Here is a 144,179-nt window from a genome sequence, read left to right as displayed (position 1 = left end):
TGAGCTCGCTGCAGAGGCTGTCAGCGAAGCTGCTACTCTGCTCTCCTATGTTTTTAGGGGTGTTCCGTTCATAGATATCCATCAACATGGACATTTACACAGTTTTACCCAGACCACGTGACTTCCTGGAGTCCTGTGATAGCAGCCATTTTGCTGACACCCACACAGTGCTCTTAAGGGCTCTTGACCTCCACATCAATGCAATGGATATCCAGGTGCAAAGCACCATCTCTCCATAACACATGATTCATAAAACTGTAGTAACATACAGAACTCCCATTTTAGATTCTGTCGTAACTTGAACTGCTAATTCTAATGTCAAAAAATGACAGAGCAACGTACTACCAGTCACATTAGAAAGTGATGCAGTTACTCATCCTCAAGGCATCCTTTTCTGTTAGCTTTGTCTGAGGGTATTTTGGGGAGTTTTTTTCTTGCCCACTATGAGAATCAAGTCTGGGGGTATCCTGTTTTGTTCTGTCAACTTGTGGGCCTTGTGAGACTAGACAGTGATTTGGGGCTCTATATAAATGTAAATTTGAAATTAAAACATAATAAGAGGAGTAGTGTTGGGCTTGTTAGCATAACTCACAAATTACCACAACGTACCCTAAAGCCACGGTTCTCGAAGTGGGGTCCGTGGCGCATAGCCAGGGGGTCCGCGAAAAAAATTCATGGAAATATTTTATATAATTTTTTTTATTATTATTAATTTTTTTAAACTTGTGTGTGTGTGTGTGTGTGTGTGTGTGTGTGTATGTATGTTGGGGTGGGGTGGGGGAGTGGGGGGTAGGGGGTGGGGTTTAAACTGTGAAATTAACACTGTGTTAGTTTTTAAATGTCTCCCATAATTGATTTAGGGATTTTACTTATGTGATTACACATCAGGCAATCTGGTATGACACCTCACAGGCACTCGCACGGCTTCACAAATAATAGCAACAACAAACACTCAAGTCTGTCAGTGTCTAGTCAATTCTTATGGTACACAAAGGGTTAACAGTCGGTCTCTGCTAGAAGTCCCGCCTCTAACCTAATATCGCTCATCGATTGGCTCTGCCATTTCTTGCTAACGTGTGATTGGCCGTCCCTGCTGTCACTCCATGTGGTTGTAAAAAAGCGCTGGAGGACGTGCACGTGCACAGCGGAGTTTGTTTGGCTGGTTGGCCAGCAGCTACGCACACGGACTGATTTCTTCACTGTTTATTTTGTCAGGTGGCAGTTAGAACAATAGTTCAGCATGCTTCTTTGACATGAGAGCTTTTATCAGGCACATTGGCCTGTTGTCTCTAGGGAAGCAGGAATTATCCATTTTTACTAACCGTGATTTAAAATGTCAAGCTTATAGAACTGTAGAGCCTCAACAACAGAGATTTTTTTCAAATGAGAGCCAGGCAATGGACACTAATCTGTTTATATTATTTAGTGTCAAACATTTATCATATTTTATTTTATTTATGTTTCTGTACGATGTTGTTGATGTACAGTATGATGCACAGATGCACTAAAGACGAGAACATGCCTGCTTGTCTTTCTTTAGTTGCCTTTAACTTACAACATTACAGAATTATTAAATACTTGTAGTCAGTAGAGATATTCAGATATAGACATTGTTTGCTTGTTTATTTGGTCAGCTCTACATGATGTGAAATTGCAGTCATAAATGCCAAAAACATCAACTTTCAGGGGCGCCGCCTTGGAGTGATTTTATGTCCCCACCAATGTCAAAATCAAACCTACGCCTTTGGATGAGGCTATGTGCTAATGCTGCTAATCAACTAGCTAAGAGTACAAATGTGGTTTTAAGTATTATGCTTATCTGTGTTGCGAGTGTCAGGGGGTCCCCGAAAAACTTTGACCCCTCCAGGGGGTCCCTGGGCCAAAACAGTTTGAGAACCCCTGCCCTAAAGAGCTGAATAAAATATTTTAAAAGTGTTCAGTTAACAGAAACTACAATAAAATTACCCCAAAGTGCTTTAACAGTAACCCAAAAGTACCCCAAAGGCCTCAAACAGTTGCCCAAAACTACTAAAAAGTACTTAAACAGTTAGAACAAAGGCACCACAAAGCCCCCAAAAGTGCTCCAACAGTTACAGCCCATGTATATTTTCATTAGAGTTTGATGTGATCCTCACTGACAAAAGTCTATTCATTCTTGCAGCTTAGTGTTTCTTATCTTATCAATAAACGTACATATAAAGGTACAAGATGGGCTTTTACATCTTTGGCGTGTATGTAATGTGAAAAGCAACATTCACCTCTGTTACCAGCTACTTGCTTACATTATAGCCACAGTCACACATTTCATATTATCTCTGTCTCTTATGCTACATACTTGTTAGCGTATAAATACGTGTGCAATACCTGTGGAAAATGTGATGAACAATGAAAAGAGGGATGTAACCTAAAGTTAAATTCATATATTTCATTTCATTATTTCGGGTATTTTTAGGTACTTTAGAGTGCAAATGGGTAACTGATCATTTTTGGGTACTTGGCCACATCATCCTAATTTACTGCCTACTTTATTCTTTTGCAGTTTATTGCGGATCTGCCTGCCTGTTACCTTGACCCTTTGTCTGAGTCCTTCTTGAGTATTTGACAGGTGCAGTAAGAAAGCACCCAAATGATGATGGTGAATGCACATAACCACTGTACATGAGGCCAGAAGTATGAAAATGTGAAAATGCTACAGCAACTCTATGAAAATGTTTACCAAAGTAAAATATTTTAATTCAGGGGGTTGTGTAATGTCAGTTCTGCATTGCACTCTCAGAGTAACAGACACTCACCGCTGGTTAGGAAGCCAGTTGCCTTTTCCTTGATGGCTTTGGTCATTTGATTTGTGTTCGTCAGGTATTCGAGGATGTAAATATTGGGGGCCAGGAGTGCCATGTTCTGCTCCCCACATCCGTATGGCATCCTCAGCAGCCCATCCAGGTTATTGAGGGCCCGGCCCAAGATGTCACCTGCAGAAAAACACTGACTCTTTAGATATGGAGGATTAAAACCCACAGGAAAACGTTAACATGATGTTATTGGAATCAAAAGATTGGCTTGATGAATATGATTTGTTTTGTTGATCCATCTAAATTTGGTAATACTTCATTTAAAATATATAAATTTGATAAACAAAACAATTCTCACCAAGGATATATTTTTATTTTTCATGTAAAATATCCTAGACTACAACTGACAAAATATAACAAAATGTCTTTGATGGCTTACTCTTTCTTGTTTTTGTTAAACCTGGACAGGGGTCTCCCATCACTTGCCCTGACATTAACAGTGCCGTGGGTGTTTCTTGTGCTGATGTAGGCTTGTGTTACACTGAGGGGGTGAGTTTTGTATTCCTTTGGTTGGAGACTGCAGATTGGCCCACTTGTACAGCTACACTATATGTCTGGAAGATTTGTCTCCCTCTTGTGGCAGGGAAATGAATGACTCAAAAAAAACTACTACTCACATGCAAAAAGAAAAAGGAGGGAAAACTACAGCAAGTCATGGCATCGTAGGATGAGGTTATTAGCCACATGATAATTTTAATCCCGCATGGCCAATAGAAACTGTCAAGTGTGGTTGATGTAAAACCAGCGGTGGAGGAAGTATTCAGATCTTTTACTTTAGTAAATGTAGCAATACCACAGTGTGAAAATACTTTGTTACAAATGAAAGTTCTGCATTCAAAATCTCACTTAAAATACAAAAGTGTTAAAATCAAAATATGCTGAAAGTAGCAAAAGTAAAAGTAATGATAATGCAGAATAGCCCATTTCAAGACCATATATATCAGATTACGAGACTTTAATTATTGATACATTAATTTTCATCACTTTTATGATGCAGGTGATAACGATGGACCTAACTGTAATTACTTTATATACTGCTGGGTAGTTTAACCTGTAAAAATAACTAATAATGTATTAGTTGGTTTATAATTTGTATTAATCTAACATCTGCAAAGTAACTAGTTGCTAAAGCTGTCAAATAAATATAGTGGTATTTAAAGTACAATATTTCCCTCTGAAATGTAGCGGAGTGGCATATAGAGTAGTATAAACTGGAAATACTCAAGTGAAGTACAAGTACCTCAAAATTATACTTAAGAGCAGAACTTAAGTAAGCTTACTAACATTCAAGCGTAAAACACATTACTAAAGGTCAAATGTGCACCACCATGAGAATATCCCCACAAACACCAGCTTTGCTAATGTGGACAAATATTTAAAAGGTGGGAGTTTTATTCCTGGGTCACAGGTTTAATCATCATTGCATGAACTCATTTAGCATTATATTAAATGTACTCAACATTTACCTTTAAGATTCAGCATGTCACATTCTGTTACCATATGTACAAGTCTAATAATAAAACAAGCAGCGTTGGACGGGCCCTCGCCCCCCCTCCGTGCACGTCGGGGACGGCGCGCGTGTCGAAGCGCAGACAATTCGTCCGTTTGTGCCAGTTTTAAGGGTATTTTTCGGTGCTTTTATTGTGAAAGAGTTTTGGGCTTTTATTTTGAAAGGCCGCGGAAGTCCTAGTGTGTGACCGACAGGACTACTGGCAGCTGCTGCATGATCACACCAAAATGCAGGCACACACACTCACTCACTCACTCACTCACTCACACAAACACACACACACACACACACACACACACACACACACATACACACGTGCACACACACACACACACACACACACACACACACACACACACACACACACACACACACACACACACACACACACACACACACACACACACGACGCCAACAAAAAACCCACTGGTAGTACATTCGCTGCTGGTGCCCCTCTGGCCAATAGCAGCGCCCCTCCAGCAGATGGCGCCCTTAGCATGTCCTAGTGTGTGACTGACTTGAGTACTGGCAGCTGTGGCATGATCACACCAAAATGCAGGCAGACAGAGAAATCCTCATTCAATCTAATGGAGAAATCCAGAAAACCCACCCCTTTTTGAGGGGTCACAGCTCGGTCACCGTTTAAGTGACCGACTTGATTCAAAGTTTAAACGAGGCACGAGACTCGGATCTATAAATCTCCCATTTACATGATTTTGCTATCTTTTACAGTTTTTGAGTTATGGCAGTTTTAGTTTGAGAGTGTTTTCTGCTCCCTCTGAGCTCTTACAATGGGTGTGTATTGCGCATTCCTGAGGCAGCTAGAGTGAGTCACATGTCCAGGCAGAGTGCAGAGCAGAGCACACCAGAGTCAAAAATGTTTGAAAACTCTTCACAGCTCCCACAAACTTGGTCCAATCCACATCAAAACTACATATTTTTGTAGGAATTTTCGTCCTCTTTCCATCTGCATAGTTTTCAAAGCCGTCAGACTTTTACTTTAGACTCCAGGGGCTTAATTAGTGCCAAGTGTCAGCTTCGTCACACCAAACTCCATGGGAAAAAATGAGGTTTTGGCTCTGGCCCCTCCGACTTTGAGGGCTTATAAAATCCAAACGAATCGAGTAATGACGGAGTGTTTAGCAACTTTTGTTCAGCACTGTGTCCTCTGTCATCTGTTAAATTTTCAAGCCGCTGACATTTACGCCCTGGGAGGAGAAAGATTTAGTTCAAAGCGGAATTTTGTGCGTGAATGTGAACATTCCAACGCAAATTGCAGACTTCCTGTTGGTTTTAGGTGGGGGGTGTCAGCACGTGAATTGTAGGGCTTGATGAGACCTACATTTCGGCGTTGGTTTGGTGTTTCTATCACATTCCTGTGGGCCGCAGGGGCTGCCTTTGTGTGCCTAGGTGGCGCTACCGAGGCCATTTTTGCACCTTGGGGGTCTGTTTGTCCATTTTATCAAATTTTTCGCCAGACCTGGCCTGCGTGCCGAATTTGGTGAGTTTTGGAGCATGTTTAGGGGGTCAAATTAAGGGTTATTTAGACGTAATAATAATAATTAAAGCTGCAAGCAGCGTTGGACGGGCCCTCGCCCCCCCCCCCGTGCATGTCGGGGACGGCGCGCGTGTCGAAACGTAGACAATTCGTCAGTTTGTGCCATTTTTAAGGGTATGTTTCGGTGCTTTTATTTTGAAAGAGTTTTGGGCTTTTATTTTGAAAGGCCGCGGAAGTCCTAGTGTGTGACCGACAGGACTACTGGCAGCTGCTGCATGATCACACCAAAATGCAGGCACACACACTCACTCACTCACTCACTCACTCACTCACTCACACAAACACACACACACACGCACGTGCACACACACACACGTGCGCACACACACACGCACGTGCACACACACACACACACACACACACACACACACACACACACACACACACACACACACACACGACGCCAACTAAAACCCACTGGTAGTACATTCGCTGCTGGTGCCCCTCTGGCCACTAGCAGCGCCCCTCCAGCAGATGGCGCCCTTAGCATGTCCTAGTGTGTGCTTGACATCAGTACTGGCAGCTGTGGCATGATCACACCAAAATGCAGGCAGACAGAGAAATCCTCATTCAATCCAATGGAGAAATCCAGAAAACCCACCCCTGTTTGAGGTGTCACAGCTCGGTCACCGTTTAAGTGACAGACTTGATTAAAAGTTTAAACGAGGCACGAGACTTGGATCTATAAATCTCCCAATTTCATGATTTTGCTATCTTTTACTGTTTTTGAGTTATGGCAGTTTTAGTTTGAGAGTGTTTTCTGCTCCCTCTGAGCTCTTACAATGGGTGTGTATTGCGCATTCCTGAGGCAGCTAGAGTGAGTCACATGTCCAGGCAGAGTGCAGAGCAGAGCACACCAGAGTCAAAAATGTTTGAAAACTCTTCACAGCTCCCACAAACTTGGTCCAATCCACATCAAAACTACATATTTTTGTAGGAATTTTTGTCCTCTTTCCATCTGCATAGTTTTTAAAGCTGTCAGACTTTTACTTTAGACTCCAGGGGCTTAATTAGTGCCAAGTGTCAGCCTTGTCACACCAAACTCCATGGGAAAAAATGAGGTTTTGGCTCTGGCCACTCCGACTTTGAGGGCTTATAAAATCCAAACGAATCGAGTAATGACGGAGTGTTTAGCAACTTTTGTTCAGCACTGTGTCCTCTGTCATCTGTTAAATTTTCAAGCCGCTGACATTTACGGCCTGGGAGGAGATAGATTTTGTTCAAAGCGGAATTTTGGGCGAGAACTTGATGTTCAAACGCAAATTGCGGACTTCCTGTTGGTTTTAGAGGGGGGGTGTCAGCGCGTGAATTGTAGGGCTTGATGAGACCTACATTTCGGCAGTGGTTTGGTCTTTCTATCACATTCCTGTGGGCCACAGCGGCTGCCTTTGTGTGCCAAGGTGGCGCTACCGAGCCCATTTTTGCACTTAGGGGGTCTGATTGTCCATTTTATCAAATTTTTCGCCAGACCTGGCCTGCGTGCCGAATTTGGTGAGTTTTGGAGCATGTTTAGGGGGTCAAATTAAGGGTTATTTAGACGTAATAATAATAAAAAGAAAAAAGTACAACATTTTCAAAATGAAAACACTTCAAAGGTGATCTTTAGATCTCGAGGGTCATCTTTTATTCTTTATTTTTGATTTACTTATTCTTTATTTTTGATTTACTTAATCTTGTACTCGACTGTGGATACTGCTGAAAACTGTGAATTTCCTTCAGGATGAATAAAGTATCTATCTATCTATCTTAAAAGCTTTAAGTTATTTTCATTATCATTTCTTCAAACCCAACTGAGTGAGCTGCAGGGTTAGATCACATTTACACATTTCCAGTACAAGTCCTTAAGAATAAATCAGATGTCCCTTTGAAAGATTCAGAAGGAAATTACAGAAAGCTATCAACATCAGGAAGGGTAACATGTTACTGAGGGAATACTAGTTATAGATTAGAAGTTTCTGTTTGTCACCTCTTACTTCTTAATAAAGTCAATGTTGTATAATTTCCTCATGTTTACAAATTATGTCTTCATCCATGTCATTAATATACTGTGTTTATCAATTAAAATTTATACATACAGCCCTTCACGTAGTTATAAAATACTGTGTAACAGTAAAGCAGGACTACTATTACTACTTACTACCGAATTACTACCAACGGTTGTTTTTCCACACCATATAGAAACCACCTTCATTTATAAAATATCACAGACAACATTTTGTACTTAACAATATATAATTTATTTTTCAATCCAATTTTGTTGAAAATTTGTCAGTTATTGAAAATGAATGTAATCATCAAAACACCACATGTAATGTCTCTGTCCCACGATCCCACTTGGTACAAGGCCACATCACCATCACTTGGGGTTAGGGAGGTTGGGGACGCTGCACCACAGTAGCATCTTCAATCAGGAAGCTCCCCTCAGAGGAAACAAAGACAACATTTTGAGGCAAACATGTTTTTTATTGTTTTTTTAATTTTAATTTTTTTTTTTTTTTTAAATTAACTGTCCTGTTTTGGCAGCTAAGGCGTACAGAATGGGGAGTCTGTGCCTTGTTGTGTCACAACAGATTTGCTCTGAGTTCATGCACGCCAGACAGAACACTTCAGTATTGGAAGTGAATGTCTTGCATACAGACAGTACACATGAAGGTGACATGAACTCAAACATGCAGAACTATATACATTTAAACTTTAAACAGATACACATTTAATCATTGGATAGATATACATTTAATCTTTGAACATAGACCAACAGCTAACACGTGGCAAACAGAGACTAACACGTCCATACTTCCTAGCACCTGTGACACACACCACACCACAACTAAACCTTCTCTAATTCCACCTGAAGCACACAATTTGCTTACTCTAAAATCTCAAGATCATCAATTCCATATAATAAATACATTATCTAAAATCGCAATAATAAATACAATATAAATACTACAAATAAATACAATAAATAATCTAAAAACCCAATAATAAATACAATATAAATACTATAAATAAGTACAATAAATAACAAACTATACAATTACAGTGGGACAGGCTCTACACTAAAAAGACAACATTCATAGTGGTAGCCAATGTACACACCATGAACAAGACACCACACTACAAGTCAGTTTCCTCTTTCCACACATAAACCTGACCTATGCCAACACACAAACACAACAACACTAACATTTGCACCGGGACACTGCAATGTAGCTCCGTTTGACTCATCAAACAATGAATTTGCACCGGTCGTGTGAATTCATTGTTTGCCTCCTTTGCCAAACACAACAACCTAATCCTCATCTAAAACCAAGTCTGACTCGAAGAGGCCCTCTACCTCCTCCAAGTCAACAACTCACCCCTGATCATCTTTAACAGTAAAACTACACAAAACACCTTCATGATCACTAAAATACGTGGGCATGACTGCACATTCGACATTATACCGTGTTGTTTTAACATAAACATGATCAATTAGTGTCCCCTTCTCTGTAGTCTCTTGTGTGACATGCTGACTAAAACCTTTTTCACCCATAAATTTGGAAATTGATGATGTTTTTAAAATGTTCTCATTGAAATCCCCCATTATTACAATTGTGTTACTGATTGGATGTAACCAATCAAGTAACCTCCCCAGATTTTGTTTGAATAAAGAATTTGGATAACATGGTGGACGATATATTACTGCCAACAGTATGTTGAATTTGTTACACAGGCACACCAAACACTCCAGATTCAAATCGGGTACCTGCAGAATGTTACAGTCCAAATTGCCTACACCATACAAACCAACTCCACCATGTTCTAGGTTCTTTAGCTCTAACAATTTGGGGTTACTGCTGCTGTAACACAAGCCTCGAGGACGGTTGTTGAAAGTGTAACCTTCAATTTGGACACCGTCTAATGAAGACTGTGCAGTGAGCCACGTTTCTGTCACAGCAATACAGGTAAGCTGCAAATGCTGCGTGCAAGACACCAAATCTACCAAGTGGCGACTTAAATTTTGAACGTTCATTAAATACACAGAGAAACTGTGTGTATTTAATGAAGGCTTTGGCTGTTCAATCAAAAATGGAGGCATGCTATCCAAGGCCTCCTTTATGGCGTCCTTGCAGTAAATTACCTTCTCTGTAAAATCCCTGATGATCAGTCCAGACAAGGCCCTAACACGACTCAGCGCTACATATGCCTGCCCCGGTGCAAACACCCTCTTCAAGGACACTACCGCCTCGTCCACAGTGAGTCCTTGCACTTTGTGAACAGTGCAAGCCCACGCTAACCTCAGAGGAAACTGACGACGCACACCGCCGCGTTTAGTGGCTCTTTCCGTCTCTGGATCAATGGCAGTAGACTGCAGGCATTCTACTGCTGCATGTGCACGTTTTTTTCTCCTATCTGAACCAATATTCTCATCATCAAATCTAACATACACGGTGAGAGGAAACGTGGAATCCTCTCCAAAAACTAACTGAGTAACTGTGCCACATGCTCCATTGACCAGGCCGTCCGCAACATCCACGTTCTTACACAACATCACTCGCGCATTCCTCGCTAAACACAGAGTCTCCGGTAAAGACGTGTCCGCCGCAACGCCGTGATGCCCGGGCATCCGTTCCAAATTCCCTGTTGTCCTGTTATTTACGAAGTCTTGCGCTTCAACGGTGACATAATCAGGACAACAGTCAAACAGATAATTTAGGTTGTGCTCACTTACTTGCCTATTTGTCGCAAAGATATGCAAGGCTGAGCTCACCTCGCCGGTCTCGCGCATCTTCAGCATTTCAACATCGCTATCTAACATTGGGGTGGCCCTGGAACGCACTCTTAGCCTATTAAGCAACTCAGCAAAAACACTATCCTTCTGCCTAACTATCTTTTTCAGCTCCACGATGCTGAAATTGCACCACAGGTCCACACCAACAGGACTACTATACAGAGGCTTCCCTTTAACAGGAGGCAACTGATAGAAGTCCCCGACAGCTATCACACTAACATTACCGAACGGGGAAAAGTCGCCTGTCTGCTTCACCTGCCTCAACCTACCATGCACATAAGCCAACACGTTGTGATCAACCATACTGATTTCATCTATGATTAAAATTTGGACCTGACTCAATTTAGCTCGCAAAGAGTTTAGTTTATCTTCACCCAGAGGAGTGTAAGGTAAACTAGCCTGTTTGCCAATACTCAATGTGTGATGAATTGTTGCTGCATTCAAATTGTATGCAGCTATGCCAGTAGGAGCAGTTAACAAAACACAGATATCGTCTGGTTGATCACAAAGTGTTGACAGCAGCCTCCCTGCCTCATACTCAATAGCCCTAATCAAATGACTTTTCCCCGTTCCTGCGCCACCTGTGACAAATACACGCAGAGGCTCTGGGTTTTTACCCATCACCTTCTGCAAACACCACTGTCTCACTTTATAAAAAACAGCCAGCTGTGTCTCATTCAGAGACCTAATAAGCGCCAAACCGTCACTTCTAGACAACGTGGACCTGTTTCTCTCTACCTGCGCTACCTGTCTGCCACCAACAATCAAATCTGGAACATTCTCCATTGCTTCAACTAACTGTTCCTCAGCTATCTCAGCTTCCCGCTGCTGCCTCTGCTCCTCTAAACCTTCTAGGCGTTCCGCTTCCTGTTCAGGACAAAGCTCACCCCAAACATCTTCATCTACCCCGTTGTTCTGCGCAGCTATCTCCTGAGCTAACTCAAGGTGAGGACAATTGACCTCAAACCTGGCCCTATTCTCGCCGACGACATCGCGAACCGAATGCACAGACCCGTCGCTAAACGTCACCTGGCCATCGTTATAGAACTGCTCAAACAGCTCAAAGCCTGCAGGTTTGAGGTCTGAGTCAGTTCTATAAGGAAGAAACAACTGCAGCAGGCTCTGAAAATGTGCCTCTTCCTGTCTATCCAAACTGAAACGCATGTACCGCACCACTGCAAACTGAGTGCGTGTTCTCCTCAGAATGAATCCCAAATCATTGTTCAATTGAATTCTGTCCTTAGACTTTTCATTTTTGCTGAGAACACGATACTCAGATGCAAAGGTGGCCATACACATGTTTGCAAACACATCGCTGTTAGGCCTATTCTTATACCTATCCACTATGCCTGTCATCCACATCTCATCCTCCCCAAGATCACGGGAGGCCGCCTTCTGCCTCAAAACACTAAGGGGCAAACTCATCCTAACTATCTTGCTCCCTGTCGGCACAAACACAACCTTCCTGGAACACTCCCTAAGGTGCATGTTCGTTAGCCTGTACACCGCCTCCTGCGCACAAACATCTCTGTTGTGTAAATATACACTGCCCAGCTTCCGCAGGGCTTCTTTAGCAGAGAGATTCCCTTGTGTTTTGGCTTCTTTTTGGGCATTAGTCAATAATAGGCCAATTTCTCTCTCTGCTTTCGTAATATACGATAGTATGTATATTACTACTGCGTAGGCGTCGGTGACAAAGCTAATGTCCATGTTAGCGTTCCAGCACTTCAACAACTGCTTACTATACTGATTGACCCAAACCTCGTTCACCCCTCTCCTATACACAACCTTATGCCTCTTCTCTAAACGCCTATAAGCCAACTCGAAGATTTCCTGATTTATTCCTAAAGCACAAAACAAGTCCTCTACACTGACAGGAGGCACATCACTGTCCACAGCCAGCTTAACAGCTGTTAGAATAGCCTGCGCAACGTTTTCTGGCATCTTATCTCTATCCTCAAAACACTTACAGACTGGCCTGTTTTCTGAACCAGGTTCGGTCTCCGCTGTCTTTTTCTTATCGCACTTGCATTCTAATATTCTACAAATGAATGTCCGCGCAGAAACAGGTTTTGGGAAATTGAAACGACATGTCGTTTTGTGTTTTCTACACGACTTTGAATGTCGTTTGGAATGTGTTTGAACAGATGACACCGTGTCCAATAGTGTGTCATCATCTGAGGGTAGCTCACATGTAACGTAACGGTCAATAAATTTTACCACCTCCTCATCTGTGTTTCTATCAATTTGGGGAGCACCCTCGATCCAAAACAAACAGTGTACATGTGGTGAGCCTCTTTGTTGATATTCTACCCTATAAAAGTAATCGATTATTTTGCCGATTGGTTGACAGGGAGACATGAGAACCTCTTTCAGAAAACAATGCCACCTGTAGTCAAACATCCTCGCCGCGGTGACCGGATTACGACGCAGCAACTCGCACCTGTCAGCCCACTCCAAATCCTCTACCGTCTGCGATCTGCCTTCCTGTTTCAGGATGCTGGTCAGGAGATTCTGCCAGCGCATATCCGCAGACGAAAACGAACAAAACCACGTCGGAATACCCAATTGACGCACGCAAGCCATCACGTCCTTCTGGACAGACTGCCAAAAGGCCGGAGTTCCTCTAATGGGTTTAAGAAACCTAAACCCGTCATCACACGCCAACAACTGCTTCAAGGCGTCCGCATCCGTTAACATGTCCTCAGTAATGCGTTGAGGCCTCTGACCTCCTTTGCCCTTACGCAAAGCGATGGAAACACTGGACACAACCCTGTCCAACTCTGACATGTACTGCGCAAAAAATATGTACTCGACGTTCCGCGCAAAACGACCGTCGGCATGCATAATCCGGTTATTAAGATAACGCGACAACGTCAAGTGATGAGACCGTCCGTCATGGAAGGTCTTATCACCCGCAGGGAACAACACAGGGAAACACTTTGCCTCATTCGTGTGGTCAGAAAGCATTCTTACCGGACTATTCCCTTCTGCAGGCGCAATGTTCAAAATATCCTTAAAATACTGATCTAAAGCTTCCTGACCAATATCAACAGGCATAAGACAAGTGTCCTGAAACATGCAGTGCTGTTGTCTGTCATGTAACAGTTCATCCTGTCCTATGTCTGCTGATTCCTGTACATCACCAATTTCACCCTGACCTCTGTCCTGACCTGACCTAACCTCAACTGCCTCATCCTCACTGCCTGACTCGGCCTCTTCCTTCTCCCTATCTTCCTGCCTAACAAACTCATTAATCCACTCCTCATTAAAGTCTATATCCCTATAATGCACATTTGTCCTCTTCAAATATTCTAGCGCCTGTCTTACACGCAATGTATCAACAAACTGGTACTCGTAATAGCCTTTATACGTGAGTTTCCGCTTCAGCTTAACCTGAAGCAGAGACCCTTCCATACTTGATCGCGGCAACACATTCGTCGTCTGAACAATGTCGGCTGGAACACATGTCACTGGTCCATGTACTCCATTCTGCCCCCCTTTAGGCAGTGCCAACATTTTCATAAACGGAATATGCAAAGCTATCAAATGCTGCTCTAAACTATTCAGACATCCCAGTTCAGATGGAATGGGATCCAGCTCCAAGTTGTTAACCCAGCATTCAGCCGGCATCTCACCTGTGCTAAGCTTACCATGACACGTGAAACAAATCCACAGCTGACCACGCGATGACACCAATGAACACGGCACAACACACTCCTCATTACAGATATGCAAATAATGCTCGCCTATACACCTATCTGCAATAGCAGCTGTCGCTGAACTTCGCCTGTAAGCTTCCCTTGCACAACTCACTACTTGATATCTAAAAAACAACCTATGACAAACACAGCATACAAAATCTGGTCCATCTCTGACCTTTGCCAAAAACTGATCCATAACAAAGCTAAAATCTTCTGACTTCTCCACCTTCTGCTTCCTGTTTAACCTGACACCAGAAATAACTTTCTGCTTATACTGTAAACTATCATGATACTTACTCTTAATCCTACTCTTACTCCTTTCTATAACTTTCTCCCTGTGCTCAATACTGTCCCTATATTTGCCCAAACTCCTGGCCTTTACTCTCTCCCTATGCTCAATACTGTCCCTATATTTGCCCACACTCTTGGCCTGAACTCTCTCCCTATGCTCAATGCTTTCTCTATATTTACTAATACTCATCTGTTTAACCCTCTCTCTGTGGGGCAAATTCTTACAATACTTTTCTACACTCAACAACTTAGCCTTCTCCCTGAACACCACATTTTCCTTATATATCTTCCTAATCCTTAACTTTTGTTTCTCCCTAAGTGACATATTCAACTTGTCCTGCGTCGTCTGTTTCCGCCTCAGATACTTGGACAGAGACTTTCTACCTGACACTACCTCACTAGCAGCCTCCACAACCTTGTCACTATCCTCTATCCCTTGAACAGAACATACTACATCACTACTACACTCAAGTGCTGTGTTGTCAGTATCTGTAACATCCATCATTCTAGACCTAATGCTGTAACCCGACACTTCACTAACTTTACAATACCTGTAACAACTCTGCAGTCCAGGCTTACACACACAAACCACATTCTCAAAATGCCGTCCCATTATATTCTCTATGTAAATACACTCTGTCGACAAAGGCTGACCACTACAGCTATACCTTAACCAACGTCCATCATGGAACGTAAACACACTAACACCTAACCAATCCGCTGTCGCCTGAATCTCCACCTCTGTGGCCCAACTGCCGACACGTGTCATCCTGGACTGCTCAATGTACTCTAACACAGAGGAGTACTCACTCCTCAAAAGACTCTGATATCTGTCTGCATTCCTCTGTAACTCTTTACACACAGCTAACCTAATCCTGCGATGGTGCTTCTGTGAGCCACTCACAGCCTGAGAGATGGCTCTGAAGAAGCAGTTACCATCAGCCACAATCCTATCTTTGCTACATGGAACACCTAACAACCCCACCTCTGTGGATACCGGACTACCAACCTTCATACAGTCAACGTTAAACTTACTACACAAAGCACAGCAAACATCTACACCGAGGGGATGGAAGAACAGCTCTTCGCTTCTCACCTCGTTAACAAACTCTACGTCAAAATTGACCTCACTAGCATCGAAGCTCTTGAATTTCTTCGACATACAAGTGTCGGAAGAAATGACACGCTTTCTGCCATCGGTCACTGTTGGTTCTGCCACTGAACCGCTGCTCACCTTGTTGGAGAAAGACAACACAGAAATGCCAGACAGTGCCGGACTTGCGGCAATGCTGACACCACACTCAGACACACAACTGCCTGCAGACACCTCACTTTTTCTCCCAGCCTCAGTGACCACACTAGACTCTGGTGCTGGAGCAGCGCTCATCCCAGTGATGAGACTCTCCACAGACACACCAGACCGTGTTGGACTTGCACCCGTGCTGACCGTGACACCACACAGCTCAAAGAGCTTCTCCCTTGAACGGAGAATGTCAGCCAAATGACAGATGTAGTGGTGCAGGTCGTCGAGACAGGCAAAATGCAGAACCACGCTTGTACCATTGTGGTGTAACAAGCCAGTGTTACTGCGTGAGTGACTGTCGACCACAGCGAACCGTCCATCCTCACGCACGATGGCAGTGGTGTTTCCACACAGTGTCAAAAGACATGTGCTGTATTGACTGAAGATTCTCTCCAGTCCATTACGCAAGCTGATGAACACACCGAAATCGATGTATTCACCTTCGGTTACGCCTACTTCGCCTAACACCGTGTCACCAAAACTGAACCTAAACATGTCTCCGTCTAATTCCAACTGTTGTGGCAAATCTGGCACAGACAGCAGATTAGACACATGGCTGAAGATGTTGAGGTCACGCAAACTGGTGTACAACTCATCACCTTCAACCAACGCGCGATCCAGATCCAGCCTGTCCCACAAGAACGCGCTCCTCACTGTGTGTTTGGCTAAGCTGACCAAAGCTATAGCCATACACTGGACTCCTCCATACACAAATCGCGCATCGCCCTGATGAAACGATCCGCGCACAACTTTTGCTAGCCTAATCCTGCTGCTATCTCTGCTAGCCTCTGTTACCACAGCATTAGCGTTAGACTCAAACTGAACATCACGAACACAAACAGAAGGAACAAAAACAGCCTTAGCTTTGCTGATCTTCTGTCGCTCCTCCAGGACGGCAGGGCCTGCTGCGGCGACCTCCTCCCGACCGACGACCACCCCCGGCACCGCGCTGGCAGACTCCTGGGCTGTCGCCTCCACCTGACACAAAAATGAACAACAACGTTTTATTACATAAGAAAACAGGAGAACCATTTCCCTGCTACCTCTCAAAATGATAACTCACATATTATATTTAAACAATGACAAACCTGCTGCACTGCTGGTCTGGGCCCGGAGGCGGACACGGTGACACGGGCAGGTGAAGGTGTTGCCAGCACCTAAAATTGGAAGGGGGTGACAAGACTCATTTCAATAATGCAATCATTCATTTGGTTTCTACACGTGGTATCAAAATATATGAAAAAAAAATCCACATAGTTCACATACTAAACATAATACCAACCTGCCGCTTTCCTCCTCTGCGCCTTGTGGCAACACCTCTTGGTGAACGCCTCACACGGGAAGTCTAAAAGAAGGAAAGTAAACCTTGTTAAATGCCGTCTTCAATTAAATTTTATCCAGGACGGACAGACATGCAATGTATGTTGTAAGGACAGAAAACAAAAACAACAAAAGATCTACATGTTTAACATGAAAGAAAAAAATGTAAAAACAGTTGGCAGATGAGGAATCAGGATGCCGAGGGGAGCCAGATGTAGTGGAGCAGCCTGGGACCTGAGCCACATAACCACCAGCACCAGGATGACCTGGCTCAATATAAGACAGAGCACGCACTCGGAAAAACTCACATCAACAATTCACACACACTCACACAGGGAATCATTAGTTATCTGAAGAACAAGACTGATCATTAAGTAGCTCAGAGAAAACAATAATGTCATCGGCAGGTGAGGGTGCTTCATTGATATAATTTTCAGGCAGTTTACCTGGCTAGCTGGCAGAAGGGCAGTGTCGTCGTCGTCGTCTGAAGAAGGAGAAACCGTCTCCATGGCCTCCAACATGTCGCCGCTGAACCAAACGGGGTTGGACGGGATGACAGACTCTTGCACCGGAGATGCTCGAGCCTTAAAAAAACAACACAAAAAAAATGAGTCACTTTTTTTTTAAATAAAAAAAATTAATAGATAAAACCAGAAAAGATGCACAAATGCCAGAAAATGACTCAGAGAAACACATTACCTTGCCCTCCTGTCCGACCACGGTCCACTCCAGTGGGTCGCGGTGACGGGGCGCGGGGTGGTGTCCTGTCACGACCAGCACGGGGGAGACCCTGGCACGAGGCGAAGTCCGGGGGGGCACCAAAGGCGGAGGAGGAGGAGGAGGAGCCAGCTGGCGGACAGCGGCGTCCCACAGGACCTGGACCAGGATCGGCGTTCCATCGCTGTCGCTGAGGTGCACCTGGAAAACAGTCAAACGCAGAACACATTGCAGTCAACTTGTGTATCGAAAATGGCAACCTTCAACTCCTCCATATGTCATGTCATGACAACAAAGTATGCTGTACTTACACTGTCACGGCTCCACAGCTCCAAACGATCCAGAGGGAGGTGCTCTGCCACAGACACGTACGGGAGACCTGCCACAAAAGTGAGAAACATCATACATTCCTGTAATAATTAAACTCATGTAAAACATATGAGGTTAATTTCACGATACATCGGTTATCAATCAATCAATCAATCAATCAATCATACTTTATTTGTCCCCAGGGGGGAAATTTGATATAATCGTGCAGATGACCAAAACTAAGACCTACCCATGCGTGCTGCGACACGGCGGAACTCCTGGCGGAACAGCTCCTGCAAGCCAGGCTCGATGTTCAGGCGTGGGGGGAAATCCAGCACAAACACCTACACACACGCACACACAAAAAACATTTAGAATCACATTTATGTTTCTAAAATAAGCACACGAGAAAACACACGCTTACACAGCCTCTAGCTGTGACAGCACAGGACAAAACAATTACTGCCAGCAGCAACTGCAAATTAAACACACCTTCGCCCAGCGGCTGCAGACTGTAGCCAGGAGAGCACCGAAGTCCAGCGACGCCTCTCCGATGGTCCTGCTGGCCGTGAGGTTGTTGCTGGGGGCCATCACGCAGACCACGTCCGGGGTCCACGGGAGAGCGGCGTGCGACACCTCCGTCCTCAGCTCTGCTGCATGCGCACCTGGAACAGAGAGAAAAGCAAAGGAGACAGGTCCCTCTGGCATGGCGACGATCCCATCCACCATGGGCCGCAGGTGGGAGGCTCCCACGACGAACACCATCTGCAACGACAGAGACACGGCTTTAGAACACAGACACCAACTGTGACTTCTTACAACCAGCACTGTGTTTCTGAAAAGGGAAGACTAATACCTTCTGGTCCGGCTGCTGAGCTGGAGTGACCAACTTGAAGCTCCGCTGGGTCAGCTCCGAAGTCGGCCATCTCCGCACACGATGGCGGTAACCGGTACCGCGCCCTGTGTGGTTGACAACAAAGTTAAGGATGATGACATAAAATTCATACATCTTTTCATTACATTTAAACTGCGTCAGTTAAACATTAAAAAAAAACAAACAGTTTGATACTTACGAGCAACGAACTCGGGGACAGGCGGCTGGGGGGTCCACGGCTGCGGCTGCGCCATCCTCCGCTTCTGGGCCTGGGCACGCCGGTGGGACTTGGCACGGGGCATCTAAGAATGAAAAACAAAACAAGTTTTTTCAAAGTTCCCAAAGAAACGTTAAAAATTCAAGTGAATCTGGGCCAATCATACACAAACAATGCTTTCCCAGAGAAGGTCAGCCTTCAAATACACAAATGTTTCAACTTACCTTGGCAGTGGGAAACCAACAAATTGTCTGTGTGTGTGTGTGTGTGTGTGTGTGTGTGTGTGTGTGTGCTTGTGTGTACAAGGAGTAAAAATATGTGTGTGGATTAACAATTACTAATGTGTTTTTTAAGTGGAATAAATGTATCTGTGTAAATTTGGTCTGGATCAGAGGATCACAGATGTAGGTGCAGGAAGCTCGCTGGTAAACCGCAGGTCACTCGCTCTTGACAGAAGCCAAAGCAGGAGAACACCAGATCTCACAGCCAACAGATATGAATCTGTAAATTAAATGATACATATTGCTTGATTTATAAACATTGTCTAATAGAAAAAAAAAACATGTTTAAGTGAAGAACCTTACTCAAAACATTCTGAACACACTTAACTATAGCTCATTTTTAGGCTTTAATTTTAAATCAAGTCTTTCTCTCTACAACATGGTTCAGACACAAACTAGCATCCATATTATTGTGTTCAAGTAATAGAAAGAAAATGGCCAACACCACAACTGTGCTGCTCAAAACAGAGACACATCTTAACAAAGAAAAACCTTTTCCTCTCAAAATCATGATTAACCAGCAAAATGGCATCCTTATTACATTATTTGCTTCCTCATTACACAGAAAGTGGCTGACACAACATGTAACAGCTTAGCCATACTGGTGGACACAGAGACACCCAACTAAATACATCACAAACTATGGTTTCTGCACACAGGAAACGACACACACGCCCGCACGGGGAAAAAAAATGCAACTATTACAATTAATTATCAATGTTAAATCAAATATTTTCCCTTTTTCACACAAGGAAAATCTTTTCTCTTACAATCATATAAAACCAACCACTAGCACACATACACACAGAAGCCACACACACTCAAAGTAGATACATCATAAGCTCAGTTCCATGCAAATAAAACCTGATATCAAACTACAAAAAAATACACACAGCTGCAACTACTTGTCATCAAGTCCAATAATATTCCTTTTTCACACATCAAAAATAGGTTTTCCTCTCAAACCAAACACTAGTACAGCTTTGCCTGTGACACAACAACACCTGCTCTTTGAATACACACACAAGCCACACACTCAGCGACATACATCATGAGCTTAGTTCCATGTAAATAAAACCTGATAGCAAATTACAAAAAACACACACATGCCAGTTTTCATCATCAAGTCCAATAATTTTCGTTTTTCTCACAGCAAGAGAAAGTTTTCACCTCAAAATCTGGTTGAACCACACATTAGCAAAGCTGTGACTATAGCTAGCTAGCCCGCTAGCTAGCGCTAGCTTAGCGCGCTAATCTAATTAACCAAATGCCATCAATAAACTTTAAAATTCATCTCACGTCGAAGGTTATGCTTCATAATAAATGTTACAAGTCAACCACTTGTATCTTAAGAGTTGAGATTATCAAACACAGGTTAGCTTTGCATGTAAAGCTAGGCTGCCCCTCCACCAAAAACCAGCAAACAGCATAAAGACGATACAACAGGCCTCGGGCCTACCGGAGGAACGGCTAGCTAGCGCTAGCTTAGCGCGCTAATCTAATCGACCAAATGTCATAAATAAACTTTAAAATTCATCTCACGTCGACGGTAATGCTTCATAATAAACGTTTCAAGTCAACCACTTGTATCTTAAGAGTTGAGATTATCAAACACAGGTTAGCTTTGCATGTAAAGCTAGGCTGCTCCTCCATCAAAAACCAGCAAACAAGCACTATAACAACAGGCCTCAGGCCTACCGGAGGAACGGCTAGCTTAGCGCACTAGCTAGCGCTAGCTTAGCGCGCTAATCTAATGACCAAATGCCTTCAATAAACTTTAAAATTCATCTCACGCCGACGGTAATCCTTCATAATAAATGTTACAAGTCAACCACTTGTATCTTAGGAGTTGAGATTATCAAACACAGGTTAGGTTTACATGTGAAGCTAGGCTGCCCCTCCATCAAAACTCACCATAAGCCAGCAAACAGCACAATGCAAAGTACATAACCACTCTCTGAAATATAACATTTTAATTTCGTGTTTTACCTGCGTTATCATCAACCATATCCTCATATTACCACAGACTAAACACAATAGGCTAACGTTAAGCTAACAGAGATGAAAACAGGTCTTACCTCGGAGGACTGTGAGAAGAAGTGGGTGGGGCGCACACAGACGCAGGGGCCTTTTAAACGCTGTGGAAAAAAACATGCGTGTGCGTGTGTGCGCGCGAATGCGCGCGTGCGCGTGCGCGTGTGTGTGACATGAGTACTGGCAGCTGAGTCTGACCAAAATGCAGGCAGAGAGAAATCCTCATTCAATCTAATGGAGAAATCCAGAAAACCCACCCCTTTTTGAGGTGTCACAGCTCGGTCACCGTTTAAGTGACAGACTTGATTAAAAGTTTAAACGAGGCACGAGACTTGGATCTATAAATCTCCCATTTACATGATTTTGCTATCTTTTACTGTTTTTGAGTTATGGCAGTTTTAGTTTGAGAGTGTTTTCTGCTCCCTCTGAGCTCTTACAATGGGTGTGTATTGCGCATTCCTGAGGCAGCTAGAGTGAGTCACATGTCCAGGCAGAGTGCAGAGCAGAGCACACCAGAGTCAAAAATGTTTGAAAACTCTTCATAGCTCCCACAAACTTGGTCCAATCCACATCAAAACTACATATTTTTGTAGGAATTTTTGTCCTCTTTCCATCTGCATAGTTTTCAAAGCCGTCAGACTTTTACTTTAGACTGCAGGGGCCTAATTAGTGCCAAGTGTCAGCCTTGTCACACCAAACTCCATGGGAAAAAATGAGGTTTTGGCTCTGGCCACTCCGACTTTGAGGGCTTATAAAATCCAAATGAATCGAGTAATGACGGAGTTTTTAGCAACTTTTGTTCAGCACTGTGTCCTCTGTCATCTATTAAGTTTTCAAGCCGCTGACATTTACGCCCTGGGAGGAGATAGATTTTGTTCAACGCGGAACTTTGGGCAAGAACGTGAACATTCCAACGCAAATTGCGGACTTCCTGTTGGTTTTAGAGGGGGGGTGTCAGCGCGTGAATTGTAGGGCTTGATGAGACCTACATTTCGGCAGTGGTTTGGTCTTTCTATCACATTCCTGTGGGCCACAGCGGCTGCCTTTGTGTGCCTAGGTGGCGCTACCGAGCCCATTTTTGCACTTAGGGGGTCCGTTTGTCCATTTTATCCAATTTTTCACCAGTCCTGGCCTGCGTGCTGAATTTGGTGAGTTTTTGAGCATGTTTAGGGGGGCAAATTAAGGCCTAATGACACGAGATAATAATAATAAGAAAAAAACGAAGCAATAACAATAGGGCTTCGCGCTGTTCCAGCGCTCGGGCCCTAAAAAGAAAAAACATTACAATAACAATAGGGCTTCGCACTGTTCCAGTGCTCGGGCCCTAATAATTAACCAAACCCTAGTTAAGTTAAATCGCTTTACCCAAGACTGACAGTGAACCATGTGCAGATTCAGGAATGATGTTCTCAGGCAGGACTAAATCCTTTTCTGCTGTCAAAGTCTCTCCTAGTTGAAGAGGGCAAAAGGAAAAAACAATATGAGCATGAGAACAGGAATATAAAATCTCAGAGAGTTAAGACAAGAACAGGTTAGTACTGCATCAACCATGTTATTTCAATGAAGCTGATCTCTGATTCATTGCCATCCAAATTTTGCTGGCCACAAAACAGTTTTATAGCGAACTCCTTTGAGAACCAAAGGGTTCTTTCTTCTGTTTGGTAAATGAAATGAAGTTACATGTGAGGAGCAGTGAATGGCTACATTACAATCCACCAGTGTTGCATTTGATGCATGGTCTAAACCATACTGACCGTTTGGACAAAGCAACCAGTTGTAGGCCTTTGTGACCTCAGTTCCCTCAGGCTGAAAAGAAAGGAGACGGAAAATAATTTCAGTGGCCATATCTGTCAAGTCAAGGCTGTAAGTCAAATTTAGTTTCACCTCTCTCAAATGCAACAAAGACTAATATTGCAGGAACACTGAACTGAAGAGTTTTATTTGTCATCTTGATTTCAAGGCACCTACCTTTACTATGAGAGAGCGTGTGACCACATCGATGCGACCTCTCTCTGGTACGGTCACAATCTCATTGTTACATGAAACATCAGATGTCACAGCTTCTGCACTCACAGACACATTCACAGCCCCTAAAAGAAAGATTGACATAGACAGAAAATATAAAGTCTCTCTGCATCTGATATTTAATTGAAAGATTCTGGAGAATCTAACAAAGTCAACATATTTTGTGAGTGAGATGGTGTAAAAATTCATTGGACAAAAAAAGATCATAAATGAAATAATCCAAGGAATAAAAAAGCATACTGTATGGCACTGTGAGGCCATGACCAATGTACACTGTAATTCTGCTCATGATGTTTTAGTGATGAAGTAGCTAAATCTTATTTTACTGCTGAGCTGACTGTAAAATGCTCTCACTGATTCTCTATGCATATCCTGGAACAAAATAAGAGGCACCACAGACGCATGCAAAGTCAATCATCACAAGTTTTAACTGTGCTCTAAGGACTGCAAACTGAGACAAAAGGTACTTTTTAACCAGAGTCAGAAATACCCCTGACGCATTAAAGTCAGTGTCAATCAGCTTCAAGCAGGACTCAATGCAGGAAGTTCAATTTCTGTACCAAATGACTGATAAAGGAAAAGAGGAAAGTTGTAAATCAAAACCACCAATAATATCATGTCATGGACATAATAACTAGGACCACAGCACTGACTACTGCTGTGTCATCACATTTTCTGGCATGTTGCCTATTCCCCGACAGTGTTAATTTGACAGCCATTTTAGTCACATTTTAGTCATTGCTGTCCTTAATAGTTTTAGTGTAGTCTTAGTTGGTGAAAATGAAAAAGATTTTAGTCAGGTTTTAGTTGACAAAAATTAAAAAGATTTTAGTTGAGTTTTAGTCATTAGTTTTAGTCATATATATATATATATATATATATATATATATATATATATATACACACTATATTACCAAAAGTATTCGCTCACCTGCCTTTACTCATACTATGAACTGAAGTGCCATCCCATTCCTAACCCATAGAGTTCAATATGATGTCGGTCCACCTTTTGCAGCTATTACAGCTTCAACTCTTCTGGGAAGACTGTCCACAAGGTTGAGGAGAGTGTTTATAGGAATTTTTGACCATTCTTCCAAAAGCGCATTGGTGAGGTCACACACTGATGTTGGTCGAGAAGGCCTGGCTCTCAGTCTCCGCTCTAATTCATCCCAAAGGTGTTCTATCGGGTTCAGGTCAGGACTCTGTGCAGGCCAGTCAAGTTCATCCACACCAGACTCTGTCATCCATGTCTTTATGGACCTTGCTTTGTGCACTGGTGCACAGTCATGTTGGAAGAGGAAGGGGCCCGCTCCAAACTGTTCCCACAAGGTTGGGAGCATGGAATTGTCCAAAATGTTTTGGTATCCTGAAGCATTCAAAGTTCCTTTCACTGGAACTAAGGGGCCAAGCCCAGCTCCTGAAAAACAACCCCACACCATAATTCCTCCTCCACCAAATTTCACAGTCGGCACAATGCAGTCTGAAATGTACCGTTCTCCTGGCAACCTCCAAACCCAGACTCGTCCATCAGATTGCCAGATGGAAAAGCGTGATTCATCACTCCAGAGAATGCGTCTCCACTGCTCTAGAGGCCAGTGGCGGCGTGCTTTACACCATTGCATCCGACGCTTTGCATTGCACTTGGTGATGTGTGGCTTGGCTGCAGCTGCTCGGCCATGGAAACCCATTCCATGAAGCTCTCTGCGTACTGTACTTGGGCTAATCTGAAGGTCACATGAAGTTTGTAGCTCTGTAGCAATTGACTGTGCAGAAAGTTGGCGACCTCTTTGCACTATGCGCTTCAGCATCCGCTGACCCCTCTCCGTCACTTTACGTGGCCTACCACTTCGTGGCTGAGTTGCTGTTGTTCCCAAACGCTTCCATTTTGTTATAATAGAGCTGACAGTTGACTGTGGAATATTTAGCAGCGAGGAAATTTCATGACTGGATTTGTTGCACAGGTGGCATCCTATGACAGTTCCACGCTGGAATTCACTGAGCTCCTGAGAGCGGCCCATTCTTTCACAAATGTCTTGTTTCACAGTCTGCATGCCTGAGTGCTTGATTTTATACACCTGTGGCCAGGCCAAGTGATTAGGACACCTGATTCTGATCATTTGAATGGGTGAGCGAATACTTTTGGTAATATAGTGTATATACATACATATGCAGCCTGTCGGCGATGTTCGCTGCGCGTCTCCGGCGTACACCACAGTGTAAATGAGGCTGTAGGCGCAGATGTGCACATTCTCAACCAAACAAGCCACAGGATGCATTGCTCATATTTTGAGCTTTTGGCAGACAGATCGCACGCACAATTGGAGGAAATAATGCATTTTGAAAGTCCACTACACCACCTACTAACATTTTCGTCCCGTCTTGTCTCGTCATGACGAAAATACACACACGTCTCGTTATGTTTCCGTCATCAAAGAGCTATTTTTAGGTCGTCATGGTCCCATCTTCGTCATGAAAAAAAGAGTCATTGATGTAAATATTCGTCATCATAATCGCTGCTGAAAGTAACACTATTCCCCGACTTGTCTTTCAGGTCAAGCAAATCAAGATAACACAGGTAAAATAAAGAAAAACGGATCCTGCTTCCCCCACAAGTTTGAGTGTTCAGTGAAATGAAGGTGTGAAGGTCTGGCCTCACCCAAGACACTGGGTGCCATCGTCCAGCTGACGGTCTTGCGTTCACTGGCACACAGACAGGATGAATACTTGTCACCAGAGAGGGGGGTGAGGGTGTATTCTACAGAGGGGGCTGGGGTCACAGTCACCTGGCCAAGAGACACAATAGTCAGATCTTAAACTGGAACTGCATGATAGAAACAAATTATGGAAAAATAAAGAAAATAAGATCAAATTAAATAAAAGGTCTAGAGTGCAGCTTAAAGTGGAGACACAAAATGACTGAATAAATAAATAAATAAAATGGCATCTGGTGAAGAGCGCACACAATTTGACTTATATCAGTTTAGAAGGCTGACTGATATCAATTGATATTTTTTTCTGATAGAGACTTATGTGCCAGTATTGAAGATGTTTAAATCTGAAAATGTTTGTGTCAGAAAACACATTAAATTCAGAAGAAACTCAAAATCAATCACCATTTAGATCACAGGACACTAAAACACTCTCTTACCCCTGAGATAGCAATAATAATAATAAGAAATAATATTCATTCATACTTCGTGTGGAGTCCAAAAATAATAAAATGTCCCATTAAAATCACATCAGGATTCTCTGGGCTTCCCACTGACACCTAGGGCAGTACTGATTGATTCCATGTAATTAATAAATATGCAATCAAACAAACTCCATCATACCTGGTAAAAACAAAAAATTGAAATAAAACCAATTTGAATATGTAACCTAGATCATGCTCTGTCAGTGTAAAGGGCTTCATTACCATGATGCAGCTGGTCAGGTAGTTGAAGACAGTTGCCTTCAGCTCAAAGTGCTCCCCCCGGATGATGGAGTAGGGCAGGCTGAGCTCGAGGAAGAAGGGCTGGAAGACAGTGAACTCTTTACGAGGAGCGAGACCAAAACCCTGAGGGGACAAGCAGAAAGCCTCCGTCTCCCAGGTGGTGATGGTGTCCGGGACAGTGAGGGGCACTTCCTTGGATCCAGTCTCTCTGGATTAACAGGTGCACAGAGACACATATATACTGGGGATTATTTGCATGGTTGTTGTTTCGGTTGCATCAGTCACTTTACCACACCACCAAAGAAGAAGCCACTTTGCAGCCTGATGGATCAGCTGCCAATGAGATTTCTCCAATCATAAAAAAACAAGAAATGCACCTGGTGTTATTATGTCCAATGACAAATTAACTTCATAAGTTCTGAAAAACTGGCCCCAGTTAGAGAGCACGCCATATCAAAGCTGAGTCCTTAGTGCAGCAGCCTGGGTTTGAATCCGAGCCCGGGCCATTTGCTGCATGTCATGCCCTCTCTCTCTCCTGCCTTTCCTGTCTCTCTCTCCAGTTAGAAATTCATCCTGTTTTTTTCATTGACTAATAAAGCTTCTTTTTAAACATTTTTTAATCCTGTTACTTCAATCAGTTGTTTGAATTCTGCATTCCATGTGTTCTTGAATGTTTTCATTTACAGCTCCACAAAGTGTGTGTACTGAACCATTTGAGCTTGTTGCCCCAGAGAAACTTTCTAAAAGAGTTCTTACGAGGTCTAAACAGGATTCTGCTATGGTACAAGCCTGAAAAAAACTCTTTCTGGCATTATATATAACCTCTTTGGTCAAGAGTGATGATAGGAGCTCACCCGACGTCCACAAGGTCCCATATCCAAGTCTCAGGGAAGAAGGTGCGGACTGTTTCTATCACTGGAAGAGCTGGAGAAGGTGAATATCCACCACCAAGCCCAATACGTCCAGGTACTCCAGGCATTGGCATTGGCATTAGATAGTTCATTTGGGGGCCGATAGATCCATAATGACCAGCTGAAGGAAGTAGATATTATTCAGATATTATGCAACCAGTAGCAAGGAGCAACAATATCACAATGAACTTAAATGGAATTATGCTGGTTAACCTTCAACAAAAAAAGAAACCTTACCACTGCCGTCATAGAAAAAAATTTTCCACCTATACTTGAGGCAAGAAGGTGTCCTGATAACCAAATTTGTTGCCATTTTCATCCCCAAATTCTAAATAAACAAAAAACATTTATTTATTTTTTCATTTTTTATTTAACCTGGAAAGGCTCATTGAGTTTAAAAATCAGGCAGCAGCACAGATTGCAGACATACAAGAACATATAACAGATTACAGTAAAAATAGGAAATAAATTACAGAATCGTTTATTTTCATTTATGGATGGCAGTATAAAGTTGTTTTCATTCCATAGTGTACAGCTTTATATGTGTGTGTGTGCATATGTGTGTGTGTGTGGATACACAAGTAGATAGATATAGACAAAGATCAATAGATGTATAGATTGTCATGTAGGTATAGATATGTGTGTGTATGTATACATTCAAAAATAAAATATATATATTTAGAGAGAGAGAGAAAGTGTGGAGAGAGATAGAGTGTTGATATGATGTGCCCACTGTGTCATAAAAAGTACCTTGAAAACTGTGTAAGCATCTTTGTCGTCTCTGTCAGGTCTTGGAATAACGTATCTCTTTGGTCTCACAAGCAAACATGATGTAGCATCTTCAACCTCGTATGGAATATGGGACAATTTCTTCACAGGCAGCAAATCAAACATCTGAAAAGAAAGATAAGGGTCACTGCTTTGAACTGCCAAGTGTTTACTGTTTTTGCACTGATTGATGTTGTTCCATGGAGAGTATTAAAAAAATACAGCTCACAACAGCTGTATGGTTTAAACACACATGTGGGATGGAACATGGATTGTCCGCTGGCTGTCTCACCTCCCAGAACCTTGCAGATCTCTCTTTGTAAGACCACTTGTTAGAAACTTGGGTGAGATATTTGACAGTTCCCTTAAGTTTGAAGAGCAGATGAACTCAGCTTCTTCCAACTTAACACTGTTTTCAAGATCTAACACTTTTATTCATGTGTCTGCCTTGATATCTTCCACCTAACTCCCTACCAAACAAATATAACTCAGGCTTGGCATAAATAAAGACTCTATTTCCCACAAGCAGCTTCCTCAAATTGCTGCATCCAGATTGCAGACCAAATGTATTAAGATTAGGAAAGCCTACTTGAAGCTGACTGTCACTGCAGCTTGCATGATATCATGAGTAATGCTCTCAATATACAAGGAGAGCATTACTCATGAACTTCTTCCAAGCTGACAACCTTCAAGTTACGAGTCTGACTCTGTAACCTCGATGCAGAGGATCGGCAAAACTGTGAAAAAAAAAAAGAGTAGATGATCTGCATGACTATCATAGTTTATTTCTGCGGTTACCTTATCTGCATCCAGCTTCTTCCCCGACTCCTTGATGAGGACGCTCTGGTCGACAGCACTGATGCCACACAGAGAGTGTGGACTGGCCGACAGTTGTAGGAAGTTTTCCTCTCCCGGGACAGCTGAGGATGGTTTAAACTCCAACGACACCTGACACACACACACACACACACACACACACACACACACGCACCACCCTGACCTTAGTGCCTTTATCCCTTAGATACTCTGCTTAGTCACCTCATGTCAGCTACATCCCATTTCACTACAATAAGCTGACATTTAAGTTAAAGCATAGATAACTTTTGTGGTTAGATATTCCACCTACAAAAATATCTGAGGTCACCTCCAGGAGGCGACGTAGAGCACTAAAACTGGGCTAAACAGAGTCAAATGTAAAGCAGTCAATGAGACTTTAACAGAAAATCGGCTCTCTAAATGATTTTTTTTTTTTTTACTAGGCATTGCTGAAGAAAAACAGATGCTAGTTAAGAAGATCATTTCTATGTGCTTAGATGAATGAAATCTGAAACCATTTAGGGGGGAAAATGCTTTTTGCCTCTGGTTATGCAACCACTCAATACCACATAACCTTAATGCTAATCTAACAACCATGGATTCCATGTGAGCTTAGAATTATGAATATTGGGCCATGTAACAATGACAGTGACAGGCCAGTTTCTGGTAAATACATGGAATCAAATGTTGCGATGATTTTATAGCATTCAGCTCCAAATTACTGTCATATCTGTTTAGCAAGTGCTCAGCACTGCCCCCTTTGTCCAAACGACTGTACTGCACTCTTTTTTTCTGTCTCACAGCAGTCAGTGGGTGTGGTTCAGCTCTCATTCTCTTTAAGGTTTAGTTCAAGAGATGATAAAAGACTTTTGAACGACACTACCAACAAATTTGGACTGAAACTGCCACTAGCTGACACATTGAATTTATATATGCACTATAATATTACAAGTAAATATACTCAATATCTATAAATCTGACGATGTTCATCCCCCCCAAAATGGACATAATTACAAGCATTCAGTGCCTCCAGAATTATTATTAGCAAGGTAGAAAAGCCACTGAAAAATAATTTAGATCATCATGGGACATTTAACATAATAAAAAAAAAATATTAATACACATGTAGACAATGGCTCTCTACAACTTAAAAACCCAGAATACCAAAAACTGTAACAAGTAATAATGAAATATCAATACACTCTTGAGTGGAATTTGATCAAAATGTCTCATTAGAGTCAGCTGAGGTTAGGGGCTTCACACAGACAAACAGTGTAGTACTGATCAATTCTGCAACAGGCATAGTTAAACAAACTGCATCATGTCCATCATATCAGAGATGAATGGCACTGACTGACCACCAGTATGCACTTTTTTTTTTTTAAAAGAAAATCCCAATGTCAGCCTGATATATTGCCTGATATATTAGCAAAACGAGTTATCAGTCTAAGTCAAAATGTGACATCCAGACCTCTGTCGACACCTCTTCTGCTGACACTGACCTTGTGATTGAAGCATTTCTCGGTCGAGAAGTCAGCACTGTGGGCAATCACAGTCTCACTGGGAAGAACAGCATATGCAACAACCTGGACCAGTGGTGCCATGTCTGGAGACACTTCAACCTCAAAGGAGACCTCACCAGAAGTCACTGCAAAGCAAACCAACTGGTGTCATCAAACCTGATCGAATATTCACTAGTTATGATCAAGTCTTCCATTGGTTCAGTTCCTCTCTAACAAATGCGACATTTAAAGCTGCAAGCTGCAACTTTACAACTGCAATATAAAATTCATTTGGCCAAATGTTTAATCACATTGCATGACAAAAGAACTCTACCCTCGATCTTCTTGTTCTCCATGGCAACTAAACAGACTAATCTATGATTCCATTTCCAAAGTCTTTGAAAACGCTGATCTTGTGCTTGCCACTGATTCTAGTGGCATTCCTTTGAGTTCTGACACAGTTGCTCATAACCTTGTAATTAGGGATTCAGTCCTGGACTGGGTGCACGTCTACCTCACTGACATACATTTTAATGTTGAAATGAGAATCCTCTTCCCCTCTGCCCCCCTTGTCCTCTGGAGTTCCCCAGGGGTCAGTTCTGCCCCCCTTACTGTTATCTGCATGCTCTCCTTGGCTCATATTATTGGTAAGCACAATATCCCATTTCACTACCATGTGGATAATGCCTAGCTACATGTCTGGAGTATTAGCTATGTCTTGTCTTGTTGATATTAAATGTTGGTTATCCCAGAATTTTCTTTACATTCAGAAAGCAAAATCTGAGATCTTTGTAACTGGCCTGAGGAATTCCATCAACTCTTCCCTATCAGGTCTTGGCAGCCTATCATGATATCAAAAATGCCATGTATGACTTTTTATTGTGGCCTCATGTTTGAAGGCCAAGTGATAGAATTAGCAGAATCCTGTTTCCTCCAACTGAGGAATATAGCCAAAATAAAGTTCTTGTTTTTTAATCATTTGCAGACCCTGAAAAGGTCTATCTGTCCACCAAGTTGTGTTGTTTTTTTAGTCCAGGTACAAATTTTATGTGAACGTTGGAAAAGAAGAAGCTAGTTCACCTGCATATGCTATCATGTTATCTGGAAGGATGAGTTGTAGCCCACTTGTAAACTTCAACTTATTTTATGTTTTAGTTTATTCTCACCAACTGTGCTCATGGTTTAACAAGGGGCCCAGGTTTCCACAGTCTGTGCAAGGCGCTTGTTTCTTTGCATCGAAGCTCCACAGGGTCTTCTGAATTGCTTTTAGTCTGTCCCTTACCTGAGACCACTTTGCCTTGGGTGACCCTACCAGGAACTAAATGTTCTAGACAGCAAAGTTCCCAGAATCACACAAAGCCCTCCACTACAATAAGGTGGCAATTCCAGGAGGGGCTCATCAGTCCAAAAATAACTGATGCATTTGTATGAGGCAGATTAGGGCTTTATGGAAAGAGGTTCATTAGTAACTCATCATCAAAGCTGACATTATGACAAACTGTCTTTACCTACCTGGATCATCTTGCAGTTCGACTTTCACGTGTCCTTGCTTGACAATGACACCTCTAGATAAGATCTGGAGAGACAAGTTGTTAGAGAATGAAACAAAATGTGAGTCAAAGCTTTACCAATCTGTCATGAAAAATTTTGGGAATCAACACATTATCACTGCTTCCTGTGACTGTCAACAGGGGTTCTGAAAACTCCTCCTACACTTATCAATATGTAGTTTCTGACCTGAAATACCCTCATAAATAAATTATTCCTTCAATGATGTTTAAAATCTACAAGCATGAATCTAGAAGCCATTATAAGACAACTTTTCTTCTAATAAAACTTTGGTGCTACAACTTTGGCTGTTGTTAGTGTTATACAATCAGCCAACACAGGAGTCAAACACACCAAACACACACATTAGACACACTCACCAAATAAATCACATCCACAGAGCTCTGCGTCTCTCCAGCTATAGTGTACTTGACAGAGATTGGCTCTTTTCTGTCACAAGGAAGTGGTGCCTTGTCGTTTCTCTTCACCTCCAGGGAGCTGACTGATGCAGTATCAGGTGTGGAGGCATGGACCAATGACAGGGTGTGTGTCCCTGACACATAGTATGGAGTCCGATATCGTTGGTCTTCCATAGTTGGTTTGGCATCAACCTGGAAGAATAAAAGAATAAAAGATAAAGGGGATTTTTTTTATTAGCACTACTCAGGTTCTATTACCCTGTAAGCACATTGAGAAGACAAAAATACAAATGTCAAGGTCACAAGTAGCTAATTTGGGCATGAGAATTCTATCCTGCATTTTGGTTAATTCATGTGCATGATGCAATTTGTTCCCTCATTTTAATCAAATTATTACCACCTTTGGATTAATTTGCACATCCATCTGGCTGAGAGTAGGGTCTCCTCTGTCTGTGGTCCTTCTCAAGATTTCTTACATTCTTCTATCTGGGTATTTTGGGAGTTTTTCTGGCCCACAATGAGGACTAAGTCGTGGGTTATTGTCCTGTTTGTTGTAATGTGTGGGTATTTATAATGAGATTTATCTTGAGACTATAAACAGTGATACTGAGCTCTAAATAAACCTAAGGAGTATGCCTTTTTTTCCCCATAAATGGAGTCTCATACCCCACAAAAGTTTATAGGATCTGTTGTCTCATGTTCAGCTGAAAACATAATATCTGATCAAGCTGCTGTATATCTAGATGTTATGTTTAAAAATTTCTCCACAAATCCAAACAATGGAGATTGGATACTTCCATTCTGAAAGATCACAGATTTAAAACACATTTCACCTCAGAATTCAATCTGTTCTCCATCAGCTAGTCTCTCTCTCTCTGTCTCTCTCTCTCTCTCCATAAACACACACACACACACGCACACACACACACACACACACACACACATATATAGATAGAGAGACAGAGAGATAGAATTGATGCACAGCAGAGGAGGGACCAGCTGGTGGAAGAGTTTCACCATGGAATGCATTTTCTTTATTACACCAGTTACATTTGTTACTTAACTGAAGTAATGTGTTGTATGTATTATTCAAGTGTATGTTGAGGCTAAGCCCCTCGTATTAAAAGTCATGGAGGTCCACTGGAGAACTACCTGTGCACTATAGTTAAATTTATGACAAGCAGAGAAGAAAAAGAGAGATACCCGAAATTGTTGTGGTGTAGATGTAGGTAAATTTTTGAATGAAAGTTAAGAATTTTATACAAGATTGTTTTTAAAATGTATGCTTTATTCGATAGCAACAGTATATACAGAGAGGAAAGGCAGGAGAGAGGGAATTACATGCAGCAAAGGGCTCAGTTCAAAATCTAACACAGGCTGTTGCGGTAAGGCCGTGCCTGAGTTAGTGACCAGGGAATCCCTAATGCTAAGATTTTAAGTTAAAGGCAGAATGAGTAGGATTTTCCTAAAACAAAAAAGAAAAAAAAAAAAAAAAAGAAAAACAACTCATACAAAATAATCCCTTTCTAACACCACTGACGAGCCACTAGAAGTGTGTGTTAGTGCGTGTATCTGCAGAGACCCTGCCCTCTGCCTGGATTGTCTTGTTGTGCTGTGCTCAGGACTATTCTGGATGTTGGCCGTTGGGCAGCGGGTGTTTCGCTCCCAGCCAATAAAAACGCGTTGTGCCAGACCGATAGCACCACATCAAATAATAACATACTAACCCTAAACAAAATACAGCGAGGCGAAACGCCAAGCATACAAAGCTAGTTCCACAACATGAGTGAATCTGGGGTTGGCTTTCACCCGCTGATGGGCACTGAGGGAGAGGAGGAGGATGAAGAGCGACATGGTGTTGGCCTGTTTGGCCTGTAAAAGTGATGTATTGCTCACCTTTACAACCACTGAGTTAGCTACTAAGCTGACATCATCTGAACAATCAGATGTATCAAAACATCCAGTGGAAAAACAGCACATGTACGTTCAGGCTAATCAGCTGCTCTCAGTCATGACTGCCCACAGCTGAAGACCTTCAGCATGGCCATCCTCTATTATGGTAGAAAATATGGTCCATTGCAGAATATTTAGAAACCATTTGGGATCATTTATATGAGTGAGTGACTCCACCTGCTCAGCTTCTGGGTTTATGCCACTGCCTTTCTGAGAATGATGATGTGACTGCTAATGCTGAGAAAACAGATGCAGTTTTGATGTCTTACTTACGTGTAGTATGATGTCCCCTCTGAAGTCGGATGTGTTCAGTGAGAAAGAGGCAACACCATTTCTGTCGGTCATGAGGTTTTGTAAGCGACGTGCTGACCACCTGTTACCCTCAAACAGGTAGACTGAATAGTCAGGAATGGGGGTTTCATTGAAGTAAACCGCTTTAACCTAATGGAAACACAAATATACACTAGCAATGTAAATGGTTTATCAGTGGCATTTAGATCTAGTTTAAAGAATTGTACTGAAGACATAAAGACCATATTTTGCACTAGGGCTGGGCGATTATGGCAGAAATCAAAATCACAATTAACTGAACATTTTACCTTGATTACGATTAATGAACGATTATTACTGATTATTATAGCTTGAATCTTTTGCAAACAAAACGGCAATGTCAAACTACAAAAAGCTGCATCGCCTCTAAACAAATATTATTTCAAGTAATATTATTGCTATATTATTATTAGGAATAGTATATATATGCACTAATAATAATATAGTGTGCCTGCCTAGTAAGCAGGCTATATTAATTTCTCAGAATTTTGCTCCCTAATGATTATTATTATCATTATTATTATTATTAGTAGTAGTAGTAGTAGTAGTACAATAATTAATCATCGGTATCTAGGCTATATATTATTATCATATCTATATTATTCTTATTCTTATTCACTACCCAGAATCACAGAGCGACAACGGACGTATGACGTCATGACGTCAGTTAGCTTCTGTTGTTCTTAGCAGCCAAGCTGTGTGCTGGTTGTGGGCTAAACTATGCGTGTTGTGGTGTGGTAACCGGAATAACCGACATGGGCAGGATTATGTCGGTTAAGGGCCCTAAATGTCGGTTTCGATTATTTTTCGATTAATTGCCCAGCCCTATTTTGCACTCACTTTTCCTTCCACAACTGATCCTTGTTTATATAGCTTGGGGGTGTCAATAAAGGATAGTTTTCCAACGATATAAGAAAGTGATATTGTTTGCCCTTGGGTCCGCATAGTACCTGCAAGAAAAGCGATCATGTTATAACAGTGAGAACATCATATCATTTAAATAAGACATTCTCTATTTGAAAATGCTTTACATACAATATGTGAACACTTGCCTGTCCCCTCCTCTTTCACTTTGGCATTAAGGTACAGTTTATCTGTCTGCACAAATCTTGTGAAAGATGATGTTGTGAAGGTGAAAGTAGCACAGCCAGTCTTTTCTGTCTAGAATGTACAGAGAGAGAGAGAGAGAGAGAGAGAGAGAGAGAGAGAGAGAGAGAGAGAAGTCAAAAGTGAAAAGTCTCAGTGAAAAGTGAAAAGTCTCAGTCTCAAATAGTTTCAAACCTTTGGAGCACAATCAGTGGTAATGGCTGTAACTCTAAAGTCCCCCTTCAGTCATTTATTAAATCCCCAAAAAGTCATCTCTGTTAATCAGTATTACATAGTTTATTTCCATGAAAAAAAAAAAAAACATCTCTTAGTGACTTAAATGCAACTCTACACCTTGTCCTCATTCGCCTCACCTGGTGATACTTTGGTGTCTGGTGACACTGGTTAAAATGAGGGTTAGCCCACTCAGTTATTATTTTGTCACTGTCTGTCAATTCCAGAATCACCGAAAGAGGTTTAACGTTACAAAGATTTAATGTTAAAGCCACTTACATACCTCATGTTGGATTGTACTACCCTCCTTGCACCCCCCTGTGGACATTGCATGTACAACAGGAGTCGCCTCAGAATATTGTGGCCATGCTACACTTGAATGACGCATGTGATGCAGTGTTTGTTCATTTATTTATTTATTTATTCATTTATATTGAAAAATGTGGGGGTGCCACAGTAGCTCACCGGATGAGAGTGCGTACCATAAGTTAAGTCTGAGTCCTGATCACAGTGTCCTGGGTACGAATCTGACCTCAGGCCCCTCAAGCCCCTCGCTGCATTTCATCCCCTCTCTCTCCCCTGCCTTTGCCTCTCTCTCTACCCTGACTGTCAAATAAAGAGAAAAAATTCTTCTGAGAAAAAATAAATAAATATAAGAATTTAATATAACCTCACCCTAATATAAAAATATGTTTGAATCTCTTTTATTTTTTTGGAATACAATATTAGAGTTTGATTTTTTTGTTCTGGCTGACAGCCCTAGACAGACGTCAGTATAGTCAAGGTCAGACATTTTAGGGGACACAGACACAGGAAAAACTCTTTTTTGAGTGGAGTGGGGCTTTAATGCTCTTAGGGTCTATTCTAGTCCATACATTTGACATACATATACATAGGTATTTGTTTACATGGCTGGCCTGGATGCATTTTTGCAGGGAGAAAACACAGATGGCTACCAGAACTCTACCTGTTTAGTCTCACGATAGCAAGGGGCAGTTATGTCAGGAACCATTAACCTATGATGAGGCTGACGAGGCCAGCACACCTCAAAGTGAACACTGGCTGACACAGGCTGTCCATATGTATACCTGAAAAAAAGTTTAAAACAAAAACTCAATATATATTTGTAGATGACTTACCAACTGCAGATTAATTTATTACATTCAGAAGCTTATTTTGACAAGTCTGTCTAAATATCTAAATTGAAATATCTAAATATCTAAAAATACTTACTTTCCACATATTTCAGCTTCGACTTCCTCCTGCACAATGCTTATTTCTGCAGGTGCCTTAACCTTTACATCAAATTTAGGCAAAACTGGAAACAAAAACATGATTTTTAGTATTCCTCATTTACTAATACATAACAACACGTTATGGATAATTTAAATAAAAGAGTGCAACTTACCGTATTTCTCAACCTTGAATGTGTGATATATTTTCCTTTCAGCAATTGACACAATAACTTTGTAGCCTCCCTCACGGGCATCAGAGCTCAAGGAATAAGAGAGCTGCACTATTTTACCATCGGATGAAGTGTTCAGCCACTGTCCAATCCGGTTTCTTGAAGGGTCCTGTAAAGAAGGGGCAGAGAGAGCATGCAATGATACTGGAAGAGGCTAAACTTTGGTAAACCTCCTGTTAAACATCTATTGGAACCTAAACAGCTAAACTCTTGTCGAAAAACACAGACATGTAAAAGAGCCCAGAATTAATTCATTGTCAATGTAGAGAGTTTGTAAAGGCTGTTAAAAAGCATTCATTTCACTCCAAGAAGATTAAAATGCACTTGATGACTCTGAAGGTGAAAGAGATTCTGTTTGCTAAAAGAGTGCAAAGAAAGCTTGGATCCTACGCTTTATTTAAATTGTATGAAAATGACTGGGAGACGAAGTTTACCTTACTTATATTACAGAATTATTAAGAAGACAAACTACTACCCCATTAAATAAATTTGTTTTATTTATTTTATTTTATTTTATTTATTTTATTCAATTTATAAAGGACAGTGTGCACTTTCATTAGCTATTCAAAGGAATAAAAAGATGAGTGCACCAGATTTAGCAAGAAAGCTAATTTCCATCTGTAGTCCTTACAAATAACATTAAAACAATCAACACAGTAAAACAAACATTAAAATAATCAACACAGTAAAACAAACATTAAAACGATTAACACAGTAAAACAAACATTAAAACAAACAGACCTGCACCTATCACATACCAATACACACAACATAAACACTACAGGCAGGCCATACAAACATAAATAAACAACCTAACCATTCCTAATGTAAAGTGCAGTGTAAAAAATGCCAGTTAGGTAGTAGAAATTATTATTGTATACTTAAGTGCCAATGTAGAATACTGTAAACCTATTAGCATTATAATGTAAAGTGCCATTGCAGAATATTAAAGACATGAGGTTATTGGTATCATCAAATGTGATTGCAGATATTTTAAATACCAACCATGGTAATTCAGAACTACAGATTTACAATGAGGAAATACCAACAATGGTAATAGACAAATACAAGATGGTTCTTGTAAGGTAACACATATAATAGTTAGAAAAACAAAACAAAACAAAAAAAAAAACAAAACAAAAACAAACAAACAATTGTGATGTGAATATTTTCGTATTTACCCCAGAGTCTTACCTCAATTTCAATGACGTTGTACTGCAAGGAGGAAAAAACAAAACAAACAAAAAAACATGAGACCTTCATAATGAGAACTTGTTTTTTCTGAAGTTGTGTTCACCTATTACAATTTCTTATAATATTTCTTATAATTTCTTATAATTTAAATCTTCTCTTTACAATTTGAGCAACTGCAATTGACCCAATTCTCCTAATGGATCAATCAAATATTTCTGATTTTGATTCGGATTGTCTCAAAATTAGGGTCTGTGAATTCAAATGCATCAATGCAAAATACCGTACAGGCGGCAAACTCAGTAAAAAATACAATGCAAGATGAAGAGTTAGATGGGTTCTTTTGGCATCTGTGACCACTGCAATCCCCAGTATTCTTGTTTTTCTCCATTTTTCACCTTTAGTGGTAAGCTTTCATTACTTTGGTGTTGTGTAGGCAGCACCAACAGAGACACCCAACATCGATTGCAGAGTCTTAATTGTTTCTAGCGTCTTATATTTGTCACTAAAACCATAAAATGCAGTACATCTTGTGCCAAGAATTTCTCTTAGGAAGGACTGAAGTCATTAAAAAGCATATTCATTTTGTCAACCAAGGACTTCACTTACCTGATTTCCTCAAAAAGTGTCAATAATTTGTTTAAATTTCATGACAGACTTTAACTGCTTGTGTTATTGTCAAATACTGCATACATCATTTTGATTTTAAACATGTTCTAGACTATACAGTCTGCATATCAAAATGTATAACCTTTTAGAGGATGAACCGGGTTTTGAAAAAGGGGGACACCTAAAATTTTTTAGTCTGAAACATTGCAGTCACAGAAATTTTCCCAACTATAAATTACTTTTTCAGAAAAAACAAAACAAAGCAGTGAAATGACTAGATTTATTTCTATGTCAGCCAAAAAAAAAAAAAAAATGTATGAGGACCTTAACTCAGGTTTACTTAGAGTAGCCCTGATTGTAAAACTAACAAAGAGCGTCAACAGAGTTGTTTGTCCTTACTGATGAAACTGACTGAGGCTAAAGGGCACACCACTGTAGATTTAGCCTGATTATGTAACTTTGGTTCAATTTTAGAATACTGACCAGTGTGACACTCATCTAGGCACAATTTAAAAAGTTGATCTGTCATCATGCATGCTCATAGTGTGGTCTTTAAACAGGGTATAAAAAATAGGAGGGATGGTTCCAACACTCACCAACTCATTGGCGGGTCTGAACTTGGTGTCCATTGAAACTACTCTGAAATGGACTGCAAAGAGATTACATGAGTTTTTTTTTTTTTTTTTTTTTTTTGATCTGACACAATAATGTCTTTTATTAAAGCACAATAAGCCAACCAAACTACACACTTCTGTCTGCTCAGATCTGACACCATTACAATCCAACTTAAGAGTGAGATAAAACTATGGTACGAGAGAAAAGTGACCAATGGATCTTTCATGATTTCTCAGTTTGTCTCTGTCTTGTATTACATCAATTTTAGATCAATACTTTGTCAAACAAACACAATTTGATCAAGATCTATGACTATCTCCTCTGTACTATAGCAACACTATACCAGCCATGTTATTTCTTTTCTCTACCCTATGTACACTAGTTCAGGGTCAGGGCTGGAGCCTATCCCAGCATGCATGAGGTAGAAGACAGGGACACTATATATTTTTTTCTGAGCCTGTGGCATTCTGCATATTACGAGCAGTATACGAGCTGAGACTGAAGTAAAACACGCATTTACCTGTTTGTCCTGGGAGGTACATTGGTTTATCTGTCTGGATAAAGGTCATGGGACTATAGGCTCTGATCATCACCTTCCTGATTTCTTTTGAATGAAAGGTCTTGCCATGAACCTCTACCTCCAAATTCCGCACCTCTTGATTCTGCACCATAGGAACCTGTGAAGAAAAAAGATTTTACAGACACCAGTCAACATAAACATTCACAATTACTGTAAGACCTGCAGAATTTTTAATTTACTTAAGGAGGATAACCCATGATGGTGTGGCTAAATGTGCAGTTGAGGTTCACCAAGCAATGGTATATTTCACATCCTGGGCAACTATTGAGGTTTCAAGTGTTCAAAGAATAATTTGGGAGGAAAAAATGTACAAAGACAACTAAACAAGATCTATGTGCAGAGGTGACCTTAAATTTAACACAGGTGTGAAGATCTGTGTCAGCTTTCTCCGTGAGCAGGGTTCTGTTTTCTGCTTGCGAGGTCAGAGTGATGGTCATGAGCAAAGTTTCACTGGGCTGCAGGAGACTTGCGCAGAATTGGGTGTCAGCTCCAGCTTCAAGAACTGCAGGAATGGCTACCATGTAATGCCTATAGCCACAGAAACATACATTCATATAGCACCAGACAACATCAGTATACAAAACTTATGCGAGGATTGTTACTGTACACTATCCTTAATGCAGGTCACAACTACAATAGCATTGGAAGAACACTGGTCTACTTACGGTCCTGGACTCGCTTGACCCACATGCACCCAACTTAGGAGGGCACATAGCATCCACGGCCATGTCTGAATCCCAGGAAGACCCATGACTGTCTGGTGTGTGCCTCAGAGTCAGTCTCCGTTAAATAGGCTGTGCTGCATTAAGCCTCACCCACAATAAACACAAACTCTGAACACACTAAATTCAAGTCAATCATTTACACAGCAGACTTGATACATCTATCCAATTGATATAATTTCCTGTAATCAAAGCCACCTTGGGCTACATTTAAGCATTTTAAATTTAGCTGATCATGTTTGAGATCATCCAGGAAAAGTTGACTGAGCCTATAAGCTCATTTTGATACTTCTATTCACATCTGTACACCTGTATACATTCCCACTGCCATGCAGCCCACTAAAACACCAGTCTTATATTGTTGACAAGCTTCGCAGTGGCAATCGGGAGTTGAACAGGGAATAAGTAGATAAGTAATAGATTTTTTGCCATGCCATAGCACAATATGTTTATAATAAATTTACATAGTCCACTTGATGGACCATGTAAATTTTAACCTCCGTAATGCATTACATATGACAGCACCATTAATTATTTTTTAAAAAAACAGGTGTAATCTCTCAAATGCTTGGTTAAATAATGTTATCCATTTGCAGAAGCAGGCATGAAGAAGATTCAAATGTAACTGGTGTGCCACTAAACTCGAGGTCTTCCATCTCACCTGGCATGACAGTCAAATCAGCTTGCTCCTGCATGTTTTGTCAGTTCTTCAAAAATGAATCAGGATGTGTTCCCTTTAACCCAATTTGATATTATCCTTTTAGATGTGCTTTTCATATTGGTGCACACTGTTAAACCAGCGTCTTGCCTACTTGACCTCTTACCAGTTAAACGCTCTCAGTCCAGAAATTCTTCATCTCACAAATCTGTCACTTAAATCTGGCACTTTACCTTGTGCTTTTAAAATGGCCATAAACAGGCCTATACTTAAAAAAAAAACCCTAACCTTGACCCTGAAGCCCTAGCTAAATACATGCCGATATCAAATCTCCAGTTCCTTTCAAAAGTTCAAAGTATTTCAGTAAGGCTTCAATTGCTTTCATTCTACTGAAACTGTGCTGACTACAGTGGCAAGTGAACTTTTACTAGCCATGGATGCTGGTGCTACGATACTTGAGTACTGAGTAGTGCATTTGACACAGTCGATCATACCATGCTGTTAAAGTGCCTGCAAAACTTGATTGGTATTCGTGGCTTGGTGCTCTCTTGGTTTAAATCTTATCTCTCAGAGAGAAAGCAGTGTGTCCACTACAACAATATAACCTCTAAGTACCGAGAGTTTAACCATGGTGTTCCTCAGGGGTCAGTCCTCGGCCCTCCCCTATTCTCCATCTACATGCTCCCTCTGGGTGATATTATCCACATCTATAACACTAGCTTCCATTCTTATGTTGATGATACCCTGATCTCCATGTCCGTGCTCCACAATGACTGCTCTGCATCGCTAACCTTGAGGCATGTCTGTGTGTGTAATTAAAGCTTGGATGTCTTCATATTTCCTATTGTATGCGTGATGCTGGCAAGACTGAACTGCTGGCCATTGGTCTATCTATGCAAAAACATCCTTTTAGTGATCTCACCCTAAACTTTGATGACTACCTTATCTTTCAAAACTCTACAGCGACAGCTCTAGAGATGCTTCTGAGATGTTTCTGAAACACACTGCAGTGTGTCTGGATGTCAACACTATGACTATGACTATGACTCAGAGGATAGAACCCAAACACACGACTCACGAGAGTAAACTTAATTCTTTTAATAAGAAAGTTACAACTCAAATCTCAATAAGTAAGTAAGTAAGTAAGTAAAATTTTATTTATATAGCACCCTTCGCAGTACGAATACACAGAGTGCTGTACAGTAAAAAACAGATAAAACAAAAAAAAACAGTCAGTTGACCGTCGCATCATTATTACATAGACATCACCAACAACAAAAACATCATCAACAATAATGCCATAGCTATGCATAAGAGGCAGTGCAACATAAAGTGCAAGTGCATTATCTCACCAGCAAACGAAGCAGACCATACACTGTACAAATGAAATAAAAGAACCCGGAGAAGGCGTAACCTCAGGCCTATGTTAAGAAGGCTAGCCGGAAAATATGTGTTTTAAGCTGCTTTCTAAAGCTATCCACCGTCTGGGCAGCTCTCAGAGCCTGAGGAAGCGAGTTCCAGAGGCATGGTGCCATTGCTGCAAAGGCCCGATCACCTTTAGTTTTTAATTTGGTGCGGGGCACTACCAGGAGCCCCTGGTCAGCTGACCGCAGAGAGCGACTGGGGGTGTGATGGTGGATGAGGTCACAGATGTAGCTGGGAGCAGAGCCGTGGATAGCTTTAAAAGTAAACAGTAGTACCTTGTATTGGATTCTGAAGTGAACCGGTAACCAGTGTAGGGCGGCAAGTATTGGTGTAATATGACATGATTTCTTTGACCTGGTGAGTAGTCTGGCAGCTGCATTTTGGACCAGTTGGAGACGGTTTACAGATGCTTGGTTTAAACAAGTGAAAAGTGCGTTACAATAATCGAGCCTGGAGGAGATAAAAGCATGTATGGCCATCTCCAGCTCTGAGTGCGAGATGACAAGACGCAGTTTGGCAATGTTTCTTAAATGAAAGAAACAATTTCGACTCAGAGACTTCACATGATTATCCAGGAGCATTAATTGATCAAAGTGTACACCAAGGTTCCTGATACTAGGACGGGCGTTGTTTTTGAGGGGGCCCAGGTGTTCTAATACCCTGGCTGTGACACTATCAGGGGCAATGACTAGCACCTCGGTCTTGGCCGCATTTAACTGAAGGAGGTTGTTCGCCATCCAGCCCTCGATGGCGGCCAAACACTCCAGCAGAATGCTGAGACTTTGCATATTCAATACAAAAGTAACAACAGAAAATCCACTCTAAACGAGGAATTACAGGAAACAAGGCAAGACAAAAGTATCAAAGGAACATGAGAACAAAACTATGACAAAACAAAGTAGCAAAGGAAATACAAAACCTGACTTGACGTGACGTTGATTCCAATAATTTAACAATATGTTAAATTATTATTATTATTTTAAAAATGTAAATTACTTATCAAACAGACCAAACAATTCAGCTACCAATGAATGAGCAGTAGTATGCATGTGATAACACAGAATTAATAATAAGCCGAAGTGATACTGCTTCTCTGAATAGACAAGCTAAGCCAGTGTGCTGCTGTTAGCCAGTGAAAATAGACCGGAGTGGCAACTCTTCGCTTTGTTACACAATCCATGTCAGTGCGCTGCTGTAGCCTGGAAATCTTTGCTTTTGCCAGACATACGTTCATATTCCAAAACAGCATTTCATTCAAATTATGTGAAATTCTGCGATATTCCGCATTAAAAATAGAGCCCGTTTTATTGTGCTAATTCCGTGATTCCGTCCGAGATTTCGTGATTGCGGAAATCATAGGGCCCTACCACTGTTATAAAAAATAGTGGCGCAACTTGGTGGCCGTTATCCTAGTAATTTCTCAGCGTGAGAAATACAAGGTGTGGCGTGTGAGCATGTGAACGGGTTGAAATGCGTGTCTCACGCCCAAAGCATGAGACTTGAGAGCCCTGGTGACGTTACCTGTTGTTTTTTTCAGAGCGGTGTAAGGTTGGATTTACGTTTTAACCAGCGGTCCATGTTTGCATTCTCTTCCAGTTAACAACATTGAATCCCATAAATTGAATGTGGCAACTACTCGTTTGCTAGTGAGGGCGACGCTGCGACAGCAGAGGGAGCACTTAGCTTTGTGAATGAGAGGAGAGAGAGCCTGCCAAGTCTTTGTTTTGTGTTATGGCGAGCGGAAGTCTGATCAATGTAATGCATTCAGCTGCCATGCAATGTTCACTTAACATTAGTACACATCGCTGTAATTGTGTGCGGGAATTGCTCACATTATCAGATTGGAATTTGTGTGAATGAGTGATAGTGTGCGTGAATCCCGCAATCCCGTAGCCAATTTCAGGCTCTGCACTCAGGCCTGGTGGAATCAAGTGGCTAACCTCCTGAAAGTGGGCTGAACTTTATCCATGTGCACACCTATGTGTAATCATATGTGCATTTAAGTTTCAGAAAGAGACACTTGTAACTTGACACTTCTACCTCAGTGGGTCTCAATGAGAGGATGATGGCACCACTGTTGTCAGCTAGGGGGTAAATGACATCACATTTTTTGAACTGGTTGAACTATCCCTTCAAATTCAGGTTCTCTGGACAAATATTTTTACTTTGTGTCATTTCATTTCATGCAGTAACTTAACCTACTAGTATGTACTAGCATGTGTGACTGTGCCAAAATGAAAAAAGATTAGTGTACCTTTAACAAGCACATGAAAACGGCATGTTTATGCTATTGTCACATAATCCTTTCATGGTGGTGAAACGTGGTAAAATTATTCACAAAACAACATGTTATCTGCATTTCAGAATAATATAGCAGGTCAAGACCCGCCAAAACATCATAATAGTAAGACCCTTTGTGTTAACATAATTGAACAGACAGTGCTACGATCTGGTGGGTTCTGCAACACAGTAGCCTGCCCTTTACTCTGCGTGGGATGTTTGACCTGACTGTACAAACAGTACTTCGCATAACTTCCAGGCAGTAAGAAAACCAACATCAACTCACACACATTACATTAAGTACAAGGACAAATAAGAATGGGAAGATGACAGGATGGATCAGGATGGGTTAGAGTATTTTGCTTAATGCTTTACAATGTCTTCATTCATTCACCTTCAATCCTTTATTATTTCCATCCTTTTTGCTGAACTTGGGAATCAGGGGTGGGTTCCCTGATCCCCATGGACGCTACATTGGTTTCATACCTGGCATCTGAGTTTCCCTCCAGGCCCTCCGGAATTTATGCACACGACCACAAAGTACTCACACACACATGCTTGTTCATCATCAGGGCATCGAACTTATGGCCCTTTTCCACTAGTTCCTACTCAGCTCGACTCAGCTTGACTCGACTCTACTCGGTTTGAGAGCATTTCCATTACGTGGTAGTACCTGCTAGCAGGTCCCATTTTAGGACCTACTCAACCGGGGCTCCAAGCGAGCTGAGTCGAGCCAAAAATGTGACGTAAACGCCATGCAAGCCACTGATTGGACAGCGAGTGACGACACACTAGCGCAACTCCTTCACGAAAGCACACCCGGCGTTTTTAAAAGGACTGGCAACAGCGACCGTGCTTATTGATCAACACTGAAGTTGTAAGCAACACACAATGGCAAGCAAACCTGTTGCCTGGACAAATGAGGAGGTTGAGACGTTTTTGTGTTTACAGAGGGAGCTGGACGGTGCGACCCGAAATGAAAAAAGTTTATCAGGAGGTCTCTGTGCAAATGGCTGCCCACGGATACCCGCGGACAATGAAACAGTGTCGAGAGAAGTTAAAGAAGTTGAAGAGCGATTACAGAGCCATAAAGGACCACAACGGCAGGAGTGGGTCCAACCGGAGAAAGTGGAAGTGGTTCGGCCAGATGGACGCCATCTATGGGCACCGACCAGCGAGCAATGGGAGGGAGAGTGGCCTCGACTCGGCCACGGCTTTGCTGGAGACCATGATCGAGGAAAGTGAGTGTTTTGCCCAACACGCCCATAAACAAATATGGCTTTCGAGGTAACTGTGTATGCAGACAACGAGCTAGCTAGTTAGCTTGTTATCGAGACAATGAGCTAGCTAGTTAGCTTGTTATCAACGCTAACTCCATGGTCTGCTTGAGGGACTGCATGCCAACAACAAATTCATGCTTCACTTGTACTTAAGATGTGTTTATTTCTGTTCTAGAATCCATTTCCACATGCGAGGCACATGCCACCTCCATCATGGACCCCCCAAGCTCTCCTGCCCCCTCTCCAGCGCTAACAGCAGTGTCGACACCGGCACCTGCACCAGCTCGGGCACCAATGCCAACTCCGTCAACCTCCAGCACACAGTAGTCACAGCAGCGTGCTATTACTGGTAAGAAACAGGAAGAACAAGTTTTTTTTTATAGTTATTTCAAGTGAGTGGCCATGACTGCACATGGATGGACTGGTGGCTGACCACATCCCATTTCTGTCTCTCCTGTACTTTTCCTGCATGTTTCGCCTCGCTGCCTGCAGCCTTCTCCGGCTCTCTTGTTTTCTTCTGAAGCCGACAAAAAACCATAGAGAGAGCAGCAGGTATACCATCGCCTCCATGCCCTCCATTGTTGCGCTGTGTATGTGTCGCACACAAATGACGCCAAGGGACTTTCGGGCCGCCTTGCCTATGACGACTCCACAGGACTCCGCCCACAATGAGCTGGTACTCAATTGTAGTGGAAAACCAACCAAACTGTGTCGAGGTGAGTAGACTTGAGCTGAGTAGGTACTAGTGGAAACTAGTAGACTACTTTTTCATATTGTTTTAAGTTATTAAGTTATTATATCTGTTCTTAATCTTTTCTGTAATTATATATTTACTACACATTTGTTTTGTAGCTATTTATTCATATCCATAAAGGAGTGTTTGTTATTGTTCCTCTGAGGTGATTCCAAAGTGCAGTAACTAACAGAGAAGACAATCATCAGAAGAATGTACTGTATTTACTGCAATTATACACATATATTTAGTATACATATATGTACACAATAAGTATGACAGCATTTCCCTGCAGTGTCCTTTTCATCCTTTTCATCACAATCATTTTTTTCTTTGCCACTTGATAATATAGTAATGGATATGTTAATTACAAGGGACAACTGGACTGGACAATTTTGAAACAAAAAATGTGAAAAAAAAAAACAACAACAAAAAACGTCAGTACTGAAACTCATTAAATGAATGACATATAGACATTATAGGCCACATTTTTTTAACAATAAAAGTGGATATGCTAGCACACAATCATAGACATAGAGCTATTAGTGTAATAATAAATAAATAAATATTTAAGTAAGTAAGTAAGTAAGTTTGCAGAACGCTTGCTTGTTTGAACACTAAGAGCTGTGAGTTAAACAGTGTGCTCCATGTCCTGTCTGAAGAGCCCCTTGATACAGCCATGGATTGTTGGAAGAGGCATCGTCAATAGTCAACTCCTATCTGGATCGTTCTGAATCCTGTTGAAGACACTGAAATTACACATTAATTTCATGCACAGTTTTATATTTTTATACATTTTTGTTAAATTAATGCTATTTTACCAAGAGTATGAGTTACAGGTTAAGTTAAGATGCATCAGCAAACAAACAAATGTATCACTTACCTAGACCTCTCCCTACTTGTGTCTGTACCAGTTCTGATTTGGATAGTGCAGGTACAGACAGCACTAATCCAAGCCGTCTGTGGTCTTCCAGTCGAGGGCTCCTCCTTCCAGGCATCCTCACTCCACTTGTGATTCTCTTGTTCACAATCCTTGCTTGCAGCTCAGACATGTAGCCATAGGTTTTTTCAGATTTCAGGGTGTAGACGCTCTATCTTCTCTTTCTCATACAGCATTCTGAAACTATAAATATATTAATTAAAAACGTTTATTATCTGCTACTCATAGTAACAACCCGACAAAAAGTAATTGTATGTAGTGTATAGATAATTACTTGAATACAAAACACTGATTGAAAAAAAAGTTCCATTACTGTAAATGGGAATATTTCAAATGTGCTTGCTTCAATAATTCAAGTGTTAAACTTACATCTCTTTGCCATCAGCTGTTTTCAGTTGGTCTGCGGTGAGTATTGTAGTCCAAAGCTGTGACTTGAAAAGGTTTTCCCTTCATGGGAGTCAATGTTGCATCCATGTTGCATCAAGAATATGACTGCTACATGATACATTTGCATTACCCTATAATAGGGATGGGCGATATACCGAAAATTTACCGATACCGAAATTTATGACCGACGTCACTTTGCTCATGACGGTATGTTCGGTATTTTGAAAAAACAAAATAAAAGTCGTTTTTGTCTTTTTTGGCTGTGTAGGTAGGCCTGTTCATGTCCCTTTAAGACGCTGTACTACGTGTACAGCATGTGTAGTCACGTGACTCCACTCCCTCCAGTCTGCAACAAGAAGGGAAAGAGACGCTGAGGAAACGGAGGATGGTTCAAATGTAGAAGCAGCTGCGGCTGCAGCTGAGGTAGTTGAAGTAGATTCAGCCGAGGAGGACTTGCTTGTCATATTTTATACTTTTAAACTTGGTTTGATTGTCAGTTGTTCAATAAATTTAACTAAAAGTATTTAATATGTAATTTCTTGAGTTATTCTCAGACAGCACAGAATTAGAGTTAGAATTAGAATCGGGTCATTCACGTGAATTGCGTAGTTTGGAAGAGACGCCTGGCTTCTGAGTCCAATGGAAAGTTTTAACGTTAGCTTGAAGGAACCGCCTTATGTTAAATTAGACCTTGCATAACGTTATGCTCCGAGCAAAATGGCTAACGTTAGTTAGCAAGACAAGCGGGCCATATGATGCTGGAATTTCCATTAGCAAGATAGCGAACTAATTAGCCAGCTAACGTTAGCTAGTTCTAATGTTAATTCCAGCATGGTCTGCTTCTCTTGCTAACTAACGTTAGCCATTTAGCTCTAAGCATATGCTTGCTACGTAAGGGCCTAGTCTTCCAGCTAACTAGCAACTCCCGTTATAGGAGGGGGGGTACCCCCCTCCCCCTTCCCCCCGGACCCCCGTGACACTGTCGCCTTTTTTACTCAGAGGAGTTTGCATGTCTGATTTCTGTAAATACAGCAGTTATAGCAAGTAGGAGGCATACTGTCAATAAAACTGGCTGTGGAGCAAGAAATAAGCTGCTATTGGCTCTGTGCACAAGACGAGTGACGCACATCCGGTTTCGCCAGATAGCGGCACTTCAGTTTCCGGTCTGTGTAATGGCTAAGCCTAACGCTTACATATTCTCCCGGCGCCTCACGGATTTGCCCAGACTAACGATAAACTATGTCCACCGAAACGTTGCTGCCACTTCCCCTGCCCCCCCCCCCCCCCAAAAAGCACAACATCGAAGGTATGTAATTTAGAGAACGTTAACGGTCGTTAGCTAGCTTTAGCTAACTAACGTAGATGGTTAGCACCAGGCGAATCACACCGTAACGTTTGTTGTGTAAAATGAATCTCGTTTTTGTATCCAGTGGCAAGTTAACTGACTATACCTGATGCCTGTATCACGAAGCAAGTTCAGTTTTCCCTGGATTTCTCAGACCTATCCGGCTACACTAACAGAGATCATGGTGATCAGGAATAACCGGTATCACGACGCCGGTTATCAACTCGCTCACTCAATCCAGGTTTGTCTCATCAAGAGCCGTGAACGTGCATGTATAAGGGAGGGCTCCGAGGCAGCTGACTGGAATAGTATGAGGAGGAAAAACAAAATTTACACACTAAATCGAACACCATGGCTGCCGCGAAGAGAAGGCAGCCACGGCATAAATGCGCAAACTACACATCAGTGGCTCAAGTAGCCCACATCTGACGCTGACACCTATGAACGCACTGCACTGCACAGACGTGTTGCGTGTCTGCTTTACAGGCTATAATAAAGTAAAGCGGACGCCAAAATCCAATCATGTCAGTACATCAAGTTGATAGCAGGGTCAGCCCTATCCCTAACCCTAGCAGGCTAGCTCTCAGAACAGGTTTAGGATAGGTATCCTATCCCGATGAGAGGTGAACCAGCTTTGTGATACAGAAAATCTGGAGTTGAGCCTGAAGTTATCTCGCTAACGCCTTAATCCCGCTTCATGATACAGGCCTCAGGTATAGTCAGTTAACTTGCCACTGGATACAAAAACGAGATTCATTTACGGTGTGATTCGCCTGGTGCTAACCATCTACGTTAGTTAGCTAAAGCTAGCTAACGACCGTTAGCTAACACTCTCTAAATTACATACCTTCGATGTTGTGCTTTTTGGGGGGGGCAGGGGAAGTGGCAGCAACGTTTCGGTGGACATAGTTTATCGTTAGTCTGGGCAAATCCGTGAGGCACCGGGAGAATATGTAAGCGTTAGGCTTAGCCATTACACAGACCGGAAACTGAAGTGCCGCTATCTGGCGAAACCGGATGTGCGTCACTCGTCTTGTGCACAGAGTCAATTGTCCAGGGAGGCATACTGTTACCCCCCCCCCCCCCCCCCCCCCCCCCACCAACTCCAAGCTTAAGATAAGATATTCCTTTATTAGTCCCACGGTGGGGAAATTTCACAAGCTTGTTCAGTTCTTTATTGTCCCTCAAGGGGAAATTTGATTTGCCTTGTTCTAGCTAAAGCAAGCACACACCACATAGCATTTACACTGGTAGTCTACATTACCTGTCCAGCAGAAAGCAGGGGACTTCGGTTTCACTGTGAAAATGTTTGTCCCTCATCAGCAAATTTCATCTGGGCCACACCAATGTTTACCCATATTTTGTCATTGTCTGTCTCAAACTCATTTTTCATCTTCATCTTTTCGCATCTTTGACGATGAAGCTTTGCCCCCACCCCCCACCCCCCCTTTCTCTTTGTTGTGCTAAATAATAAGGATGATCCTCGAGTTGTCAAACTTCTCACAACTCTATAACTCTCTCAAACAACTCTCATAGTTCTCACAACACAAAATGGCAAGGCAGCAGCCGCAAACAATTGATAATCCTCTTTGTTATTCACATAGCCTGTATATAGCCTGCAAGTGTATGATTACTTGTCTTGTGGTCTACTGTTGCATTTCTGCAACCGCAAAAGTACCTCTCCAGAGCTACTGTCTGCGCAACATTGCGACATCAATGGAAGTGGACCCACTCCCTTAGTAGATATAAAAGACACATTCTCAGCAAAACAAAACACAAACATTCTTATTTCCACATGATTATACAGAATAAAAAATACTTATGAATCTCTCTCTCTCCCCTGCCTTTCCTGTATCTCTCTACTGTGACTGTAAAATAAAGCAGAAATGCCAAAAATAATGTTCAAAAAATAAATTTGTTACTGTGCTTTCTTGAATTAGGCTTGCCCACCTGCTCCCCTACCATGTGCCACAGGTCCACGACCTTCGGAGCAGTGAGTTTATGGATACCAGATTATGCCAATGCCACACCTGAGGGACCCAGAGAAAATTGAGATGGGGAGCCTTTGGGCTGAAATGGCACCCCGAAAACACAGGGTAAGAATATTTTCAATGGGGCCCCTTTAACATTCACCTTTGCTTGATTAAATGCATATGATAATACTTAAAAATGGTATAGTTATTAGGCGGTTCATTCTTCAAAGGTAGGATTAGCCAGTTCAAGAGGCTCGCTAGCATCGCCAAGCTGGTCCTGGTTCTCCTCCACTCCAATGCAGACGTTGTAGTTCATTTATAATTTTGTATCCATTATTTGAGAGGTCTTTATAATTTGTCATATACATTTACAGATTTATTATTTATTCATGTCTTTTTGTTCAAAAAAGCAGATTTGTAAATCTGAACAAAGGAAATGAATACTTTTACGGTGACAACCGCTGCCGGTAGCAGCGCCCCCTCGGTTGCCTAGGGCGCCACCAGCAGATGGCGCCCTAGGCAACCGCCTATACCGCCTATGCCCAGAGCTGGCCCTGATTCTGTGTCTCTTGTCATGCTCTGTCTGTGTATGTGGGCTTAGTGTACTTGTCTTTTCAGAAAGTCGATTTCTGCTGTAGGGGACAAGACTACAAGAGTGAATGTCCCTCACTGACTAACTCACTCACTGACTCAGAGCCCACTCACATTCGCAAGTTTGATCCGCGCCCAAGCACGTTTGCCCCTAAAATCCGGATTGTTTGACCAGTGTGATCGCTCCGTATCGTGCTTGAATACAGTACACTTCCCCCGCTCTGGCACGGTTGGAGGAGGTGTGCTTCAGCGCGGTACGGGCGCATACACGAGCACATGCACGGTCACGCACGCAGTGCGCGGACATAAATCATGCAACTTTCCTCCTGCCTCTACAAAATTGTTTAATGCGCGCAGCTTGATTACCGGCGAATGGCCACGTTGCGCAATCAATAATCAACCATGTTGTCTGTGTCATTGTCCGTTGTGCTGCTGCAACCGCGTATAAACAAAAGTCAGTTTATAATGACAGTACAGCAGTCTGTGTGCGGAGATCTGGCAGACCTGGTGCCGGCCGGCACCGCATCGGCAACGACCGGCACTGGCCGCGGCACCGCGCGGTGCGCGGCCACCCGGTCAGGTCTGGTCTGCCGGATCTGACAGGTGCCGCTCCGGCTGTCAGTTGGACCTTTCTGAAGAAGGAGGAAGTTACCTTCGAAACTGTCAAGGTAAATAAATATCCCATGTCTGATTAAAAGGGACAAAAACGTCTTTTAGTTGCAAGGAAGACATGGTGAATGTATTTGAACTACATTGATTTATAATGTCATCGGGCCATGCGTGTGTCTATTTCAACGTGATGACGTGCACACCGGGGGCAATCGTGCTTGGGCGCATTTGGGCTTTTGGTAATGTGAGTGCAGGCCAGCCGGGGACTGGAGAGGGGGGGGATTTTGGCTTTAGCATGATACAGGCCCAAACTTGCCAATGTGAGTGGGCCCTCAGTCAGTCCACACTGTTGAAAAGAGATTGTGGTCTTTGGCCACAAGGTCAGTGACTCCTCTGGTGGCCACAAACTTTTGTTTCTATGCTCATTTTTTTTAATGGTTGGGGTCAGGATTAGAAGTTACACAACTGGGGAAATGGCTGTAAATAATCATGTTTCTTTACATGAAGTACAAAAATTGATGGAAATAAATGTCTTCAGTGTGTGGTGGCCTCCCAAAAATTTGTCACAAGTGCTTGTGGCCAACTTTCCCCAGATTTCACTCCATGATTTTGAAAAGTTGACCGCCCCGGTAAGATACCTAGCAATCAGCCGATGGTAATATTACTGACAAGGCAGACCAGGTGACTGTTTCTTGTCAGAACAGTTTCAGTTCTTCATCTCACATCATTATTGCTGTACATTTTAAAATCCCTCTGGCCAGTAATATTAGTTAGAGTATTAGTCAGTAATGCAAAACTACATGCTGTACTATGGCACTGGGTTTTTTATTCCAGTTCAAGAATAATAGAATAATTTCTTTAGAGAGAGTAACATGGTAATTCATTTTTACTTATCTATTTTTGTGCCATTATTATTGTAGAAAATAAAAAAAAAACATACTTAGTAACTGCTAACCGATTCACCTGCTTTTCCCACCTAAGGTTAGCTAGACTGTTTGTTATCTCAACTAGCTAACCTAGCTATCACTAGCTAATAGTATGAATGTACTGCTAACCTTGCAAAACACAAATTTAACTTACTGAAAAAACTGAAAAAAATCCAAATACCTAGGGTGAATTAGTATCACTCAGTTTACTGCGGAACAATTCATCTTTTGTGGTTTGAAACAGTCAGTCACGGTTATGGAGAGTAACTCTCTTGACATTAGGGTGACCACCTGTCCCGCGTAGCACGTGCACGTACAGCGTTTGAAGCCCATTTCACGCGTCCAGCAAATTGAGACCGTGTCCTGCATAATCAATGCTTGCTCTCAAAAAAAAAAAAAAAAAAGCTTGTTCGCCCGGGGGATAGGGCGATGCGCATTAGTTTTTCTCCTCCTGCGCTGCTGTCTGCTCATGCTGGTGTGTGTGTGTGTGTGTGTGTGTGTGAGACTGAGGAGCACACACCCACCGTCGCTGTCTGAAGCGTAGCGCAGCGAGAACAAAGTTAAAACAGCAGCGCAGTGTTGCCAACTCCTCAGTAAGTAGCTATTGGCTGTCCTAAAAGTCGCTAGAAGTCGCCAAATGATGTCATCACCTAATTTGCATAATTGGCAATTTGCACGTGATTGTAATGGACGCTGTAGGAGAGGAATAACATCGTAGGAGAGACAAAAAGTGAGTAAAAAACATCCTAAATATGTTTTAGAACTACAAATTTACGGGAAAGGCGGAACCAACGGCAGCTTTGCGCATGCGCGATTCATTTGCTGCCTGGCCGCGGAGTGGTGGGTCTCCTCTCTGCTCCTCTCCTGACTGCAGCTGCCTGTGAGTGCCGTGCGCGGCTCGAGGCTGTGACCACCTGTGAGGACTTTGGGGCGGGGGAGGGGCTCGCGGCAGCACCCGCTGCTCGCTGAGAACAGGAACTGCAGAGGAACGATGCGTGCTTTCATGTTAGTCTCCAAAATACCAGAAGTCTCCAGTAACACCAGGAAAAGTCGCTAGATTTGTCGCTAGTCGCTTTTGACAAAAAAAAGTCGCCATGGGGAGTTGGAAAGTCGCCAGATTTAGCGAGAAAGTCGCCAAGTTGGCAACACTGCAGCAGTGCACTGACATAGATTGTGTAACAAAGCGAAGAGTTGCCACTCCGCTCTATTTTCACTGGCTAACAGCAGCACACTGGCTTAGCTTGTCTATTCAGAGAAGAGGTTTCACTTCGGCTTATTTTTCAATCTATGTTATCACATACATACTACTGCTCATTCATTGGTAGCTGAATTGTTAGGTCTGTTTGATAAGCGATTTACATTTTAAAAAAAAATAATAATAATCTAACATATTGTTAAATTTAAAAAAAAGCCAACATGATGCAGGTCAAAGACTAAAAAAAGACTATTGACTAAAACTAGACTAAAATACTTTGTAATTTAGTCGACTAAAACTAGACTAAAATACTAGACTAGAATGCCAAGACTGTTCGTCGACTAAAATGTGACTAAACAAAAAAGAATCCAAGTTGACTAAATATGACTAAAACTAATAAGGGCATTTGACACAAGACTAAGGGCCCTATCTTGTGCCACCCACTACCCGCTGCCACTACCCGCTACCCGCAAATTGCGGATTTAGGAACTTCCGCTATCCCTAAACGGTATCTTGCGCCCACGCTACCCGCTATCCGTTATGCCGACTCCGTTATTTGCGCCTGGAGGTGTGTCCATGGGCGTGTTTCATGTGCTATCCCTAAAGTTGATATCTTGCGCACACACTTTAGGGATAGCGGATAGCGGGTGGTCAGGACCACCCGCTATCCCAAAAGCCCAAAGTTTGGGCTGTTACGAGAGCGCGCCCAGGCGGCTTCAATGCACGCCCCGACGGAGCCTCGCCACGCACACGGTCGGACTGATACCGGGACGCTGCCGGAATGGACTGAGTATATTACTCATATAGACTGTTTAGAGGAGAGACTGTTTTAACTTGGACACTTACGCCAGCACGTTTTATTGTTTTATCATAAGCCAGCAGCTGTGCTATATTTTTATTTTTAATATTTTATTTGCCCAATCTACCTTGTCAATAAATTAGATTACAGAGTTCCACCTCTGCCTCTTGTGTGTGTGTGGTGTGACCCGGGGACTTTACTCCATCAGTACAACCTTGTGACACGTCCACTTGGACACATTTGGCTCCACCTCCCGAATTAACTCGCCAATAATATAATACATATATATATATATATATATATAGCCAACTTGCTTTAGCCTCAGTAGAACCCCTGAGAAAATCTACCTCCCTCTCTCCATCGCGGGTTTAGGATTTAGGATTTAGGATAGCGCATCCTGCCCTTAAAGGCAATGGCACCTGGCACACTGATTGGTTTAACTGGCGTAACGCCTAAAACACGCCTATGCATAATATAGCGGGTAGCGGGTAGTCTGACTCCCTAAACCCGTTATTTCCGGATTTATGGTTGCGCAAGAGGTGTTCTCCCGTAAAAGTTGCTATCTTGTGCACCTCCCGCTATCCGCAAAACACATGCGCTACCCGCTATATATATATACCTGCTATATAGGGATAGCGGGTAGCGTGGGCGCAAGATACCGTTTAGGGATAGCGGAAGTTCCTAAATCCGCAATTTGCGGGTAGCGGGTAGTGGCAGCGGGTAGGCTAGCGGGTGGCACAAGATAGGGCCCTAAAACTAAATTGAAAAATAGCTGAAGAAATTAACATTGTTATAAGCTATTTAATTTTATTTGTATTTTCCATTGCAATTCATTCACTTTAAATACAAAGTAAATCTTAAATGGAAGTTCATCTGTCAATTAATTGAAATGTTTAAAATATTATGAATATCTTTTATTTGGAAAAAAAAAAAAAAAACACATTGAAAGCTAAGGGCTCATTAACAAGGGTGGCCTATTCATGAGCATACAGCAGCAATTACATATGTTAGGGGAACAGGGCAACATTAATATACCATGTAAAGTGGTATCTGCTAGAAATTGGTAAACCGGTATCAGTGAGTCTGCCCGCCGGGTGGGGGCGCGGCCATGCCGGGCGGTGTCCCACATTGTCCCTCAGAATCATACCCCTTGTATGATAGGGCTTATTAGCAGGTGGTCACCCTACTCGACATTGCTATGCAGCTGTAATTCCCGAACACAAGTACGCACGTCCGCACAGCCGGTAACTCGGTAACACGGACAGGGCGGGCTTTATGACCTGTACTGCGATCGTCGTCCATCTTTAATACTTCTCTACCTCTGTTCCTCACTCTGACCGGAGAATCGCAACGAAGTACGCAACTCAACCTACTTTTCAAACTCACATTACAACACTCTCAAGCGCGATTGCCCCCGGTATGTACGTCATCACGTTGAAATACGACACACGCATGGCCCGACGTCATCATGAATCAATATAGCCTAAGCCTAGTTCAAATACATTAATCATGTCTCCCTTTTAACTAAAAGACGTTTTTGTAGGCTACCTTGTAATCAGACATAGGGATGTTTATCTACCTTAAGTTTCGGAGGTAACTTCCTCCTTCAGAAAGGTCCAGGTCAGGATCGGCACCTGTCAGATCCGGTAGACCTGAGCTGACCGTGTGGCCGTGCACTGTGCGGTGCCGGCCGGCACCAGGTCTGCCAGATCTGACAGGTGCGCCGCGCATACAGACTGCCGTGCTTTCATTATAAACCGACTTTTGTTTATATGCGGTTGCAGCAGCACAATGGACAGCAACACAGACAACATGGTTCATTATTGATTGTGCAACGCGGCAATTTGCCGGTAATCGCACTGCGCGCATTAAACGATTTTTGCGGAGGCAGGGGGAAAGTTGCATGATTTACACCATATCCACGTTCGCGCTGCGTGCGTGACCGTGCATGTGCTCGTGCATGAACGCTTGGGCGCGGTACAAACTTTGTAATGGTGAGTAGCCTCTAACTCATTCATTTCATTGGATAATATGCCGGTGGGGTGAGGGGAAGTCCCTCATTGATCGAAAAGATTCTTCTGATTGGCTGGGCCTCTTGTAAAAGTGGCCCAGCCGATAGATCACAGATAAACAGAATCGTTTTTAGTCAAAAGTAAAAAAGGCTCTTAATGAGCACCTCAGCGTGAGAAATCGGAGGTGTGGCGTGAGAGCGTGTGAAGCCAATCAAATGCGTGAGTCTCACGGCCAATGCGTGAGAGTTGGCAGCTCTGTTTTAGTTCGTCGCAGTGGGGTATATACAATGGCCAACACTTTAAAACAGTGCATGTTTTCATTCATATGTTCTTGTGAATGTTGTGTGTTGTCGTTGTTGTTCTTAATGTCATTATGTGCTAGCTTTTAGGCAAAAGCTACTTTGGAATAACGGTCGTCAGAGGCTGGCGGCATCAAGTTCAAAACGGGTTTTGTTAGCACGTCCAGACCCAAACAGTCTTTGGCTTCTCACGGCCGTAATTTCTAACGAAAACACATGACACACGAATCTCTTTTGCGTTTTCTTCTAAATCTGGCAATACCAAATGTGAAACATTTGGTATTGCCTACAGAAGTGCCCAAATCCAGCTGCGCCATGCCAATGCCTACAAACTGCCTGCTAAACAAGTACTTTATGTGTGTGTGTGTGTGTGTGTGTGTGTGTGTGTGTGTGTGTGTGTGTGTGTGTGTGTGTGTCTTCACACATTTTTACACATGCTGTACATCTGCTTTTTCAGCATCTTCCACTTAATTTAGTGATCAATCCCACCTCAACTTCTCCCATGACCAGCTTCTCTAGCATGGCTATGCCATTTCCACATCAGTTTTTGTCTAGCAGACAGTTTGAAATGCTCTTCATTTCTGTGTTGCATCCATTTATTTGAACCAAACATGCACACATTATACATCTAATTGTTCAGCATCTTATCCTGCATCTACTCATGTAAAGTGTGAGGCAAATAGCTATTTGAAGCGTTATAAGCCTGGCTCTGCTATGTCAAAGTAAATTGCTTTGAGTCAACTGTAGATTATTGAAAATGTTTCACTTCTCATTCAAGAAGCTATTTTAATGCTGACAGACTGGTAGGGAGTCCCAGATCTTTAACTTGTGTGGGAAGTCATCCAGGTCGTTGGTACTGATGACTGTATTCATGATGATGGATTCACCTTACTCCAGGAGTGAACGATGGTCATAAGGTTTGTTAGGGATTGCATGTCATGTTTTGCTAGCAGTAACCACCCTCCTCACCACTTACTACTGAGTAAGGTGAAATAGACTGGAATTGAGCATATGTCAGCAGTGTAGGCAAGCACATTTAAAGTTTCTTCAGAAACTTTAGCCAGTTCTATTTATTATTGTTGTTGTCACTGCATCATTTACAGTCTGTATACACCTGAAAAAGCTATATAGCTGATGGTGGTGGTGGTTCACTGAACATCGTATGTGGTGTGCACATTTAAACACAGGATCCTTCATGCCGTTTCAGTGGTTTATTTAACTTAAATATAGTGGATGATTTTTTTCTATACAGAAATCCAAAGGAAAGAAAAACAAGTGTTACAGTTCTGAATATCAAACTAATAAAATAAAATAAAAATAGTGTATTTGACTTACATCATTAATGCATCCACAAACTGGAATATTATTCTTCCAACAGAACTAACTCAGGTATTCATACTTGGTACTAAACAAGAAAACAATGTTACTCTTTAATACATGACACATCAAATGAATAAACAGAAAAAGGGAAAAAGTCCATAAACAACTCACATGGGTTCTTCTTTGTTTCACTGGTGTGAAGGGAAAAGGGCTTGTTGATCTGAGGGGAGGACCTTTATAATTTGTGGGCGGTGACTACCAGTGATTGACAGGCTTGTGATTTAACAACACCATTATCTCTTATTTTTTTACTCTGCTCATGATCTTAACCTTTGGGTTTTTCTTAGGTATACAAAAAGGCCATGCCATATTTGCTTGCTTGCTTGTCTTTGGGAACATATTGTTGAAATACAGAATGGACAATAGGCAAGCTGTGTGTGTTAATCAGAACAATTAGATGAGATGCTTCTCTGGTTGACTATGAAACAAAGAGACACTTGATTAGACTGATTGATTGATATAGAGTAAAAACACATTGATTTTGCATCCTGCCTCAGAAGAGTCAAGCACTCTACACCACCTCTAGAAACTGGGGTCATTTTTTGGCATTGCTGCTTTATTTGACAGTCACAGTAGAGAGACAGGAAAGACAGTGGAGAGAGAGGGGATGAAATGCAGCAAGTGGCCTGAGGAGGGATTCAAACCCCAGGACACTGTGATCAGGACTCAGCACACACTCTTACCAGGTGAGCTACTGAGACATCCCTCCAGTCTCTTCTTCTAAATTGTATCTTTGTCTGTTTTTTACTTGAAAAAATAAATTTAAAGGACCTCTTGTTTCAGAACATCTCAACTTAATTTTATACTGATTTGTTTTTGTACTTGTTTTGCTCTTTATTCTTTATGTGTATACAGATTTGTTTTTATACTTATGTTATTTTTATTCTTCCTTACTCTGTTTTAATTCTTGTCATTTGTTTTACACTTTGAAACTCAGGAGATTTAATAAAACTGAATTTATTTAATGAACTTGTTTTCATGTGATTTCTCTTGATATTACAGATTATACGTTCTGCATATCATAAACCTTTGGTAGTGTAATATGTAATATTACACGGATATTGGATACTACTTAGCTTTACATTTTCTCTGTATACATTTTATCTTTTATCATTGTGAAAGGTTTGACCCACAGGAGGTATGATTTTATCAAAGAAATAAAACACCAGGCAGAAAAAATATATAGTATTACACATATTGGACTGAATTGATGAGAAGTCCAAGTTTCTTCCTGGTATGAAATATCAAAAGAATAGAAAACGCACAAATTCAGAGCCAACAACAACAACCAACAGTATAAGAGCCCCAGCACTCCCTCCATTCATTGCCAGATTGTTCTGCCTGCTACTGTAACAGAAACTATCTTGGCTGCTCCAGTGGTTTACTAGTATTTTTTACTAGTATTTTTCCTGTTATTTTTTCTATGCTGCCTTTTTGCCTCCAGTGCTAACTCAGAGTCTGCCTGTGCCCAGGATACCTTCAGTCGTCTGCATCGCCTTGTGAGGAGAAATGTTAAAACGAGCTTATATGTCCAGTCACTTTTTCCTGGATGACCTCAAACATGATCAGACTAAATTTAAAATACTTCTATTACAGGAAACCATGCAAATTGGATAGATTAATCAAGTCTGCTGTGTGTAAATGATTGACTAGAATTTAGTGTGTACAGAGTGTGTGTTTATTGTGGGTGGGGCTTAATGCGGCACAGCCTTTTTAATGGAGACAGATTCTGAGGCACACACCAGACAGTCATGGGTCTTCCTGGGATTCAGACATGGCCGTGGATGCTATGTGCCCTCCTAAGTTGGGTGCATGTGGGTCAAGCGAGTCCAGGACCGTAAGTAGACCAGTGTTCTTCCAATGCTATTGTAGTTGTGACCTGCATTAAGGATAGTGTACAGTAACAATCCTCGCATAAGTTTTGCATACTGATGTTGTCCGGTGCTATATGAATGTATGTTTCTGTGGCTATAGGCATTACATGGTAGCCATTCCTGCAGTTCTTGAAGCTGGAGCTGACACCCAATTCTGCGCAAGTCTCCTGCAGCCCAACGAAACTTTGCTCATGACCGTCACTCTGACCTCGCAAGCAGAAAACAGAACCCTGCTCACGGAGAAAGCTGACACAGATCTTCACACCTGTGTTAAATTTAAGGTCACCTCTGCACATAGATCTTGTTTAGTTGTATTTGTACTTTTTTTCCTCCCAAATTATTCTTTGAACACTTGAAACCTCAGTAGTTGCCCAGGATGTGAAATACACCATTGCTTGGTGAACCTCAACTGCACATTTAGCCACACCATCATGGGTTGTCCTCCTTAAGTAAATTAAAAATTCTGCAGGTCTTACAGTAATTGTGAATGTTTATGTTGACTGGTGTCTGTAAAATCTTTTTCCTTCACAGGTTCCTATGGTGCAGAATCAAGAGGTGCGGAATTTGGAGGTAGAGGTTCATGGCAAGACCTTTCATTCAAAAGAAATCAGGAAGGTGATGATCAGAGCCTATAGTCCCATGACTTTTATCCAGACGGATAAACCAATATACCTCCCAGGACAAACAGGTAAGTGCATGTTTTTTCTTCAGTCTCAGCTCGCATACTGCTTGTTATATGTAAAATGCCACAGGCTCAGAAAAACATGCATAGAAAGTACATAGTGTCCCTGTCTTCTACCTCATGCATGCTGGGATAGGCTCCAGCCCTGACCCTGAACTAGTGTACATAGGGTAGAGAAAAGAAATAACATGACTGGTATAGTGTTGCTATAGTACAGAGGAGATAGTCACACATCTTGATCAGATTGTGTTTGTTTGACAAAGTATTTATGTAAAATTGGTGTAATACAAGACAGAGACAAACCGAGAAATCATGAAAGATCCTTTGGTCACTTTTCTCTCACCATAGTTTTATCTCACTCTTAAGTTGGATTGTAATGGTGTCAGATCTGACCAGACAGAAGTGTGTAGTTTGGTTGGTTTATTGTGCTTTAATAAAATCCATTATTGTGTCAGATCTCTAAAAAAACCTCATTTAATCTCTTTGCAGTCCATTTCAGAGTAGTTTCAATGGACACCAAGTTCAGACCCTCCAATGAGTTGGTGAGTGTTGGAACCGTTCCTCCTATTTTTTAGACCCCGTTTAAAGACCATACTATGAGCATGCATGATGACAGATCAACTTTTTAAATTGTGCCTAGATGAGCGTCACACTGGCCAGTATTCTAAAACTGAACCAAAGTTACATAATCAGGCTAAATCTACAGTGGTGTGCCCTTTAGCCTCGGTCATGAGTTGCATCAGTAAGGACAAACAACTCTGTTTACGCTCTTTGTTAGTTTTACAATCAGGGCTACTTTAAGTAAACCTGCTGAGTTGAAAGTCCTCAAACTTTTTTGACATAGTAAAGCTGACATAGTAAAATATCTAGATATTTCACTGCTGATTATTCTGAAAATGTAATTTTCAGTTGAAAAAATTCCTGTGACTGCAATGTTTCAGACTAAAAGATATTATGTGCCCCCCTTTTTCAAAAGCCGGTTCATCCTCTAATAGGTTATTTGTATCGATATGGAGACCGTGTAGTCCAGAACATGTTGATGGAGATCACTAAAAGAACTTATTTAACTCTTCATTTTGCACTGTATTTTTTTTACTGGTGTCTGTGCGATATTTTGCGTTGGGATTGCTGTTGCATTTGAATTCACAGACCCAAATTTTGAGATGGAATCTGAATCCCACTCCAAATCAGAAATATTTTATTGATCCCTAAGGAGAATTAGGTCAGTTGCAGTTGCTCAAATTGTCAAGAGAAGAATTTAATTTGAAGAAATGAGAAGAAATAAACATTGCACAAAAAGTAAGGAAATAAACAGGCTTTACAACAGTATAAGATTTATTGCCAAGAAGCATTGTTACAACAAAGAAATAATCTACCAAACACAAATTCCTTACTTTTTGTGCGATATTTATAAGAAATTGTCATTGGTGAACACAACTTTAGAAAAAACAATTTCCCATTCGAAGGTCTCATGTATTTTTGTTTGTTTTGTTTTCTCCCCTTGCAGTACAACATCATTGAAATTATGGTAAGGCTCTCTATTTTAAATGTGAAAATATACATACCATAAATGTATTGGATTGTGATGAGTTGTTTCTAGGTTTGCACAGAGTAGGTTGTAATGTGGGAGTAGTTTGTCTTCTTAATTTCTCTGTAGTGTAAGTAACTGATATAGTTAGTCTCCCAATCATTTTAATACAATTTAAATAAAGTGTAGGATCCAATCCGATTCTTTGCACTGTTTGAGCAAACAGAATCTCTTTCACCTTCAGTCATCACGTGCATTTTAATTCTCTTGGAGTGAAATGAATGCTTTTTAACAGCCTTTACAAACTCTCTACTTGACAATGAATTATTGCTGGCTCTTTGACATGTCTGTGTTTTTCATTGACAAGAGTTAAGCCGTTTAGGTTCAAATAGATGTTTAACAGGAGGTTTACCAAAGTTTACACTCTTCCAGTATCAGTGCATGTTCTCTCTGCCTCTTCTTTACAGGACCCTTCAAGAAACCGGATTGGACAGTGGCTGAACACCTCATCCGATGGTAAAATAGTGCAGCTCTCTTATTCCTTGAGCTCTGAGTCCCCTAAGGGAGGCTACCAAGTTATTGTTTCGATTGCTGAAAGGAAAATATATCACAGATTCAAGGTTGAGAAATATGGTAAGTTGCGCTCTTTTTTTAATCTTCCATAACATGTTGTTATGTATTAGTAAATGAGGAATGCTAAAAATCATGTGTTTTTTCCAGTTTTGCCTAAATTTGATGTAAAGATCAAGGCACCTGAAGAAATAAGCATTGTGCAGGAGGAAGTCGAAGCTGAAATATGTGGAAAGTAAGTGTTTTTCTCTGAATCTAAAACAAAATTTATCTGCAGAGTCGACATGTTGTTTTCAAATACATATTGAGATTTTTTTTTACCTTTTTATCAGGTATACATATGGACAGCCAGTGCCAGCCAACGTTCACTTTGAGGTGTGCCGGCCCCTTCAGCGTCATCATATGAGCTTCATTGTTACCTCTGCAGATCCAGAGGGAGGACCTGACATAACTGCCCCTTGCTATCATGAGACAAAACAGGTAGAGTTCTGGTAGCCATCTGTGTTTTCTCCCTTTGTTGAAAATGCATCTCCAGGCCAGACATGTAAACAGATATCTCTTATGTATATCAAACGTATGGACTAGATTAGACCCTAAGAGCATTAAAGTCCCCCTCCACTCAAAAGTGTTTTGTCTTATGTTTATGTCCCATAAAATGTATGGCCTTGACTATACTGACTTGAATCTGTGCAAAGTTTGTCACGAGAGGGGTGTTTTCACAATCCTCTGCTAAAGGTGGAGGTGTGTGTGTGCACCCCTAAAATCTGAGATTACGTATCCCAGGCCAGATAGATTTGGTACGTCACAAATCCCACAGCCAATCCCTTGAACTGATTGCATATCATTAGCAGCAGCTCCACTGGTTGCTTGAGTGTTTTCTTTTCAAAAAATCAACAAGACCAACTGAAACGGCTGCTGCACATGAACACTGAAAAAAAAAATCACAGTTAGGTTATGAAATATTGCACAATGTTCATGAGTGTCGCAGGACAAGACATCAGCGTTCTGTGAACAAAGCTTTGGTTACAGTAATGAGAGAAAGGTGTAGGGGTACATTTAAGCCACTAAGAGATTTTTTTGAGGTTCGTGGAAAAACTTTAATATTGATTAACAGAGATGATTCTTAGGGATTTAATGAATAACTGAAGGCGGACTTGAGAGTTATAGCCATTACCACTGATTGTGGTCCAAAGTTCTAAAACCTTTTGAGACTGAGACTTTTGACTTCTGAGGCTTCCCAATCACCCCCCTCCCCCACCCCCACTTTGTACATTCTAGACAGAGAAGACTGGCTGTGCTACTTTTACCTTCAAAATGTCAACTTTCACAAGACTTGACCAAAAGGTGCTGACAGATAAACTGTACCTCAATGCCAAAGTGGAAGAGGAGGGGACAGGCAAGTCACATATTGTATGTCAAACATTTTCAAATAGACAATGTCTTATTTAACTGATATGATATTCTCACTGTTATAACATGATCACTTTTCTTGCAGGTACTATGCATGCCCAAAAGCAAACAATATCACTTTCTTATATCGTTGGAAAGCTATCCTTTATTGACACCCCCAAGCTATATGAACAAGGATCAGTTGTGGAGGGAAAAGTGAGTGCAAAATATGGTCTTTATGTCTTCAGTGCAATTCTTTCAATTAATTAATCAAATCCTTTATTTAACCAGATAAGCATCATTGATCTTTAAACTTGGTCCAAATTCCACTGATAAACCATTTACATTGCAAGTGCATGTTTGTGTTTCCATTAGGTTAAAGCGGTTTACTTCAATGAAGCCCCCATTCCTGACTATTCAGTCTACCTGTTTGAGGGTAACAGGTGGTCAGCACGTCGCTTACAAAACCTCACGACTGACAGAAATGGTGTTGCCTCTTTCTCACTGAGCACATCCAACTTCAGAGGGGACATCATACTACATGTAAGTAAGACATCAAAACTGCATCTGTTTTCTCAGCATTAGCAGTCACATCATTATTCTTAGGAAGGCTGTGGCATAAACCCAGAAGCTGGTTTCTAAATATTCTGCAATGGACCATATTTTCTACCATAATAGAGGATGGCCATGCTGGAGGTCTTCAGCTGTGGGCAGTCATGACTGAGAGCAGTTGATTGTGTTGTTTAATGTTAGCCTTCTCAACAAAACTGAACGTACATGTGTTGTTTTTCCTCTGGATATTATGACAGTTTTCACTGATAAATCTGATCGTTCAGATGATGTCAGCTTAGTAGCTAGCTCAGTGGTCGTCAAGGTGAGCAATATGTTAATTTTAGTTTAATTTAACTATAATTTGATAGAATTTTCAGCCTATTTTCAGCCATATTCAGCCTCACGCCTAACCTCATTGTGCGACTTTACACATTAATGATTGTGCATATCACCCACTGATAAAAATCTCTTCACTGGAAAACTGATGCTTGTGGCAACATTCTCATGCAGTGTACAGTTAACCTTTGGTGACGCTTTTTACTTCAACAACACAATTTCTACTGGCATTCTGTCATTAAAATTTTAGCATGCCTAATACAAATAATAATAAAAATGTACAAATGTGCATGATACAAATTGTATCATACACACGAATTAACCAAAACACAGGATAGAATTCTCATGCCCAAATAATCTACTTGTGACCTTGACATTTATATTTTTGTCTTCTCGATTTGTAAGCTTACAGGGCAATAGAACCTGAGCAACGTTGATTAAAAAAAAAAAAAAAAAAAAAAAAAAAAAATCCCATTATCTTTTATTCTTTTCTTCTTCCAGGTTGGTGCCAAACCGGCTATGGACTACGATGAATACAGGACTCCACACTATGAGTCAGGGACACACACCCTGTCATTGGTCCAGGCCTCCACACCTGATACTGCATCAGTCAGCTCCCTGGAGGTGAAGAGAAACGACGAGACACCACTTCCTTGTGACAAAAAAGAGCCAATCTCTATCAAGTACACTATAGCTGGAGAGACGCAGAGCTCTGTGGATGTGATTTATCTGGTGAGTGTGTCGATTGTGTGTATTTGGTGTGTTTGACTCCTGTGTTGGCTGATTGTATAACACTAACAACAGCCAAAGTTGTAGCAGCAAGCTTTTATTAGAAGAAAAGTTGTCTTAAAATGGCTTGCAGATTCATGTTTGTAGATTTTAAACATCATTGAAGGAATAATTTATTTATGAGGGTATTTCAGGTCAGAAACTACATATTGACACTTCACAGAGTGATTTTTAATTGTTTAGTTATTTTTAGTAGTTTTTAGACCCCCTGTTCACTAACAGTCATGGGAAGCAGTGATAATGTGTTGATTCCCAAAATGTTTTGTGACAGATTGTTGTTTCAGTCTCTCAACAATTTGTCTCTCCAGATATTATCTAGAGGTTTCATTGTCAAGCAAGGGCTCGTAAAAGTTGAAGTGCAAGATGATCCAGGTAGGTAAAGACTCATGAGCAAGTGGAAGTTTACAAGTAGGCTACAACTCATCCTTGATAGCATATGCAAGTGGACTAGCTTCTCTATTCCAACTTTTATACAAAATTTGTACCTGGATTAAGACACACTATCACTTGGAGCATAATGGACAGATAGACTTTTTTCAGGGTCTACAAATGACACAATAATAATAACAACAACAACAACAATAATAATAATAATAATGATAATAATAAAAAGATTAAAAATTAAATAATCGAAAAATCATACCCCAGATTATGGATGGTGTTTTTAACAACATGCTAGGCTGCCAAGACCTGACAGGATAGAAGTAGTGGGCCAGTTACAAAGATCTCAGATTTCACTTCAATAAAGTGGAGAAAATTCTGGGATAACCAACATTTAATATCACCGAGACAAGACATAGCTAATACTCATTGTCCAGACATGGAGCTAGGCATTATCCACATGGCAGTGAAATGGAATATTGTGCTTACCAATCATATGAGCCAAGGAGAGCATGCAGATAACAGTAAGGGGGCCAAGAACTGACCCTTGGGGAACTCCAGAGGACAAGGGGGGCAGAGGGGAAGAGGGGAAGAGGATTCTCATTTCAACATTAAAATGTATGTCAATGAGGTAGGCGTGCAGCCAGTCCAGGACTGAATCCCTAATTACAAGGTTATGAGCAACTGTGTCAGAACTCAAAGGAATGCCACTAGAATCAGTGGCAAGCACAGGATCAGCATTTTCAAAGACTTTGGAAATGGAATCATAGATTAGTCTGTTCAGTAGCTATGGAGAACAAGAAGATCGAGGGTAGAGATCATGCAATGTGATTAAACATTTGGCCAAATGAATTTTATATTGCAGCTGTAAAGTTGCAGCTTGCAGCTTTAAATGTCGCATTTGTTAGAGAGGAACTGAACCAATGGATGACAGGATCAGAACTACTGAATATTCGATCAGGTTTGATGACACCAGTTGGTTTGCTTTGCAGTGACTTCTGGTGAGGTCTCCTTTGAGGTTAAAGTGTCTCCAGACATGGCACCACTGGTCCAGGTTGTTGCATATGCTGTTCTTCCCAGTGAGACTGTGATTGCCCACAGCGCTGACTTCTCGACCGAGAAATGCTTCAGTAACAAGGTCAGTGTCAGCAGAAGAGGTGTCAGCAGAGGTCTGGATGTCACATTTTGACTTAGACTGATAACTCGCTTTGCTAATATATCAGGCAATATATCAGGCTGAAATTTGGATTTTCTTTTAAAAAAATGCATACTGGTCAGTCAATACCATTCATCTCTGATATGATGAACATGATACAGTTTGTTTGACTATGCCTGTTGCAGAATTGATCAGTACTACGCTGTTTGTCTGTGTGAAGCCCCTAACCTCGGCTAATTCTAATGAGACATTTTGATCAAATTCCACTCAAGAGTGTATTGATATTTCATTATTACTTGTTACAGTTTTTGGTATTCTGGGATTTTAAGTTTTAGAGAGCAATTGTCTACATATATGTTATTATTTTTTGTTATTACTATTTTGATGTTTGATGTGTCATGATGATCTAAATGCTGTTTCAACGGTTTTCCACCTTGTTAAGGATAATTCTGGAGGCACTGAATGCTTGTAATTATGTCCATTTTGGGGGGGATGAACATTGTCAGATTTATAGATATTGAGTATATTTACTTGTAATATTATAGTGCATATATAAATTCAGCGTGTCAGCTAGTGGCAGTTTCAGTCCAAATTTGTTGGTAGTGTCCTTCAAAAGTCTTTTATCACCTCTTGAACTAAACCTTAAAGAGAATGAGAGCTGAACCATGCCCACAGAAAAAAGAGTGCAGTACAGTCTTTTGGCCAAAGGGGGCAGTGCTGAGCACTTGCTAAACGGATATGGCGCTGAGGCTGAATGCATTAAAATCATCACAACATTTGATTCCATATATTTACCAGAAATGGGATGAAATGGGATGTAGCTGACATGAGGTGACTAAGCAGAGTATTTAAGGGATAAAAGCCCTAAGGTCAGGGTGGTGCCTGTGTGTGTGTGTGTGCGTGTGTGTGTGTGTGTGTGTGTGTGTGTGTGTGTGTGTGTGTGTGTGTGCGTGTGTGTGTGTGTGTGCGTGTGTGTGTGTGTGTGTGTGTGTGTGTGTGTGTGTGTGTGTGTGTGTGTGTGCGTGTGCGTGTGTGCGTGCATACGTGTGTGTGTGTGTCAGGTGTCGTTGGAATTTAATCCGTCCTCAGCTGTCCCGGGAGAGGAAAATCTCCTACAACTGTCGGCCAGTTCACACTCTCTGTGTGGCATCAGTGCTGTCGACCAGAGCGTCCTCATCAAGGAGTCAGGGAAGAAGCTGGATGCAGACAAGGTAACCGCTAGAATAAACTGCAGTAGTTGCACTGATCATTTACTCTTTTTTTTCACAGTTTTGCCGATCCTCTGCATCGTCATTCAGCCAGAGGTTACAGAGTCAGACTCGTAACTTGAAGGTTGTCAGCTTGGAAGAAGTTCATGAGTAATGCTCTCCTTGTATATTGAGAGCATTACTCATGATATGCAGGCTGCAGTGACAGTCAGCTTCAAGTAGGCTTTCCTAATCTTAATACATTTGGTCTACAGTCTGGATGCAGCAATAAGAGGAAGCTGCTGGTGGGAAATAGAGTTTTTATTTATGCCAAGCCTGAGTTATATTTGTTTGGTAGGGAGTTAGGTGGAAGATAGAGTTCTCATATTCTGCCCGAACTGTCGGGCTTCGGGTTCTGTGGGGGATTTTTTTTTTTTTTTTTTTTTTTTTTTGTAATAAAAAAATAGAATTATGTGTTATTGATTATGACATTTCATTTTTATGTGACTGGTGGAGAGAGTGAGAGACTGGATTGGATTTGGAGGCTAAACTTTCAGTGACAGACAGACAACCAGCTGTGCGAGCGCAGCGCAAACAAGTGAGAGAGAGTTGCAGCAGTATCCCGCTGTGCTGGCAGACTCGGCAGCAGGGACGGTTTCTGCTATGGGCAGTGCAACTGCCCAGGGCGCAATCTACTTGGGGGCGCACGAGAAAAAAAAAAATCTCCAGTTTTCTAGACTACCGTATTGACCCGCACATGCCGCGGCACCATCAGTCGGCATCAGGCGGGCCTGCCGCGGCACCGTCCGATACCGCGCCCACCTGTCAGGTCTGCCGGATCTGACAGGTGAGTTGCCTGCTGCTGATGGTGCCGCCTGATGCCAACTGATGGTGCCCCGGTACCGCGGCCGACCGGCGCTGCTAAATACTGGCGAATTTGGCGATTTTTTTTTTTTTCGGGCTTTATCGGGCTGTCGGGCCTAAAGTTCGGCTAATTAGTCGGGTCGGGTCGGGCCTCGGGCTGGCCCAGTTGGTCCCGGGTCGGGTCGGGTCTTAATTTTCAGGCCCGATGAGAACTCTAGTGGAAGATATCAAGGCATGCACAGTAATGCTCTCTATGTCAGACACATAAGAGAAAGTGTTAGATCTTGAAAACAGTGTTAAGTTGGAAGAAGCTGAGTTCTTCAAACTTAAGTGAACTGTCAAATATCTCACCCAAGTTTCTAACAAGTGGTCTTACAAAGAGAGATCTGCAAGGTTCTGGGAGGTGAGACAGCCAGCGGAAAATCCATGTTCCATCCCACATGTGTGTTTAAACCATACAGCTGTTGTTAGCTGTGCTTTATATTTTTTAGCATCAAACATCAATCAATGCAAAAACAGTAAACACTTGACAGTTCATAGCAGTGACCTATATCTTTCTTTTCAGATGTTTGATTTGCTGCCTGTGAAGAAATTGTCCCATATTCCATACGAGGTTCAAGATGCTACATCATGTTTGCCTGTGAGAACAAAGAGATATGTTATTCCAAGACCTGACAGAGACGACAAAGATGCTTTCACAGTTTTCCAGGTACATTTTATGCCACATTGAGCACATAATATCAACATTCTCTATAGTTTTCATTTTAAACATTGTACAGACACATAAAGGAAGAACACAAAACACGCAAAATATATACACTCCTGATCAAAATTTTAAGACCACTTGAAAAATTGCAAAAATTTACATTTTGCACAGTTGGATCTTAAGAAGGTTCTAAGTAGAGCTTCAAATGCAAAAAGAAGAAATGGGAGTGAGACAAAAAAAAAAAAAGTAAGAGTAAGCAATTTATTGCAAACAACCATTAAACTGAAATAGGCTGTTCATCAGCTGATCAAAAGTTTAAGACCACAGTCTTTAAAAGCCCAGATCTTCGCAAAAAAGTGTATTCAGTGTCATTTTCTGTCAAGTATCCACACTGTCATGACCTCCTGATGGCAAAGGCAAAAAAGCTTTCTTGTTAATCACCTCAAAAATTCGCTTCGGCATGCTTGATGCTAGTGTTTCCAGGAGGCTAGTGGGAATGTTGCTCCAAGTGGTGAAGATGGCTTCATGGAGGGCATCCACTGTCTGGAACTGGTGTCCACTTCTGTAAACTTCCCTTGCCATCCAACCCCAAATGTTCTCAATTGGATTTAGATCAGGGGAACATGCAGGATGGTTCAAAAGAGTGATGTTATTTCTCTGGAAGAAGTCCTTTGTCAGGCGGGCATTGTGAACTGCAGCGTTGTCCTGTTGAAAAACCCAGTCATTACCACACAGACGATGGCCTTCAGTCATGAGGGATGCCCCCTGCAACATCTCCACATAGCCAGCTGCTGTTTGATGCCTCTGCACAACCTGAAGCTCCATTGTTCCATTGAAAGAAAAAGCCCCCCAGATCATGATGGCGCCCCCTCCACTGTGCCATGTAGAAAACATCTCAGGTGGGATCTCCTTGTCATGCCAGTAACGTTGGAACCCATCAGGACCATTAAAGTTAAATTTTTTCTCATCAGAGAATAACACTTTCTTCCACCTTTCAATGTCCCATGTTTGGTGCTCTCGTGCAAACTCCAAACGGGCAATTTTGTGCTGTTGAAGGAGATGAGGCCTTTGAAGACGTTTTTTGTTCTTAAAACCCTTCTCTCGCAGATGCCGTCTGATGGTTATGGGACTGCAGTTGGCACCAGTGACAAGCTTAATTTGGGCCGAGGATCAGCCAATTGGATCCTCTGGCTCAGGGCCGGTGAATTTTTTTTGGGTCTACCACTTAATTTTTTTGTTCCTTAAGCCTCAGGATCTTTTAAGAAATTTAAAATGATTGTCTAACTGTGTCCTACCACCACTGTATACTTAATGAAAGGCTCAGGTCTCGTTCCCAAGCTATCTTTAAAGCAGGGCTACTCAACCCGCGGCCCGGAGGCCACATGCGGCCTGTGCGACATTTTTATGCAGCCCGCCACTGTTATATAATAAAAATATTATTATTCTATCTAATTATTGACTTTCAGTCTGTGGACAATTAATTTCTATCACTAACCACAAGAGGGCGATAATGCATAGGCTAGTGCGCTGATGTCATGAACCTGTTTTGATCTACTGACTAGAAGTGGGCGTGCCTCACTTTACATAGCTGATATACTTGTTCGCCGTGCATTGCATATCCGTCATACGAAAAAGTATAACCTGGGCTTTAGTATTTGATGTTACAGTGCGATGAAAGGAGGACTCAATCATTAATGATGTTATTCAGGTAGTATGGGCTTGTCACTGTACCATTCACAAAGTGTAGGGCAGTTCTGTACTGACTAGACACACCTGCCCACACTGTAACACCACCACCACCAAAGGCTCGTCTGGTGACAACAGTGGCTGATGCATAGCGCTCTCCTTGACGTCTCCAACATCGTTGGCGGCCATCATTTCTGCTCAACATGAATCGGCTTTCATCAGAGAACAGCACTGAGGCCCACTGGTCCCTCGTCCAGCGTAAATGTTCCCTGGCCCATGCAAGACGATGACACCTGTGCCTGGTGGTGTGGTCAGGTACCCTTGCAGGTCGTCTAGCACGCAGACCATGCTGATGTAAACGGTTTCGAATGGTCTGACCTGACACTTGGGTGCCTCTCACCTCCCTTAAACGTGCCTGGAGTTGAGTGGCATTCATCATCCGGTTCCGTAGGGCACTGTTCACAATGAAGCGGTCATCAGTGTGGGATGTGGCCAAAGGATGTCCACTTCTATGCCTTTCTGTGACTCTTCCAGTCTCTCTGTATCTCTGTTGCAACCTGCTGATGACACTCTGTGACACTCTAAGCTCAGTGGCCACTTCCGTCTGAGGACATCCTGTTTGAAGCCTCGCAATGGCGAGGTGCTGCTGATCAATTGTTAGGTGTCATCTTGGTCTCATGATGTCAAAATGTGAACAGCATAATGAGGAGGACTGTTTAAATACCAATTCTAATTGAACCAGGAAATTTATTGGTCGATTCATGGATCAAACACCTGATGTGAATTTTGCCGTTAAACTCCTTGTTAGAGAACAGCAACTTGTGCAAAAAGTACTGACATTAAGTTCACCTGTAAAGGTTATAATGCATTTTAGGTTCATCCTGAAATTTCACCCGAAAGCCGAATATCCCTAACTTTTTGTGAGTAGTGTATATTTATAGATATAGATATATAGATATATAGAGATATAGATATAGATATATACACACTACTCACAAAAAGTTAGGGATATTCGGCTTTCACTTAATGTGACCTTCTGTAAACTTTTGAATGCACATGTCCAACTGTTCATTGTTTCAGTACTTTTTGCACAAGTTGCTGTTCTAACAAGGAGTTTAACGGCAAAATTCACATCATGTGTGTGATCCATGAATCAACCAATAAATTTCCTGGTTCAATTAGAATTGGCATTTAAACAGTCCTCCTCATCATGCTGTTCACATCTTGACATCATGAGACCCAGACGACATGTCAGTACAGAACTGCCCTACACTTTGTGAATGGTACAGTGACAAGCCCATACTACCTGAATAACATCATTAATCCATTCATTGTGCCCCTGCATGAGCAACACAGGCCTAATTTCATCTTCATGGACGACAATGCTCCAGCTCATCGAGGTCATATCATTAGGGAATGGCTGCTGGAGACTGGGGTACCTCAAATGGAGTGGCCTGCACTTTCTCAGACCTGCATCCCATAGAAAACCTATGGGATCAGCTGAGTCGCCGTGTAGAGGCTCGGAGCTCTGTACCCCAGAACCTCAATGTCCTGAGGGCCGCCCTTCAAGAAGAGTGGGATGCCATGCCTCAGCAGACAATAATTCGACTTGTGAACAGCATGAGATGTTGTTGTCAAGCTGTAATTGATGCTCAAGGGCACATGACAAGTTATTGACACTGACATTTTTTGTTGTGGTATATCCACCACTGTTGTTGGCTTTTCTTTCAAGAAATTGTTTGAGATGAGGAAATCCCCAGAGTATGCTTCTACTTAAATGCCCTACTTTCATGATATAATATCACTGTAGCGTGAACTTTTTACATTTTCCATAAATTTCACCCAAAAGCCAAATTTCCCTAACTTTTTGTGAGTCGTGTATATATATACATACATACATAAGACCAGTCTTTTAATTGTTTAATCTAATTTCTAACTATTTAATTCTGTTTCTCTCTTCTGAGTTAACTTTCTTTCTTTCTTTCTTTGTTATTTTTCATCAAACAGTTTACTTCACATTACATTAAAAGAAAACAACATACATATATTAAAAATGTTCAGAATATTCAAAATGCTCAGTTTTCAGAATGTTCACTTAATATTTGGTTCAATTTCACCAATGAAATTTCTACAACACAAATATCTTAAATATTACATTATTCAGTTCAGTTCCACTGTTGTATCCAATCCAGTTTTTAGCCGTTCAGCGCATTTTATCCAAACCGTGCGGGTTAGGGTCCAGTTGTGTTGGACGGGTTACAGGGCCTGGGGTAGGCTCGCCACGACACCTCGATAGGGGTGTCGTGTATGCTGATTGCGGTTATACAGAAAATAAATAATTGTCTTTCCAACTGAAAGGAATGGGTAACTCTCTCAGTACAGGCTACATGGCTGTTGCAGGGGAATAACTTCTTCACTCGCCCCGTGTGTTGCCATCGTTACCCGATAGCGTCTAACAAGACATAACTATCATTCAACAGAAAAAAAAACAACCATCACTCAATATAAAATAATACAAAATATAAGACTACAGGGATTATTCAGGTGAAGGCTACACTTTCTGACAGCAAAACAGGTTTCCAGGTTAAGTAAAAAAAAAATAAATAAATGTTTTTGGTTTATCTAGAATTTGGGGATGAAGATGGCAACAAATTTGGTCATCAGAACACCTTCTTGTGTCAAGTATAAGGGAAGAGAATATTACTATGGCGGTAATGGTAAGGTTTCTTTCTTTTGTTGAAGGTTATCCAGCATAATTCCATTTAAGTTCATTGTGATATTGTTGCTCCTGGTTACTGGTTGAATAATATCTGAATATTATCTTCAGTTATTGCCTATAGATATGACAGTTACCCAGTAGTTGCGACCAGAATGGGTTCACCAGGACCAGTTGGTGCTGCGGGGACTGCTGGATCTCCTCCAGTGATAGAAACAGTCCGCACTTTCTTCCCTGAGACTTGGATATGGGACCTTGTGGACGTCGGGTGAGCTCTCATCATCACTCTTGACCAAAGAGGTTCTATATAATGCCAGAAAGAGTTTTTTTCAGGCTTGTACCATAGCAGAATCCTGTATCATCGAAAGAACTCTTTTAGAAAGTTAGAAAGAGATTTATCACTGACAGCCTATCTATCAGGCTGCAGAGTGGCTTCTTCTTTGGTGGTGTGGTAAAGTGACTGATGCAACTGAATCAGCAACAGTGCAAATAATCCCCAGTATGTATGTGTCTCTGTGCACCTGTTAATCCAGAGAGACTGGATCCAAGGATGTGCCCCTCACTGTCCCGGACACCATCACTACCTGGGAGACGGAGGCTTTCTGCTTGTCCCCTCAGGGTTTTGGTCTCGCTCCTCGTAAAGAGTTCACTGTCTTCCAGCCCTTCTTCCTCGAGCTCAGCCTGCCCTACTCCATCATCCGGGGGGAGCACTTTGAGCTCAAGGCAACCGTTTTCAACTACCTGACCAGCTGCATCATGGTAATGAAGCCCTTTACACTGACAGTGCATGATCTAGGTTACATATTCAAATTGGTTTTATTTCAATTTTTTGTTTTTACCAGGTATGATGGAGTTTGTCTGATTGCATATTTATGTATTACATGGAATCAATCAGTACTGCTCTAGGTGTCAGTGGGAAGCCCAGAGAATCCTGATGTGATTTTAATGGGACATTTTATTATTTTTGGACTCCACATGAAGTATGAATGAATATTATTTCTTCTTATTATTATTGCCATCTCAGGGGTAAGGGAGTGTTTTAGTGTCCTGTGATGTAAATGGTGATTGATTTTGAGTTTCTTCTGAATACTTAAAAATTTAATGTGTTTTCTGACACAAACATTTTCAGATTTAAACATCTTCAATACTGGCACATAAGTCACTATCAGAAAAAAATATCCATTGATATCAGTCAGCCTTCTAAACCGATATAAGTCAAATTGTGTGCGCTCTTCACCGGATGCCATTTTATTTATTTATTCAGTCATTTTGGGTCCCCACTGTAAGCTGCATTCTAGACCTTTTATTTAATTTGATCTTATTTTTTTATTTTTCCATAACTTCTTTCTATCATGCAGTTCCAGTTTAAGATCTGACTAGTGTGTCTCTTGGCCAGGTGACTGTGACCCCAGCCCCCTCTGTAGAATACACCCTCACCCCCCTCTCTGGTGACAAGTATTCATCCTGTCTGTGTGCCAGTGAACGCAAGACCGTCAGCTGGACGATGGCACCCAGTGTCTTGGGTGAGGCCAGACCTTCACACCTTCATTTCGCTGAACGCTCAAACTTGAGGGGGAAGCAGGATCCATTTTGCCTTATGTTATCTGTGTTATCTTGATTTGTTTGACCTGAAAGACAAGTCGGGGAATAGGCAACATGCCAGAAAATGTGATGACACAGCAGTAGTCAGTTCTGTGATCCTAGTTATTATGTCCATGACATGATATTATTGGTGGTTTTGATTTTCTTTCCTCTTTTCTTTTATCGGTCATTTCCTGCTTGAAGCTGATTGACATTGACTTTAATGTGTCAGGGGTATTTCTGACTCTGGTTAAAAAGTACCTTTTGTCTCAGTTTGCAGTCCTTAGAGCACAGTTGCCTCAAACTTGCAATGATTGACTTTGCATGCGTCTGTGCTGCCTCTTATTTTGTTCCAGGATATGCATATAGAATCAGTGAGAGCACTTTACAGTCAGCTCAGCAGTAAAACTTCATCACTAAAACATCATGAGCAGAATTACAGTGTACATTGGTCATGGCCTCACAGTGCCATACAGTATGCTTTTTTATTCCTTGGATTCTTTCATTCATGATCCAATGAATTTTTACACCATCTCACTCACAAAATATGTTGACTTTGTTAGGTTCTCCAGAATCTTTCAATTAAATATCAGATGCAAAGAGACTTCATATTTTCTGTCTATGTCTATCTTTCTTTTAGGGGCTGTGAATGTGTCTGTGAGTGCAGAAGCTGTGACATCTGATGTTTCATGTAACAATGAGATTGTGAGTGTACCAGAGAGAGGTCGCATCGATGTGGTCACACGCTCTCTCATAGTAAAGGTAGGTGCCTTGAAATCAAGGTGACAATTCAATTCAGTGTTCCTGCAATATTAGTCTTTGTTGCATTTGAGAGAGGTGAAACTAAATTTGACTTACAGCCTTGACATGACAGATATGGCCACTGAAATTATTTTCCGTCTCCTTTCTTTTCAGCCTGAGGGAACTGAGGTCACAAAGGCCTACAACTGGTTGCTTTGTCCAAACGGTCAGTATGGTTTAGACCAGGCATCAAATGCAACACTGGTGGATTGTAATGTAGCCATTCACTGCTCCTCACATGTAACTTCATTTCATTTACCAAACAGAAGAAAGAACCCTTTGGTTCTCAAAGGAGTTTGCTCTAAAACTGTTTTGTGGCCAGCAAAATTTGGATGGCAATGGATCAGAAATCAGCTTCATTGAAATAACATGGTTGATGCAGTACTAACCTGTTCTTGTCTTAACTCTCTCTGAGATTTTATATTCCTGTTCTCATGCTCATATTGTTTTTTCCTTTTGCCCTCTTCAACTAGGAGAGACTTTGACAGCAGAAAAGGATTTAGACCTGCCTGAGAACATCATTCCTGAATCTGCACATGGTTCACTGTCAGTCTTGGGTAAAGTCATTTAACTTAATTTAATGTTGCTTTGATAAGCACGGGCTTCGGCCGTTATCACATCATTGAATTCATATTATTATTATACTGAATATCAGTTGTAATCACCTCCACAGAGTATGGGTCAGCAGGTCCCTACTGCATCCTTGAGAGCAGTGGATCTCAATAATGTGCCCCCATTTTTTTCAGCCAAGTGTCCCTTGACCCGTGCAATAAAACTGATTTTAAAAAAGCCTGTGAAAAGAGGTCTAATCCAGCTTCATCAGTGTCTGAAACAACAACCTGATACTGATGACACTGTGTTGGCTCTGTTTTCTGTTCTCTTTCTCCTTGTTTTCGACTGTATCGCTGCTACGTTTCAACCACAAATCCATTTTCTGGGATTTTGTCTGGCTTCCTGGTCATAGTTTACAAACGTCCTCAGTTGAATTAAACCATAAATACACACATTTGACACCTTTGGGAAATCCAGAGAAAATACTGAATATAAATGTGGTTTAACAAAATTACATATACATTTTTTTTATGAACTTGTTGTAACATAGGCTAATTATTATAAGAATTTATGCATGGGTGATATTTTTTAAATAAACTTTTTTTTTTTTTTTTTAAACTCACTTAGCCCCTGCAGTACTCCAACATACCATTTGAGAACCACTGTTGTAGCGGGTCAGAAGGCTGTTATCATCTGTTCACATCGTTGGTCGTTCTTAACCACTCAAACAGTAGCTTCAGGCACTTTTGTTAGCTCAGCTTTTGTTGGCTACATAGGTAAGACCAGGAAAAGCTTATGGTTAAGGTTAGGAAGGGGTTTGGTTTATTATTTTATTATTAGACTTGTAGATATGGTAACAGAATGTGACATGCTGAATCTTAAAGGTAAATGTTGAGTACATTCAATGTAATACTGAATGAGTTCACACAATGATGATTAAACCTGTGACCCAGCGATAAAACTCCCGCCTTTTGAATATTTGTCCGCATTAGGAACGCTGGTATTTGTGGGGACATTCTCATGCTGGTACACATTTGACCTTTAGTAATGTGTTTTACACAGTGCTTGAATGTTACTAAGTGCACTTACTTAAGTACTGCTCTTAAGTATAATTTTGAGGTACTTGTACTTCACTTGAGTATTTCCAGTTTATACTTCTCTGTATGCCACTCCGCTACATTTCAGAGGGAAATATTGTACTTTTAATACCACCACCAGCTTTAGTAACTAGTTACTTTGCAGATGTTCGATTAATACAAATTATAAACCAACTAATACATTATGTATTATGTAAGTTAAGTTAAACTACCAAGCAGCATATAAAGTAATTACAGTTAGCTCCAGCCTTATCAGCAGCAATATTATGAAAGTGATGAAAATTAATGTATCAATAATTAAAGTCCAATAATCTGATTTATATGGTTTTGAAATGGGGCATTCTGCATTATCAGTACTTTTACTTTTGCTACTTTCAGCATATTTTGATTTTAACACTTTTGTATTTTATCTTAAGTGAGATTTTGAATGCAGAACCTTTATTTGTAACAAAGTATTTTCACACTGTGGTATTGCTACATTTACTAAAGTAAAGATCTGAATACTTCCCCCACTGCTGGTTTTGCATCAAACACACTTGACAGTTTCTGTTGGCCATGTGGGATTAAAATTATCATGTGGCTAATAACCTCATCCTACGCTGCCATTGACTTGCTGTAGTTTTCTCTCCTTTTTCTTTTTGCATGTGAGAACTCCTAAGTTTGTTTCATCAGGCTACTTATGTGTCTGCTCTTAAAGAGTCACTGTTTTTCTGCAGGTGACATCCTGGGCCGGGCCCTCAATAACCTGGATGGGCTGCTGAGGATGCCATACGGATGTGGGGAGCAGAACATGGCACTCCTGGCCCCCAATATCTACATCCTCGAATACCTGACAAACACAAATCAAATGACCAAAGCCATCAAGGAAAAGGCAACTGGCTTCCTAACCAGCGGTGAGTGTCTGTTACTCTTGTCTGAGACTGCAATGCAATAGGAATGAAGCATTCAAAACTCACATTACACAACCCCCTGAAATGAAATGATATTTTACTTTGGTAAACAGTTTGGTAAATAGTTTCAGAGCAGAGTAGCAGCTTCTCTGACAGCCTCTGCAGCGAGCTCAAGGCCATCTGCAGTCTCTGGAGTTCTAACCATTTGAATTTGGCAGTTTCACTGAATGTACCTCTTGATTATAATTTCAAGATAATCATGTTTTCAACTTCATGCAGGTTACCAGAGGCAGCTGAACTACAAGCATCAGGATGGTGCTTATAGCACATTTGGATCAGGATCAGGGAACACATGGTGAGAGTTAACATACTGTGCATCCAAAATACAACCTGTTGTCACAAAACACTAAAACTGAACATAAATTCTTTTGTTGTTGTTTGTTGTAAGTGAATGTTTTAACCATTGTGTTGCCTATCCTCAGGTTGACCGCTTTTGTGCTGAAATCTTTTGTCAAGGCAAAGACTTTTGTCTATATCGACCCAGAAGTAATTGATCACTCCAAGACTTGGTTAGAGGGTAAACAGCGAACCAATGGCTGTTTCCAACAGTTAGGAAAACTCTTTAACAACAGGATGAAGGTACGGGGGAGGAGGCTCCCCAATAACTTTGTATGCATGAGGCACCAACAACCCCAGTTTCTTCCTGTCACAAATGGGGCTCACTACCAGCTGTCCATAATTCCATACTGGAGATAAAAAGGTCATTGCAGTGCATACATGTTTTTTCTCTACAGGGTGGAGTGAATGATGAAGTGACTCTCAGTGCTTATGTCACTGCTGCTTTGTTGGAGGCCAATATGTCAGTGTCTGTGAGTACAACTATCTTATGCTGTTTTCCCACCCACTTGCACAACTGAAAGGACTTTTCTGTTAAGGTATACAGAAACCAACATGAATTCACAAACTCTGATGAGCAGGCATGTTATTTGTTCCGCTGGGTCTGCTGGTGACATGAGACAGAAGGTTTTGCGATCACCAAAATCACAAAGTCACATCGTCTAAACAAAAGCAAATCTTGTCATAAAATTTCAGCTGTTACAACCGCAGCTATTACCACCATATTTTGGCCTGTTGGTGGCGCTAGTCTAGAGGAAAGGTCATAGAGTCATAAAAACTGACAAGTCTCATCATCTAGCCAACATGACTGCTCTCACCAAATGTCATGGAGATGTTAAAGTAGTTTTTGAGACCTTAGCAGTGGAAAAAAAAAAAAAAGAAAAGCCTGCTTGTGGTGCTAGAGGAAAGGTTCACCAAACTTTATGTCAATCCACCAAATAGATTTGGCGATATGGTGCTCTGGACCTAACTGCTTGTCGATAGGCCGAGCAGCACAGTGACTATAGGCTGCCACTTTCCATCAAAGCAAAAATTAAGAAATCTCAGAGAAGCGACCAGATGCAAAACACAACACGACCAAAATATTTTCTTCTTTGGTACTTTGGCACTTTTACACTGGATGAATGATTGGCAGCCCAGATTTGCCTGTTTTATCAGTGTGCGAGTTCTTTTTGTTTTCTTTTGGCATATGAATTTTGAGCCCACACACCTCAGACAACTTCCTACATTGTGAGATTTTTCTTTAGAGAGAGGAAAATTCTTACTTCTTCTGTTGAGGTATATGGGATAATTTCACAAGAGGGATATTTGAAGTATGACTACCACTATCACCACCATATTTTGGCATGCTGGTGGCGCTAGTCTAGAGCAAAGGTCATGGAGTCATCAGAACAAACATATTATCTAGCCAACATGAATGTTTTTACCAAATTTCATGGAAATCCTAAAGTAGTAGTAAAGTAGTAGTACATAAATAAATTGCCTGCTGGTGGCTCTAGAGGAAAGGTCACAGGATTACCAAAATTGCCAAATCACCAAATTTTATGTCAATTCATCAAACAGATTTGGAGAGAGGCCAAGATGACACCAAATGTAAAGATGATAAAAATGTTACACAATGCTTTTTGGTTTGTGCAGTAGATGATGGTCTACTGACCTGAACATTTTCTTCTTTTGTACCTCTTATTAGTTTTGCACTGCATGAATGATTGGCAGCCCAGTTTTGCCTGTTTTATCATTGTGTGAATTCTTGCTGCGTTCTGTTGGCATATTGACTTTGAACCCACATACCTCAACTTCCTACACTGTCAGATTTTTCTTGAGAGAGAACTCTCACCTGTTCTATTGAGATATATGGGATCATTTCAATTTCAATTCAATCATTTCATTTGTTTGAAGTGTTTATGAAATCATGTTTGGTTTGTCACAGCATTCCAGGATGAGTGGAAGCTTGACTTGCCTCAAAGAGTCCATCAGTAGTTTGAGCAACACCTACACTAGAGCTCTGCTGGCTTACGTCTTCACCCTGGCTGGAGACATGAAGACTCGTACTCTCCTGCTGAAGCAGCTCGACAAGGATGCTGTACGCCGAGGTGAGATATCTACCTGTTGTAAAATATTGTTTTATTTCTGTCAAAGTATCCTAAACTGTGTCTTTTTCTGTTTGTGGCTGGCTGTTTTCAGGGGGCTTCATCTTCTGGACTCAGAAGGCCACAGAGACATCTGACTCTCTGTCTGTGGAGATCAGCGCCTATGTGCTGCTGGCCAAACTCAGTGCCTCCTCTACTACTCGTGAAGAACTGGGCTCTGCCTCTGGCATCGTCAGGTGGCTGGCCAGCCAGCAGAACTCCTATGGAGGCTTCTCCTCTACACAGGTACCTCCGAAACTGCTGCACATTGGAGTTTTACTTTTACACATAGGGCTCTAGTTTCCTGGCGCAGCGCGGGGTGGCGCAGTGAGGCGAACCCCGCGCAGAGCTAGTTTCGACCGGCGAAACGGCAGAGGCGGACAGTGTCCAAGTTTCGCAGGCGGAGGTTCGCCGAGATGGGAGTGGCGGCGCAGCGGGGGGAGGTGCTGACAGATTCGGCTTGGCGCAGTGACAGTTTCGTGCCAAAAGGCTTCGCCGAGGTGCGCCAAAAGCTCGCCATCTGAAACCACATCTACTTTCAGCGCAAGGCGGAGCGGGGCTGGCGCAGTGGAAGTTTGGCTGGCTGACGCACATCACCAAAACCTCACAATCAGCACAAACGGTGCCAATCTCCTTTGATCTGACATCAGTTGTGACGGGACAGTTGATATGGAGATATATGTATGTGCTGATTGTGATCGTAGCATTGAATATTTTTTTTTTTCGGTATTTATTGCATTGTTCATGTGCCTGACATTCAGGAAGCCTGCCTGTGAGGTTTTGGTGACGTGTCCGCACTGCTCGCCGGTCTCCGCTCCGCGCCTGTCTCCTGAGCTCCGCTCCGCCTGCGGCAATAGACCTCCATGTCAGCTGTGTAAACTTTCATTACGCCTTCACGCAGCGCATTTTAAAGGCAAGGACAGGGGCTCATTTGATTGGTTAAATGTGAATCAGCTGTGTCAAACCTACTCCACGCCTTCTCTCCTCCTCTCCGCCGGTAGGAGGGACGGCGGAGTACTTGCGCCACCGAGAACGGCGTGCCAAACTTGGAAAATCCGCCTGGCCACACCCAGTTGGCGAAGCGCATCTGCGCTACGCCCCCGCCTCGCCTGGTCTGCGAAACTAGAGCCCACAGTTTTCTTGTGCCAGTTTGATTCATAATTTGACTCTACATTTTGTAAACGTCTGCATTTTTTAAATTGGGAAGTATGAGAAAGAGCATGAACATACATGAACATACTTGATAATTATATTACATCTTTACAAAGTATAAGTGTTATTTTTTATTTGATTTTATTTTTCTTTTGCTATTGCTGAGGTCCAACATGGTGTGTATATGTGTGTGTTGTAGGACACAGTGGTGGCTCTTCAGGCTCTGGCTCTCTACTCTAGTCAGGTGTTCACTCCAGAAGGTTCAAGCTCAGTGTTAGCCCAGTCTCCCTCTGGCCATCTGACGTTTGAAGTGGACCCGACCAACAAACTTCTCTACCAGGAGAAGCAGCTGAAGGACGTGGCAGGAAAGTACCAGTTTGAGGTGAAGGGAACTGCATGTGTGGCAGTGCAGGTCAGTGGAGCAGCTCAGTTCTTTCACAGTTGGTTCATCTGGTTCTTCTGAAGATTTATTTGGCTACATTTACATGAACACTGCCTGTGCTTCTAGGCAACTACCACTTTGCAATTCCAGAAACATCAGCAACAAAGCATAATTTTGCTCTATTTGTGGTAAGACTGGGTGCAGAGTGTGGTTGCTAGGTAATGAGTGGCTCGTCAATTTTTCTGGGCCACTAAAAATTAAGAAGAGCTAAAAAAAAAATAAAAAAATCCTTAATTACATGATTTTGATTTAAAATGTGTATTGGGGGAGGGGGAGGGACAACAACAGGGCAGTGGACAGATTCTGCAACAGGACAAAATATCAAGCATTTAAATTATGTAACATAAATCTCTGCTAAGGATTTTAACGTTGGCCAGTGTGTTCGTGGTTCTGACAGCAGGCAGCGATATTTCACATCTTAGATGGAACTAAGTCAAATAACATTTAACAAAGCCCAAATAAGAAACTAAATTTTAGAAACAAGCCCAAAAAACAGCAACCTGCGACTACTAATATTTGTTAGTAACTTCACAGAAAAACAAGCCCAAAGTCATTGATAATCGGTGGACTTGGCAAAAATGGTTGCTGATGTGTTTTATGTCCTGCCTTATTGGATTCTGACTATTTTGATTAGTTAAGTCACACTGAAGAGACATTGACAACCATCACGTTTCGACTTCCAGGTTAAAATGAGGAACTTGTGTGAAATTTTTAATCCCCAGCAAAACCAAACCTGCTGGTTTGATGCAGGAGAATTCAACCAGTGTTTGTAGTGGTGTGTTGGTAGGTCTGTGCTTGGATCGCTGAAATTTATGGGTGAATCATTCCTTTATGGACATTTCATCACCATGTTATCAGTTAACATTAAACCCATATTTGTAACCTTTAGATGGTGAAAGATAGACAGATAATGAAAGCTAAAGGTGTTGCCATGTTACAGTCATGTGTTTAATATTGGAAGTAATCCAGGCACCTTCACCAGGTTTCTCAAACTCTGTACACATTTACCTGATCATTCCCACCTAGTTAGGTTGTTCACCTGCAGCCACACAAAACAGGTTACCTGCGTAACCACGTTAAAATTGAAATCTCTTTACATGCCAACACAGCAAATTGTCACCTGTACAACTTCCATGTATTTCATGACTATTAAAATCCTCCTCATGTATTTATTTCCTAGTTGGCTCTTCACTACAACATCCCAGTTGTTACGAATGACACCAGTTTCAGCATCCAGATTAAACCAGAGGCAGACTGCAAAACATCTCTGAGACCTAAAGTTAATCTGAAACTGACGTCCGAGTAAGTAACAATCAAACAAGAACTCTAGATTATAGTTATTGTAGATGGCTGTTCTTGTAGCTCGTATTACATTATTAGTGATGCATGTGGAAGTCATTTACAACTGATGTTTCATGCTATGTTGGATATTATTTAAATCAGCAGGAGAAAGTAAAGCAGTGCTGCATACAATCTCACACTTTTATGGTTCTTCCACAGATATAGGGGAAAAGAGTCTACAACAAATATGGTGATCCTGGATATCAAAGTACTGTCTGGATTTGTCCCAGACCCACAGTCTTTGAATAATGTGAGTTATTTGAGAAGCAACTTTCTCCTCAGTGTTACTTCAGCATTCGTAGATCCTCAGCTGAATTTTATGTCTTTGCAGCTCAAGCATGCTCTCCTGGTAGATCGTGTTGAACAAGAAAAAGACCACATCCTGGTTTACATCCAAGGGGTAAGAGGAATTCACAGTGATGATTATCAGGTGATATCCTCCAGATCTGTCACTGATCATGCCATCTGTTTTTTTTTTTTTTTTTGCCAACAGCTGTTGCCTGGAATACCCATCGACCACAACTTAGAGCTCGTGCAGGAGCTTCCAATGCAGAACCTGAAGGCAGCAGTGGTCAAGATCTATGACTATTACCAGCCAAGTAAGCAGATTCACAGTCATTTTATGCAGCATCTTATATCTATTACTCAATGTCTGATCTGAGAGACAGAGAAGCTCTCGCAGCAACTTACCCGAGAGTTGCAAAGCAATCTTTTGGGAGCACCAGATAGTGGATCTGTACAGGAAATATAAAGAGGCAAGGAGTAGAGTTACTCCTATGGAGAAGCTAAAGAGCTGCTGCAGGCTGATAGCCACTGACAACTTTTGAGAGAAATCAAATGGCAAAGGTAAGGAAAGCCCATTCAGTGGTGACTTTGAACCCAAATGAAAACCAAGGGCAAAAGCATCAGTGCAGAAGCAGCCTTTATAGGCTCACCCCACTTTCATGATACACATGCAGGTGAGCACAGTAGTGAATTGGGAATTCCTTGACTTGAATGTATCCGTCTGCCTTGGAATGATATCAGTGTGAGACTGATCCAATTGAGGGAACTTAACAGCAGATTCCAGTTTTTAGGACATGAAGGAGATCGTCTTGCTTGTATTCTTCCAATTTAACAATTCTCCTCCTTCCTCTCAGGTGACCAGGCTGAGACAGAATACACCTACCCCTGTGCTGCAGGTAATAACCCCAATAACATACATCAACACTTGAATCTGATTATGTAATATTGCATGTGCAAGCCATCATAAGTCTTTCTTAATGACCTGTATTATTATGTAATTATCATAGTCACTGAGTTGTCCTCAGTCAACAATTTTGCAAAAATCCATCCATTCATGCATATTTAATGTTTATGTAATGACTATATAATGAATTACCATATTTCACCAATTAATCGCCGGGCCGCAAATAGCTGCCTGGTTCTTTTAAACGCCTGGGGTCTGCACCTATTTTGCATATTAAACGCCCACCCGAATAACCGCTGGGCGATTATTTGCATTATATTGGGGTAATCCCAAAATAAGGCTATTCACCTTATTTTTGCAGAAGTAAACGGAAGTGCTGCACAGCACAGCACCTCCGTTTTCTGTCAAAATAAGAGCGCTAGCTAACGTTAGAAAAAATGGTGTACCATATTGTTAGTACTTTTTTACTAAAAAAAATATGTTGGGATAGTAACTGTCATCACAGTAATGGCCTGGTGCAGGTCTGTGTAAAAATAAATAAAGGCCTGCAGCGAATAGCCGCCTGGTTCTTTTAAACGCCTGGGGTTTTGCGTATTAAACGCCCCTGCTATTAATTGGTGAAATACGGTAAGTCAGCTTTTGTTGTCAGTTTTTTAAATGTGCATGCCGATGTCATAACTTCAAGAAATACTGCAATCATAGTAGTAGATTCAGATTTTGAGATTTAAGTTGTTTTATATATGATGTAATTTTATTTCATTTGCAGCATCTTGAAGAGGAACGAGAGACGTCACCGACTCCAACAGAAATTCAGATTAGATCGGCATGTTTTTAACCATGTGTGTACTTTGTTTTCCTCCACATCCACTTTAGTGTAAATGTATGTTCAAATGTAGTATACTTATTAGACCTATGCTTGAATGTTAGAACAATAGGGCAGTTCCTTCCATTTTTTTTAACTTTCTTTAAATTTGAGTGTATGTATAAAGACCACTATCTTGTTGTGACCCTGTATGATTTAATTATCACAGGAAACACTAGAGCTACTCTTTATGAAATAAAAGGTATAGCAAAATTTAAGAGTTTCAAAGGTTTTTCTTTTGGAAATGGTATGTGTAGGAGCCATGAAAGAACATATGATGAACTGCAATTTTGTGGTTTAAATTTGGGTTATTTTGGTTATTATATTTTGTTATTTTTTTGTTGTTGTTTATTTTAATATCACAGTAACTGGGTCACAGGGATATGGGTGGTAACCTCCTAGTTAATATAATCACCTGGGCACTGGCACGGCGGGAGAGATAACAAAGAAAGAGGGTGAGTGACGGGAGAGGCCGTATTTTTTGTTGACCGTTGTTTTTGCTTGTGATCGCTGTGATTGTTTGTTTTTTTTTTCCTTCATACTTTGAGCATGTTACAATAAGCTGTTCTAATTCTTTAATAAAACCCGTTAAACGTATTTTTTTATTTCAGCGAATATTTTGTTTGTACAGCGTGTCGGACAATCAGCAAACACCCTAGCTCAGCCTCTCAGCGACTTCTTTGTTTATGATAATAGTCGCTACAGTATGTTTTAGGGTTATTATTATCTGTTTTTTGACTATGTTCATTTTGATTTGATTTGATTTGATTTGATTGACTTTGAATGAAGCTAATAATTGCCCTCCCTGACTCAACCCACTGCACTCCTGGCTGGCCTGGAGGGGTTTCTCTGTGATCCTTCCAAAGATTTCTTTCATTTCCACCCTTTGTGGCTGTTGTTTGTTTTATGGGACTTTTTTTCCTCCTTGCCTATCACAAGGGTTCAGGTCAGAGGGGGTTATTTTGTTTTGGACCTGTAAAGCCCTTTGAGACTGTAACAGTGATTAAGGACTTTGAATAAGGCTGAACCTGAACTTACTGGAGTTTTGGAGTGTAAAATTGCCTAAAACGTAATGCCACCCACAGCTGACTGACACTTCTAATCTTGAAAGCTCAGTGAACACTGCCCAACACCCCATGAGGTAGAAAAGACTCAGAAACAGAAACACTCTCTCCTAGTTACTTTGTTGTGTATCCTTAAATGAATGAAAAACATGGAATGTAGAGAACTGAGAACCAGAGTGGAAAGGTTTGTAGTGCCCAAGAGAGGGGAAAAGCAGTATTTGTGTGAGGGGGGGATGTTGATAAGAACTGGCACCCCCTGACATTCATGAACATCAATAAAGTAGACTGAATTTACTTTAAACCACATTTCTCCAGGTGGCTGATCTAATGTCACACCATCTTGTATTAGTTAGAAGTCCGATATGTGTGTGTGTACACAAGGTTTATCACATAATGGCCTATATTGTAACTTGCTGTGGGATCAACAATCCCCTGCAAGGACCAATTTGAACATTCATGGCAAACTGCACCAAAAATGGATTGTAGTCCAAATCTCTAGAACATCTCTATGAACACTATTTTAACAACTGCACTATTAATGGAAATATCCAATTCAACATTAACGAGTCCAAATAGCCTGATGTGACATGATGATGGCGTTAGATGAAAAAGCAATCTTAGCGTCTGTGTTGCTTGGCAACCGTTCTGTCCACTCTATCTTGCTTGGTGGAAGAATGAATAGTTCTCACTTTTTCTTGTGTGTTTATTTTATGGGCTATATGTAGGGTAACTGTTTTATAAAAGCAGTAAGCCCCTTGAAGCCGTGAGTTACAGTAACAACTCCACTGCGCGTCGTGCCTTAGATTAGAACGCCCCTCATCCGTTGTAAAATCACTGTAACCCACGGCTTCTCGGGGCTTATTGCTGAAATAATGTTGCACTTTCTGTTTGATCTGACTATGTTGTAACAGTGTAGCTTGGTTGGTTAAATAAATGGAGAGAGAGAGAGACAAAATCTCCAAAGATATATTTCCGTTTACAGTTTTGTGCAGAGAGAGAAATGAAGTCTACTGCAGGTTTTTGTCGGCGACACCGGCACCTGCACCAGCTCGGGCACCAACGCCAACTCCGTCAACCTCCAGCACACAGTAGTCACAGCAGCGTGCTATTACTGGTAAGAAACAGGAACAACAAGTTTTTTTTTTTATAGTTATTTCAAGTGAGTGGCCATGACTGCACATGGATGGACTGGTGGCTGACCACATCCCATTTCTGTCTCTCCTGTACTTTTCCTGCGTGTTTCACCTCGCCGCCTGCAGCCTTCTCCGGCTCTCGTTTTCTTCTGAAGCCGACAAAAAACCATAGAGAGAGCAGCAGGAATACCATCGCCTCCATGTCCTCCATTGTTGCGCTGTGTATGTGTCGCACACAAATGACGCCAAGGGACTTTCGGGCCGCCTTGCCTATGACAAGTCCACAGGACTCCGCCCACAATGAGGTGGTACTCAATTGTAGTGGAAAACCAACCAAACTGTGTCGAGGCGAGTAGAGTCGAGCCGAGTCGAGCTGAGTAGGTACTAGTGGAAAAGGGCCATAATACTCAGATCAGATCTGCAATTTCTTGAAAAAGGAAAAATGTGACAGTATAAATGAAGCATTGTTGAACAAATTCCCTGGCCTAAAAACATATTGTGCAAATGTCAAAAAACATTTAGTGAAGACCCCAACAAAAATTTCATCACTTTTACTACGACTTTTTCATATTGTTTTAAGTTGTTAAGTTATTATATCTGTTCTTAATCTTTTCTGTAATTATATATTTACTACACATTTGTTTTTGTAGCTATTTATTTATGCCCATAAAGGAGTGTTTGTTATTGTTCCTCTGAGGTATTTCCAAAGTGCAGTAACTAACAGAGAAGACAATCATCAGAAGAATGTACTGTATTTACTGCAATTATACACATATATTTAGTATACATATATGTACACAATAAGTATGACAGCATTTCCCTGCAGTGTCCTTTTCATCCTTTTCATCACAATCCTTTTTTTCTTTGCCACTTGCTTTTTCAGCATCTTCCACTTAATTTAGTGATCAATCCCACCTCAACTTCTCCCATGACCAGCTTCTCTAGCATGGCTGTGCCATTTCCACATCAGTTTTTGTCTAGCAGACAGTTTGAAATGCTCTTCATTTCTGTGTTGCATCCATTTATTTGAACCAAACATGAACACATTATACATCTAATTGTTCAGCATCTTATCCTGCATCTACTCATGTAAAGTGTGAGGCAAATAGCTATTTGAAGCGTTATAAGCGTGGCTCTGCTATGTCAAAGTAAATTGCTTTGAGTCAACTGTAGATTATTGAAAATGTTTCACTTCTCATTCAAGAAGCTATTTTAATGCTGACAGACTGGTAGGGAGTCCTAGATCTTTAACTTGTGTGGGAAGTCATCCAGGTCGTTGGTACTGATGACTGTATTCATGATGATGGATTCACCTTACTCCAGGAGTGAACGATGGTCATAAGGTTTGTTAGGGATTGCATGTCATGTTTTGCTAGCAGTAACCACCCTCCTCACCACTTACTACTGAGTAAGGTGAAATAGACTGGAATTGAGCATATGTCAGCAGTGTAGGCAAGCACATTTAAAGTTTCTTCAGAAACTTTAGCCAGTTCTATTTATTATTGTTGTTGTCACTGCATCATTTACAGTCTATATACACCTGAAAAAGCTATATAGCTGATGGTGGTGGTGGTTCACTGAACATCGTATGTGGTGTGCACATTTAAATACAGGATCCTTCATGCCGTTTCAGTGGTTTATTTAACTTAAATATAGTGGATTATTTTTTTCTATACAGAAATCCAAAGAAAAGAAAAACAAGTGTTACAGTTCTGAATATCAAACTAATAAAATAAAATAAAAATAGTGTATTTGACTTACATCATTAATGCATCCACAAACTGGAATATTATTCTTCCAACAGAACTAACTCAGGTATTCATACTTGGTACAAAACAAGAAAACAATGTTACTCTTTAATACATGACACATCAAATGAATAAACAGAAAAAGGGAAAAAGTCCATAAACAACTCACATGGGATCTTCTTTGTTTCACTGGTGTGAAGGGAAAAGGGCTTGTTGATCTGAGGGGAGGACCTTTATAATTTGTGGGCGGTGACTACCAGTGATTGACAGGCTTGTGATTTAACAACACCATTATCTCTTATTTTTTTACTCTGCTCATGATCTTAACCTTTGGATTTTTCTTAGGTATACAAAAAGGCCATGCCATATTTGCTTGCTTGCTTGTCTTTGGGAACATATTGTTGAAATACAGAATGGACAATAGGCAAGCTGTGTGTGTTAATCAGAACAATTAGATGAGATGCTTCTCTGGTTGACTATGAAACAAAGAGACACTTGATTAGACTGATTGATTGATATGGAGTAAAAACACATTGATTTTGCATCCTGCCTCAGAAGAGTCAAGCACTCTACACCACCTCTAGAAACTGGGGTCATTTTTTGGCATTGCTTCTTTATTTGACAGTCACAGTAGAGAGACAGGAAAGACAGTGGAGAGAGAGGGGATGAAATGCAGCAACTGGCCTGAGGTGGGATTCAAACCCAAAGTACCCCGACGGTGTCGCACCGGTCAACAATCCCGCTGCTGGCGCCCCTCTGGCCGCTAGCGGCGCCCCTCCAGCAGATGGCGCCCTAGGCAATTGCCTGTATCGCCTATGCCAAAAGCCGGCCCTGATCAGGACTCAGCCATAACAAATGGCACACACTCTTACCAGGTGAGCTACTGAGACACCCCTCCAGTTTCTTCTTCTAAATTGTATCTCTGTTTTTTACTTGAAAAAATAAAGGTAAAGGACATCTTGTTTCAGAACATCTAAACTTAATTTTATACTGATTTGTTTTTGTTATTGTTTTGCTTTTTATTCTTTAAGTCTATACAGATTTGTTTTTATACTTATGTTGTTTTTATTCTTCCTTATTCTGCTTTTAATTCTTGTCATTTGTTTTACACTTTGAAACTTAGGAGATCTAATAAAACACTGAATTTATTTAATGAACTTGTTTTCATGTGATTTCTCTTGATATTACAGATTATACCTTCTGCATATCATAAACCTTTGGTTATGACATTTTATCTTTTATCATTGTGAAAGGTTTGACCCACAGGAGGTATGATTTTATCAAAGAAATAAAACACCAGGCAGAAAAAATATATAGTATTACACATATTGGACTGAATTGATGAGGAGTCCAAGTTTCTTCCTGGTATGAAATATCAAAAGAATAGAAAACGCACAAATTCAGAGCCAACAACAACAACCAACAGTATAAGAGCCCCAGCACTCCCTCCATTCATTGCCAGATTGTTCTGCCTGCTACTGTAACAGAAACTATCTTGGCTGCTCCAGTGGTTTACTAGTATTTTTTACTAGTATTTTTCCTGTTATTTTTTCCATGCTGCCTTTTTGCCTCCAGTGCTAACTCAGAGTCTGCCTGTGCCCAGGATACCTTCAGCTGTCTGCATCGCCTTGTGAGGAGAAATGTTAAAACGAGCTTATATGTCCAGTCACCTTTTCCTGGATGACCTCAAACATGATCAGACTAAATTTAAAATACTTCTACTACAGGAAACCATGCAAATTGGATAGATTAATCAAGTCTGCTGTGTGTAAATGATTGACTAGAATTTAGTGTGTGCAGAGTTTGTGTTTATTGTGGGTGGGGCTTAATGCGGCACAGCCTATTTAACGGAGACTGACTCTGAGGCACACACCAGACAGTCATGGGTCTTCCTGGGATTCAGACATGGCCGTGGATGCTATGTGCCCTCCTAAGTTGGGTGCATGTGGGTCAAGCGAGTCCAGGACCGTAAGTAGACCAGTGTTCTTCCAATGCTATTGTAGGTGTGACCTGCATTAAGGATAGTGTACAGTAACAATCCTCGCATAAGTTTTGCATACTGATGTTGTCCGGTGCTATATGAATGTATGTTTCTGTGGCTATAGGCATTACATGGTAGCCATTCCTGCAGTTCTTGAAGCTGGAGCTGACACCCAATTCTGCGCAAGTCTCCTGCAGCCCAACGAAACTTTGCTCATGACCATCACTCTGACCTCGCAAGCAGAAAACAGAACCCTGCTCACGGAGAAAGCTGACACAGATCTTCACACCTGTGTTAAATTTAAGGTCACCTCTGCACATAGATCTTGTTTAGTTGTATTTGTACTTTTTTACCTCCCAAATTATTCTTTGAACACTTGAAACCTCAGTAGTTGCCCAGGATGTGAAATATACCATTGCTTGGTGAACCTCAACTGCACATTTAGCCACACCATCATGGGTTGTCCTCCTTAAGTAAATTAAAAATGCTGCAGGTCTTACAGTAATTGTGAATGTTCATGTTGACTGGTGTCTGTAAAATCTTTTTTCTTCACAGGTTCCTATGGTGCAGAATCAAGAGGTGCGGAATTTGGAGGTAGAGGTTCATGGCAAGACCTTTCATTCAAAAGAAATCAGGAAGGTGATGATCAGAGCCTATAGTCCCATGACCTTTATCCAGACGGATAAACCAATATACCTCCCAGGACAAACAGGTAAGTGCATGTTTTACTTCAGTCTCAGCTCGCATGCTGCTTGTTATATGTAAAATGCCACAGGCTCAGAAAAACATGCATACAAAATACATAGTGTCCCTGTCTTCTACCTCATGCATGCTGGGATAGGCTCCAGCCCTGACCCTGAACTAGTGTACATAGGGTAAAGAAAAGAAATAACATGACTAGACTGATAGTGTTGGTATAGTACAGAGGAGATAGTCACACATCTTGATCAGATTGTGTTTGTTTGACAAAGTATTGATCTAAAATTGATGTAATACAAGACAGAGACAAACCAAGAAATCATGAAAGATCCTTTGGTCACTTTTCTCTCACCATAGTTTTATCTCACTCTTAAATTGGATTGTAATGGTGTCAGATCTGAGCAGACAGAAGTGTATAGTTTGGTTGGTTTATTGTGCTTTAATAAATTCCATTATTGTGTCAGATCTCTAAAAATCCTCATTTAATCTCTTTACAGTCCATTTCAGAGTAGTTTCAATGGACACCAAGTTCAGACCCTCCAATGAGTTGGTGAGTGTTGGAACCGTTCTTCCTATTTTTTAGACCCCGTTTAAAGACCACACTATGAGCATGCATGATGACAGATCAACTTTTTAAATTGTGCTTAGATGAGCGTCACACTGGCCAGTATTCTAAAATTGAACCAAAGTTACATAATCAGGCTAAATCTACAGTGGTGTGCCCTTTAGCCTCGGTCATGAGTTGCATCAGTAAGGACAAACAACTCTGTTGACACTCTTTGTTAGTTTTACAATCAGGGCTACTTTAAGTAAACCTGCTGAGTTGAAAGTCCTCAAACTTTTTTGACATAGTAAAGCTGACATAGTAAAATATCTAGATATTTCACTGCTGATTATTCTGAAAATGTAATTTACAGTTGGAAAAATTCCTGTGACTGCAATGTTTCAGACTAAAAGATATTATGTGCCCCCCTTTTTCAAAAGCCGGTTCATCCTCTAATAGGTTATTTGTATCGATATGGAGACCGTGTAGTCCAGAACATGTTGAGATTTATCATTTAAAAATACAACAATAAGAAATGACGTGTGTCTTTTTAAAATCAAATTGAGGTATGCATTATTTGACAATAACACAAGCAGTTTCCTCACAAAACGTAATTTAATCAAATTATTGACACTTTTTGAGGAAATCAGGTAAGTGAAGTCCTTGGTTGACAAAATGAAAACACTTTTTACTGACTTCAGTCCTTCGAAAGAGAAATCCTTGGCACAAGATGTACTGCATTTTATGGTTTTAATGACAAATCTAAGAAGCTGGAAACAAATTTAAGACTTTCTGCTCTATGTTGGGTGTCTCTGTTGCTGTTGCCTACAAAACACCAAAAGAACTCATTTAACTCTTCATTTTGCATTGTATTTTTATACTGCTGCCTGTCCGATATTTTGCGTTGGGATTGCTGTTGCATTTGAATTCACAGACCCAAATTTTGAGACGGCATCCGAATCCCACTCCAAATCAGAAATATTTTATTGATCCCCAAGGAGAATTCGGTCAGTTGCGGTTGCTCAAATTGTCAAGAAAACAATTTAATTAGAAGAAATAAACATCGCACAATAAGTAAGGACATTTTTGTTTGGTAGATTATTTCTTTGTTGTTTATTATCATAGGTGAACACAACTTCAGAAAAAACAACTTCTCATGATGAAGGTCTCATGTATTTTTGTTTGTTGTGTTTTCTCCCCTTGCAGTACAACATCATTGAAATTATGGTAAGGCTCTCTATGTTAAATGTGAAAATATACACACCATAAATGTACTGGATTGTGATGAGTTGTTTCCAGGTTTGTAATGTGGGAGTAGTTTGTCCTCTTAATTTCTCTGTAGTATAAGTAACTGATATAGTTAGTCTCCCAATCATTTTCATACAATTTACATAAAGTGTAGGATCCAAGCTTTCTTTGCATTGTTTTAGCAAACAGAATCTCTTTCACCTTCAGAGTCATCAAGTGCATTTTAATCTTCTTGGAGTGAAATGAATGCTTTTTAACAGCCTTTACAAACTCTTTACTTGACAATGAATTATTGTTTGCCCTCTTCCAGTATCAGTGCATGCTCTCTCTGCCTCTTCTTTACAGGACTCTTCAAGAAACCGGATTGGACAGTGGCTGAACACTTCGTCCAATGGTAAAATAGTGCAGCTCTCTTATTCCTTGAGCTCTGAGGCCCCTGAAGGAGGCTACCAAGTTATTGTTTCGATTGCTGAAAGGAAAATATATCACAGATTCAAGGTTGAGAAATATGGTAAGTTGCGCTCTTTTTTTAATCTTCCATAACATGTTGTTATGTATTAGTAAATGAGGAATACTAAAAATCATGTTTTTCTTCAGTTTTGCCTAAATTTGATGTAAAGATCAAGGCACCTGAAGAAATAAGCATTGTGCAGGAGGAAGTCGAAGCTGAAATATGTGGAAAGTAAGTATTTTTCTCTGAATCTGAAAATAAATTTATCTGCAGAGTCAACATGTTGTTTTAAATACATATTGATTTTTTTTTTAACCTTTTTATCAGGTATACATATGGACAGCCAGTGCCAGCCAACGTTCACTTTGAGGTGTGCCGGCCCCTTCAGCGTCATCATATGAGCTTCACTGTTACCTCTGCAGATCCAGAGGGAGGACCTGACATAACTGCCCCTTGCTATCATGAGACAAAACAGGTAGAGTTCTGGTAGCCATCTGTGTTTTCTCCCTGTTGAAAATGCATCTCCAGGCCTCACAATCCTCTACTAAAGGTGGAGGTGTGTGTGTGTGTGTGTGTGTGTGTGTGTGTGCGCGCACCCCTAAAATCTGAGATTACGTATCCCAGGCCAGATAGATTTGGTACGTCACAAATCCCACAGCCAATCCCTTGAACTGATTGCATATCATTAGCAGCAGCTCCACTGGTTGCTTGAGTGTTTTCTTTTCAAAAAATCAACAAGACCAACTGAAACGGCTGCTGCACATGAACACTGAAAAAAAAAATCACAGTTAGGTTATGAAATATTGCACAATGTTCATGAGTGTCGCAGGACAAGACATCAGCGTTCTGTGAACAAAGCTTTGGTTACAGTAATGAGAGAAAGGTGTAGGGGTACATTTAAGCCACTAAGAGATTTTTTTGAGGTAAAGAAAAACTTTAATATTGATTAACAGAGATGATTCTTAGGGATTTAATGAATAACTGAAGGCGGACTTGAAAGTTACAGCCATTACTACTGATTGTGCTCCAAAGTTTTTAAACCTTTTGAGACTGAGACTTTTGACCCCACCCCCCCCCACCCCCCCCCCCCCACCCCACACACACACACACACACACACACACACACACACACACACACACACACCACCACCACCACCCTCGCCCCGCTTGTACATTCTAGACAGAGAAGACTGGCTGTGCTACTTTTACCTTCAAAATGTCAACTTTCACAAGACTTGACCAAAAGGTGCTGACAGATAAACTGTACCTTAAAGCCAAAGTGGAAGAGGAGGGGACAGGCAAGTGTTCATATATTGTATGTCAAACATTTTCAAATAGACAATGTCTTATTTAACTGATATGATATTCTCACTGTTATAACATGATCGCTTTTCTTGCAGGTATTATACGCACCCAAGGGCAAACAATATCACTTTCTTATATCGTTGGAAAACTATCCTTTATTGACACCCCCAAGCTATATGAACAAGGATCAGTTGTGGAAGGAAAAGTGAGTGCAAAATATGGTCTTTATGTCTTCAGTGCAGTTCTTTCAATTAATTAATCAAATCCTTTATTTAACCAGATAAGCATCATTGATCTTTAAACTTGGTCCAAATTCCACTGATAAACCATTTACATTGCAAGTGCATGTTTGTGTTTCCATTAGGTTAAAGCAGTTCACTTCAATGAAGCCCCCATTCCTGACTATTCAGTCTACCTGTTTGAGGGTAACAGGTGGTCAGCACGTCGCTTACAAAACCTCACGACTGACAGAAATGGTGTTGCCTCTTTCTCACTGAGCACATCCGACTTCAGAGGGGACATCACACTACACGTAAGTAAGACATCAAAACTGCATCTGTTTTCTCAGCATTAGCAGTCACAGAAGGCAGTGGCATAAACCCAGAAGCTGAGCAGGTGGGGTCACTCACTCATATAAATGATCCCAAGTAGGGCTGTCCTAAATGATTTTTTTTCTCCCGATTAATCTATCAACTATTTTTACGATTAGTTGATTAGTGAAACAATTAATATGACCCGGTTTCACTAAAATTGCTGTTATGTGCGACGTATTAACATGCATCGTTAAGTTTCGTTTCTCGAAGCAGCGGGGCGCAGTCAAAGTTACCTAGTGTTGCTTTAACTCATTCATGCTACCGCGTTACCTTAAATTCGCGTTAGTTGATAATTAGTTATTTAGACTGACGATTGTCCAGCTTTTTGCTTTCTGTTGTCCTCCAGCAGCACACCGCGATGTCGCCGCTTCAGGTGCTCGTTCATCGCTGTGGTGCTGCTGTGGTACGCCATCTCTGTTTTGCAAAGGCTGCAGACTACCAAGTCATTTGGCTTCTCTTTAAAATATCTCCACACTTTTGACGTCTTTGACCGTCTTTTTCTGCTGTTTCGTGGTGCCACTGCTGCCTTCTTCTCCGTCTGAAACGCTCAGACCTGGAGCCTCTGCCATTTTTTCCCACTTCTGTTCATGAACATCAACGTCTGTTGTATGCTGTTTGCGTAAATTGCGTAATGGATGTAATCGACAACAAGTCAAGTCGATTAACCCCTATACCTTGCAAGGATTCAATGCGTCCTCGCTCACTTTTCTTTTTACCAGCATTTTTGCTGTGATTATACTTTAGAAATTTTTTTGGTGCAACATTAGCATTTCTCGATGAATGTTGAAATTTAAAAAAAAATGTGGAAAAAAGTTTTCTTTCAGTGTGTGGCTTAATTTATAGCTTTCACCCTCTTAAGGACTCATTGAGTCCTTGTGACGGCTGACGGTATATTTTTTAAAAGGATTTATCTTTTCAGAATTTTTTTTTTTTTGGTATGTTATTTAAGTTAAGTCCAACCATTACTGTTATAATTCAAGGTGAGCAAGACGTTAATTTTAGTTTAATTTAATTACAATTTTATAGAATTTCCAGCCTATTTTCAGCCATATTCAGCCTAACGCCTAACCTCATTGTGTGACTTTACACATTAATGATTGTGCATATCACCCACTGATAAACTTTTTACTTCAACAACACAATTTTTACTGGATCTCTGCCATTAAAATTTTAGTGTGCCTAATACAAATAATAATGCAAATGTACAAAGTGCATGATACAAATTGTATCATGCACATGAATTAACCAAAACACAGGATAGAATTCTCATGCCCAAATTAGCTACTTGTGACCTTGAAATTTATATTTTTGTCTTCTCGATTTGTAAGCTTACAGGGCAATAGAACCTGAGCAACGTTGATAAAAAAAAAAAAAAAAAAATCCCATTATCTTTTATTCTTTTCTTCTTCCAGGTTGGTGCCAAACCGGCTATGGACTACGATGAATATAGGACTCCACACTATGAGTCAGGGACACACACCCTGTCATTGGTCCAGGCCTCCACACCTGATACTGCATCAGTCAGCTCCCTGGAGGTGAAGAGAAACGACGAGACACCACTTCCTTGTGACAAAAAAGAGCCAATCTCTATCAAGTACACTATAGCTGGAGAGACACAGAGCTCTGTGGATGTGATTTATCTGGTGAGTGTGTCGATTGTGTGTATTTGGTGTGTTTGACTCCTGTGTTGGCTGATTGTATAACACTAACAACAGCCAAAGTTGTAGCAGCAAGCTTTTATTAGAAGAAAAGTTGTCTTAAAATGGCTTGCAGATTCATGCTTGTAGATTTTAAACATCATTGAAAGAATAATTTATTTATGAGGGTATTTCCGGTCAGAAACTACATATTGACACTTCACAGAGTGATTTTTAATTGTTTAGTTATTTTTAGTAGTTTTCAGACCCCCTGTTGACTAACAATCATGGGAAGCAGTGATAATGTGTTGATTCCATAAATGTTTTGTGACAGATTGGTAAAGCTTTGATTCATTTCTTGTTTCATTCTCTGAACAATTTGTCCAGATCTTATCTAGAGGTGTCATTGTCAAGCAAGGACACATGAAAGTCGAAGTGCAAGATGATCCAGGTAGGTAAAGACTGGGGAAACCTGGGCCCCCGATTAAACCATGAGCAAAACATAAAATAAGTGGAAGTTTGCAAGTGGGCTACAACTCATCCTTGATAGCATATGCAAGTGAACTAGCTTCTTCTATTCCAACTTTTATACAAAATTTGTACCTGGATTAAGACACGCCATAACTTGGAGCATGATGGACAGATAGACTTTTTCAGGGTCTACAAATCATACAATTTTTTTTTTTTAATTAAATAATCAAAAAATCATAGCCCAGATTGTGGATGGCATTTTTAACATCATGCTAGGCTGCCAAGAGGATAGCACTAGTGGGCCAGTTACAGAGATCTCAGATTTCACTTCAAGAAAGTGAAGAAAAGTTTGACTGCTATTGACCTTTTGCAGTCACGTCACAATTATCACGTGACATGGGAGGCAGCGCCATGATGGACGGCAGAAGGAAAGTGGACGTCATTTTAAGACAATAATATGAACAGAGTCCTGAGAAGGACTAGCTAGCTAACGTTAGTAGCTAGCGAGCATCGCTACTTGTAAACAAATCCTACTTGAGTAGCTACGTTAGCGAACTACACTGAGTTTGTTTTGACTGACACTAACATAGCTAAGGTTATATAAGTTTGATAACGTTTTAATATGAAACTTACCTTGTAAAAAATGTTAGCTGCAGATTCGGGAGTATTTGGACAGCTGCCAGTCCTTACGATTGATAGCAGCTACCCATCGCCGTCTTCTGTCCGCATCAAAAGGTATCCTGTAAAAGGCTAGATTCGGCTTACAGCCTTGCCTGTTGGCACACTGCACTGCACGCTGCCGATCTGTGTGGCGTGTGTGTTTGCGGAGAGTATTTGCCCGCTCATGTGTGAATTAAAGGATCTTGTCAAACCAACCGACCTCTCTCGAATTTCCACTTTCCCAGCCATCCTCTTAGCTAGCTGTTTGTGTTTTTAAAACACAGTTCAGTAAGTTAAAAAAAAAAACTGCCAATGGAACAAGGAAAATGATCTTGAAACAAGTGAAAGTGGTCCAAAAACAAGTTACTTTTTAGGCGACTGTCTTATTTTACCGGGATTTCCAGGCTACAGCAGTGCACTGACATAGATTGTGTAACAAAGTGAAGAGTTCCCACTCCGCTTTATTTTCACTGGCTAACAGCAGCACACTGGCTTAGCTTGTCTATTCAGAGAAGAGGTATCACTTCGGCTTATTTTTCAATCTATGTTATCACATGCATACTACTGCTCATTCATTGGTAGCTGAATTGTTAGGTCTGTTTGATAAGTAATTTACATTTTTTAAATAATAAAAATAATAAAATCAGGTTTGATGACACCAGTTGGTTTGCTTTGCAGTGACTTCTGGTGAGGTCTTCTTTGAGGTTGAAGTGTCTCCAGACATGGCACCACTGGTCCAGGTTGTTGCATATGCTGTTCTTCCCAGTGAGACGGTGATTGCCCACAGCGCTGACTTCTCGACCGAGAAATGCTTCAGTAACAAGGTCAGTGTCAGCAGAAGAGGTGTCGACAGAGGTCTGGATGTCACGTTTTGGCTTAAACTGATAACTTGTTTTGCTATTATATCAGGCTGAAATTGGGATTTTCTTTTTTTAAAAAAAGAGCATACTGGTCAGTCAGTGCCATTCATCTCTGATATGATGGACATGATGCAGTTTGTTTGACTATGCCTGTTGCAGAATTGATCAGTACTACGCTGTTTGTCTGTGTGAAGCCCCTAACCTCGGCTGATTGTAATGAGACATTTTGATCACATTCCACTCAAGTGTGTATTGATATTTCAGTATTACTTGTTACAATTTTTGGAATTCTGGGTTTTTAATTTTTAGAGAGCCATTAACTACATATATATTATTATTTTTTGTTATTACTATTTTGATGTTTGATGTCCCATGATGATCTAAATTATTTTTCAGCGGCTTTTCCACCTTGCTAACGATAATTCTGGAGGCAGTGAATGCTTGTAATTATGTCCATTTTTGGGGGATGAACATTGTTTATAGATAATTTATAGATTGAGTATATTTACTTGTAATAATATAGTGCATATATAAATTCAATGTGTCAGCTAGTGGCAGTTTCAGTCCAAAATTATTGGTAGTGTCCTTCAAAAGTCTTTTATCACCTCTTGAACTAAACCTTAGAGAGAATAAGAGCTGAACCACGCCCACTGACTGCTGTGATAGAAAAAACATGTGAAGTACAGTCTTTTGGCCAAAGGGGGCAGTGCTGAGCACTTGCTAAACAGATAAGGCGCTGATTTTGAGCTGAATGCAATAAAATGATCAAAACATTTGATTGCAAATATTTGCCAGAAATTGGACTGACACTGTCATTGTTACATGGCCCAGTATTCATAATTCTAAGATCACATGAAATCCATGGTTGTTAGATTAGCATTAAGGATATGTGGTATTGAGTGGTTGCATAACCAGAGGGAAAAAGCATTTTCCTCTCTTAATGGTTTCAGATTTCATTCGTCTAAGCACATAGAAATGATCTTAACTAGCATCTTCTACTAGCTTCTCTTCACCAATGCATAGTAAAAAATATATATATCATTTAGAGAGCTGATTTTCTGTAGAAGTCTCATTGACTGCTGTACATTTGAGCACAGTTTTAGTGCTCTTTAGTGCTCTGGAGGTGACTTCAGATATTTTTGTAGGTGGAATATCTAATCACATAAGTTATCTCTGCTTCAACTTGAATGTCAGTTTATTGTAGTGAAATGGGATGTAGCTCACATGAGGTGACTAAGCAGAGTATCTAAAGAATAAAAGCCCTAAGGTCAGGGTGGTGCCTGTGTGTGTGTGTGTGTGTGTGCGTGTGTGTGTGTGTGTGCGCGCGCGTACATGTGTGTGTGTGTCAGGTGTCGTTGGAGTTTAAACCATCCTCAGCTGTCCCGGGAGAGGAAAATCTCCTACAACTGTCGGCCAGTCCACACTCTCTGTGTGGCATCAGTGCTGTCGACCAGAGCGTCCTCATCAAGGAGTCAGGGAAGAAGCTGGATGCAGACAAGGTAACCGCAGAAATAAACTACGATAGTCTTGTATATTGAGAGCATTACTCATGATATCATGCAAGCTGCAGTGACAGTCAGCTTCAAGTAGGCTTTCCTAATCTTAATACATTTGGTCTGCAGTCTGGATGCAGCCATTTGAGGAAGCTGCTGGTGGGAAATAGAGTTTTTATTTATGCCAAATTTGAGTTATATTTGTTTGGTAGGGAGTTAGGTGGAAGATATCAAGGCATGCACAGTAATGCTCTCTATGTCAGACACATAAGAGAAAGTGCTAGATCTTGAAAACAGTGTTAAGTTGGAAGAAGCTGAGTTCATCTGTTCTTCAAACTTAAGGGAACTGTCAAATATCTCACCCAAGTTTCTAACAAGTGGTCTTACAAAGAGAGATCTGAAAGGTTCTGGGAGGTGAGACAGCCAGCCGACAATCCATGTTCCATCCCACATGTGTGTTTAAACCATACAGCTGTTGTGAGCTGTGTTTTTTTAATACTCTCCATAGAACATCAGTCAGTGCAAAAACAGTTAACACTTGGCAGTTCATAGCAGTGACCCTTATCTTTCTTTTCAGATGTTTGATTTGCTGCCTGTGAAGAAATTGTCCCATATTCCATATGAGGTTGAAGATGCTACATCATGTTTGCCTGTGAGAACAAAGAGATACGTTATTCCAAGACCTGACAGAGACGACAAAGATGCTTACACAGTTTTCCAGGTACATTTTATGACACAGTGGGCACATCATATCAACACTCTAGGGGCCCTATCTTGTGCTACCCGCTACCCGCTGCCACTACCCGCTACGCGCAAATTGAGGATTTAGGAACTTCCGCTATCCCTAAACGGTATCTTGCGCCCACGCTACCCGCTATCCGTTATGCCGACTCCGTTATTTGCGCCTGGAGGTGTGTCCGTGGGCGTGTTTCATGCGCTATCCCTAAAGTTGCTATCTTGCGCACACACTTTAGGGATAGCGGATAGCGGGTGGTCCTGACCACCCGCTATCCGCTATCCCTAAAGTTTGGGCTGTTCGGAGAGCGCGCCCAGGCGGCTTCAATGCGCGCCCCGACGGAGCCTCGCCACGCACACGGTCAGACTGATACCGGGACGCCGCCGGAATGGACTGAGTATATTACTCATATAGTTAGTTTACACATAGTTCCACCTCTGCCTCTTGTGTGTGTGTGGTGTGACCCGGGGATTTTATTCAATCAGTACAACCTTGTGACACGTCCACTTGGACACATGTGGCTCCACCTCCCGAATTAACTCGCCTATAATATAATGTATAATATATAATATGTATATAAAGCCAACTTGCTTCAGCCTCAGTAGAACCCCTGAGAAAATCTACCTCCCTCTCTCCATCGCGGGTTTAGGATTTAGGATTTAGGCCTTAAAGGCAATGGCACCTGGCACACTGATTGGTTTAACTGGCGTAACGCCCAAAACACGCCTATGCATAATATAGCGGGTAGCGCAGGTGTTTTGCGGATAGCGGGAGGTGGACAAGATAGCAACTTTTACAGGGGAACGCCTCTTCCTAAATCCTAAATCCGCAAATAGTGGGTTTAGGGAGTCTGGCGCAAGATAGGGCCCTAGATCTATAAATAAATAAATAAACAAATAAATATTTTTTTATGATATATAAATATATATATGTGTGTGTGTGTGTGTGTGTGTGTGTGTGTGTGTGTATTGTGTGTGTGTGTGTTTTGTATATATACATAATACATACATACACACATACACACCCATAACACGTATGAACATATGCATATATACATGCCTCTATAAAACATTTGCTCATAGGAGGCTGCTTTACCCAGTTCGGTAAGCCAGCCCTGGAAAGAAGGACTTCTGACATCCCTCTCATCAAAACCTGTCTACCAACCATGACACAATTCAAAATCCAGTCAGAAGCCTTGCAGTGCGCCACTTGTGAAGGGTCACTCATAACATATATAACGTGTTTCAAATTCAAAGTTATCCTCAGAAATTTCTCTAACTTGTTTGTGTTAAAAGGCAGTTATTGGGAAACACAGATATTGATTAACTGATTTATTTGGGCATTAGATTAACATTTTATAATTTAATTATTTTTAATTATTTTCTCAAATGTCTCCACACACAAACATAAATGGCAAGATCTAAGATACTGACAAAACAGGTACAAACACAAACAGTACCAGGAAATAAAATAAAGTACAGAAATTAATACAAAAAGGCTGGACAATAAATGATTATCAAATCAAAATCACAACTTCTGTCAACTGCGCGGGGGGGCTGGGTGCTTGAGTGTGGAAAGCGAAGCGAACAGCAAGTGGAACGAAGGAGAGATGGAAAGGCAGCCAGCGCACGGCATAGCAGCATAAAAACAAACACAATAATTACACAAATACGTCTCTGATTAACGTTAGGGGATTTAGTCACTTGGGGGAGTCTGGAAAGTCGCTATGTTGTCATTGTATCACTGGTATTTGCAAGCACTTGTGTTTTTCGCGCTAGGCGATTCATACCTTCCCCCTCCGCCGAGCCTACAGCGGATATGTCGCGGCTGAAAGCCGTCCTCTCAGCGTTCATGCACAAACTATTCGCTGCAGTGATTGGTTAATTCCGTTGTCAGTATTTCATGACGTATGGCCCAGTACCCGCCTAACTCCCTCCGGACAATCCAAGCTAGCATCAACAACAGATTCCTAAAGGAGCCGCAGATTGAATATGTCGATGTCCGTTTTTTCCCCCTTTCCTCGTTCATTTGATCTAGGCGGTCGGTGAAAACGTCTGGGCGGTGCGCCTAAGAAATTATAAGGCAGGGAAAACCCTGTTAATGAAAGGCCCAGGGGCCTCATTTATAAACATTACGTACGCACAAAATGGGGCCTGAAATTGGCGTACGCCACTTTCCACGCAAAGGTTGTGATTTATAAAAAAAAAAAAAACTTGACGGAAAAATGTGTGGTCCTCCACGTAAATTCTGAACCATCCGCACATCTTGGAGACAAGGGGAATTTGGCGACGCAGACGGTGAATTGAATCCAAACTGCATCATGATTCGCCTCACAGATTTATTTACACTCTATATCAAACGTTCATTGTAAATCCACTTTATCACAAACATTCCAAACAGCAGTGATATTTGTGCTCGCGCTACTGAGCCATAACTATTGCATAAAGAACATGCATTAAAAAAAAAAAAAAAAAAAAACTATATTGTAACGAGTGTAACTGATGAAATTAGTATCACTGGTTGACAAATTACACAAATGACATTAAACAGTTGCAGCACAGTGCGTTCCCCTGTGACACTTCCGTCTTCAAATCATGCCAGGGTGGTGGATATCACAGATTGAAATGTAAATTGTGACAAGTTTGGATGCAAGCAGTCTAATTGCTGTAAACACATAAATACCGTGGTGACACTCGTGCGTAATTTCTGGCGTCTTGGTAAGTCAATAATAATAATAATAATAATAATAATAGTAATAGTAATAATAATAATAATAATAATAATAAAAACTTATTGTAGAAATTCTAACCATTCAAGCCTGACGTACTGATGCACTTTTCCGCTATAACCTTCAGCCTGCAGCCTGCCAGTAGCCACTGTCGTCATTGTCACCTGTCACCTGCAGGCTGCACGTGACAGGTGACAGAGCATGTTTAAAAAGACAGCAATAAGGCTCAGTTTTTAACAAATTCTTTTAATGTGTTTGCTATCTCAGACATAACGTCAGACACACATTAGACACACAGCGTCGGTCAGCACCCGGCCACTGGCAAACACACCGTGCGCTCGGGGCGCACTGGCGCTGCCGGATCCTCAGCGCCTATGGCCCCCTCGCCTGGACTCTCCTCACTGGGTCTTACTTTAGCCTCCACCTTCAAATCCGACCTTTTTTTTTTTTTTTTTTTTTTAACAGCGGTAACAACGTGTTGCCACTCTCCACACTTCCTCTTATTTGTAACGCCACTACTGTGGCTGCCAAATAACATACACGTTCTCCTCTCCACCTCAGCCACAAGCACCTCGATTTCCGTATCTGTAAAATTCCGTTTTTTCCGCCTTTCTTGCAGGTTGCCATGATTAACTGTAACACACCATTGGTCAGCTCGATTATTTACATATGCCTCAACATTCATGAGGTGCTTTGCATTGGCCATTTATGGTTGAATGTGGGCGTGTAGTGGGCGGAGGATGAGACGCAATCTTGTCCGCAAACTTTCAGGTGGACTGTGATTTATAAAGGGAAATTGCTTGCAGGTGTGCGTACGCATGGTTTTATAAGTCTGGATTTTTTTGGGCATACGCCATTTTCGGCTTTTGGGCGTACGTACACTTTTAGTATGGATCCTACGCAAAGTTTTTCTAAATGGGGCCCCAGGTCTCGTTCCCAAGCTATCTTTAGAGCAGGGCTACTCAACCCACGGCCACATGTGTCATTTTTATTCGGCCCGCCACTGTCATATAATAAAAATATTATTATTCTATATAATTTCCAGAATTTCCTTGGTTGGGATCAATAAAGTATATCTATCTATCTATCTATCTAATTATTGACTTTCAGTCTGTGGACAGTTCATTTCTATCACTAACCACAAGAGGGCGATAATGCATAGGCTAGTGCGCTGATGTCATGAACCTGTTTTGACCTACTGGCCAGAAGTCTCACTTTACATAGCTGATATACAAGCCCACCCCAGGTTGCTACTGTGACTGGTGTGGGCTTGTTCGCCGTGCGTTGCGTATCCTTCGTACAACAAAGTATAACCCGGACATTAGTGTTTGATGTTACAATGCGATGGCAGGAGGACTCAATCATGGCCAATTCCAAACCGAAAAGGAAGATAGAAGTATCTCATATCACTGTTCACATTTTGTGAATGAAGCCTGTTTATTTTATAATGTTCCAAGGGATTGTGATATGGCCTAATTTCAGTATTAACCTCTGAGCAAGCTGCCCTGTTCACATTTTGGGAATGAAGCCTCATTTTGTTGTAACTGCATCATTTCATCATTAATCATTGCATGACAATCTTTTATTCAGTAAGGTTTGGCCTTGGATGGACATGTAGCTGTTTTCTGTATGTTTCATTCGTTTTTAGACTAGTCATGTAGCCTGTGAATTTTTTTTTTTGTTTAAACACCCAGAATAGGACAGACAGAATTTTTTAGCTTGCGGCCCTTGGACACAGCTGAATTTTGCTGAGTGGCCCCTGAGCCATCTTAAATTAAAGCCCTGCTTTAGAGCATTAGGAGCTATATTGGCCTGGTTAAAAATCTCTGAATAGTAAAATGAAGCCTCATGACCTGTTCTATATATCATTGTTATACCAGTGGGAATATTATTATAATATTACTATATTTCTGAATGACCCAAAGACCCTCGTTAACAAGTGCTTGAGTTGTAGATACTGCCTAATACCAGCTTATCAAATGTTTTGAAAGCTTTTTCTTCATATAGATCTCCAAGTATGAAAATGCCCTTGTCCACCCAATCTCTCCATAAAAAGGGGGCTTTGCCTATCAGCAATTTTGGGTTTAGCCAAATGCTTGACTCTGTAAAATAAATATATTTTTATATTTTACAATTCTGTAATTTATTTCTTATTTTTATTGTAACCTGTTATATGTTCTTGTATGTCTGCAATCTGTGCTGCTGCCTGTCTTGGCCAGGACGCTCTTGTCAAAAGATTTTTAATCTCAATGAGCCTTTCCAGGTTAAGAAAAAATGAAAAAATAAATAAATGTTTTTGGTTTATCTAGAATTTGGGGATGAAGATGGCAACAAATTTGGTTATCAGAACACCTTCTTGTGTCAAGTATAAGGGAAGAGAATATTACTATGGCGGCAATGGTAAGGTTTCTTTCTTTTGTTGAAGGCTAACCAGCATAATTCCATTTAAGTTCATTGTGATATTGTTGTTCCTTGCTACTGGTTGAGTAATATCTGAATATTATCTGGTTTCTTCAGTTATTGCTTATAGACATGAAATCCACACAGTGGGTTCAGCAGGACCAGTTGGTTTTGGGAGGACTGCTGGATCTCCTCCAGTGATAGAAACAGTCCGCACTTTCTTCCCTGAGACTTGGATATGGGACCTTGTGGATGTCGGGTGAGCTCTTATCATCACTCTTGACCAAAGAGATTCTACATAATGCCAGAAAGAGTTTTTTCAGGCTTGTGCCATAGCAGAATCGTGTTTAGTCCTCTAAAGAACTCTTTTAGAAAGTTAGAAAGCTGGGCTACAAAGTGGCTTCTTCTTTGGTGGTGTAGTAAAGTGACTGATGTAATTGAATCAGCAACAGTGCAAATAATCCCCAGTAAGTGTGTGTCTCTGTGCACCTGTTAATCCAGAGAGACTGGATCCAAGGATGTGCCCCTCACTGTCCCGGACACCATCACCACCTGGGAGACGGAGGCTTTCTGCTTGTCCCCTCAGGGTTTCGGTCTCGCTCCTCGTAAAGAGTTCACTGTCTTCCAGCCCTTCTTCCTCGAGCTCAGCCTGCCCTACTCCATCATCCGGGGGGAGCACTTTGAGCTCAAGGCAACCGTTTTCAACTACCTGACCAGCTGCATCATGGTAATGAAGCCCTTTACACTGACAGTGCATGATCTAGGTTACATATTCAAATTGGTTTTATTTCAATTTTTTGTTTTTACCAGTTATGATGGAGTTGGTCTGATTGCATATTTATGTATTACATGGAATCAATCAGTACTGCACTAGTTGTCAGTGGGAAGCCCAGAAAATCCTGATGTGATTTTAATGGGACATTTTATCATTTTTGGACTCCACATGAAGTATGAATGAATATTATTTTGTCTTCTTCTTATTATTATCTCAGGGGTAAGAGAGTGTTTTAGTGTCCTGTGATCTAAATGGTGATTGATGTTGAGTTTCTTCTGAATACTTAATAATTTAATGTGTTTTCTGACACAAACATTTTCAGATTTAAACATCTTCAATACTGGCACATAAGTCACTATCAGTGACTCCAAAAATATCCATTGATATCAGTCAGCCTTCTAAACCAATATAAGCCAAATTGTATGTTCTCTTCACCAAATGCCATTTTATTTATTTATTCAGTCATTTTGTGTCCCCACTGTAAGCTGCATTCTAGACCTATTATTTAATTTGATCTTATTTTTTTATTTTTCCATAACTTGTTTCTATCATGCAGTTCCAGTTTAAGATCTGACTAGTGTGTCTCTTGGCCAGGTGACTGTGACCCCAGCCCCCTCTGTAGAATACACCCTCACCCCCCTCTCTGGTGACAAGTATTCATCCTGTCTGTGCGCCAATGAACGCAAGACCGTCAGCTGGACGATGGCACCCAGTGTCTTGGGTGAGGCCAGACCTTCACACCTTCATTTCGCTGAACGCTCAAACTTGAGGGGGAAGCAGGATCCATTTTTCTTTATTTTACCTGTGTTATCTTGATTTGCTTGACCTGAAAGACAAGTCGGGGATTAGGCATCGTGCCAGAAAATGTGATGACACAGCAATAGTCAGTGCTGTGATCCTAGTTATTATGTCCATGACATGATATTATTGGTGGTTTTGATTTACATCTTTCCTCTTTTCTTTTATCAGTCATTTGGTACAGAAATCGAACACGTGCTTGAAGCTGATTGACATTGACTTAGTGCGTCAGGGGTATTTCTGACTCTGGTTAAAAAGTACCTTTTGTCTCAGTTTGCAGTCCTTAGAGCACAGTTAAAACTTGCGATGATTGACTTTGCATGCGTTTGTGCTGCCTCTTATATTGTTCCAGGATATGCATATAGAATCAGTGAGAGCACTTTACAGTCAGCTCAGCAGTAAAATAAGATTTAGCTACTTCATCACTAAAACATCATGAGCAGAATTACAGTGTACATTGGTCATGGCCTCACAGTGCCATACAGTATCACTGTCAACACAGCATGACCATGCTTTTTTATTCCTTGCATTATTTCATTAATGATCTTTTTTTGTCCAATGAAATTTTACACCATCTCACTCACAAAATATGTTGACTTTGTTAGATTCTCCAGAATCTTTCAATTAAATATCAGATGCAAAGAGACTTCATATTTTCTGTCTATGTCAATCTTTCTTTTAGGGGCTGTGAATGTGTCTGTGAGTGCTGAGGCTGTGACATCTGATGTTTCATGTAACAATGAGATTGTGAGCGTACCAGAGAGAGGTCGCATCGATGTGGTCACACGCTCTCTCATAGTAAAGGTAGGTGCCTTGAAATCAAGGTGACAATTCAATTCAGTGTTCCTGCAATATTAGTCTTTGTTGCATTTGGGAGAGGTGAAACTAAATTTGACTTACAGCCTTGACATGACAGATATGACCACTGAAGTTATTTTCCGTCTCCTTTCTTTTCAGCCTGAGGGAACTGAGGTCACAAAGGCCTACAACTGGTTGCTCTGTCCAAACGGTCAGTATGGTTTAGACCAGGCATTAAATGCAATAATGGTGGATTGTAATTTAGCCATTCACTGCTCCTCACATGTAACTTCATTTACCAAACAGGAGAAAGAACCCTTTGGTTCTGAAAGAAGTTCTTTTCTAAAACTGTTTTGTGGCCAGCAAAATTTGGATGGCAATGAATCAGAGTAGCTTCATTGAAATAACATGGTTGATGCAGTACTAACCTGTTCTTGTCTTAACTCTCTCTGAGATTTTATATTCCTGTTTTCATGCTCATATTGTTTTTTTCCTTTTGCCCTCTTCAATTAGGAGAGACTTTGACAGCAGAAAAGGATTTAGACCTGCCTGAGAACATCATTCCTGAATCTGCACATGGTTCACTGTCAGTCTTGGGTAAAGTCATTTAATTTAATTTAATGTTGCTTTGATAAGCACGGGTTTCAGCCGTTATCACATCATTGAATTTATATTATTATTATTATATCGAATATCAGTTGTGATCACCCCCACAGGGTATGGGTCAGCAGGTCCGTACTGCACCCTCTAGAGCAGTGCAATAAAAATGATCAAAAAAAAAAAAAAAAAAGCCTGTGTAAAGAGATCTAATCCAGTTCCATCAGCATCTGAAACAACAACCTGATACTGATGACATTCTGTTGGCTCTGTTTTCTGTTGTCTTCTTGTTTTTGACTGTATCGCTGCTACGTTTCAACCACAAATCCATTTTCTGGGTTTTTGTCTGGCTTCCTGATCATAGTGAACAAATGTCCTCAGTTGAATTAAGCCAGAAACACACACATTTGACACCTTTGGGAAATCCGGAGAGAATACTGAATATAAAATGTGGTTTAACAAAATTACATTTACATTTTTTTCATCAACTTGTTGTAGCATAGGCTAAAAGAATTTATGTATGGGTGAGTTTTTAAATTAACTTAAAAAAAAAAAAAAATCACTTACTTCCTGCAATACTCCAGCATACCACTGTTGTAGCGGGTCAGAAGGCTGTTATCATCTGTTCACATCGTTGGTCGTTCTTAACCACCCAAACGGTAGCTTCAGGCACTTTTGTTAGCTCAGCTTTTGTTGGCTACATAGGTAAGACCAGGAAAAGCTTATGGTTAAGGTTAGGAAGGGGTTTGATATATTATTTTATTATTAGACTTGTAGATATGGTAACAGAATATGACATGCTAAATCTTAAATGTAAATGTTGAGTACATTTAATATAATGCTGAATGAGTTCACACAATGATGATTAAACCTGTGACCCAGGAATAAAACTCCTGCCTTTTGAATATTTGTCCCCATTAGGAACGCTGGTGTTTGTGGGGACATTCTCATGCTGGTGCACATTTGACCTTTAGTAATGTGTTTTACGCAGTGCTTGAATGTTACTAAGTGCACTTACTTAAGTACTGCTCTTAAGTATAATTTTGAGGTACTTGTACTTCACTTGAGTATTTCCAGTTTATACTTCTCTGTATGCCACTCTGCTACATTTCAGAGGGAAATATTGAACTTTTAATACCACTATATTTATTTGACAGCTTTAGTAAGTAGTTACTTTGCAGATTTTAGATTAATACAAATTATAAACCAACTAATACATTATTATATATTTTTACAGGTTGAACTATCCAGCAGTACATAAAGTAATTACAGTTAGCTCCACCCTTATCAGCAGCAACATTAAAGTGATGAAAATTAATGCATCAATAATTAAAGTCCAATAATCTGATATGGTCTTGAATGGGCCACTCTGCATTATCAGTACTTTTACTTTTGCTACATTCAGCGTATTTTGATTCTAACTCTTTTGTATTTTATTTTAGATGAGATTTTGAATGCAAAACTTTCATTTATAACAAAGTATTTTCACACTGTGGTATTGCTACATTTGCTAAAGTAAAAAATCTGAATACTTCCCCCACTGCTGGTTTTGCATCAAACACACTTGACAGTTTCTGTTGGCCATGTGGGATTAAAATTATCATGTGGCTAATAACCTCATCCTACGCTACCATTGACTCACTGTGGTTTTCCCTCCTTTTTCTTTTTGCATGTGAGAACTCCTAAGTTTGTTTCATCAGGCTACTTATGTATCTGCTCTTAAAGAGTCACTGTTTTTCTGCAGGTGACATCTTGGGCCGGGCCCTCAGTAACCTGAATGGGCTGCTGAGGATGCCATACGGATGTGGGGAGCAGAACATGGCACTCCTGGCCCCCAATATCTACATCCTCGAATACCTGACGAACACAAATCAAATGACCAAAGCCATCAAGGAAAAGGCAACTGGCTTCCTGACCAGTGGTGAGCGTCTGTTATTCTTAGACTGCAATGCAAAAGGAATGAAGCATTCAACACTGACATTACACAACCTCCTGAATTGAAATGATATTTGACTTTGGTAAACAGTTTCATAGAGTTGCTGCAGCATTTTCACATTTTCATACTTCTGGCCTCATGTACAGTGGTTATGTGCATTCACTAGGGGTGTAACGACGTTGGTTCGGTTCGTACCTCAGTTTTGAGGTCTTGGTTCGGTTAAATTTCGGTACAGTATGGGAACAAAATGCAAAACATAAAATTGCTTATTTAAAGCAATTTTATGTTTGTTATGAACTTTATTGTAATGTTATACAAAATATAGGGAAAAAATAGAATACTGCTGCTAAGTGCTGGTAATAAGTTTTCCAATAAATAAAATATTCTCAAATAAACATATATATATATATATATATATATATGTGTGTGTGTGTGTGTGTGTGTGTGTGTGTGTGTGTGTGTGTGTGTGACTGATGAGCAGGCATGTTATTAAAAATAAATGATCGTCCAACTAAACGCAAACCGGATGGGATGGCATGTCTCTGCAGGATGCTGTGGTAGCCATGCTGGTTCAGTGTGCCTTCAATTTTGAATAAATCCCCAACAGTGTCACCAGCAAAACACCCCCACACCATCACACCTCCTCCTCCATGCTTCACAGTGGGAACCAGGCATGTGGAATCCATCCGTTCACCTTTTCTGCGTCTCACTAAGACACTGCGGTTGGAACCAAAGATCTCAAATTTGGACTCATCAGACCAAAACACAGATTTCCACTGGTCTAATGTCCATTCCTTGTGTTTCTTGGCCCAAACAAATCTCTTCTGCTTGTTGCCTCTCCTTAGCAGTGGTTTCCTAGCAGCTATTTGACCATGAAGGCCTGATTCGCGCAGTCTCCTCTTAACAGTTGTTCTAGAGATGGGTCTGCTGCTAGAACTCTGTGTGGCATTTATCTGGTCTCTGATCTGAGCTGCTGTTAACTTGCGATTTCTGAGGCTGGTGACATGGATGAACTTGTCCTCAGAAGCAGAGGTGACTCTTGGTCTTCCTTTCCTGGGTCGGTCCTCATGTGTGCCAGTTTCGTTGTAGCGCTTGATGGTTTTTGTGACTCCACTTGGGGACACATTTAAAGTTTTTGCAATTTTTCGGACTGACTGACCTTCATTTCTTAAAGTAATGATGGCCACTCGTTTTTCTTTAGTTAGCTGATTGGTTCTTGCCATAATATGAATTTTAACAGTTGTCCAATAGGGCTGTCGGCTGTGTCGTAACCTGACTTCTGCACAACACAACTGATGGTCCCAACCCCATTGATAAAGCAAGAAATTCCACTAATTAACCCTGATAAGGCACACCTGTGAAGTGAAAACCATTTCAGGTGACTACGTCTTGAAGCTCATCGAGAGAATGCCAAGAGTGTGCAAAGCAGAAATCAGAGCAAAGGGTGGCTAACTTGAAGAAACTAGAATATAAAACATGTTTTCAGTTATTTCACCTTTTTTTTTTAAGTACATAACTCCACATGTGTTCATTCACAGTTTTGATTCCTTCAGTGAGAATCTACAACGTAAATAGTCATGAAAATAAAGAAAACGCATTGAATGAGAAGGTGTGTCCAAACTTTTGGCCTGTACTGTATATATACATATATATATAAACTCCAGTGACAGTTGTTATTAGCTTTGGCCCGATCTGAATTGCTAGAGAGAGGCTGCTTGAATGCTGTAGTCAGCTGCGTTTGCACTAGGGTCAAATGGACAATTGAAAACGAAACTTATGTTCTGGCACCTATTATACTCGTGGGTAGGGCTGTAGTCAACCAAAGAAAATCTTGGCTGACTATAGTCCTGAAATTGTGACCAAAAGTTGACTAATCGGGGGGGGCGGGAAATAAAGTTACTATTTTTAGATTAATTAACTGGGCAGTAGCCTACCTGGTAGCCTTGTCCACCTAAATGAATTATAAATAAACATAAACAACAAGTATTTGCAGTATATTAAATCGTTTTTTACCTAATTATTTTGCACTGATTGACACACTCGAGTCGGTCGGCTCTGACAGCGCTGCATCACGTGCACCTACACAATATCATAGCCTATGATTTCCAAAAATAGTACTATGTCAAGCTGCCGTCGTTGCGGGTGTGTGCGCCTGCAGTTACAAAACGATTATGACACCAAAACTTTGAAATATGCCAATTCTGATATGTTTATACTCAAAACTGACGGAGCAACCTAACGCAGATATGTTAGCTTACCGTTTTCAGGTGATATGCCATGTTGGTCGTTGAGCTGTGATATGCAAACTGTTGTTTGCAAAGTTTGCATTCGACTTTTTTCCCATCTATTTTGGTAAAATGCTGCAACACTGACAACGTCTTTGACATGGTAGAAGACTAAATTCTCACATGTGAAGCACATTGTGCTGCTTTTTGCATGAAATGTGCTCTATAAATAAATCTTCTTCTTCCTCTTCTTCTAAATGTTCATTAAACGTTCTTAATTAAGCAAATATTCGGAAAACCAGGCCTAATTTTTTCTTCAGTTCAGAATATATGGGCCTACTTGTCTGTCTCCGCTAGTGGGTTGGGCTAATCCAAAATTGTGAAAACAAGGGGGGTGTTCTGAAGACAGACTGTTACCTGTGAAACCGTTTGTTCTGAAAACACCCCCATTAGCACTTAGTGCTTTACTCCTGATAAAATTAACACAGCAAATAATCGACCAATCAGATTTTGGTCGACCAAGAACGTATCGACCAATAAATTGACCAGTCGACTAACAGACTACAGCCCTACTCGTTTGGTAACTCACCCGTGCTGCACACCTCTGTACTGAACCCAACATCCTGTACCGAACCGAACGCCCTCTATCAAAAATTTCCAATTTTTGGTAGAGGGCAATTTTTTGTACCTACTGCACTCAAGCAGGACTCAGGCAAATGCAACCCGGGAAGTATAAACACTCCTGGTGGAATGAAATCTGACATCAAGCAGCAAAGGAAGGCACCTCCACTTGGACAAAACATAGGAGAGCAGAGTAGCACATTGTTTAATTGTTTAAATTGTTTAAATTATTCTATATTCCTTGTTTATAGTGTTTATATTGCTTGTTACTATTTATTTATAATGCTTCATATTTTGCTATCCACTTTGCTGCTGTAATACTGGAAATTTCCCCACTGTGGGACTAATAAAGGAATATCTTATCTTATCTCTTATCTTAGCAGCTTCCCTGACAGCCTCTGCAGCGAGCTCAAGGCCATCTGCGGTCTCTGGAGTTCTAACCATTTTAATTTGGCAGTTTCACTGAATGTACCTCTTGAGTATTATTTCAAGATAATCATGTTTTCAACTTCATGCAGGTTACCAGAGGCAGCTGAACTACAAGCATCAGGATGGTGCTTACAGCACATTTGGATCAGGATCAGGGAACACATGGTGAGAGTTAACATACTGTGCATCCAAAATACAACCTGTTGTCACAAAACACTAAAACTGAACATAAATTTGTTTGTTGTTGTTTGTTGTAAGTGAATGTTTTAACTATTGTGTTGCCTATCCTCAGGTTGACCGCTTTTGTGCTGAAATCTTTTGTCAAGGCAAAGACTTTTGTCTATATCGACCCAGAAGTAATTGATCACTCCAAGACTTGGTTAGAGGGTAAACAGCAAGCCAATGGCTGTTTCCAACAGTTAGGAAAACTCTTTAACAACAGGATGAAGGTACGGGGGAGGAGGCTCCCCAATAACTTTGTATGCATGAGGCACCAACAACCCCAGTTTCTTCCTGTCACAAATGGGGCTCACTACCAGCTGTCCATAATTCCACTCTGAAGATAAAAAGGTCATTGCAGTGCATACATGTTTTCTCTCTACAGGGTGGAGTGAATGATGAAGTGACTCTCAGTGCTTATGTCACTGCTGCTTTGTTGGAGGCCAATATGTCAGTGTCTGTGAGTACAACTATCTTATGCTGTTTTTCCACCCACTTGCACAACTGAAAGGACTTCTGTTAAGGTATACAGAAACCAATATGAATTCACAAGCTGACTGATGAGCAGGCATGTTATTTACTCTGCTGGGCCTGCTGGTGACACTAGATAGAAGGTTATGCGATCACCAAAATCACCAAGTTACATTGTTTAACCAAAAGGAAATCTTATCATAAAATTTCAGCTGTTACAACCGTAGCTATTACCACCATATTTTGGCCTGTTGGCGCTAGTCTAGAGGAAAGGTCATAGAATCATCAAAACTGACAAGTCTCATCATCTAGCCAACATGACTGACCAAATGTCATGGCAATGTTAAAGTAGTTTTTGAGACCTTAGTCAAAATAAAAGCCTGGTGCTAGATGAAAGGTTCATGCGGTTACCAAAACTGCTAAATCACCAAACTTTATGTCAATCCACCAAATAGATTTGCCGATATGGCCCTCTGGACCTAACTGGTGACCGACGAGCCAAGCAGCACAGTGACTATAGGCTGCCACTTTCCATCAAAGCATAAATTAAGAAATCTCAGAGAAGCGACCAGATGCAAAACACAACACGACCAAAATATTTTCTTCTTTGGTACTTTGGCACTTTTACACTGTATGAATGATTGGCAGCCCAGATTTGCCTGTTTTATTAGTGTGTGAGTTCTTCTTGTTTTCTTTTGGCATATGAATTTTGAGCCCACACACCTCAGACAACTTCCTACATTGTGAGATTTTTCTTTAGAGAACAGAAAATTCTTACTTCTTCTGTTGAGGTATATGGGATAATTTCACAAGAGGGATATTTGAAGTATGACCACCACTATCACCACCATATTTTGACATGCTGGTGGCGCTAGTCTAGAGGAAAGGTCAGAGTCATCAAAACAAACAGATATCATCATCTAGCCAACAAGAATGTTTTTACCAAATTTCATAGAAATGCTAAAGTAGTTTTTCAGACATTAGCAGTCAAAATAAATAAATTGCCTGCTGGTGGCTCTAGAGGAAAGGTCACAGGATTACCAAAATTGCCAAATCACCAAATTTTATGTCAGTTCATCAAACAGATTTGGAGAGAAGCAGGGGCGGACTGGGACAAAAAATCGGCCCGGGCATTTTGGACCAGACCGGCCCACCACATTCGATAACGCACACCTTTCCGGTCTTTTTGCTCTCTTAAATGTGTTTAACAACTGTGCAACTCTTTAAAGCCATAATGCCATGCAGTTAGTTAGCTGTCATCAGCAGTGTTGGGCATGTTACTTTGAAAAAGTAATTAATTATAGTTACTAGTTACTTCTACTAAAAAGTAATTAATTACCAGGAAAAGTAACTATTGCGTTACTTTTTAAAAAATTGTTCAAATATGTCAAATTACTTGGCTGCCCCAGTCATACTGGCCTATAGTACTATAGTGGAACAATAAAATACAATAGATGAATAGGAATTGAACTTTTTTATTCTCTTGAACAGGCCACAACTGGCCAACACCTTTTGGGCATCTATTTCAGATCAGTAAGTGCAGGTGCCTATCAACATGAATGGAGAATGAGCCCAAACTGCACATAGGAAGGTCATGGCGACAAACAAAGTATACCACACAAATCCTTTAAATCTGAATCTGATTCGATTGGTATATTATCTCCCCATAAAGTTAGAACAAGGCATTAAAAAAGGCAAAAAACAAACAAAAAAAAAACAAAAAAACAAAACAAAACAAGGCAAAATAATAATAATAATAATAATAATAATAATAATAATAATGATAATAATTTAGCACCTGGGTTACAAATTCACAAAAAGAGTACAGAAATGAAAATTACAGAAACCCTAAATACCACTGTGTGTGTCATCTAGCCAGTGACAGGCAGAATGATAAGAATCACTTCACTGTCATGGTTAACAACAAAGTGAGGTAATAAAGTAAAATCCGACTTTTGTCCGGGTGGGGAATTGAACCGAAGACCTCCTGCATGGCAGACGGGGGCACTATCCGCTCTACCATCGGGAATTGTGTTCCTCTGGCATTGTTTGGGCTTGTTCTTCATTCATGTTGATAAATTACGAAAAAGCGAAAAAGTCCGATCGGTTTGAAAATTGACAGCCGCTTTTTTTCTCGCAGTTTCTCTGCGCCTCTTTTGCGTTTTCTCTCCATCTCAGTAGATCCTATAAGATAACGTTCGACCCGCGTTGCACTGCACACCGGCGCACCGAGCCACAGGCTCGTGATCTGATTGGGCAGCAGCGTGTCTCAGGGGCCGGCCCGGTGCTGAGTAAACAAACTCTTGCAATGACTTTATTTGCCGAAATCATTATGCAGGCGGGACCAAACTACGCAAAAGGGGTTGTTTAGCAATGTGACTGGGCCAGCCCAGTGTCAATCGGGCCGCTGATCTACTGATCTTATGGTCAGCTATTTCAATAATAATAAAAAAAAAAAAAAAAAAAAAAAAAAAGTGTCGGGGGACTGTCGGCCCACTTAGCACATAGGCCCACCGGGCAAACGCCCGGTGTGCCCGATGGCCAGTCCACCCCTGGAGAGAAGCCATCAGATGTGAAACATTACGCCAAATGTAAAGATACTAAAATTTTACACAATGCTTTTTGGTTTGTGCAGTAGATGATGATCTACTGACCAAAACATTTTCTTCTTTTGTACCTTTTATTAGTTTTGCACTGCATGAATGATTGGCAGCCCAGTTTTGCCTGTGTGTGAATTCTTGCTGCGTTCTGTTGGCATGTTGACTTTGAACGCACATACCTCAACTTCCTATATTGTCACATTTTTCTTGAGAGAGCAGACAACTCTCACCTGTTCTGTTGAGGTATCTGGGATTATTTCAAGAGAGGGTTATTTAAAGTGTTTATGAAATCATGTTTGGTCTGTCACAGCATTCAGGGATGAACAGAGGCTTGACTTGCCTCAAAGAGTCCTTCAGCAGTTTGAGCAACACCTACACTAGAGCTCTGCTGGCTTATGTCTTCACCCTGGCTGGAGACATGAAGACTCGTGCTCTCCTGCTGGAGCAGCTAGACAAGGATGCTGTACGCCAAGGTGAGATATCTACCTGTAGTAAAATACTGTTTTATTTCTGTCAAAGTATCCTAAACTGTGTCTTTTTCTGTTTGTGGCTGGCTGTTTTCAGGGGGTTTCATCTTCTGGACTCAGAAGGCCACAGAGACACAGACATCTGACTCTCTGTCTGTGGAGATCAGTGCCTATGTGCTGCTGGCCAAACTCAGTGCCTCCTCTACTTCTCGTGAAGAACTGGGCTCTGCCTCTGGCATCGTCAGGTGGCTGGCCAGCCAGCAGAACTCCTATGGAGGCTTCTCCTCTACACAGGTACCTTCTAAACTGCTACACATTACTTTTACACATAGTTTTCTTGAGCCAGTTTGATTTCATTATTTGACTCTACATTTTGTAAACCTCTGCATTTTTAAAATTGGGAAGTATGAGAAAGTGCATGAACATACATTAACAACCTTGATAATTATATTACATCTTTACAAAGTATAAGTGTTACTTTTTTTTAATCTTCTTTTTCTTTTGCTATTGCTGAGGTCCAACATGGTGTGTATATGTGTGTGTTGTAGGACACAGTGGTGGCTCTTCAGGCTCTGGCTCTCTACTCTAGTCAGGTGTTTACTCCAGAAGGTTCAAGCTCAGTGTTAGCCCAGTCTCCCTCTGGCCATCTGACGTTTGAAGTGGACCCGGACAACAAACTTCTCTACCAGGAGAAGCAGCTGAAGGATGTGGCAGGAAAGTACCAGTTTGAGGTGAAGGGAACTGCATGTGTGGCAGTGCAGGTCAGTGGAGCAGCTCAGTTCTTCCACAGTTGGTTCATCTGGTTCTTCTGAAGATTTATTTGGCTACATTTACATGAACACTGGCTGTGCTTGCAGGCAACTATCACTTTGCAGTCCCAAAAACATATAAGCAACAAAGCATAATTTTGCTCTTCTTGGATACACAGTATGACTGGGTGCAGTGTATCGCTCAGTGTAGTTGCTAGGTAACAAGTGGCTCAACAGCTTTTCTGGGCCACTAAAAATGAAGAAGAGCTAAATAAAAAATTCATTAATTGCGTGATTTTGGTTTAAAATGTCCCGCTCATTGACTGTCACCTGTGTGTACTGGGTGAAGGGGAGGGGCAACAGAACAGGGCAGTAGACAGATCCTGCAACAGGACAAAATATCAAGCGTTTAAATAACATCACATAAATCTCTGCTCAGGATTTTAACGTTGGCTAGTGCGTTCGTGGTTCTTGACAACTTATATGGAGCTAAGTCAAATTACATTTAACAAAGCCCAAATTAGAAACTAAATTTTGGAATCAAGCCCCAAAAACAGCAACCTGCGACTACTAATATTTGTTAGTAACTTCACAGAAAAACAAGCCCAGAGTCATTGATAATTGGTGGACTTGGCAACAATGGTTGCTGATGTGTTTTATGTCCTGCCTTATTGGATTCTGACTATTTTGATCAGTTAAGTCACACTAAAGAGACATTGACAAACATCACATTTCGACTTCCAGGTTAAAATGAGGAACTTGTGTGAAACTTCTGATCCCCAGCAAAATCAAACCTGCTGGTTTGATGCAGGAGAATTCAACCAGTGTTTGTAGTGGTGTGTTGGTAGGTCTGTGCTTGGATCGCTGAAATTTTTGTATGAAGTATTCTTTTATGGACAGTTCGTCACCATGTTATCAGTTAAAATTAAACCCATATTTGTAACCCTTAGATGGTGAAAGCTAAATGTGTTGCCATGTTACAGTCATCTGTTTAATATTGGAAGTAATCCAGGCACCTTCGCCAGGTTTCTCAAACTCTGTACACATTTACCTGATCATTCCCACCTAGTTAGGTTGTTCATCTGCAGCCACACAAAACAGGTTACCTGTGTAACCACATTTAAAATTGACATCTCTTTACATGTCAACACAGCCGTTGTCACCTGTACAATTTCCATGCATTTCATGACTATTAAAATCCTCCTTGTGTATTTATTTCCTAGTTGGCTCTTCAGTACAACATCCCAGTTGTTACTGATGACACCAGTTTCAGCATCCAGATTAAACCAGAAGCAGACTGTAGCAAAACATCTCTGAGACCTAAGGTTAATCTGAAACTAACGTCCCAGTAAGTAGCAATTAACGATGAACTCTAGACTATAGTTACTGTAGACGGCTGTTCTCCAGCTGGTAAATAAATGATTAGTGATGCAGATTCATGCTATGTTGGATTTCATTTAAATCAGCAGGAGAAAGTTAAGCAGTACTGCATACAATCCCACACTTTTATGGTTCTTCCACAGATATAGAGGAAAAGAGTCTACAACAAATATGGTGATTCTGGATATCAAAGTACTGTCTGGATTTGTCCCAAACCCAGCATCTTTGAATAATGTGAGTTATTTGAGTAACAACTTTCTCCTCAGTGTTACTTCAGCATTCGTAGATCCTCAGCTGAATATTATGTCTTTGCAGCTCAAGCGTGCTCTCCTGGTAGATCGTGTTGAACAAGAAAAAGACCACATCCTGATTTACTTGAAAGAGGTAAGAGGAATTCACAGTGATGATGATCAGATTATGTCCTCCAGATCTGTCACTGATTATCTCATCTCTTTTTTTACCAACAGCTATTGCCGGGAATACCTATCAATCACAACTTAGAGCTTGTGCAGGAGCTTCCAATGCAGAACCTGAAGGCAGCGGTGGTCAAGATCTATGACTACTACCAGCCAAGTAAGCAGATACACAATCATTTTATGCAGCCTCTCATATCTATTACTGAATGCCTGATCTGAGAGACAAAGAAGCTCTCGCAGCAACTTTCCCGAGAGTTGCAAAGCAATCTTTTGGGAGCACTGGATAGTGGATATGTACTGGCTTGTTTAGTACACCCTTGGATGCCTCACTTACAGTCGCCCTCAGGGACGACTGAGGCCTTCAACCTGGAGCTGATGTCATCAGATGGTGCCCAATCTTCACTGGGTGTTTCAACCCTTAACCGCTACACCCTCCAGTTGGCGGGTCAGCAGTGATGGCCAAGTCACTGCTCATCAGCTCCAAGTCTCCAGCCCTTCTCCCTTTTGTACCAGAGCCAACAAGAGGCTCTTTCTGTTGCCTCACCAATCCTGCATACTGCTGACTTCCGTTCCATCCCTAAGACGCCCAGTGTAGTGAGCAGTGTCCACACTGACTAAGCTGGGAACCCTTTACATCCGACTTCAAGAAGAAGCATCCATGTCAGCCAGCCTTTCTCTCTGCACTCCATGACAAGGTCTTGGTACTTTAGGCTCTTCCTCTCATGGGCCTCGTCACAGCCTTCTTCCCATGGAACAGTCAACTCCACAAGGATCACCTTCTTTGCCTCCTCTGACCAGATGACACTGTCAGGCCTCAAGGTTGTCTGGACGATCGGGGGGAAAATCAGCTTCGTTCCCAGGTCAGCTCTCATCTCCCACCCATGCTCCCCCTGAAGGATGTTGGTTCTAGTTCTCCTTGTGGTGGATGGCTGTTCCCCAGCCCTGATGAACTGCAGTAGTGGTGCTTGTGGCTTTTGTGGCTGTGGTCTTTTCCTGGCCTGCTCCACGTTGTCTGCAATCACAGAGAGTACCTTGTCGTGCCACCACCTGTATCTTCCCTGAGACAGCGCTGTCTGACACCCACTCAGGATGTGGGCAAGTGTGCCTTTCTTCCCACACAGTTTACAGAGTGGGTCCTCCCTCAGGCCCCAGCTTGCCAGATTTATGTGAGATGGAAGTGTATCGTACACCGACCTAAAGAGGAAGCTTATGCGGAACGGCTCCAGCCTCAAGAGATTGTTCCATGAGACCCTCCTTTTTGGGAGTTCCCATTTGGTCCATGATGTGCTGGATACCTTCCCCTTGCACGTTAGAGTAGTTGGCGTAGCTGTCAAGCAAGTCCAACAACACTAACAACAATATTGCTTTCAGCAAGCCCAATAGCAACAGCACTCCCAAGCAGACATTGTCTGACCCTGTTGAAGGTGATTCAAGAAAGACAGTATTGTATAAGGTCTCACCCAAAGAAGAGATGCTCTCAATGAGTGTGCATCCAAAGTCTTCCTATTGAACAACCTCAACCTCAACTGCTGTATATGAAGCAGATATGGCAGACATGCCTCTTTCTCTGATGGGGTACAAATGAGGCAGTTGACCAGATAAGTAACACTTGTCAGACCCTTTGCTGCTGGCAGAGCAAGGACTGCATCCATGCACTTGGTAAAAGTCTGTAGTGCAAGACAAAGCCTGATGGGTGGGGCCATGAACTTGTAAGCCTCCTCTTCAAATACAAATCAGAGAAATTTCATTGGGGTAGATGTATGGGGGTCTGGAAGTACGCATCCTTCAAATGAAGGGTTGTGAATCACAGGCCCCCGCACATGGCCTGGATGATTTTATGCAGAGGAAAGCACACAGAGTTTTAGCTGCTTTAACCACTGATCCCACTGAGACACTCCTTCTGCCTCCTTAATAGGATTCCCACCTTCACTTGAGGCATGGAGTTCTCCCAATTGCATCCTTACATGGTAACACCATGGCTGCTAGCGCAGTATCCAAGGCCAAAGAGGCCTAATGATTCTGGCTCTGTTCTTTAACATAACCTCAAGGTCCTGTATCTGGGGTAAAATGGAGGCGGACAAAACCTGACTTTGATTGACTAAACAGTGCTGCTGGTCAATTTTTATGTTCTGCCTCTCCCTTGTTTTCTTGGGGGAGCTCCTGAGCGGCTGGGAGGACTACTTAAGTACATAAGAGGAAGAGGTCTAAACAAGCTCAGAGCAAGAACACATGGCATCCAAACGGGCCAAAAGCAAATGGTCTGAAAATACTATAAAACATAGGCTCGGGTGTTCCACTACCTTTTCAATGTACTCCAAGCCCAGACAGTGTATGCAAGGTATGTGCGTCTCCAGTGGGAATGGCCACCCCTGCATGTATCACAAAGATAAGACATGGCAGGGCTACACAAGGCTGTAAAAAACTGAACCCTTTATGGAGATTACCAGCCTCTTTAAAGAAAACATGCTAGTTCCAAGACTGCCCTGTAAGGACCTTACGCCACAGCAACACAGCAACAGTCCAGGGCAATATGTGGATTATGGTACACATGGTATACAATTCTCAAAGAGGTACTCCTGTGGAGAAGCTAAAGAGCTGCTGCAGGCTGATAGCCACTGACAACATTTGAGAGAAATCAAATGGCAAAGTTAAGGAAAACCTGTTCAGCACTGACTTTGAACCCAAATGAAAACCAAGGGCAAAAGCATCAGTGCAGAAGCAGCCTTTATAGGCTCACCCCACTTTCATGATACACATGCAGGTGAGCACAGTAGTGAATTGGGAATTCCTTGACTTGAATGTATCCGTCTGCCTTGGAGTGATATCAGTGTGAAACTGATCCACTTGAGGGAAACCTCACAGCAGATTCCAGTTTTTAGGACATGAAGGAGATCGTCTTGCTTGTATTCTTCCAATTTAACTATTCTCTTCCTTCCTCTCAGGCGACCAGGCTGAGACAGAATACACCTACCCCTGTGCTGCAGGTAATAACCCCAATAACATACATCAACACTTGAATCTGATTATGTAATATTGCATGTGCAAGCCATCATAAGTCTCTCTTAATGACCTGTATGATAATTATCATAGTCACAGTTGTCTTCACAGTCAACAATTTTGCATAAATCCATCTGTTCATGCATATTTAATGTGTATATAATGACTATATAATAAATTAAGTCAGCTTTTGTAGTCAGTTTTTTAAATGTGCATGCCACTGTCATAACTTCAAGATATTGAAGTTATGACAATATTTATGATGTAATTTTATTTCATTTGCAGCATCTTGAAGAGGAACGAGAGACGTCACTGACTCCAACAAAAATTCAGATTAGATCAACATGTTATTAACCATGTATGTACTTTGTTTTCCTCCACATCCACTTTTGTGTAAATGTATGTTCACATGTAGCATACTTATTAGACCTATGCTTGAATGTTAGAACAATAGGACAGTTCCTTCCATTTTTTTTAAACTTTCTTTAAATTTGAGTGTATGTATAAAGACCACTAGTTTGTTGTGACCATGTATGATTTAATTATCACAGGAAACACTAGAGCTACTCTTTATAAAATAAAAAAATATTGCAAAATGTAAGAGTTTCAAAGGTTTTTCTTTTGGAAATGGTGTGTTTTGGGGTTATTAGAATCTGTTTTTTGATTATGTTCATTTTGATTTTATTTTATTTTTTTGACTGTATTTGAATGGGGCTAATAATTGACCTCCCTGACTCAACCCACTGCACTCCTGGCTGGCCTGGAGGGGTTTCTCTGTGATCCTTCCAAAGATTTCTTTCATTTCCACCCTTTGTGGCTTTTGGTTCTTTTATGGGACTTTTTTTCTCTCCTTGCCTTTTTACAAGGGTTCAGGTCAGAGGGGGTTATTTTGTTTTGGACCTGTAAAGCCCTTTGAGACTGTAACAGTTATTACCCAGACAGCAGTACATTCCGAAACGGATCCGCCCTCAAGTCGCCAGATCCGCGCAGCAGTCACACCGTTACACGTCTCTGCACCAGCTTTGCCCCAGACCTCCCATATAGCAGTCTGATCCGCCCTAGTATTGCAAAATTTGTATAGCAGTCACACCCGAGATCCGCCTCTGCACCAGCTTTGTGCCAGATTTGGGTGGAGCACACTGATTAACAATCGTTATGGTGTATTAGGAACAGATTTGGCACAGCTGCGCAAATCAGGAGGCAGCCAAACTCAAAAGTACAGCTCCACTTATTTTTATTCCCCATGACGGTCTCAAAGGCAGAGAGCAGCAGGAAACGGAGTTCTTGGTAAGTAAATCAGTATGAAAATAATTGGTGTCATGTTTTTTTTTTTTTTTTTTTTTTATGCAAATCTTTATTTGACATCAAGAGAAATACAGACAATCAGGATGTAAGGATTTCACAAATATCTAAAGAAAATACCAGTTACAATAAGTGTAAATAAAATAAAATAAAGCACATAGGATTTAAGGTGCTTTGTTTTCATATTATGGTTATTATGGTTACAGAAAATAATTCCTTAAAATGCAGAAGTGTGCGTTCACATTTCTTATTTGTCATTTGTCATTAATATAATATTTTAATTCTACAACAAAAACATTAAAGTTAGGTATAGTCTTGGAAAATTTCATCCTGTGGATGTGAAATTTACCCATTAGAGTCACCCTGATCACCCTTTCCACTACACACTGGACAGACAGCGGAGCTCCTTCTCCAACAGACTGTTACAGCTCCGCTGTCGAAGGGACAGATATAGGAAATCATTCCTGCCACAAGCCATCACACTATACAACAAATCACATCTGTCAGACAGAGACTTGCATCTGTCTGCTGTATAGTTCTGTTTTTAGCACTCTACTACTCAGCACCTTAACTGTTTATTTATCATACATCACTCAGCACCTTAACTGTTTATTTATTATCCACTACCCTGCACCTTAACTGTTTATTTATTATTGCTTATCTATATATTACATCCTAGGTTAATATACATTCACACTGTTTTTCAGACTGGAGGGGAAGGGATGATCCCTTAAGAGGCCGAAACAAGTCGGTTAGTTCCTGAATCCTAATACCGGGCGTCAGGTTCTGCCACTTGGTTCTTGGTTTCGTGGTTTCATGCTAACTCTCCTTATCTATACAATCATGTATATACTTCAGTTCCATCTGTATATTGTCATATTCATTACTATCTGTATATTTCACATCTCATATCTCTTTTCCTTAGGTTAGCCCTTATTGTACATTTTAGTTTTTAATCTTTATAGTCTTTATTGTATATATTTAGCCTGTATTCTTTTTTATTTAACTTTATTGTATGTTCTACTGTTGCTGCTGGAACACCAGAATTTCCCTGGTTGGGATCAATAAAGTATATCTATCTATCTATCTATCTATCTATCTATCTATCTATCTATATATAAGATTTATTATGAAACCTATTGTTTTGTTTTTATATTCAAATTTTGAGATAATATCTCTGGGTCCTAATTTGATGGGCTGTTTTGTTTTATCAAGGATGAATTTTTCCATATCCCTCCAAAATGCTAAAGACATTGGGCAAACATAAAACAAATGTAAAATTGTCTCTGGCTCATCTCCACAAAAAGTACACATTTCGTCCACATCAGCAAGACTGGAAATCGACTTATTACAAGGATAAATATTTAAAATTTTAAAATGAACCTCTCTGATCTTATTTGAGAGACAGAACTGGAAGGGACACAACCACGTTCTACACCAGTTTATTCCATTCAATTGTGAATCCCAAACAAACTTTCCTCTTGGTGAAATCTTACTATGTCTCTGTAAAATTTTCCAATTCACCAATCATTAGAGAAAGTATTTGAACATTAACTTTTTGATAATTTAAATGACATTTTATTAACTCAATCATACCAGTGGGGATAGCCTTCACAATAGAAACAAACTCTCTGTATTTGACTGGAAAGGCCTTAGCTTCTAGGAAGATTTCATAACTATAAAGCTTTCCATTATCATCAAATAAGGCTGTCACAAAGATTATGTCCCACTCTATCCGGCTCTCTTTATATACACTTTTGTTTTTAATAGTAATTTGACTATTGTTCCAAAGTATTTCTTTATGTGGAGAAAAGTTGTGAACATAACATAATTTCCAAGAAAGTAAAGCCTGCTGATAATAGGCTACTTTGAGAGTTTCAGTGGCAATTTAGAAACTGCAAAGTTGCAGCTCATTAGAAATCTTAAACCTCCTACTTTTTTAAATAAATTGTGTGGAAGAAAATTCCATTGTGACTCTGGTTGTTCCAAGCATTTTTTAAGCCATTTAACTTTAAGGGCTCTAGTTTCCTGGCGCAGCGCGGGGTGACGCAGTGAGGCGAACCCCGCACAGAGCTAGTTTCGACTGGCAAAACGGGAGAGGTGGACAGTTTGCGAGTTTCGCAGACCGAGGCGCGCCGAGATGGGAGTGGCGGCACAGTGGGGGGAGGTGCCGACAGATTCAGCTTGGCGCAGTGACAGTTTCGTGCCAAAAGGCTTCGCCGAGGTGCGCCAAAAGCTCGCCATCTGAAACTACGTCTACTTTCGGCGCAAGGTGGAGCGGGGCCGGCGCAGTGGAAGTTTGGCTGACAGGCGGGCAGTGCGCACACGTCACCAAACCTCACAGATTGTCAGGCACTTTAACAATGCAATTAATAGGCCTACCCACAAAAACCACTATTCAATGCTATAATCTCAATCAGCACATAAATGTATCTCCATATCGACTGTCCCGTCACAGCTGATGTCAGATCAAAGGAGATTGGCACCGTTTGGCAGCGTAATGAAAACCCAACCTGATCACCTGTCAGTCAAACAGTGTGTCCAGTACGGTGATGTCTTTTTTTCCAGTCATGGTGTCTGGCGCAGATCGTGTTAACTACACAGTTCTTCTTCCATATATCTATAAATATTCCACACTGGGTTTCTGTTATCCGGTAATCACCGGACTATGACTGGTAAAATCTGCCAAAGTCCGGTAATTTTTAAATGTCCGGTGAAAATATTCCCTCTGAGCACAATTTGAATTTTATTAAAACAGTCAATTTCCACGTAGGCCTAATTTTATTTATTTATTTATTTTTGAATAGCCTGCGTGATTCCTGTCTCCAGTGTACGAGAGAGAGAGAGAGAGGTTTTTCTCTGCAGAACCGGATCAAAACAGCACAGCGAAGTCACCTGGGGGGGAACAAGTTCACAAGACTGATGCGCATTGCAAGTTGTGGAGAGACACTTGAGACTTTTGATTTTAATTCAGCTGCTGAATTAAGTTTTTATTGCACCAATTTGATTTCAAGTTGGCAGCACGCCGCGTTACTAAAATGGTATGAGCCAGTTTTTTTGCAGTTGCAGTTGTTTGCAATTGTATGCTGTGTTCATGTTAAATGAGCACAGGCTTGTGCAATATTTATTTAGGCTACTTATTTTAGAAGTTACGCACGTGAGTCAATTGACGGCACTCATTTTATTTGATATAGCCTACTTTTAAGTAAAAAGATCCTATGCTATAAATTGACATGCCTTGATATCATTCTTACATAGCCTGCATATAATTTTAAGCTCAGTAATTTCAGATAATATTTGACCGGAATTTCAAACATTTGTCCGGTAAATTGAAAACTTGCCGGTCACGTTGTCCGGTGCCAATTTTTTTCTAACGGAAACCCTGATTCCACACATATCAAAAATGTAAAATGCATCAGTTCCTTGCCAGACACTGGGCACTTAGAACAGCAAATGTAAAAACTTTCATGAACCGGATTTTGTTTTAATCTCTAGTGTGCTGTTGCATCAGTAGCCTAAGTGATGGAGTCGAAAGTTGCAAAACAAACATGTATTTATATGAATATGGCGAGGAGTAGCCTATCCTGTGAGGTAAAAACATTCATTAAAAATGGGGGCTTCACACTTAAATTTATATTTATATAATCATATTGCTCATAAAAATCAATAACTTTAACAGACGGTGACAGAGCTGGAAAAAAGAGATGCGAGGCAGGTAGGTAATGGAAAGAAAGCGGAATGAGGAAGACGAATGTAAGGATAGATGCATGGATGGAAGGATGAGTGGACAGATGGATGGCAGGTATCTCTAGCAACATTCCAGCAGCCAAGACTGGCCTCATTGTCCTGAGTGTGTGTTGCTGCTGCACTCTTCCTCCATGTCAATTGTGTAAACGTTCATGACGCCTTTGCCCAGAACATTTTAAAGGAGAGGACAGGGGCTCATTTGATCGGTTAAATGTGAATCGGCTGTGTCAAACCCACTCCATGCCTTCTCTCCTCCCCTCCGCCGGTAGGAGAGATGGCGGAGTACTTGCGCCACCGAGAACTGTGTGCCAAACTTGCAAAATCCTCCTGCCACACCCAGTTGGCAAAGCGCAGCTGCGCTACGCCCCCGCCTCTCCAGGTCTGCGAAACTATGGGCCCTATCTTGCGCCACACTCCCTAAACCCGTTATTTAGGGATTTAGCATTGCGCAAGAGGCGTTCCCCCATAAAAGTTGCTATCTTGTGCACCTCCCGCTATCCGCAAAACACCTGCTCTACCCGCTATATTATGCATAGGCGTGTTTTGGGCGTTACGCCAGTTAAACCAATCAGTGTGCCAGGTGCCATTGCCTTTAAGGGCAGGATGCGCTATCCTAAATCCTAAATCCTAAACCTGATGGAGAGAGGGAGGTAGATTTTCTCAGGGCTTCTACTGAGGCTAAAGCAAGGTGGCTTTATATACATATTATATATTATATTATAGGCGAGTTAATTCGGGAGGTGGAGCCACATGTGTCCAAGTGGACGTGTCACAAGGTTGTACTGACTGAGTAAAATCCCCGGGTCACACCACACACGCACAAGAGGCAGAGGTGGAACTATGTGTAAACTAATTTATTGACAAGGTAGATTGGGCAAATAAAATATAAAAAAAATAAAAATATAGCACAGCTGCTGGCTTATGATAAAACAATAAAACATGCTGGCGTAAGTGTCCAATTAAAACAGTCTTTCCTCTAAACAGTCTATATGAGTAATATACTCAGTCCATTCCGGCGGCGTCCCGGTATCAGTCCGATCGTGTGCGTGGCGAGGCTCCGTCGGGGCGCGCATTGAAGCCGCCTGGGCGCGCTCTCTTAACGGCCCAAACTTAAGCACACACTAAAGTGTGTGCGCAAGATAGCAATTTTAGGGATAGCGCATGAAACACGTCCACGGACACACCTCCAGGTGCAAATAACGGAGTCGGCATAATGGATAGCGGGTAGTGTGGGCGCAAGATACCGTTTAGGGATAGCGGAAGTTCCTAAATCCGCAATTTGCGGGTAGCGGGTAGTGGCAGTGGGTAGCGGGTGGCACAAGATAGGGCCCTAGAGCCCTAAAGATGGAATTTAAATGAAAAAAAATTAAAACTTATTATACATAAGTTGTTCATCAGTCTCATGTAAACACAAAATTTCACTCTTACTGATATTAAGTTTAAGACCTGAGGCTTCTGAAAATTCAGTTACTTGAAGTGCAATTTGTATCTGTGATTTATCCTTGAGAAATAAGACCGTGTCATCAGCCAGCTGTGAAATCTTTATCTCTCGATCGAAAATGACTCAACCTTGAATATTTGGGTTGCATGAAATATTTAAGAATAGAAGTTCGGCCACAACCAAAAACAAAAAACAGGAAATACGGCATCCTTGGCGTACACCTCTTGAAACAGAAAACCTCTTAGACATTCTGGGATATAAAATCACCGAGCTATTTATTCCATTATAGAACATAGTGATATTATTAATAAATTTATCACCAAAACCAAGAATTTGCAGGGTTTGTATAATGAAAGTGTTCAATTGAATCAAATGCCTTGTAGAAATTAAGGAAAACCATCAATCCTTTTGAATTTATATAATCAGAATAGTCAATTAGATCCAATATTAATCTGATATTAGAACTAATGTGACGTTTTGCCATGAAGCCATTTTGATTTTCACTTATCTCTTCTAATTTTTTTTGTTTGTTTTGTTTTGTTTTTGTTTAGCATAGACTTGTGCTAAGATTTTATAGTCCATATTCAAAAGTGAAACAGGTCTCCGGTTTTCTATTATTAAAGGATCTTTTCCTGGCTTAGGAATTAAGGTTATCAGACCTTGCTTCATAGTTGTTGTCATTTCTTGTCTGTGTAACAGAATTAAAATGTTACTCAATTTTGAGGTTCGATTCCCGGCCACACCAACACAATGAGAAGCACAGATGTGTACAAATAAATAGGGCTTTTTATTTCTAGAAAGACACTTTTAAAAGAATGCAATAGCTATTGCTAAATAAATCTTAAAAATTGAGTTCAATTCAAATTGAAGTCCCAATGAAGACAGTCACTTTAACCCAGTTTGGGATACCAATCCGTCGAGTCCGGTGTTATGCTCCGGGTTTTCCTAGCACCCTGGATGTCGGCCGGTAGGTGCCGGTAGGACCCGGCGATGCCCCTCCGCGTGCAAACTCCGTCTATGGTTGATAACCAGAGTCTGGAGATCAGCACCGCCAAGCCAGGGGGTCAGCACCGAGGGGGAGAAAGCCTGAGCCCAGTCCAGACCCGAGGAGACAGCAGCCACAGCAGGAGGAGACAACAGCAACCCGTCCACACGGTCCAGCTCCCCATCTGGCGTCTTAGTTATATGGAGTGGGAGGAACAACCCGTGATTGCAATCACTGATGAGGTTCAGGTGTGTCTGTCTGCAGCAACGGGTGCCTCTGTTTACAGTTTGATCACAGGTAAACCAGTCCAACAATTCCACAACACACCATAATAATAGCACAATGCAACAATAAATAAAATCTTGTCCATCGCTTTGTAGCGCACAGCAAAATAATAACAAACCACATAACAAAGTATGGGCAATACAAAATAAACAAACCATTTAACAAAACATGGTGTTACCCGATCATACTAATAAACCCAAAGGCAGTGTTTTGCATCCTATGTCATCTGTTTATGCATTCATTATACATCAATAAAAGATGTTCTTTGATTAAATCCAAAAAGCAGAGATAAAGTTCGACTGTGAGACCGTCACTACCAGGTGATTTCCTCAATCTCATTGAATGTACAGCATCAAAGATTTCTGAACATAAGAGCTCAGCTTCACATGTTTCTTTGAAGCTTTCTGAAATCAAGGGTGTAAAGTTCCTTATGTGCTTCATAAATGTGTCACACTTTTCTTGATTAAATTCAGATGTATATAGGTTGCTATAAAATGAGGTAACATAATTGGAGATGGTATTAGTATCCGAACATATTACCCCGTTTATATTAAGACATGTAACATTATTTCTCTTTCTATTTCTTTTCTCTAATGCAAAAAAGTAACTTGAGTTTTTCTCGCCTTCCTCTAACCACTTAGCTCTAGATCTGATGAAAGCACCTTTCGCTAAATTCAAATAGGCTACATACTATCAAGCTCTTCAGTGAGGCTTTTTAGTGTTTTTAAGTCTTCCTCAGATAAATCATGTTTGGAACTTAGTGACTGTAGCTGATTTATTAGGGAATTCATTTTTTTCATTTTTTTAAACTTTTTTTTATTTCTTTGCTGCACTTAATTACAACTTCTCTAATTTTAAATTTAAAGAAGTCCCATTTTTGAATTGGACTCATTTCTCTTTTATTAATGTGCAAAGCAATATGAAGTTCAAAATATTTTTCAAAATATATCTTGTCTTAATAGCTCAGTGAACACTGCCCAACACCCCATGAGGTAGAAAACAGGTAGAAACAGAAACACACTCTCCTAGTTACTTTGTTGTGTATCCTTAAATGAATGAAAAGCATTTTAGGTGAATTTATTGTGTGTGTTTCATGTAATGGAATGTAGAGAACTGAGAACCAGAGTGGAAAGGTTAGTAGTGCCCAAGAGAGGGGGAAAGCAGTATTTGTGTTGGGGGGATGGTGATAAGAACTGGCACCCCCTGACATTCATGAACATCAAAGTGTCCGCTTTTTTAAGTGAAACCAAATGTGCCAGCCTTAACTGAAAATATCTGACCATCCACCAACATTTATTCAAAGGCAGACCTGGAGTTTTCTCTTCAGTCAAGTGAACAAAAGACAACATGAGCACAGAGTGAATGAGGCTTATATGCAGAGAGACAGCTAGGTGAGAGGGAAGCAGAGATTCTGATTGGTTCTCTGGATGATGGACGCTGACAGGCAGATGAACTGATAGGTTAACCTTGAAAGTATCCTAGAAGGGAGGGCCTTAAAAGGAGTAGAAACAATGAATGAAGCCGTGGGAAATGAGCTTAGTGATGGGATACAAATGGCCCTTTTCCATTAGTATTAGTTTGTTTTCGTGCAGGAGTCGCTCTCGTCACTCCCTGTCCAATCAGTTGCCTGCACGACATTTCCGTCACATTTTCGGCCCGACTCAGCTCGAGTCAGCTCGCTTGGAACCCCGGCTGAGTAGGTCCTAAAATGGGACCTGCTACCAGGTACTTTATGCCTCTGATTGGTTGAAAAGTTTCTTGCATTTGATAACTGGTTTCTTCTATGAGTTAATACAATCCATTGATTAATCTGTGACCGATGATGTATGAACAAATACAGTCTCAGGTCAAATTCCAATCTGTAATCTGTGATAAATATGATCAGAAAACAGAAATAACTGTGTGATGCAACTCAAACAGTAATGTTAAGGAAAAAAATACACAATTGGAATTGAATTGGAATTCAAGAAAATGTTGAGCATATCACTAGGCATTGTAGCACACAAAGGCGAAAGAGAGAGATTACATGTTAAAGTGATAAAGACGGGACGGGAACAGAAGGACAGAGAGGGGATAAGAAGCGGCACAGGGTTGGTGGGTTGAATTTCAGGAAGAGTGAAATGGCACGATGATGCACTCTTTTGTACAGCAGGTGGCGGTATGCACCTTAAGTTGTTTGCAAGCTGTCAGTAAACTGAGAAGAAGATGATGTTCGCGGCAGGGGTGTGCGATACTGCATTATCTGACTGGAATCAATCCGATACCAAGTAAATACAGGGCCAGTATACCAATACCAATACTGATACTTTTTTCTTTTAAAAGCAGCTTATATAGTGGAAGAGCAGTGTGTCATGATTTATGAGGTGAATAAATCACCAATAGGCTAAATCTGAATACATTTTCCTCACCACTAAATTATTTGTTGTGTTTTTTAGCTGCAAACTTAACCACACGCATGTAAAAACATGGGACAAATTTTAAAGTCAAAAAGCAAAAATATTTTTATTACTCTTAAATATGCAAACAAAAGTTTTTTGTTTTTTTTTTTAAATAAAGAAAGTGCACACAAATACTTGTGGAGACCAACAATTTTTGCCCTTCTTCCTTGTTTTTTTTTTTTTTTTTTAAACCAAGTGCACACAATTATTTGAACAATGAATGTCTTAAAACGTTTACAACCGTTGTAACATGAAGTCCGTTTGGCGCTGGTTGTCAGGGTGCACGCAGCTGCACATGCACGCGATGAGTTCACATGACAGGAGGCACAACACTGACAGCAGTGGAGGGAGGGAAAGTATGCATATACGTATTTACGAAAGCAGCATGTTGTTTGTACACACAGTTCTACTATTTTTGTAATAATGGGTAACTTACAAAAGAGAAAATGAAACTAGCATCGATCCTATTGCATTAGAATCGATCTGGTATCGATACCCACGTGGATATTTGGATCGATCCACCCACCCCTAGTTCACGCCAGAGAGAGAGAGAGAGAGGAAAATTGGCAATGACGTTTGGAGGTAAATACTCCTGTAAATGAAACACAGGCCGAAAATGTGATGGAAATGTCCTGCACGAAAACAAACTAATACTAATGGAAAAGAGCCATTTGTATCACTATTTTCAAGGTGAAACTTGAAAATAGTTGCTAACACTGATACAGGAGGATCTTACTGAGCTAACCAAGTGAGACTCATTAGTGAAGTTTTTGTAATTTCTCCAATCTTTGCAGATTTCCAACACGTGGGTCATGGGCTACTAAACAGAAGGAGTAAGTTGGCATAAATTGCTAGCGCCACATTCAGTGATGTTTTATTGTTTTATTGACGGTAGTGAAATAATGCTGGTTGTGCCTGATACAGGTGGGAGAACGACGTGCCAGGTCCAGCTCCACACCTCTGTCCTGGTGGGCGTTTGGCACTTTGAGTGAGGTAAATCTTAAAAGTCACCATGAAAATGAGCCTAATGGTTTATGTTAGTGTTTACCTGACTGTTGGTTTCGTGTAAGGCCAAGAGGAATTACTCAGGGAGAGGATATATGCTAAAAAGTCTTATTTTGTGATAAGGTAGTTGCTGTCAAAGCAAAGAGACATACATTGTGTTTCTTCTGTTTATGCTTGACACTGTCCTGCCATTCAATCATGATTTTACTCCTGATGTTCCACTAAATGAATGTTGTCCTGTGTCATGGCTCAATAATGGACACGGATATAGACGGAGACCTCTGTCCATTCTCTGCGTACATTTCATCCGTACGAGAGTGCGTTTTCAGGGAGGTTACGGGTGAAACGCAGCCGTACCACCGGAAATCGTAGGGGCAGTATTCCAGTGAGACCGGTCTTCGAGCAAAACACGCAGAAGACCGATGAAAAAAGTTTTTGAGGAGCAATTGTGTGGAATTTTAAACATCTCTGTGGTGTTACTTCGCCCGGGCGTAGGGACAAACAGGTGTTACAGAACATCGAGACCGATTTGTTCGAGCCCGCAACAAGACCACGAACACGCCGAGCGGGGTGAACACTCCACCAACTCTACAGCATCTGTGGTGGCTCAAGACATGTATTAATCACCGCCGGATGACTACCAGTTACCCAAATAATCACACGGTAAGCATCTTTTTTTTTTTTTTTTTTTTTTTTTTTTTTTTTATGAACATCCAGCTATTTTCATATGGTATTATGAATAGCTGGATGTTCTTTAAACACACACATGGACTCAAGCCAACAATTACTAACATTGGTAATATGATGACAGAAAAGGTTATTTGACACCCAGTTCATGTTTGTACGGACTGCTTCATAAACTAATATGAACTGCACAAAGGCTTATATGGATTCACACTGCCAGCTTTGCATGTGGCTTCTCTGTTGTTCTAGCCACCAGAAGATGATGGGGAGACTAATTCTATTTTTGGAATATTTTATTTTGATTTTTCATATAGTGTGCAGACCACACAACAACACACTGACAATACCAAAACAGTTACTGTACATTACCGATGTCTCAAAAATAAATTGACAGACAATAAAACAAATGAAACATAACATAATTTAAGTAAAAAAGGGAGTGAGAGATATTAGCTTTAACCACAACACAATAGAACAGTGAAGTAGTGATGAAAGGCGGCCATATTTTATAAAAAAAAAATAAATCTGAAGTCAGTAGGGTATCTTCTCTAGAGGTATGCAGTTTCTCACTTCTGAGATCCACAATTTAGCTGACAACAGGAGATCTGACTTCTGACTTCCGTTTCATTGCGATGCATTTTTTTTTTTTTTTTTTTTTTTTTTTTGGCTATGGTAAGTATGATTTCTGTAAACTTGGTGGAATGACAATATTTAAGATTAGATTTTGACGGGTGGCCCAAAAGGCATCTCATGGTCTCTTGGTAAAGTGAATCCATAAGTTATGGATAAAGCACCACAAATCCCCTTGGCAAAAAGCTTTGTAGTTGACCACACTGCCAGGTGGAATGACAAAAAGTGACCACTACTAGACCACTGCTAAAAACAAAGGGAGGAGAGATTGGAATTAAACCCACGTAGCTTAGAAGATAAATCTGATGTTAATAATTGAATTAGTTTATATCTTGAATTGAGTGTACACATAACACCAGTATTACATAATACATTTCCTCCACAGTTTTGGTTGCTTCTCTGTTTCCATAACTCTCTCCCATCTAAGTCTGGATCTTTCTGATTTAGGAGTTGACAGGGGAGATTATTCCTGCATCAAGCTCCTCTGATGTGGTAAGCCCTCCTCCGCCTCCTCCTCCTCCTCCTAGTCCACCTGAGACATCATCACATAAGCAAAAGAAGAGAAAGTGAAGCCAGGAACCAATAGTCCAGTCATTTTATGAAAAAACCTAGGACAACTTGCAAGAGAAGCAAACTCAACTGATTTTGTATCCCCAGTATGTCCTGAGTGAGGGAAAAGAAGTCCCAAGGAATCTCATTGGTGGAAAGTTTTGAAAATCACCTATATATGACCATATATTACCAAAAAACACTGTTTTTAACACACAGGTGAAAGGGGTTTAAAATTTTACTTTCAGATATCACTTCAGATATCAAATCAGATAATGTGTGATATGCATGTGTAAACAGAATAATTCAAAGAACTTGTGAATTTTTATAGTGATATCTGAAAGTAAAATTTACGGGAGTGAAACGCCGAGTGTCAAGACGGTTGGTGTCTCTCTGAACAGCCTGTCTCCGTTCTCCAGGCACACCGTCAGTGTCCATCAGTACGGGAGTGATGTACCTGTCAGTTTTAGGCTGTAGCTGAGCTGTACCACAAAGATAGTTCACAAAGATAGCAACAGATGCCATTGTGATGCTCTCTACTGTTTCAACTGAACGCCCAAGGCCCTTCCAGAAACTGTCCACCTTGATGCAAATGTGCCAAAAGCATTCTCTGCAACTCACCTTGCCCTGTAATGCAGGGAATTGTAGATCTGTTGATCAGCTGTGAAGTTCGACCCTGTTAAAACCCTGTTAAGACTTTTCTGGGACAAGTAATTTAGAAAGAAAACAAATATGATTAATTAATGATTGCAATCACTAAAACCTGAATTATAACTAAGGATCTTATGTTATTACTAATAATAGCACAAATACTAATAGTGAATTGAACAAATACAACAATGCAAGTGACAAAACACTACACCACTTGAAACGTGAAGGTAAGTGAAGTGTCTTCATTTTTAAGACAATATTGTGTATTGTCTTGTACTGTAGTTTTATCTTTTTTGTTTTGTTTTGGGTTTTTTTACACTGACCTGAATATGGTCGCATTAGGTTCTCCTTCACCAACAAAACCAGGTGGAGTGATTATCTCAGTCCCAGGCAAAGAAGCTGGGGGTGGAAGATGAAGCTTGCCCTAGATAAGCCGGGATCCAAAGCGGCCCCTCGAAGACTCCAGCATCACTGTCACTGCCACAATCTCCAACACTGATGTACCTGAATTTGTTTCTTGCATCACAGGCTGCCACCAAGATGAAGTTAAAGTAACCTTTGTAGTTATAAAAACAACTGCCACTGTTGGCTGGTGCTCTCATTCTCACGTTTCCCGTCTGTTGCCCCAAACCAGATGGGGTAATTCCACAGCCCCCCAAATCTCTCCTGATTGCCTCCCACTGTTCCTACTCTGGAAAAGCGACAAACTCACCCCTGAGCCCAATCCATGTGGCATGGCACACCACCCTCACAATTTAGCTCACAGTTGCAGAGCCCGGCTTGAAACTTGGTGCCAAAGCTTGCTGGCTGATCCCTGAAGTGAGAAAGTGGAGGGTGACAGCAAGTCGCTCAGCCTCACTCACAGGTGCACTGTGCAAATTCACAGGCTTGATGTGGAGGGCCCCAGAGCGAAGCAAGTTACCAAATGCCCTGGTGGTCATCCAAAAGTAGTGAAAATGACGCTCGTCATCATTATCTCTCATTGGTAATATCAGAGAAAAAAAAATTCTCCACCTTCCTGTCACCTTCCTGTATTTAATGGCCTCACAGACCACTGGCATTCACAGCGCTACCTCGGGTTTTGCCTCTTGAGCAGGTACATTATTATGACTTCCTCCACTGTTGCCATGTTTGTTTGTTGTTAGAAATTTTTGACTCTGAGCTGCCCCCAGTGGATTTATTGTTAAACACCAATGCCAATGTAAAGGACGCATAGAAGTAGGCTATGTGGGTAGTGATGTTTACAACGTTTGAAATGGATATGTATTTTTGTTCGTAAAGGGAACATAAATGAGCCTTTAGGGTGCAGTCATGAGAAAACATCCCATATTATTTTATGTGCTCTGTTCCTTTATCTCTAACCAGGCCACACATACAGATGATACCCCTCATAGGGCATTGCTGACCCCACAGCAAGTTACAGTATAGGCCATTATGTGATAAACCATGTGTACACACACCAGTCACCCCATAACTAACACCAAATGGTGTGACATTAGATCAGCCACCTGGAGAAATGTAGTTTAAAGTAAATTCAGTCTACTGTAGGAGACTACCTGCTCAGTCTCACTGCTTTTCCTGCCTCAAAGAAACCCCTCCAGGCCA

The 144,179-nt window shown here is 41.1% G+C and overlaps 3 protein-coding genes across 3 annotated transcripts in view; 2 read left to right on the top strand and 1 right to left on the bottom strand.

The window, feature by feature from the left end:
* Positions 1–41,977, bottom strand: part of LOC115370019 (alpha-2-macroglobulin-P-like) — a 53,272-nt gene extending 11,295 nt beyond the window's left edge. The window contains exons 1-24 of the mRNA XM_030066797.1: positions 41,892–41,977; positions 41,574–41,754; positions 41,167–41,323; positions 40,628–40,680; positions 39,426–39,446; positions 38,175–38,340; positions 38,000–38,084; positions 37,734–37,854; positions 36,499–36,607; positions 36,287–36,396; positions 35,390–35,557; positions 33,125–33,355; positions 32,709–32,772; positions 31,197–31,342; positions 29,677–29,826; positions 28,861–29,004; positions 28,348–28,438; positions 28,054–28,231; positions 27,182–27,407; positions 26,423–26,549; positions 23,710–23,831; positions 23,496–23,547; positions 23,107–23,190; positions 2,793–2,969 (exon numbers count right to left, since the gene is read on the bottom strand). Coding sequence (XP_029922657.1) covers positions 2,793–2,969; positions 23,107–23,190; positions 23,496–23,547; positions 23,710–23,831; positions 26,423–26,549; positions 27,182–27,407; positions 28,054–28,231; positions 28,348–28,438; positions 28,861–29,004; positions 29,677–29,826; positions 31,197–31,342; positions 32,709–32,772; positions 33,125–33,355; positions 35,390–35,557; positions 36,287–36,396; positions 36,499–36,607; positions 37,734–37,854; positions 38,000–38,084; positions 38,175–38,340; positions 39,426–39,446; positions 40,628–40,680; positions 41,167–41,323; positions 41,574–41,754; positions 41,892–41,977 — 3,049 coding nt within the window. The remainder of the gene's footprint in view (positions 1–2,792; positions 2,970–23,106; positions 23,191–23,495; positions 23,548–23,709; positions 23,832–26,422; positions 26,550–27,181; positions 27,408–28,053; positions 28,232–28,347; positions 28,439–28,860; positions 29,005–29,676; positions 29,827–31,196; positions 31,343–32,708; positions 32,773–33,124; positions 33,356–35,389; positions 35,558–36,286; positions 36,397–36,498; positions 36,608–37,733; positions 37,855–37,999; positions 38,085–38,174; positions 38,341–39,425; positions 39,447–40,627; positions 40,681–41,166; positions 41,324–41,573; positions 41,755–41,891) is intronic.
* Positions 41,978–62,531: 20,554 nt separating this feature from the next.
* LOC115370494 (alpha-2-macroglobulin-like) lies at positions 62,532–95,207 on the top strand. Its single transcript, XM_030067522.1, has 36 exons — positions 62,532–62,617; positions 62,755–62,935; positions 63,186–63,342; positions 63,826–63,878; positions 64,844–64,864; positions 65,332–65,497; positions 65,585–65,669; positions 65,767–65,914; positions 66,713–66,830; positions 66,930–67,039; positions 67,199–67,366; positions 68,213–68,443; positions 68,809–68,872; positions 69,874–70,019; positions 71,099–71,248; positions 72,654–72,797; positions 77,107–77,197; positions 77,308–77,464; positions 77,730–77,955; positions 78,593–78,719; positions 79,418–79,539; positions 79,693–79,744; positions 80,052–80,135; positions 81,944–82,120; positions 82,397–82,472; positions 82,600–82,756; positions 82,912–82,986; positions 84,444–84,606; positions 84,698–84,888; positions 85,994–86,206; positions 87,417–87,538; positions 87,737–87,827; positions 87,909–87,977; positions 88,071–88,176; positions 88,717–88,758; positions 95,149–95,207. The coding sequence occupies exons 1-36, from the start codon at positions 62,532–62,534 to the stop codon at positions 95,205–95,207; spliced, it is 4,428 nt and encodes a 1,475-aa protein (XP_029923382.1).
* Positions 95,208–95,455: 248 nt separating this feature from the next.
* On the top strand, positions 95,456–129,174 carry LOC115370141 (alpha-2-macroglobulin-like). The gene is made up of 36 exons (XM_030067013.1): positions 95,456–95,541; positions 95,679–95,859; positions 96,110–96,266; positions 96,751–96,803; positions 98,004–98,024; positions 98,391–98,556; positions 98,643–98,727; positions 98,824–98,971; positions 99,677–99,794; positions 99,897–100,006; positions 100,166–100,333; positions 101,807–102,037; positions 102,419–102,482; positions 103,841–103,986; positions 105,372–105,521; positions 106,093–106,236; positions 111,289–111,385; positions 111,464–111,638; positions 111,881–112,106; positions 112,749–112,875; positions 113,635–113,756; positions 113,910–113,961; positions 114,264–114,347; positions 116,092–116,268; positions 119,648–119,723; positions 119,851–120,007; positions 120,163–120,237; positions 123,159–123,321; positions 123,413–123,609; positions 123,864–124,076; positions 125,288–125,412; positions 125,588–125,678; positions 125,760–125,828; positions 125,912–126,017; positions 128,803–128,844; positions 129,143–129,174. The coding sequence occupies exons 1-36, from the start codon at positions 95,456–95,458 to the stop codon at positions 129,148–129,150; spliced, it is 4,410 nt and encodes a 1,469-aa protein (XP_029922873.1). The 3' UTR covers positions 129,151–129,174.
* The last annotated feature ends 15,005 nt before the right edge of the window (positions 129,175–144,179 follow it).

This window comes from Myripristis murdjan, chromosome 13 (genome assembly GCF_902150065.1).
Source record: "Myripristis murdjan chromosome 13, fMyrMur1.1, whole genome shotgun sequence".
Classification (NCBI taxonomy): Eukaryota; Metazoa; Chordata; class Actinopteri; order Holocentriformes; family Holocentridae; genus Myripristis; species Myripristis murdjan.
Note: the sequence above shows the minus strand (reverse complement) of the source record. Positions and strands in the feature narration are given on the sequence as shown.

Coding starts and splice junctions, on each gene's coding strand:
- LOC115370141 (XM_030067013.1), top strand. CDS start 95,456: ATGGGTCTTCCTGGGATTCAGACATGGCCGTGGATGCTATGTGCCCTC. Junction 100,334..101,806: donor GAGGGGACATCACACTACAC/GTAAGTAAGACA, acceptor TTCTTCTTCCAG/GTTGGTGCCAAACCGGCTAT. Junction 102,038..102,418: donor CTGTGGATGTGATTTATCTG/GTGAGTGTGTCG, acceptor CAATTTGTCCAG/ATCTTATCTAGAGGTGTCAT.
- LOC115370494 (XM_030067522.1), top strand. CDS start 62,532: ATGGGTCTTCCTGGGATTCAGACATGGCCGTGGATGCTATGTGCCCTC. Junction 65,498..65,584: donor ATTCAAGGTTGAGAAATATG/GTAAGTTGCGCT, acceptor TGTTTTTTCCAG/TTTTGCCTAAATTTGATGTA. Junction 80,136..81,943: donor TGGTTCACTGTCAGTCTTGG/GTAAAGTCATTT, acceptor GTTTTTCTGCAG/GTGACATCCTGGGCCGGGCC.